The sequence below is a fragment of the Cherax quadricarinatus genome, chromosome 67 (assembly GCF_038502225.1).
Source record: "Cherax quadricarinatus isolate ZL_2023a chromosome 67, ASM3850222v1, whole genome shotgun sequence".
In the NCBI taxonomy this organism is placed as follows: domain Eukaryota; kingdom Metazoa; phylum Arthropoda; class Malacostraca; order Decapoda; family Parastacidae; genus Cherax; species Cherax quadricarinatus.
The window spans coordinates 7,742,493-7,886,671 of record NC_091358.1 but is presented as its reverse complement, the minus strand read 5'-3'; the positions used below and the strand labels follow the sequence as shown (position 1 = coordinate 7,886,671).

Sequence of the window (144,179 nt, the reverse complement as noted above, 5' to 3'; positions counted from 1 at the left end):
TATTTCACTTGTGAGGAAATTAGCAATGGTTTACAAACAATAGTTTCATGCATGCAAGCAACGAGACAAGATGAAGAATCCACAAATCCAGTGGATAACAAACCTTCAACTCAGTATAAAAAGAGTATACCTACTCCCACTAAACCACATAATGGGAAATCCCATATAGGCATTTATCAAGCTGTGAACACAACAGACAGTAAACAGACTGTCACACATAAACGTACTCCAAAATGTGTACTTTGTGATGGAACACATTGGGCACAGTATTGTATTCAATACACATCAATGGAGGCACGTAAACAACGTGTTCATCAGCTGAAAAGGTGCATCAAGTGTTTAGGTGAACACAAGGGAGGAAAATGCTCACTGAAGAAGTGTTTTAAATGCAAGGGTATGCATCATACAGCATTATGCCCAAATACTTTTGCTGAACAGCAGAAGACTTCCACAGAATCAGGAAGTCAACAAGCAACAGCATTAAATGTGAGAGATAAGTTTAAAGCAACTGCTCTCCCGATAGCTCGAGTTGAGTTATCTAATAAATCACACAAAACCAATGTGCTAACGCTATTTGATCAAGGCTCACAAAGGTCCTTCATAAGAAGAACAGTGTTGCAGAAAATGAATAAACAACCCTATGCCAAAATACAGTTAGATATAGCTGGTTTTTTCCACAATTCTGGTAAACAGACATGACCTAGCCAGAATCACTGTTGGTCTAGGAAACAGGAAAAAGACAGTAGAAGCCGTGGTAGTAGATGATTTGCCTAAGTCTGTGCAGATCCAGGGATTAAAAGAAACAGTTGCAGCACTGAAAGCAGCTAAGGTCAAGTTAGCCTGTCCTGACATACAGACGGACACAATTAGTCCAATTGATTTAATCATTGGAAGTGATTATTATCACTGTTTTGTACAAAATATAGTAAGTAAACATGATATTCACTTGATGAAAACAGCAGGAGGCCACATGATATGTGGTCCCATTCCCTCTCAAAGTGGGAAAGAAGCTGATATTGATTCAGTGGAAAATGTACTAGTTACGAGAATAACCACTGATCATGTACCACAGCAAAAATTATCATTACTGGAAGAAATGAATGAACCAGTTGATAAGTTGTGGGATTTAGATGCGATAGGTATTGATGTAAATAAACCAAGCCCACAAGAGTCTCAGACTTATAACCAATATTTGGACACTGTCAAATATAAAGATGGACAGTATTGGGTTAGGTTACCATGGAAATTAAATCCACCACATCTGCCTAGCAATTATCGCATGGCTTTCGGACAGATGAAAGCACAAATACATGAGCTCAGGAAGAATCCAGAGCTACTGACTGTCTATGATAATATCATACAAGAACAGTGGGACAATAAATTCATTGAGGAAATAGTCGAAGATAAGTTGAAGACAGACGCTCATTATCTCCCGCACCATGGAATCAGAAAAGATTCTGAAACCACTCCACTACGTGTTGTATATAATTGCAGCGCACGTGCAAATAAAGATGTAGCAAGTCTTAATGACTGTCTGATGACCGGACCCTCACTAACTGAGAAGCTTGGAGACTTGCTTATGAAATTTCGCACAAACCCATATGCCTACACGGCTGATATTTCCAAGGCTTTCTTAAGAGTAGGACTACAAGAAATAGGTAGAGATTATACTCGATTCTTGTGGCCTGAAAATCCACATGATCCTCAAAGTCCTGTGAAAACTTATCGTTTCAAATCAGTATTATTTGGTACAACATCCTCTCCATTCTTACTAGAAGCTACTCTAAATACACATTTGAAGAAATCTGAAAGTCCCTTCAAAGAAATCTTAAAGAAAAGTTTCTATGTAGACAATCTTCAAGGTACTGTGAATAAAGAGGAGGATTTGAAAGCCTTATACAGAGAAGCTAACAAGGAGATGAAAGAAACAAATATGCCTCTAAGGATGTGGAATACAAATTCAATGCAATTAAGGGAACTTATCAAGGAAGATTTCCCTGAAGCTGAAATTCCTGATTGCAACAATATGCTGGGACTTAATTGGAACACACAGGAAGATACTTTGAGTCTCAAAAGGATAAACAATAAATCATGCAGTACACTCACTAAACGTAGTTTACTGTCAGAGATATCACAATGTTTTGATCCTCTAGGACTCGTCTCACCAATTACCATAAAGGGTAAAATACTTATGCAAAATGCATGGAAGTTCAAAATTGGATGGGATGAGAAATTGCCTCTAGAAATGAGTCAAGCATGGGATGAAATATCCAAGGAGTTTAAACAACTTCATCAAATTAAATTTCCCAGACAAATAGGTCAAGAGGGAAATAAGTGCACATTACATGTGTTCTGTGATGCGTCAACCAGAGGTTATGGCGCTGTAGCTTACATGAGTAATGTTGAAGGAAGTACACTAATTACTTCAAAGGCCAGGGTAGAACCCTTGAAGGTCAGAACAGTACCACAATTGGAACTGACAGCACTCTATGTAGGTACAAAATTAGCTGTCTATCTCAACTAAGTACTTGATCATCTCACTATTGAAAAAACCGTGATCTGGAGTGATAATGAAGCAGTTCTCCAGTGGTTAAGAAATAATAAGAGTAAGTTGGTCTATGTACAGAACAGAGTAGCAGAAATAAAGAGATGCAGGGAGATTATCTCTTTCTCCACGTCTCTACCCAAGAGAATCCAGCTGACATGTTGTCACATGGTGTCCCACTCAAGAAATTTGTGGATAATAAATTATGGCTCCACGGACCGAACTGGCTCTCTAATGAAAATAACTGGCCTCAGCAAAAAGCTCACATTATGCCAGAAGAAACAGTCTGCTTGAACACAGCAGAAATAAGTTGTGTAAATACTGCAGACACAACAGAAATAGTCATTGATGGATCTAAATACTCATCTTAGGGAGTTACAGCTCTTGTCTTTAAATTCATTAAAGGAATAAAACCTGATTATGAATATCTTGAACCCATTAAATACTGGGTGAAACTAATACAGAAAGATGTTTTCTCTACAGAATATTAATTTCTAGAAACACAAGATAAATCCCCAAAGAAACCTGTTATGATTAATTTTTTAGGACTTTATCTCGACTCAGAAAAGATTATAAGATGTCGAGGAAGAATTCATAATTCTTCACTACCTAAAGAAGCCATACATCCAATATTGATCCCCAAGAATCATTGGCTAACAAAACTGATTGTTCAAAACGCCCATAGTAACGTGTTACATGGTAGGGTGGCTGACACACTTTGTCATATACGACAATCCTACTGGATACCTCAAGGTCGACAAAGTGTGAAAAAACAAATAAAGGACTGGATTACTTGTCGTCACTATGATATGCGAGTATGTCAGTATCCAGGTCCCCCTCCATATCCCTCTGAAAGAGTTTGTCATATCACTCCATTTGAGGTGACAGGTGTAGATTACACTGGATCAATAATTTTAACCAAAACAGTTGACAAAGTTCCCATCAAGGTGTACATCTGTTTGTTCACTTGTGCTACAACTAGAGCAGTACATCTAGAAGTAGCCACTGACATGTCTGCTGAAACCTTTATCAAATTATTCAGAAGGTTTGCAGCCAGAAGGGCATGTCCCAGACTGATGATTTCAGATAATGCAACGAACTTTGTTGCTGGTGCTGCTTATATAAGCAAGATCTTTGATCAACCAGAAGTACAACAGATGCTGAATCAACGCAGTTGTCGTTGGAGATACATTCCTCCTAAATCTCCATGGCACGGCGGATTTTATGAAAGAATGATCGGCATTGTAAAACGTTGTTTAAGGAAGACTCTTCATCGTCAGAAAATCGACTTAGAAGAATTCCGTACAGTTGTGACTGAAATAGAAAACAGAGTCAACAACAGACCTCTAACTTATGTTACCGATGATCTGGACAATTTAGAAGTGTTAAGTCCATCTCATTTACTCCATGGCAGAAGGCTCGAACCTGTTCCTCCCATGAATGATAAAGAAATCATAGAGGATCCTTCTTATTTCGAACCTGAGCAACTCAGACGTAAATTCAAACACCTTAATAAAGTGATTGAACGTTGGGAGAAAATTTGGCGAGAAGACTATCTCACCTCATTGAGAGAACACTTCTATGGAGCTGGTGTTCCTGAAAATTATAAGTCCTTAAGACCGGGTGACATAGTGATTATTGACAATGATGGTCCGAGGTCCCAATGGCCACTTGGAAAAATTGTGACCATATATCCTGATGCAAATGGAATCATCAGGACAGTTGATGTTTTGAGCAAAGGTGTAGTGAATAAGCAGACAATAAATAAACTAGTGCCGTTAGAATTACAGTGTTGAAAACAAAATTAGTGATTCTCCAGAAACCACACAGACTAAAGCTGTTCAGAAAAGACAAGCAGCAGTGGTGGCAAGTGAGAAAATCAAATTAATGTTAAGTGATGAATAGTTCACCTGCAGCGAACCTCTGCCGCCCCCCAGTGTGGAGAAATTTTCTCCAGGAGGGGGGTATCAGCCCCCTTCAGCCCTGAGGGGCCCAGCCCTCTCAGAAGGGGCAAATATCTTGTTTACTGCTACAGCGAGTAATTGATCGCAGATGCAGTACGAGTATGCGACGTCAAGCAACCGCCGCTCCTTGCAGTCCAGTGTTGCAGAGTATATTTTAATAAGAGACAGTACATCTCTTATCTTAGCAGGACAATTAAGGAAAATCCTGCTCCCACTTTATTACCATAGTAAAGATAGTGGACATTGTAGTCTATGCTTAAGACAGCAAGATTTAAACATTCTGCTTTGCCTCATGGAGGAAGTGGCAAGGAAGCAAAGGTACTATGTCAGCTTTTCCTTTGTGCTGGTGGCAGTAATGGCGTGGGGCATTGTGGCATCTTCAGATTACTTTTGATTCTACTGAGAGTGACACTGACGCCAGGATAACCAACAAAGAACGATCTGTGCGTTAGTGTGAACAAAGTGTCTCATAAAACACAATAAACACTTAAGAGAAGTGTGATCAGCTTCTTTAGTGATAAGATTGTGAACAATAAAGACAAATCTTGTGGAACATAGTGTACCAGTGTGCGTATTCCTAGACTATGGAAGACGTGGACATCCAAGGACACTTCAGCTTCTATCAAGTCACCGATACCTGTCGAAGGTGTGAAGAACACCATAGCTCACGCTACAAGAGCAAGGTAGGTTACGAATTTCTTCTAGTACGGGGGACTGCACAGTTCTTGAGTCGCAAGGAGTTTGTAATCAACCTATAGTCGGCAGTTAGGTGCAGACTTTTGAGTCCACACAAGTTTGTCAGCCATCAGTGAATGAAATATGCTGACATAACACCCCCTAGGGGTAATTTATAATCTTACAAATTATAACTCATTTCAGCCCGTTGAGGAATGACTTCGACAGCTTCTCAAGACCTCGTCTGCAGGGGCGGCTGTGTAGACGATTTGCTGTCTTTTATCAGTTAAGTTTTCCCTATACAAAATGTATAAGCTTAGCTGGTAATACCATTTCTCAAGAACTGATATAGATAACCCTGAACCATACATAGGTGAAACGATGAAGGCCTACGTAAAGAAAGGCACTCAGTCAGCCAACTATTGGCTGATTGAGTGTCATGGTGTGTGTGTGTACTCACCTAACTGTGGTTGCAGAGGTTGATTCATAGTTCCTGGCCCGGCCTCTTCACTAGTCGCTACTAGGTCCAGTGAAGTGTATGTGTGTGTGTGTGTGTGTGTGTGTGTGTGTGTGTGTGTGTGTGTGTGTGGAGACAGTAGAAGTAGAGGTTTTCAGTCTGTCACTCTCAGTAGGTGGTGAGTCGCTCAAGTCTAGAACACAAGCATGCTGGCAGAGCACATGAGTGTTGCTCAGTACAAGTGATGTCCATGTTGGTTGTTGCCAGGCTAAGGAGCCGAAGGATAACATCCAGCTGGTCACCGCCCTCAGATGCGACCTGCAGACGCTCGCAGATCAGGGCCGAAGAGCAACGCTCAACTGGATCCCAACTCACGTCGGCCTCCCTGGGAACGATGCGGCAGATGGAGCAGCCGAGACACCCACTCTGGAGATGCAAACGGGGACCTCCATTTCCGTCAGTCGCAGGCAGACGGACCTATGGGCTGCCAGGGCAGCTAAGCGCCCACTGCCAGACCCGAGTACATCTCGGAGCCGACGATAGTACGACAGGGCGACACATAGGAAGCCTCCACCGAGTATACGGAAGCTGGACAGGGAGCTGTGAGTTAGCGTCAACCACCTTCGCCTCGGGTACCCCACCGCCAAGCGCCTCATCGAACAAGCGAGAGAAGAGCTCTGCAGCCAATGTGACAAGATGGTCCCGAAGTCCCTCCTGTACTACTTTCTTGAATGTCCCACAACGATGCCCATTTGCCGCAGACACTTCCCAGTATCTTCAGTGGGTCGGGCCCGGGAGTATGAGGCAGCACATATGGTGTACTTTGCCGTCCGTGACCTGGCGACTCCACTCCCAGTCCTTGCAGCACACCCGCCTCCCCGATGAAGACTCCCCGACGGGACCACCGCTATTTCCCCTTCCCCTCTTTACATTCTCTTATTCCATTCCTCTGCCATACTATCCAAAGACAACTATGGATAGTCCCCACCCCGTGGAGCTATTGCAAGATTCAAGATGATGATCGTCACCCTTCAGAGGGACCACAGCAAGACGTCCGCGCAGGACAGAAGAAAGATGAGTGAAACCCCCCACTCGAGGGGCCAATGCCGGCTCACCTTTTGGTAAAGACCCGGGTCGGTACAAGACCGGCAGACCTACTAGAACTAGAATAGCCAGGCTAAGGCAAGTATATATTCTCATCTATATAATATGGTTTTAAAATGAGGAGAGGTTTCTTTCTGCTACCTTATGGTTGAATAACCCACAACACAGGTACCAGGTTTATCATAATCATTCAAATAAACACTTGTGTTGCGACACGCGAAAGATAAACAGTGTTACTGGAGGCATGACGCAGGCAAACACTTGACCACTGAAATGGTGGAAGCTCACCTTTTTACGTCAGGTGCAAAAACTATATACAAATCACAGAACCTGTGGGATTTAAACCCATTGCAAGCCAGCCCTAAAACTAGCAGGCTAGTGTGTTATTCACTGTACTGTGCCATCCTAATAAGATTAATCCAACTAACTATATTTCTATACGCCATGGGAAGGTTAGCATGTAATGTGTGGAGCACCGTCCTACACATTGATAAATTTTCGAATAATAATTACATGAAAAGCAAGTGCTAAACCTGTATGGGTCAAACAACGAATTTTAGAGAGCATCGAGACTAAAAGGAATTTCGCTACAGAGCAATAAAAGATTTTACGAGCACTGGAGAACTAAGAGGAACACTGGAAAAATAATAGGAACAGTGAAGAACCAACAGGAGCACTGGAGAACTACCAGGAACACTGGAACCACATCAGCAACAATGAAGCATTTACAGGAACATTAAAGCCTCAGCAGGAGCACTAGAGCCCTAGCAGGAGCACTGGAGCATCAGTATTATGATGAGAAGTCTAACGAGTAGAGCTCCTGACCTCAGTCTGCCCCGGGGCTTGAGTCGCCTCATTAAATTGCAGCTTTAATCCAACCTGCCACTGTGGCACTCTGTACCAAGATGCACACTTTTTAAAAGGATGTGTAATTTCGCTGCCCAGTCGGATTTATCTAATTTATTTATACGCTATTTCAATATATATTATTTTATTGCATGTTATTTTAGTGATAAGGATCCTCCAGGTGCAGGTGTGGGAATCCATTTCTTCGAAGTAAATAAAATAACTTCTAGGAAAAATACTGAGATTTCTCCTTGAGGCTGTTTGAATATTCTACTACTTCTACGTTCCAATCTTTTATACATAAATATATATAATTTATTATGCAAAATAGTACACATGTTAACAGAATATTTTTGTATCTATCACAATTGATTTATGCACAAAAAATATGACGCATATTAACGTAGCAGTTATGAAGAAGTAATGTTTTGATTGTCAATTTTACGATACTGTACTTAAGAGAAGTAAATTTAAAATGGCAGATATTACATAGCTCGTTACAAAGAAGGCACATACAGTACTGTAGTTCGACTTGATAGCTTTGGTGGCAAATGATATTACTGTATTGCCAAAGAGACGATAGAGAACAACATGCTGAGCAAGATCACTTCTTCCTAAATTGGCAGAGATTAGGATTCTAGCTAACAAAATTAGGGCGGCAGTTATAACCATCTCTGAATCTTGGTTGGATGATACGGTGACTGACGACGAGGTCAAAATAGATGGTTACAATATAAAACGCTTAGATAGGAACAGAAAGGGTGGTGGAGTATGTGCCTACATTAGAAATGACTTAGCTTACAACCCAAGACCTGATTTAAATAACAATAAACTGGAGATTCTATGGTTTGAAGTGCTGCTTCCTAAGACCAAACCCATCTTAGTAGGAACTAGTTACCGCCCTCCTACCCAGGACCAGTTCTTAGAAGACTTTTCCAGAGTCTTGTCCGGAGTTGAAAACAATTGCGAGACAATAATACTGGGCGACTTTAATATCTGTTTTCAGCAGCAAAATAACGGGCTATGCAAAAGGTATAAGCAAATTCTAGGATTAAATAGTTACACTCAACTAATTAATACTCCAACCCGGATCACACAGTTCTCAGCCACCCTAATTGACCACATACTTTGTAACCGCTCTGAGAACATTAGTCAGTCAGGCGTCATTACCACAGGTCTTAGTGATCATTTCATCATTTACTGCACCAGGAAAATAACTAGGGATAGGATAGGCCTACACAGGACAATAAAAATGAGGTCAACTAGAAACTACAGTAAAGAAACACTGGTAAATAGGCTACACAATGGTGACTGGACAGAGATAACAAGTTGCACGGACGTAAACGATGCCTGGGAAAAATTCAAAACAATGTTCACTACCATCCTTGATAATATTGCACCAGTTAAAGAGGTTAGGATTAAACGAAGAACTGAACCCTGGATGAATACTGAGATATTAGATAATATGAAATTCAGAGACCAGCTGCTAAAAAGATTTAAAGCAAACAGACAGGATATTGCAGCACTAAATGAATTCCAAAGGGTGAGGAACAGAGTACAGAGACTTATAAAAGGAGCAAAGGCAAAGCACTACTGCTCAAAAATTGAAGAGTATAAGCATAACCCCAGAAAGCTCTGGCAACAACTAAAACAGTTGGGGTATAGCCATAAGCCAGTAGATAGGTCTAACATAGTACTCACTATCGATAATGAGGTATGCCACGAAACATCTAAGGTGGCAAATTGCTTTAATTCCTACTACACATCTGTTGCATCAACACTAGTAAGTAAACTACCAGCTGCATCAAATACCTTTAACACAGACTCTGATAAGTTTCAAACATACTATACCAATAAAGGGGTAACCCCAAACAGTTGTCAACTAGTAAGTGTATCTCATGACTTTATTCAAAAAGAACTAAGCAGGTTAAACCCAACTAAGAGCACAGGCCCTGATAACATCCCGTCTAAGTTCCTAAAAGATGGTGCTTCTGAACTGTCAATCCCTATTGCTCACATAATAAATCTATCAATCACCACTAATACAGTACCGGAGGGGTTCAAGGAGGCCAGAGTCACTCCTATCTTCAAGAAAAATAGTAGGTCTGATGTAAGCAACTATAGGCCTGTTAGTATACTCAGTATAATATCTAAAATTCTAGAGAGGGCGGTGTATTCTCAAGTAGTTAAGTACCTTAATGACAACAACATTCTCCATAGCTATCAATCGGGCTTTAGAAGATCCTACTCAACCGACACCTCCCTTATTAATCTGATGGATTACCTGAGAACTGAAATGTCAAAGGGGAACCTCATAGGCATGGTAACCTTAGACCTGCAAAAGGCCTTCGATACTGTCAACCACAATATATTATGTAATAAACTTCAAGCTATCGGTATAGGTTCTGTAGACTGGTTTAAGTCCTACCTTAGCAACAGGAGACAAATAGTCAAAATCAACAAAACAGAATCAGAACCCCTGCCGATAACATGTGGAGTTCCCCAAGGTAGTATTCTGGGTCCCTTATTATTCTTATGTTATGTCAATGATATGCCTATCAGTGTCAAGTGCAAACTCCTACTGTATGCAGATGACAGTGCTCTGTTAGTGTCAGGTAAAGACCCACAAGATATTGCTAATGTTTTAACACTGGAACTGGAGTCCTGCAGCAAATGGTTAGTAGACAACAAACTATCATTACACCTAGGGAAAACTGAAGCCATTCTCTTTGGCACGAAACATAAACTGAGAAGGGTAAATAATTTTAATGTTCAATGTAATGGGGAGCCCATCACTTTGGTTTCATCAGTAAAATATTTGGGAATCCCCTTTGACCCATGCATGTCAGGAGAATTGATAGGGAACAGTGTAGTAAAGAAAGCGAATGCCAAACTGAAGTTCCTGTATAGACAAGCACAGTGTCTACCTACTGAGGCTCGCAGGACCCTATGTCTAGCCCTTATACAATGCCATATGGATTACGCTTGCTCTTCTTGGTACTCTGCCTTGACAAAAAAACTGAAAGATAGACTGCAAATCACCCAGAACAAAATCGTAAGATTCATCCTGGGGCTGGGACCAAGAGAACATGTAGGCCAGGATGAATTACAGCAGTTGGATATGCTGAATGTTGAAGACAGAGTAAAACAACTGAAGCTAAATCATGTTTATAAAATTGCTCACAAACAATGTCCAGAATATCTTGCTGTCAATTTTGTCAAGGTTGGGAACCAAAGCAATCATAGTACTAGGGGGAGAGAGCACAACTTTGTAGTACCCACAGTCAGTGGCCAGGCTTCAAACACCTTTTATTGTACAGCAATAAAGGAATGGAACAGACTACCCGCACATGTCAAAGCCAGTCATAGCGTGAACCAGTTCAAGAAGAGTGCCAAAAGGTGTCTGATGAATGTAGCTACAGAAAGGGAGGGGAATGATTTTCTATTTTTTAGCTAACATACGTGTAAATTTTACCTTATTCCTAGTAATGACCCTCGTATTGTAGATAGTCTTAATGACCTTGGTGTAGCAGATAGTCTTTTTAGTATGATAATAAGATGTTATCTTCATTGTAGAATAATAAGAAAATATTATAACCTTTATACTATAATAATAAAGTAAAAGGACCCCAATGGAAATAAGTCACTCTGTCTGACTTTTTTGGGTTATCCTAGGTTCTCTACACATATGCTGCTATGTATGATAATTCTATGTAACTGTATTTGTGTATACCTGAATAAACTTACTTACTTACTTACTTAATCTTGTACCTGAAAGACCATAGGTTAAGATATGAACCGATGACGGAGAGTAAAGAAAACATCATCAACTTTAGACTGAGTAGAAAGAATGAGGTGTTGAAGCAAGAGGCGGCCACTGGCTTCAACACCTCAATGTGAATCGATCTTTATTTAGTAGATTATATAGAAAATACATCGTCTTAAGTAGAAAAACTGGAGAATATGTATGCCTTTCATTTTAGTAAGTAAGTAAGTTTATTCAGGTATACACAAATACAGTTACATAGAATTATCATACATAGCAGCATATGTGTAGATAACCTAGGATAACCCAAAAAAGTCAGAGTGACTTATTTCCACTGGAAATAAGTGACTTATTTCCATTGGAAATAAGTCTTTTATTTCCAATGAAAACCATGAGGTGTTGAAGCAAGAGGCGGCCTCTCTCCGCCTCTTGCTTCAACACCTCATGGTTTTCTGTATGTAACCTCCCTCATTATCCTCAGAACTCAGCAGCAGAAAGGGCAATCCAGACAGCAAAAAGACTACTGAAACCAAGAGACCCATTTTTTGCTTCGATGTCATACTTTTTTTTTTAGCTTTAAATACCACAGGGTTTTCACCTCTCCTAGTTGTTATATATGGGAACAGTTTGTTGATTGGTTATTGGGGGTTCAATGCTATAAACTACACAAAGATCATTAAAGTTTTATATAACCTGTTCACCACCAATAACGAATATTTTAATCCCTTAAATAAGGGTTAAAATAACTTCTCAGTGTATAACCACCGAGAGATATGCAGCTTTTGGTGTATATCTCTTGTGTAGATATATACGGGGTTAAGGATCAAGTAGAGATGTTGCTATGAATTAATAAGACACTTGTGCAACATTTGGGTATCTTTACTCTGGAAACGTTTAGCTAGCCAGTGGCTTCTTCAGTCCAATGCAGAGAAATTAGAAAGATGAGGAGGAAATTGAGGTAATCAGTCCCTTAGGAAGGAGTACTGCTGCAAGCCTACTGGCCCATGCTAAACAGGTCCAACTCACACCCACCCCCACACACACTCATGTACTTGTCTAGAAACAGAGAAATCAAAATATGACAGGAGTCGATATAACTCACAATCATCTTCTCACATCTTGGGAAATAAACTCAAATAACCCATATGGAAATAAGCCAGACATAGCGGCTTTAATGGGCTATCCTGGGTTACTAGTCCTAAGGATTAATAAACTGAATAAAGTCTTCTGCTTGTATAGTAATATTAAGTTTTTATTTAGGCTTTATACATAATATATAATGTTCTCACTTCACACTGAGGGAGCTGTGATAGCTCCTAGGCACGGGTGAAACTTTGGACATGTTTCCTTACGCTGCTGCCTCTGTTCACCTAGCAGTAAGTAGGTACCTGGGTGTTAGTCGACTCTTGTGGGTCGCAGCCTGGGAAAAATTATTACAGGATCACATTGGAAGTAGGACAGTTTCTGATGAGGCTTTACTGGGTTATCCTGGGTTACTATCCCTCCGAATTAATAATCTGAACAGAAATCTTAGTTTATCTTAATTTCTACTATTTAATAATATTATTAGAAGTCAACACAAAAATTAAAATATTAAATAAACATGTTATAATTGTTTTAATACAAGAAACTATTATTTTAACAATAAGTAATTATCCTCCCTCTCTGCAGCTTCATTCATTAGATAGTCAGTGGCAATATTAGTAAATTATTTGACCTTCCATTATATTAATAAGGAATCTGTTGTTGCATATATTTTAGTGAGTTTATATGGGTACAGCTACACTAAAGTACAGTTCAGATAATGTTTTCATAAGTACAGTTATACAAATTTAAGTGATTACACAGTAACTTATGTGTAAATTACCCTGGATAATTGCACACAGGTAGACTTACAAGCTGCGTCGTGATATGACACATACTACTGTAACGTAGAGTAAAATATCATCTAATGAACACTGACTTTTTTGGGTTATGCTATGTAATCTACACATATGCTGCTATGTATGACAATTTATATATAATTATATTTATATGTACCTTTACCTAAATAAACTTATTGTCCCTGCTCAGTTACACGCTTTTAAATTTACTTTCGTTTCCCATATTTTTAAATTTTCTGTAATGAATTATATCGCTATTTTTTTGAGGGTAACTTATATATTGTGCACTGTGCCTCCTGTAACCAAGGACCCAGCTGTATTTAGAAAGATTTTATTTAGGTACAGGTACACATAAATACAGTTACACAGATTATCATACATAGTATATGTGTAGATTACCTAGGATAACCCAGAAAAAATCAGATAGAGTAAGTAAGTAAGTAAGTAAGAGCGATTTATGTTTTCGTTTAGAGGGTTATTAACTCAGTAAAGCCAGTTAGTATTGTTCCTTTCCACAGGAATCCTTTGATCCCCTTCCCCAGGATGCGACTCTTTTGACCCCCCCACGTGAATAGGTGCAACAGATGTAAGTAAATTTTTATCGAGGACAATCTGCAAATGGTTTTACTAACGAAAGTATAAATTTTAGCAATAGTTTTGAGGACACAATATTATATTATTATAATAATCTCTTTATTTCTACAAGTACAAGGTATAAAGGCCTAGCTGACATACTACTATATAGAAAGCCGCTTGTTATGCTCAGCATTTCGGGCAAATTAGGTCAGTTTTGTCCCAGGATGGGACCCACACCAGTCGACTAACACCCAGGTACCCATTTTATACTGATGGGTGAACATGGACAACAGGTGCCTTATGGAAACACGTCCTAATGTTTTCCAGCCGTACCGGGGATTCGAACACCGGACCTCAGTGTGTGAGCTGAGTACGCTAGTGATCGAGCTACAATATAAGGAGTGAATTGTGTTGATGTTAGCAGGTGTCTCGGCTTGCGACATCAACTGCAAGTGTTTCATAGTTATCACCCCACAGTACACATAAGCGCAATAATCATGAATAAATTACCTAGGACAACCTCACAAAAAAGTTGGGATAAAGGATTTATTTCCACTGGACTCGCACATGTGTCTCCTCGGTTACGATTCCATTCGTTCATTAGGAATTTTTCGAGCACTGATGGAGGGACAAAAGCCAGGTCTATTACTAGTGGTGATGGAGAGTGAGAACTATAAAAAAAATCAAGTAGAATTCACAAACCACAGCACCAACTAGTATTATCGATGAAGATTGTTCTTTGTATTGTAACCACCCCAGTACAATGGTAAACACAGGCTTTACAGACGAAGCCTGTATTGTACCATAATAATAATAATACTATTAATACTACTACTACTACTACTACTAATAATAATAATAATAATTTCTACAAAGACATGCACAAGGTATACAGACCATAGATGACGTCAATGACATACTACTATATAAAGCCGCTTGTTATGCTGAGCATTTCGGACAAATTAGGTCAATTTTGTCCCCAGGATGCGACCCACACCAGTTAACTAACACCCAGGTACCTATTTGACTGCTAGGTGAACAGGGATAGCAGGTGTCCCATACCGGGGATCGAACCACGGTCCTCAGTGTGTGAGCTGAGTGCGCTATATTCTAATAACCACAGTACAGTGTAAGTGGCTTCTCACACGCTTAACCTCGGGCTCAATTTCCGTTCAGGCTTACGTGAATTTAGTTACTGTCGTTTAGTAACGTATCTCATAGCTGTCGAGTGAATACTAAACTCGAGTGTTAATGTCACAGCCAAACCAAACATTTCAATAAAAGGCAAGATAAGATTATTTCCAGGTACAAGAGAGTTTCCCTGTTGAGTCACTCGTTGTCGATGTGTAACAACTAAATGTTCTGATTTAATGTGTATTTTCCTCTTCTAATAGGATAACCAGAGAGTATAATAACTTAAGTGACATGTCAAGTTACCTTATTAATGAAAATAAGATACCAGGTATAGTAGGCAAATTTCCTAAATTTGTTTGTAACAGGTAAGTGAACTGTAGATATGTAGATAAAAATCCAAATGTACACATGTTAACCATTTTTGGGGCCTAGTTCCTAGGCCTTTTGTGTATCCATATGCTCTTGCGCTACTGTCCACAGGATGGATATGGGGTGCACAATAAACAAGCCACTTCCGTGGCATAATCTAATTCTAAATATGTAAGATATTAATAGTTTTGAAGATGACTGAGTCTGAAGCATTATGCTTAGTAAGTTCATTCAGGTATACACAATTACATAGAATATCGTACATAGCAGCGTATGTGTAGGAACCTAGCATAACCTAAAAAGGTCCGAGTGACTTATTTCTATTGGGGTCTTGTGATAATTATTATTTATATTTAAAGGTTAAAAACAGGTAAGTATCTTAACTATGTAAAATCAGTTACAATAAAAGAAGATATACTAGGGGAGAGGTAAAATTAGTTATTTTCATACAAGAAATCACTCCTTCCTTCATTGCAGGTGGGAGAAACATGAGGTTTCTTAAGAGATTTATTGAAGGACCCCAGTGGAAATAAGTTACGTTGACTGATTTTCTTTGATTATTTCTAGATAATCTACACATATGCTGCTGTGTATGGTAATTAATGTAATTGTATTATGTGTACCTGTACCTGAATAAACTTACTAAGCAACGTGCTCATGGTCTGGGTGATAGCGTCCTAAGCTCACACACTGGGGGTCCAGGATCAATCCCCGGCACGTTGGGCATGTTTCCTTACACCTGCTCCCCCTGTTCAGCTAGCAGTAAGTATGTACCTGGGTGTTTGGGTGACTTGTGGGTCGCATCATGGGGGACAAGATTAAAGGATCTCAATTGAAATAAGACAGATAGTCACCGATGACCCTCGGACTTTATTGGATTATCCTGGATAGCTAACCCTCCGGGTTAAAAATCTCAAGAAAATCTTGTTATCTCTTCAACAAATATTCTGTAAAAGGACACAAGTGCAACTAATGTGACATTTATTGTGGCAACGTTTCGCTCTCCAGGAGCTTTATCAAGCCATTAAAGCTCCTGGAGAGCGGGTTAAAAATCTCAAGAAAATCTTGTTATCTCTTCAACAAATATTCTGTAAAAGGACACAAGTGCAACTAATGTGACATTTATTGTGGCAACGTTTCGCTCTCCAGGAGCTTTATCAAGCCATTACAATTGAAATAAGACAGATAGTCACCGATGACCCTCGGACTTTATTGGATTATCCTGGATAGCTAACCCTCCGGGTTAAAAATCTCAAGAAAATCTTGTTATCTATTCAACAAATATTCTGTAAAAGGACACAAGTGCAACTAATGTGACATTTATTGTGGCAACGTTTCGCTCTCCAGGAGCTTTATCAAGCCATTAAAGCTCCTGGAGAGCGAAACGTTGCCACAATAAATGTCGCATTAGTTGCACTTGTGTCCTTTTACTATACATATTGTCGGTAATTCTACCAACTTTATTACAACAAATATTCTAGGCTGCTGCAAAGGCTAATAATGTTAGTTATACTTATAAATCAAAGAAAATGACATACGTTCGTTTTCTATGATACTTAAGGTTGGAGTAACTCTCATATTATCCATATACAGAACACTGTCGAAGAGAGAAAGCCGTGGCTTATTACGATAATTTTAGTCAAGAACAAGATTGTCCAGGCGATCACTATCCAGTTGCTGGACTGAACGATGCTTCGACGTGCACATCCTTCACAATCTATACACAAATGAAATTCACAATGATGTGACACTAAGTTCTTTTTTGTTGGGGTTCCCTAAGGTCTCCTAAGATATAACCAACAAGTCACTTAACTCCCAGGTATCAGTTTACTGCCAGGTAAATATGGGCACCTGGTGTTAGATCTGCCCATATGGGTTCAATCCCAGGCTTACTGTGGTCATCATGAATTATTACGATAAGATTTCTTCGGATTTTTAACCCAGAGGTAAGCCACCCAGGATAACCCAAGAAAGTCAGTGCGTCATCGATGACTAGCTGTCTTATTTCCTTTAATCTTGTCTCCTAGGGGATTGAACCACATACGCTCAGTGTGTTAGGCGAGAGCATTACCAACCAAGCCACGGGTTAATAGTTTAACTGAAATCTTGTTTTTCTACTAGCAGGATTAAAATTGATTTGGAGAGTTGCCAGGCGGGCACACACACCACGTACTAGCCACTGCAACCTGACCAGTATAAAAATCAGAACACAAGAACCACTAGATATAATTTAATTTTGGACGATCATATTACAACCTCACTCAGTTTTGTTAGTCACTTCCTCCTTACATTCGTGCACCTACATTATGGTCCTGAAGTATACACACAAACGTGTATAACGAAGTATATATATAGTGACAACCCTTTATGACTCGTGTAGTTGAGAGATGTCCTTAAAACTAACAGAATTATTTTACTTCAAATTACAGCACTGTCCAATCTATCCCACTCACTCTATCCAGAGTGGTCCAACTATGAGCCCGTGGGTCACAAGTGGCCTGCAGGTTGATTTTTTGTGGCCCATGAGCACTCATATTAATATATTTATGTACTGAATTTTCTTTTATAAAAATATATTAAAATATCTGCGATGCTAAAGTTACGTATGTGAAATAATACTCGGTTACTAGATTGACAACGTTACAGTAGAGTGAGAATCCCACCCCATGACCATGATTGGTACAAAGTAGGAATGTGTCCTGTAAGCGTCGTGCACTGCGGCCGGCTCCACAGGATTGGAGTCTGCCTCTGGGCTATAGCTGCATCACACTGCATCTCTAACACTCCCCTTCATAATGAGCACAGGCAAGAAGGAAAAGTTTCTTGAGGCGAACAGAGTGTTTAATATGAAATAGGAGGAAGAATTTCTTTTCATTGAAAATAATGGAAAACCATTGTCTTCTGTGTCAACAGACAGTTTCTGTGATGATAGAATATAATGTCAGGAGGGCCTATGAAACGCTGCACAGCACACAGTATGCCCAGTATGTGGGAAAATCCCGCAGTGATATTTTCATGACCCTAAAGAGAAGGAGGAACCTCAAACAGCGAATCTTACAGCATCATGTGAAGTTGTTACGATGCTTGTGAAAAACAGGAAATCATTTAGGGATGGAGAATTCATAAAACAGTGTGCAGTGAAAATGGCACAAATGTTTGGGGAAGAAAAAGTCGCCAGAAAATTTGAGTGTCATTAACCCATCAAACAGTTGCAAGAGGAGTAAATGAATTTAATGAACATGTTTCTTTAAAAGTGAGATACAATGAAATACTCTATACTTGTGATTGCCTTTGGACGAGAGCACAGACATCAGAGACAAGCCAGTTGCTCATGATGAAATGAGGATCTCATGGCACATGAAGAGTTAGTCAAGATACAGACCTGTAGTGGTGGTACTAGAGGTTCAGATATTTATGCTGCTCTCGAGTCAGTTGTCAATGAATAAGGACTTGAAAAGTGTTCCTGTATTGTAACAGATGGTGCGAGAGCTATGGGCAGCAGTAATGTGGGGTTAATTGGCTTGCTGAAGGAAAACAGAGTTAATTGTATTACACTACACCGCTTTATCCACCAAGCATTATGTGGCAAGATATTACCGATGAGTGATGTTATGCCGAATGTTGTCAACATAGTGAATTTAATCAGAGACGGTAATAAATCACAGAGACACAGAAAATTCGTATCTCGCCTTGAAGTGTGAGGTGGCTGAGTGCTGGAAAAATGTTCCAGCACTTCTTTGCTCTTCGGAAAGATATACTGTCATTTCTTCAAAATGAACAGCTGAGCAATACACAGGTGTTTTTTAATTAAGTATTTACGGGTCATCAGTTGACAAAGATCAGTGTCAGGAGGCGCTGCTCTGTTTCCTGATGAATATATTGCCGCTACCAGAGTAAAAATCAATAATACGACATACGCTTCTCTGCTGAAAGCCATAATAAGAATATCAAAGGGACTCAGTTCGCCTGACATGTGCCTGTGTGTGGTCTTATGACAAATAATAGATACAAAAACCAGGCACAAGAGAAAGGTTTGCACAGCCCCCACAGCACGGGTTAATGTAGTGGAAAATGTGGGTTTAGTGTTGGTTGTTTTGGAGGGTCTTTCAGGGTCCATAAAGATTCACAGAAAACGATTCCTCTCAGAAGTTGAAGTAAGGGAAACTGTCAGGTTTCGAACATATGCCATTCCTTTGAATTTGCTTACTAAGCAAATTTATATAGTTACAGTTACACAGTTTTTGGGATGAATTATAACTGTCTTACACAGTAATATGCGTAAAAGTTCCCAGGATAACCCCTCAAAAGAGACTAAATGGGTTATTTCCATTGGGTTCTTTACGACTAAATGTTACCTTTTATATATACCTTATTTTATGACGTGTAGCTGTATGACTGAATAACTACGAGTTAAAGGACGATAGAATATGAAAAAACCCGTAGATGTGGCCTTGTGAGCCTCGTAGTTGTTTTCGCCTGGGGGACTCACAATGAATATGGAATCACTTAACATCCGATAATATCACTGCGTGTCGACTGCGAGTATTTTGGGACCACATAATAGTGTTTTGCCGCCGCCGTATCATTTGATAGTGGCAGAGTGAGGGATGAAGCGGGTATATGAGGCAGCGTGGGAAGGCAGCTAGGGCAGTGAATGACGGCCGTGACCAACACTGCCCTGCTCACAAACCTACCATGATATTAATAGAACCAGGATAGTGTAGTGAAAAGCTGACATGGAGACAGCCTGACCTTTCACGGGAGAGGGGGGGAGGGTGTGTGTTGATGCCTATGAAGGATTCTTGATCCAACGATTTGGAATTATCATCTCTCTCCTTTGACTAAACCTGATTGCCCCCATTCCCCAGGCGCTATGACCCTTATGGGTTTAGAGCTTTCCCATGAAATAAATGAGTCATGGCCCAAATTTATTACTATATAATGATGATAGGATGAGGTATTTGTTGGTAATATAAAAATGAAAAAGACTATTTCGACTGGTAGCCCCAGAGGATTAATAACCCAGGATAACCTAAGAACGTCAAGCAGTGTGGCTTATCGGATATCCCCGGGCTAGGAGAACCTGTAGAATTTGTCAGTTTTCTTCTCCAAGGCTTTTGTTTACAACTTCGGAACACTTCTTCTGATCGGCTTCATGCTCTCAACGCTGCTGTATGTTATCTAGGGGAAAGGTTCCTGTTATTAGGTTAGGCTTCGATTCCTTCGCGGAGTGTCCTGGTACCGGATGCTGTCAGGTTCTGGTTCGATATTTCTGGTGGACGATCTGGTACCGACAGTACCCAGATAGGCAGTTGACATTGGCAGATGCCATGTAATATTCCTTTTGAGTGTATTGAGGTAGAGGGGGCTGGGTTTATGGAATACAGGGGGATATCTCTCGCATCGGGCAGCGACCGAAGCACATTTAACTTTCCTTCTTCGTCTTTTTAAGTTCTCCCCCAGGATGTGACCCACAACAGTAGACCAACTCCTAGGTACCTATTTATTGCCAAGTAATAGAGATTGTAGGTGTTAGGAGACATATCCATGTCTTGTGCCGTCCTGCGCCGTTTCAGTGGTTGTCAGATATTTTTTTCCTCTAAATTGTTCGTCTTTAACTTGAGAATGCCTCATCCCTGTAACTAAGGAAATGTTCCTACAATCACTGGAATATGTAAATGCCCCTCTGTCAGTTTCATAAAGTCATTTGTGATTTTTGACTTCCATTTGATACATTTAGACAGCCCCTTCTGATCGCTTCAAAGTTACAACAGTGGCGTGGCTTACTTAAGAAAGTTTCAGATTGTTACTGTGGGGTGTATATATCAAATTACTAATTTTCGTTTTAAATAGTTTGTCATTATTTTGATAAATCATGATATGAGGTTTATGGCATTTTATAGAGAAGACGTTTCGCCCACTTTATAAATTCTCTTCTCAAAAAATACCATAAACCAAATATTGTATCTTATTAACATGTTATATAAAACGACTAATATACATGAAGTAACTTTAGAACATCTCTTCTGAAAGATTGATGCATCCTATCGTAAATATAAGACACAAGTTTAAGCTGGCTAGGTCCAAATTTATTACTATATAATGATGAAATTATTTCAGCTATTGGTTTCCGTGCAATAACTGGAGAAACCTTCCTCTGATCGGTTTCAAAGTTTCAGTGCAGGTGTATTTTGCCAGGTGGAACGATCAGTTACTGGGCAGCGTGAGCCACAATTTGCCAATACAAAGGTACAAATTGTGATAAGGATTGCCTGCCAATAACTGAATAATGGTTCTTCTGATCGGTTTCAGACTTTCATCGTTGGTGTGCCTTGTTTAGTGGAAAGTTCGGATTGATTTTACACTGTTTAAGTTTCATTTTACTAATTTTGTTAAAACATTCAGCAATGGATGGGAGGCTATTACTTGAGAATACTTCGGTATATCGGATTCAAACTTCGAATGCTGCTATGTCTTATTTCACAGAAGAATAAAAGTATTAGTGAACTTTGTAGGCTCCAATTTGCAGGTTTTTATAAAATTGTTGAAGCTTCCCACCTATGCTTCTGCAGCATTAATTAATCTTTCAAGCTGAAAAATTAAACAGGCTTGTACATTATTATAAATAAATCACTTACTTTTAACCGTTTAGCATATAATTTTAACTAAAATATGAAAACTTAAAAAATAGCCTAATTCAAACCTTTAATTATTTTTTACGATAGTTTGCTTAATTATGTCTTCTGATATAGCACACGAACTAATGTGTTTCATTAAGACCGTTCTATTGGTTTCCATGTATCCATAGCAGGCGACAAGACAGAAAAGCTCCTTGGAAGCAAATAAACATGGCTTTGCAAGGAATTGGAAGAGTGCCATGTCTTTGATGGTTCACCAAGCACTCACTTGAGGGGAAAAGAAATAAAGAATACATTAATTTTCATCTCATAAGTTTTAATTGCTGGAGCTTAATACACCGAGCATCCTGATAACTGAATTCACGCTGGCATCCATCCCATTATAGTATATATAAATTATTTTTGATCTTTCATCAGTTCACTCCAATCAAACATTCGCTAAATTAGTTCGGGTTTATTATAAACGGGTACTGAACATAAAGTCAACGGCATGTTTTTCCCGTCGTGATTGAAAGAGGGCGTGGAGAAGGTGACCGTGTTTCAGGCAACCCTGCTCACTTTGCTCACACAAGCAATTTTCACCTCAGAGAAAATTGCTACAAGGACTCCGCCACAGAAGGGGTGGGATACTGGCCTGAGTGATCATTATCGACGACAAGAGTATTTTGAGCCCTGTGTCTGGTGGCTATATGGATGATAACTGCCAGTTCTTGACGGGTCAAGAGGTGCTAATGATGCGTGTTTATAATGGCCTGCGTCGCTCTCAAGACCAGTCCTTCGGCTGCAGTTACAATCCCCAGATTTTGGACAGCCGTGGCGTGCACACACCGAGACTCACTGTCAAAAGAGATTAGCCAATGATAATCTACGATGGTAGAACGGTGTGTGACGTAGCAGGTTTTGAGTGGTGGAATGGGTGGCTCGTAATGGGAAGTGTGTCGTCAGTGATAAGAGCGCTGGTCAGCATGAGTGGGCCAGGCGGGGCTAGCGGCCCTCCTCACATATTTTTTTCAAATCCTACGCAAGAATCAATATTTCTGATTAAGATTAGATGACGTTAATTTTGTACACATAATTTATGCTTTTTAATTTGTAAAAATGGACAGGACCTTTCAGTCGTGGTGCCATGCTTTAATTTTCTATTCTTGATTTCAAAATAGGATGACTAGGTTCACCATTAACATAGTATGATAAAAGTTGGCAATTTACTGTCATAGATATTACCCTCAAGCACTGTACCAGATTCCCTGTAATAATGTTATTTAAGAAAGCCACTCACCATCGTCATTGTCTTTGGATCAAACCTAATTACATCCCATTTTCCAGGCGCTGTGACACTATGCGTTTAGCGCTTTCCCGTGAATATACTGACTAGATATGTTTCAACTGATGAGGTAGTGTGTTCCTGCTGCCTCGTAATCCAAGCCCCTGTACATCAACGTACACTAGAAACTTATTAATGTATACGTATTGTGTAACTTCAAAAAATTTAGGTCCAGGAGCTGGAGACTTCAAGGGGCTGAAGAGATATAGATGAACACCCCCTTACTAAAGGCGCAAGAGCTAGAATTCAACCCAGTCAAATATTGTAAAATATATATATGTATATATATAATGGGACCAACCAATCAGACGAAATTTGATTCCTTATGACCATAGAGTTTTGCACTTCTGCTACCTGACTAAGAGGGAGAGAACGCTTTAACGTTGGAACCAATGAACTGCGACATGAGAAACGTGAGTTTAAGTACCCGGCTATACTGCTGGATAGAGAGAGACAGAGAACAATGGTTTTCTTGACGTGTTAGTCGTGCTCTCGTATTACAGAATACAGCAGACTGACCTGTTATGAACCTCGGGTAGGTTTTATACAAGATGTTAGCTGAGCATAGCATTAAAAAAATAATTAAAAGCCTCAATAAGCACAATTTCCCCAATTTGTTTAATATGGCAATGTGTGATTTATCCTCTTGTTTAGGTAATTTGGTTATTGGTGGTCAACTAATACAGGCTGTGCTGTATGACCCTTGAGTTTACGTATTTTTACGGATAAATTATAACTGATGTTTCGGTCGCGGCTTAGAGCGTGCAAAAACTGTTGCATTGTTAGTTTAGAATAAACTTGCTAGTTGGAGGTGGGACTGAACAAAGATGCCAGTTTACTGGAAAGACTTCATGCGGGATTCTGCCAACGAAAGAAGATTATTTTCGCTCTAGTCTCAACAATATTTTATTAATTAGTTTAATAGTATGGAAATAAATAGTGATAGATCTTTTATTTTACCTAAATACCGCTGGAGCCTCCAAAGGTAGCAATTAACCAATGGGGAATATACACATTAAGATGAAGACACCAAAATTTGTCGCTCGCTCAAAACAGGCAGCAACAAAATTCTTGTCCCCACAGAAGAAAAATATTGCTAGCTAATTTATCATACCAGATGTAGGACAACTGTCTTCATATTCCCAAGTAGACCTGTAAGTTGTATCTGGGATAATTCAAATGTTTTTACCATAAGGCTATCATTAATGAGAAGTCTTGCGCTCTCCTTTAACATACGTTCAGTGGACGTGTATGTAGAATATGTTTTTAGGTATGTATATATACATACGCATGTACGTATGTACATACTGATTCAGGAGAGAGAGAGAGAGAGAGAGAGAGAGAGAGAGAGAGAGAGAGAGAGAGAGAGAGAGAGAGAGAGAGCTGCGTGATTCACTTCACCAGCTGCTAATCCCAGAGACGATATACAGAGGGTAAAAATCAACTTCTTTCCTGACTCTTGCGCTCAAGTTTCTAAGACATTAAGCATCCAAGTGTTTTGCAAAGGAAACAAAGTTAAATAATTATACTTATCCTTATCTTAAATATACAACTAAATATGAGATAAGGTTAAAAGCCATGTTAAATAATAACGGTAACGATAAATGCCGAGGATGGGTATGGGGTACATAATAAAGATATTAAACTAACTAAACGATAAATGCCAAGTTTTATAATAAATGACTTTCCTCAGTTATATTTTCTTATTAACTCTCATTCCAGTTTACTGCAGCAAGAGTATTCATACGACGGTATACAGACCGAGAGATTCATAACTTTGCTATATACATATACATATATATATATATATATATATATATATATATATATATATATATATATATATATATATATATATATACATGTCGTGCCGAATAGGTAAAACTTGTTATTTAAAATTAAATCCTTTCTAAAATTTTCTCTTATGTTAATGTAAAATTATTAATTTTGTACCAAAAGAACCTTAGAAAACTTACCTAACCTTATCTTAACAAGCCCAATTTAATTTAGCCTAATCCAACTAAATATATTTTTGATGAGTTTACAATAATTTAATAAACAAACACAATGAAATATAAACCATACCACGGACGGGGATAGAACCCGCGATCAAAGTCTCAAAACTCCAGACCGTTCTATCCCCGTCCGTGGTATGGTTTGTTTGCAATCGTGTCGTTACGATTTCGTGAGACAATGAAATATACTTTTTTTTCGTTAAGATTCAGAATGATTTTTGCGAAATTATTGTATACACAAATTTTCGCTTGCCTTATTTGGCAAGAAGAACGTTGCTATTTAAGCTAAAATCGAAAGTTTTACCTATTCGGCACGACATATATATATATATATATTATATATATTATATATATATATATATATATTTATTATATATATTATATATATGCAATAAGATCACAGTAAACAGGTGATTTCAGAATATGCAAAACAACCACTCTGAAAGAATAGAGAAATTCCAAGCGCTTTCGTGACTACTCACATTATCAAGGAACTATGAAAGTAAAACAACCAAGGAAGCTATATAAGGGGTCTGGCCAACACCTCACTATCAGATCCCACAACGGTTAAACACCTGACGCGCGCCGGCCCAACTGGACAGGTCCTTTGCACAACTCACCAACAAACTATTCTACCCAAGAAAATTTAAAAATTATTATTTGTCCAGTGTATTATTAAATTCTTCCCAAATTCTATTAATTATAAATGGATCTAATTTATATAAACCAAATGAAATATTCATATTATTGTCAAAACTGCTTTTTATGAAACATGATTCAATTATATTCCTGTCGACCATGGACTTGCTTGATACTACTTTCTCAACTTTTTGAAAATCAATTGGATGGTTAAAATCTCTTACATGAATAAATAGAGCATTGGAATCTTGTCCAGTTCTAATGCTATATTTATGTTGTTTTAATCTTAGTTCGAGATTTTTACCAGTTTGACCGTAATAAACTTTATCGCAAATTTTACAAGGAATCTTATAGACACATCCATCAGCATTTTGGGGGGAATTCTTTATCAAAAGTTTTTTTACTGTATCAAGATTTTTGAATACAACTTTAATATTAAAAGTCTTAAGAAGAGAAGGCATATCAACCAAGTTTTCATGGTAAGGGAGAACCAACATATTTTTAGTTGAATAAGGCTGGTTGTCCCTTTTTGGATTGTAAAAAGTATTTCTAGCAACTTTAAAAGATTTATCAATTACATTTCTTGGGTATTTTAAATCATTACCTATTTCATGAATTTTGGATATTTCCTCGTCTATGAACTCAGGACTACAAATTCGTAAAGCTCTCAAAAACATTGATGAGAAAACAGACAGTTTGACTCTATCTTGATGCGAGGAATAATAGTGGACATAGGAACAGTTATTTGTAGGTTTTCTGTAAATTTTAAATTTGAATTCATTATTACCCTTAAAAATTAAAACATCTAGAAAAGGCAATGAGTTTTCTTCAAACTCAACAGTAAAGTTTATAGAATGGGCTAAGCTATTTAATTTTCCAAGGAAATGGTGTATATCTACATTTTTGGGCATAAGACACAAAATATCATCAACATATCTGAACCATTTAGCTCTATTAGGGAGGATTGTGTTAAGCAACCTTGTTTCAAAAAATTCCATGTATAGGTTACTAAGAACAGGTGAAAGAGGATTTCCCATTACCATACCAAACTTCTGCGTGTAAAACTTATCATTAAATACAAATTTTGCATCAACAATGCAAAGTTTAATAAGTTTAATGATAGTAGGAACTGGCAATGGTAAATCATAGTTAACGAGTTCTTCAGATAAGAAACTTAATAAATCATCAACAGGAACTTTCGTAAACAAGAAGTAACATCAAAATTAACCATGTTAAAATCATTTAAGCCAGTCAAGGAGCTTAATTTATCAACCAAGTCTATGTTGTTTTTAACATTAAAGTTAGAAATTTTGCCAACAATAGGGCTCAAAATATCAACAAGCCATTTGGATAATTTATATGAAACTGACCCTATGGAGCTAATAATTGGTCTGACTGGATTCCCTGGTTTGTGTGTTTTTATTAGTCCATACATGTAAGGTAAAGATGGATTATTATTTTTTATTATCACACTGGCCGATTCCCACCAAGGCAGGGTGGCCCGAAAAAAGAAAAACTTTCACCATCATTCACTCCATCACTGTCTTGCCAGAAGGGTGCTTTACACTACAGTTTTTAAACTGCAACATTAACACCCCTCCTGGAAGTAAATTGTTTGACTAATTCATCTTTGCCTTTCAGTAGAAGTTTTATTGTTTTATTGAAATTGCTGTTAACGGTTTCTAGGGGATTTTTCCTAAGTTTAGAATAGGTTTCAGTATCATCTAAGAGATTATTCATTTTTTCTTGGTAATCATTTTCTTTCATAATTACTATTGCATTTATTTTGTCTGCTTTAGTAAGGCGCAAATTTTTATTGTTATTAAGTGTATCATAAGACTTAAAGAATCTTTGAGGGCAATTGGGAATATTTGGTTTTAACATAGAGCTATATACCCTTCATTTACTAATATTAATTTCATCAGAGGATAAATCAGAAAATTTTTCAAAGTTACAAAAGGCTTTTGCAATTTCAACATTATTAAGTTTTTTTGAAGTTGCAAAACTTAGGCCAAAACCTAGAGCAGCAGTTGTATGTTTGTCTAAAATTTCACCTAATTACAAAATTGTTATTAACATGCTTTGTCCAATCACTATTTTCAATTAAAATGTCTAATTTTCTTTGTAGTTTGCTCTTGAGTTCATTACAAATTCTTCTGAGTTTATTATAGCAATGAACAAGTTCTGCCCAAGTCTCTTTTACCCAATAGACTCCTTGACATGAGAGATCGTCCTTTTGATGATTTTATGAGAATTGTTCTTCAGAAACATATTGAAATAACTAAAATACAGGAGAAGGAAGCATTCAAAATATTGAGAAACAAAAAATACTCTTTTAATCAGGCCATTCCATCAGAATGGAAACACAGTATGTTGGATCATTGCTATAATAAACTCAGAAGAATTTGTAATGAACTCAAGAGCAAACTACAAAGAAAATTAGACATTTTAATTGAAAATAGTGATTGGACAAAGCATGCTAATAACAATTTTGTAATTAACTTATCAGATGAAATTTTAGACAAACATACAACTGCTGCTCTAGGTTTTGGCCTAAGTTTTGCAACTTCAAAAAAAATGAAATGTAATTGATAAATCTTTTAAAGTTGCTAGAAATACTTTTTACAATCCAAAAAGGGACAACCAGCCTTATTCAACTAAAAATATGTTGGTTCTCCCTTACCATGAAAACTTGGTTGATATGCCTTCTCTTCTTAAGACTTTTAATATTAAAGTTGTATTCAAAAATCTTGATACAGTAAAAAAAACTTTTGATAAAGAATTCCCCCCAAAATGCTGATGGATGTGTCTATAAGATTCCTTGTAAAATTTGCGATAAAGTTTATTACGGTCAAACTGGTAAAAATCTCGAACTAAGATTAAAACAACATAAATATAGCATTAGAACTGGACAAGATTCCAATGCTCTATTTATTCATGTAAGAGATTTTAACCATCCAATTGATTTTCAAAAAGTTGAGAAAGTAGTATCAAGCAAGTCCATGGTCGACAGGAATATAATTGAATCTTGTTTCATAAAAAGCAGTTTTGACAATAATATGAATATTTCATTTGGTTTATATAAATTAGATCCATTTATAATTAATAGAGTTTGGGAAGAATTTAATAATACACTGGACAAATAATAATTTTTAAATTTTCTTGGGTAGAATAGTTTGTTGGTGAGTTGTACAAAGGACCTGTCCAGTTGGGCCGGCGCGCGTCAGGTGTTTAACCGTTGTGGGATCTGATAGTGAGGTGTTGGCCAGACCCCCTTATATAGCTTCCTTGGATGCTTTACTTTCATAGTTCCTTGATAATGTGAGTAGTCACGAAAACGCTTGGAATTTCTCTATTCTTTCAGAGTGGTTGTTTTGTATATATATATATATATATATATATATATATATATATATATATATATATATATATATATATATATACATATACCTGGAGAGAGTTCCGGGGGTCAACGCCCCCGCGTTGTAAAAATATGTAAAACTGGTCAATTAGTAAGAACTCACTTAAATTTAAGTCCTTTCTGAAATTTTCTCTTATATGTTTAAATATATATTTTTTCATTAATGTTAATGTAAAAAAATTTAATTTTGCACCAAAAGAATCTTAGAAAACTTACCTAACCTTATTTTAACAAGAATAATTTATTTTAGCCTAACCCAACTAAATATATTTTAGATTTGTTTACAATAATTTAATACTAAACAAACACAGTGAAATATATTTTTTTTCGTTAGGTTCACAATGATTTTGGCGAAATTATTGCATACACAAATTTGCACTTGCCTTATATGGCAAGATGAGCGTTGCTGTTTAAGCCAAGATCCCAAGTTCTACCTATTCGGCACGACATATATATAGAGAGAGAGAAAGAGAGAGAGTATTTTTGTGAATGTATTTTGTCTTTAAATGAAGTTTACATACAGAATATAGAGGGTGGTAGGAGAAGACAATATTCAAAGACCTTCGGAGAGAACCTTGAGTTTTCCCCGAAACAAGTTTATTCTTTTCTCTGAGGACGAGGGTCCCCAGTACACTTCCCAAGTTGGTACCTCCCTATATATATATATATATATATATATATATATATATATATATATATATATATATATATATATATATATATATATAATGTGCTTGTGGAGGAGGCTAATACACCAAACGGGGAGTTGAATGAAATTAGCCCTGAGGCACCCACACCACCTTATGTCCTCAGATCACGATAAAACACCTAGCTCTGCTGGGTGCGTGATTCTTGTAGGACTGAGTGGTCCTGTGGGTTACAGCGTCATGTGATTTTCGCTCACTATGAGGCGGGCCAAAACGACATGGGTTCGAGTCCTCGGCTAGTCGCAGTGTTGTTTTATATATATATATATATATATATATATATATATATATATATATATATATATATATATATATATATATATATACAAAACAACCACTGTGAAAGAATAGAGAAGTTCCAACCGCTTTCGTGACTACTCACATTGTTCCTTGATAATGCGAGTAGTCACGAAAGCGCTTGGAACTTCTCTATTCTTTCACAGTGGTTGTTTTGCATATTCTGAAATCACCTGTTTACTGTTTGCATTTTAATCCGTTTTATGAATTATTCTTGACTAGTGGTGTACAGGTGGCATGCAGCTTTAATGACCCCAGTATAGTCATTGGTTTATCAATTTTAATAAACCAGCCAAAATTCACAGGTAGTGTGACGACGATAGGATGCATGATCTGCACATCTTTCTTCTTATATTACACCCATTCCTCTGCTATTTCCTTTCCCGTCCAGTCCCTCGTTTTGGCAGTTTATACCTTCCCTTCCAAACCTCTCGCTTCTGCTCGAGTCAGCACAAAAGGAGGGAGCCCTTTTGCTATACATGGCAGCCGGATCACTCACTTGTTGTTATCTTGGATGGCCACAAAACCCACGACAGGCTTAATCCAGTTATTTATCACTAGGTTTGACCTTTGGTAAAGAGTTTTGGGTAAAAAGCCGAGAACAGCTTACTGCACTGGGCAGTAAAAGCAAGGAGTCGTTGCCAGCCTCGATCAAAGTGGACCGCCGGTAGCCCACGTCTCCATTACCATATTTTTGTGGGTTAAACGCCCGTCAATTGGAACCGGGCCCGTGGGACCACTTTATACACTTGCCACAGTTATAGCCTACCTCACTTATACCCAATTTTTAGCTTATTTTACCTAGGGAAAACGATCATTTCCTTCGCGAATGCAGCACAGTTTATCAGAGGCAGTGAATGTGTAATGAGTACAGGGTAGCAAGTTACGGAGTTCCGGAGAAATAAGGGAGTACGAGTGTGGCAACAAAGTGTCGGGGTCGTGGTGAGTAGATTTATGTGGTGGTGGGCGGTGCGGGAAGCTGGGAGAGTTTCCCTTGTAATCCTCTTCTAATGTGTCCTTAGCTTTGCCACTGCTGCCGCCACGCGTCATCAACGCTGCCAACATCAAGCTTCACGCGCCACTAACGCTGCCAACACTAAGCTCCATGTACCAACGATGACAACACCAAGCTTCACGCGCCACCACTGCCAACACCAAGTTCCACGCGCCATCAACGCTGATAACACCAAGCTCCACCAACGCTGACATCACCAGCCTCCATGCACCACCAACGCTGACAACACCAAGCTCCACGTGCCACCACCACTGCCAACACCACCTCCGCGCGCCACCAAAGCTGACAACAAAGCCTTCTTGATATTAGTTTTTGTACATTTTGATGTGCTAATTTTAAGCAAATGGGTTTCTGTAAAATAACTGGAAAATATCCGTTCTCATAAGAAATAAATCAGTGCTTGACTTTAGTGGGTTATCCTAGGTTAAATAAATCAGTGTTTGTAACGGGTTATCCTAGGTTAAATCTGCAAAATGCACACTACCGTTTCACTCTCCATTGTCGTCCAAGTAGAGGGAAGTTTTTTGTTCGAACTCTTTCCTGGAAGCTTGGAATGGGTTCTGTAACTTTGGTCACAGGGAATCTGTACTTGATAATAGCTGCATGAATCTTGCCCGAGTTACCATGCAGCAGCATTGAAAATTGGATGCCGATTGGATGAGGCTTCATGTTGATAAAATGAGATTCTTATGCAATATTTGGGTATCTTTATTCTGGAAACGATTCCTCAGCCAGTGGCTTCTTTAGTCCAATGCAGAGAAAGGTGGAAAATGAGGAGTTCAAGGTAGTTAGTCCCTCAGGCTAGAGTTGATGTGTTTACTCCATCATTCTTGACAAAAGTGCAACATATTCACGGACATGGAGCTTATTTATATATTAATAGTTTTTCGCTCTATTGTGTGGTTAGAAGATATGTATATGAATTTCAGTTACTCCATAATGGAGTAACTGAAATTCGTCCTCATTAATAACATCATATTGTTTTCTTCCGCCCATTGGAGGACGTGATTTATTAGAAATTTGCTGTGTACTCAAAGGATGCCACTCGTACAGATAGTATCGTCTGTAAAGAATGATACTGTGCTAAGACTTATGTCCCTGTCTATGTCGGATATGAAGATGAGAAAAAGAAGGGGGCGAGTACTGTCTCGTGGAACACAGCTTTTCACTGTGGCAGCCTCTGACTTAACTGTTTACTATGACTCTTTGCTTTCTATTTGTTAGAAAGTCAAAAATTTATCTGTCCACTTTCCAGTTACTCCCTTTTCACGTATTTTGTAAGTTATTACATTATACTCGCACTTGTCGAAGACTTTTGCAAAGTTTGTGTGATAAATTACACACATTTGCAACACTTGGGTATCTTTAATGAGGAAACGTTTCGCCACACAGTGGCTTCATCAGTTCATACAAAGGAGAATGGTGAAGAATAGAAGTTTGAGGTAATCAGTCCTTCAGCCTTGAGTCGATGTGGTCAGTCCATCAATCTTGAAAAGAATACAGCATATCGGCGGCGAAGTAGCTTATATAACGTAGGCAGGCGAGGTGCAACAGTCGTAGGTGGTATCACATTTGCCCAATGTGGAAGTAGGTCGTGCCCAAGGGTTAGGCAAGTGAAGAATTCCCTGTATTAAGATCCCAAGATGTTGTTGTGTCAGACAGGAATGTTGATGAATGGTTCAGAGAACCGACAAGTATGGACTTGTGTATGGACTGATGAAGCCACTGTGTGGCAAAACGTTTCCTCATAAAGATACCCAAGTGTTGCACATGTGTCTAATTTATCAACTTGTTCGGTTCTCTGAGCCATTCATCTACAAAGTTTGTGTACACATTATCACCCACATACCCTTTCCTCTACATACATAAAGTCCTCCACATAAACACTGAATCAAAGCGCTTAAAACTTGGGTATAATCAGCGATATTTCAGCCAAGATATTATGGCCAAATAAAGCATTACATTAATATACCTTGTACTCATTAACGTTAACGAGTATGATACACATATGTATATTTCAGTGTGTGATATGGAGGTTTAGTAATATAGTGCTGATCTTTGAAATGCACTTTTCTTGTGTTTCCTTTGAACATTTCCTTGCACTCTTATCACAGTCCTCTTGCACTCGCCTTGTACTCCCGTTGTACTTCCCTTGTACGTTCCTTGCACTTTCCTTGTTCTCTCGTTGGCTCAATAATTTCTTTGCGTTCTCCTTGAACTGGTGCCCGACTGAATAAAGAACAGTTTTGGGAGTGCTTCTTGCGCACACGTTCAATAGTCACCAAGAGTACAAAGAAGGCACTTGTGATTCCTGTAATACTACTAAATCTCTTCATACAAGAGATTAATATATAGTGAAGGTTATATCGCGGGTGAAGGGAGCGAGGGGGCGTGAGACCAGTTAATGGCGTGTGGTTGTCAGCGATTATTGACAAAGTGGACCATTACTGCCACAGTTAGCCAAGCTAGACGGAACCTTGGCATGAGTACACGCGCGCGCACGCACATACACACACACACACACACACACACACACACACACACACACACACACACACACACACACACACGCACACACACACACACACCACGCACATATACAAAGGACGTAGTGTCTAATCGACATGTGCCTATACAAAATGGTAACTAACTAATACACACACACATATTTGTCAGTAATGCTGCAAGCATCACCAGTATCATAAATTCGTTAACATATTTTTAGACAGTTTTAGCCTGGTTTCGATACAGAACTAGGTAGCAACGCATAATAGACAAGCACAGCCAGCAAGTGGTGAAGAGTAAATCTATGGGAGGACTCTACTGACGCGTTTCGCCTGCGGACAGCCTATTTACAGGCGAAACATGTCAATAAAGTTCTTTTATGAAATTGTCTTTTTCACTTCCAGCTGCTCACTGCTTCTGATAAGACGAAAAATAGCCTTCGAAGATATTAATTCTGCTCACGATTAGCGAAGGAAGACTCTAGTCTCCCACTCTTCTCTGAATAACCCACACGGGTTTATTGCTTTATATAATATAATACTAATTAGGGTAGTTTATTATTTAACAGCAGAAACTTTCGGTCAAAATATATATCTGAAATCAGGTTCGATCCAAGGCAAGGGGAAAATATCTCTAAATCCTACGATCAAATGCTCTTTATCTGCATGATAAAAGAAGTCTCTGGGAAAAGGATATTCTCTGAATATCTAGAAGTCACCAATAATATGATTTTTTATTGTAACTTAGGTAAGATTCGTCAGGAAGCAGGATAAGTGTTTCCTGACGTAGGTCCTAGTCATATGATGACCCACCGCTGAGCTTTGGGTCCTCTGACCGAGGTCTTCCGCTGGCTTACCCCTCCACCATTTAAAAATTAGAATTATATTTTTATTATAACTAATAAATATCAATTAATACATAACTGACCCGAAACGTCGTTATAAGTGCGGTTTATTTGTGTATTGTTCTAGTCACGGTATTGTGCCATTTTTATTCTTTAAATATGAATTAAATGTTTAACTATAACTGCTTAACTTATTTTTTAACTGCTTAGTTATAAAGGCAATCGTATAATGAGCTATGAAGAATACGAGCTATTAAAAATTTGGTCATAAATGCCTAGTAATATAGTCCAGTCATATTAAACAAGCATTGGCGTCCTGCTGAGAAACATTCATCCCACTTACGATTACATAACTCAGAGAGATATTAGGATGAAGATGATTTATAAGGTTTAAAACCTATTGATTGTATGAGAGATCATGAAGGGTGAGATCATGACTAATTTCTTGGATCAAGAACCCTTCACCGGAGACGAGGAACCTCCCTAGAAAGGATAGCTACACAGCGAAAACTCTGCTTGTCAGTATTTCAATATACGAAAGTCAGCGTTTGTTTACACACGGGTGTAAACAGTGGGATGATATGAGCAGCTGATGAGGCCCAGGGGAACACTGTACACCAGTGGGCCGACAACACTAGTCCCACAGCCGAATATTGATAATAGATTCGGAGACCATCATCACCCTGCCGACGCCTCTCCCATATTTCCTCATTTTCATTCGTCTTTAAAATTTTTACTTTCCTTTCAATGTTTTTCGTGTATCATATTTTAACCTTAGCTACTTTAGTGACTGACTATAAAAACATAGCTGATAAATCTAGTTCAGTTGGCAATCAGAGAGGATTATGTTTAGCAAACTGTGTTCGGCCACATGAACAATGTGTTAGACTACGGTGGTGGTGGTGGTGTAGCCACGGGCGGCGCCGCCTGATTGCTGATGATGAAATATGAAGCCCAGACCCACACACTCTGACCCGCCACGCATAAATTTTGATCAGGATATCGCATCGAAAAAAGAGGAGCGATTGTTTATGGTTGGCACTGACTCGTGGCCACTACGGCCATCACCACTAGTGCAGGATCGAACACTCGTGCAGGATCGAACACTCGTGCAGATCGAACACTCGTGCAGGCTCGAACGCTCGTGCAGGATCGAACACTCGTGCAGGATCGAACACTCGTACAGGCTCGAACACTCGTGCAGGATCGAACACTCGTGCAGGATCGAACACTCGTGCAGGATCGAACATTCGTCGCGTAAACGGGCTTCTCTTGTTGCCTCACCTTTGTTTTATAATGTACCCCATCCACTTGCAACTCATCCTCTTGCAACTCATCCTTTTGAAACTCATCCTCATATTACACCGTTCGCTTTTTAGCACAGTAAGTGTTAATTTCTGAACACTCACATTTTAAATACTCAAATAGGTGAGTACACACCAGTAGGGACAGCGAGCGCGCGAGTCACGCCTTCCGTGCTCCGGGAATATAAGTGTTTTTGAGGGCTACCCAAGTGTTCTGCAAGGGTTGCTAAGTGTGTCAGGGTAGTGAACAATCCTAGAAGTGATTTTTAATCTGCCTGAGCCACATAAGTGTGGGGAGAGCCACAATTTTGTAAGTGATCTAGAAAATAAAAACGTTGTGGCGCAGAGTGGGCAGGCTAGTGAGGGTGGTAAGGCGACGTTGTCAAGTGTCACCCAAGAAAGATAATAAAGTGAAACAATCGTGTGACCAGCGAGAGAAATACAGTGAACAGGGTACATTATTAACGAGAAGAAATTGAGGTGGATCTACGCCAGGACGTACATCGAGCTGGATCTACGCCAGGACGTCACATTGAGCTGGACAATCTACATGCTGCTACAGCTGCACCACAAGTACTGTATCCACCTATGAGTGGTTGTTTGGGTGTGGGGTTCAGGTTCCAATTAACCGCCAAGCTGAATGTGAATGGTCTAACTCTCATAGCACGATAAAGAATAGGCACTCAAGTATTCAATAAGGAATAGTAATTGGTAATCCATTGAACAAGGCAGGTGGCAGGTCAGGCATAGGCAACATTGTAAGTAGGTGAGCGTAAGTCCCAGGAGGGTGGGAGTCAGGTCACAAGAGGTTGTGGACACAAGCGACCACTGAGAATCCACATTACACTCCAAGCACAAGCCACCTACTTTTCAGACACATAATAAACCCGCACATAATTCGACACATAATTACACACACACACACACAAACCACCTACCCCCCTAACCATCCCTCCCTCACACACACACACACACACACACACACACACACACACACACACACACACACAAGGGCAGACACTCATAGAAGCTTTAGACCCTAGTAGCAATTTCCGCTTTTTATAACCCAGAATTACTGGTATGTATTAACAGTATCTCCCCCTCATACACACATACACACACACACACCTGTACTAAGACAAAATGGTAACTAGGCGAATACACACACACACACACACACACACACACATATACACACACACACATATATACACACACATACACAAACACACACACACACATACACACATACACACACACATGCACACACATACACATATACATACACACACACACACACACACACACACACATGCATATACAACAGGCCTAGTGTCTAATCGACATGTGCCTAGGACAAAATGGTAAAACACACACACACACACACACACACACACACACACACACACACACACACTCACACTCACTCACATATCCAGACTCACACATACACTCCCCCACTCACCACCGACATCTCACTACTTCCCCTGATCCCTCCCCTCCCCCGTTCACCCTCCCCACTCCTCTCCCACATAGCCACAGTTCATCCACTACCTCCCGCCCCCACACTCTGACATACACACTACTAACCTAACATACAGAACTACATAGGTTTCCCACTCTGAGGCAATCAGGATAAAACAAAAATGGGTTGCCAGAGAGCAACAAGAAAAACCAAGGGACAGGAGGAGGAAGCTGCAAAAGATTGGGCAGAAGAGCTCATAAAAAGGGATCATGAATGGGAAAAGAAACTAGAAGAACTTAGCATGAGAATGGAAGAGAGGATAGATATGGAAAGCAGGAAGTGGGAGGTGCATGTCAAAGCAGCAGAGGCTAGGATACAGAGTTTAGAAGAGGAAGTGAAAAATCTGAAACAGCCTAAAGAACTAAAGAACATTTTGGGATTGACAACAGAGACTGCTACCTCAGCCACAAATAAGGGGACTGTAGGGAAAGAAGGGGCACAACTGCATGGAGAAGCTCTATCAGAGGAGACTGTATTAAATGAAAGAGCTAAGCTTTATGTGAAGGCCCTAACAGACAACAACAGAGCCCAAGGAAAGCCGAGAAGGGAAAATGACAGGCCACTGAGCCCAAGTACATTAGCCAGTGAAACTGAAGAAAGGAAAGCTGCAGTGGAGGAAACCAAATTAAATGAGGGGATACACAGGGATATGCAGTGGGAGAATGAAAGGGTGAGGTCAGTCTTTGTGTATGGGCTCCAGGAAGTTGAAGGGGAAACATATGAAGCAAGAAAACAAGGGGAAAAAAAGCAATTGAAAGGATCATGAAAGCAATAGGAGAAGACGACATGACCCAGCTGGAAAATTTTCGGAGAATAGGGGGGTTTGTAAAAAAAAGAACCTGGCCAGTGAAAGTGACCTTCAAGGCAGAAGCGACTCGGACCAGGATCCTGCAGGAGAAAGCACGATTAAGGGACATGCCGGCATACAGGAAAGTGTATCTCGACCGCGACAGAACACAAGAAGAAAGGCAGAAGCTGAGAGAGATGGTACAAAGGCGAAAGGAGGAAAGAGAGGGGATGGAGAAGACAGACAGGAGATCCCAGACCCAGGAAGATCAAATACAGCCTCCCTCACAACTTCCTATAGAAGCCTCCCAACCAGGTCAACCCCAGTGCAACCAAACACTCTAAATCAAAACACCCATGCCACATCCAATGGCCCCACCCACTACATTACAAACTCCACCCCCACAGCAACAACCCATAGTTCCTTACCAGGTCTCCCACTTCCCCAACCCCAATATACCTCCCAGACCACAGTCTTAGAAAAGAAGTTGAAGGTGTGGTATACAAATGCAGATGGAATAACAAACAAGTATGAGGAGTGGCACGAAAGAATCAAGGAGACATCCCCAGACGTAATAGCACTCACAGAAACAAAACTCACCAGAATAACAGATTGAATCTTTCCATCCGGATATCAAATCCTCAGGAAAGACAGAGGGAGGAGAGGGGGAGGAGGAGTTGCACTGCTCATTAAAAACCAGTGGGGTTTTGAGAACATGGAAGGAATGGATGGCACAGGCGAAAGGGACTACTTAGTAGGAACAATCCAGTCTGAGGGACATAAGGTGATAATTGCAGTAATGTACAACCCACCACAGAACTGCAGGAGGCCAAGAGAAGAATACAATGAGAGCAACAGAGCAATGATCGACACACTAGCCGAGGTGGCCAGGAGAGCACACATGGGGGGAGCAAAGTTACTAGTTATGGGTGATTTCAATCACAAGGAGATTGACTGGGAAAACCTGGAGCCCCATGGGGGTCCCGAAACATGGAGAGCCAAGATGATGGATGTGGTACTGGAAAACCTCATGCATCAACATGTTAGAGACACTACCAGAGAGAGAGGAGAGGATGAACCAGCAAGGCTGGACCTTGTATTCACCTTGAGTAGTTCGGACATCGAGGGTATCATGTATGAAAGGCCCCTGGGAGCTAGTGATCATGTCGTTCTGTGCTTCGACTACATAGTTGAGCTCCAAGTGGAGAGAGTAGCAGGAATAGGCTGGGAAAAACCAAACTACAAAAGGGGGAACTACTCAGGCATGAGGAACTTCCTTCAAGACATTCAGTGGGAGAGGGAACTGACAGGAAAACCAGTACAAGAAATGATGGACTATGTGGCAACAAAATGCAAGGAGGCAGAGGAGAGGTTTGTTCCCAAGGGAAACAGAAATAATGGGAAGAACAGAACGAGTCCTTGGTTCACCCAAAGGTGTAGGGAGGCAAAAACTAGGTGTACTAGAGAATGGAAAAGGTACAGAAGACAGAGAACTCAGGAAAATAAAGAAATCAGCCGAAGAGCCAGAAACGAATATGCACAGATAAGAAGGGAGGCTCAGAGACAATATGAAAATGACATAGCATCAAAAGTAAAGACTGACCCGAAGCTGTTGTACAGCCACATCAGGAGGAAAACAACAGTCAAGGACCAGGTAATCAGACTGAGGAAGGGTGATGGGGAATTCACAAGAAACGACCAAGAGGTATGTCAGGAGCTCAACACAAGATTTAAAGAGGTATTTACAGTGGAAACCAGTAGGACTCCAGGAAATCAGAACAGGGGGGCACACCAGCAAGTGCTGGATGAGGTACATATAATCAAGGAGGAGGTGAAGAAGCTGCTATGCGAACTTGACACCTCAAAGGCGGTGGGACCAGACAACATCTCTCCATGGGTCCTTAAAGAGGGAGCAGAGATATTGTGTGAGCCATTAACAAAGATCTTCAACACATCATTTGAAACTGGGCAACTCCCTGAGGTATGGAAAATGGCAAATGTAGTCCCAATTTTTAAAAAGGGAGACAGACATGAGGCACTAAACTACAGACCTGTATCACTAACGTGTATAGTATGCAAGGTCATGGAGAAGATCATCAGGAGGAGAGTGGTGGGGCACCTGGAAAGAAACAAGTATATAATTGCCAACCAGCACGGTTTCAGGGAAGGAAAATCCTGTGTCACAAACCTACTAGAGTTTTATGACAAGGTGACAGAAGTAAGACAAGAGAGAGAGGGGTGGATCGACTGCATATTTTTGGACTGCAAGAAGGCCTTCGACACAGTTCCTCACAAGAGGTTACTGCAAAAGCTAGAGGATCAGGCACACATAACAGGAAAGGCACTGCAATGGATCAGAGAATACCTGACAGGGAGGCAACAACGAGTCATGGTACGCGACGAGGTGTCAGAGTGGGCGCCTGTGACAAGCGGGGTTCCACAGGGGTCAGTCCTAGGACCTGTGCTGTTCTTGGTATATGTGAACGACATAACGAAAGGGATAGACTCAGAAGTGTCCTTGTTTGAAGATGATGCGAAGTTAATGAGAAGAATCAAATCCAATGAGGATCAGGCAGGACTACAAAGAGACCTGGACAGGCTACAAGCCTGGTCCAGCAACTGGCTCCTTGAATTTAACCCTGCCAAATGCAAAGCCATGAAGATTGGGGAAGGGCAAAGAAGACCGCAGACACAATATAGTTTAGATGGCCAAAGACTGCAAACCTCACTCAAGGAAAAAGATCTGGGGGTGAGTATAACACCGAGCATATCTCCTGAGGCGCACATCAATCAGATAACTGCTGCAGCATACGGGCGCCTGGCAAACCTACGGATAGCGTTCCGATACCTCAGTAAGGATTCGTTTAAGACTGTATACCATTTACATCAGGCCCATACTGGAGTATGCAGCACCAGTTTGGAATCCACACCCAGTTAAGCACGTCAAGAAATTAGAGAAAGTGCAAAGGTTTGCAACAAGACTAGTCCCAGAGCTACGAGGATTGTCCTACGAAGAAAGGTTGAGGGAAATCGGCCTGACGACACTGGAGGACAGGAGGGTCAGGGGAGACATGATAACGACATATAAAATACTGCGCGGAATAGACAAGGTGGACAAAGACGGGATGTTCCAGAGAAGGGACACAGACACAAGAGGTCACAATTGGAAGTTGAAGACTCAGATGAATCAAAGGGATGTTAGGAAGTATTTCTTCAGTCATAGAGTAGTCAGGCCGTGGAATAGCCTAGAAAGTGACGTAGTGGAGGCGGGAACCATACATAGTTTTAAGGCGAGGTATGATAGAGCTCATGGGGCAGGGAGAGAGAGGACCTAGTAGCAATCAGCGAAGAGGCGGGGCCAGGAGCTGTGAATCGACCCCTGCAGCCACAAATAGGTGAGTACAAATAGGTGAGTACATAGGAAACGCATCTGTCCGGGGCTCAGCAGACGGAAGATCAAGCCTCCACCTAACACGATATTTTTTTTTTCATTTAAAATAGGTTAAATATACCTGTGGTTAACCCCTACTAAGCAAATAAAACATCTGAGTGAACTGACTCGTCCTCCGTCTGTGTTCCAACATTCCCCGAGTTTGTTTACAATTGTATCATTACGATTTCACGAATCACAGCACTATGTATTTCGTGCTAACATTAAGTTTAAGGGCTCCAAAGAGTTGGTCCTTAATCTTCATTTCTAAAACGCATAGCACAGCGAAAATAGTTATTTTTTGTGCAAATTGTTTGGAAGATATGTATCTAAACTCAGTATTTGCCATATTTTGCCAAAGTGTCACATTTTTTAACGATAATATATATATATATATATATATATATATATATATATATATATATATATATATATATATATATATATATATATAATATATATATATATATATATATATATATATATATATATATATATATATTGTGTGTGTGTCGTGACGAACAGGTAAAACTGGTCAATTAGCAAGAACTCATATAAAATTAAGTCCTTTCTAAAATTTCTCTTATACATTTCAAGATATATTTTTTCATTTATGTTGATTTATAAATTAATGACTTTGTACCAAAAGAATCTTAAAAAAACTTACCTAACTTTATTAGAACAAGCGCAATTTAATTTAGCCTAATCCAACTAAATATATTTTATATGTTTACAATAATTTAAGAACATAAGAAAGGAGGAACACTGCAGGAGGCCTGTTGGCCCATACTAGGCAGGTCCTTTACAATTCATCCCACTAACAAAACATTTGCCCAACCCAATTTTCAATGCCACCCAAGAAATAAGCTCTGATGTGAAAGTCCCACTGAAATCCAACCCCTCCCACTCATGTACTTATCCAACCTAAATTTAAAACTACCCAAAGTGCCAGCCTCAATAACCCAACTAGGTAGACTGTTCCACTCATCAACTACCCTATTTCCAAACCAATACTTTCCTATGTCCTTTCTAAATCTAAACTTATCTAATTTAAATCCATTACTGCGGGTTCTCTCTTGGAGAGACATCCTCAAGACCTTATTAATATCCCCTTTATTAATACCTATCTTCCACTTATACACTTCGATCAGGTCTCCCCTCATTCTTCGTCTAACAAGTGAATGTAACTTAAGAGTCTTCAATCTTTCTTCATAAGGAAGATTTCTAATGCTATGTATTAATTTAGTCATCCTACGCTGAATGTTTTCTAACGAATTTATGTCCATTCTCTAATATGGAGACCAGAACTGAGCTGCATAATCTAGGTGAGGCCTTACTAATGATGTATAAAGCTGCAGTATGACCTCTGGACTTCTGTTGCTTACATTTCTTGATATAAATCCCAGTAATCTATTTGCCTTATTACGTACGCTTAGGCATTGCTGTCTTGGTTTAAGGTTGCTGCTCACCATAACCCCCAAGTCCTTTTCGCAATCTGTATGGCTAAGTTCTACATCATTTAACTTATAATAAGAAACACAATGAAATATATTTTTTTCGTTAGATTCAGAATGATTTTTGCAAAATTAGTGCATACACAAATTTTCGCTTGCCCTATTAGGCATGAAGGGCGTAATTATTTAATCGAAAACCGCAAGTTTTACTTATTCGGCACGACATATATATATATTGCGAAAAATTATTATTATTATTATTATAAGACAAATCACCTGCAGGAGGCTCACAGGACATAACCTGAATAATTACCTGCAAGTAATTTGGGTGAGGTAAGTGGGACTTAAGTGACAGGTCACAGAACTGCACTCGTTCAATTGTCCACTTCTACACCTCTTTCACCCCTCAAGGAAGGTTCCTTGATGTTGGTGAGGGGCTCTTGATTTAGGGAATTGGATCTGTGCTCCAGTTCCCCAAATTAAGCCTGAATGTCTTCCACATCCCCCCCCCAGGCGCTGTATAATCCTCCGGGTTTAGCGCTTCCCCTTTGATTATAATAATAATACACCTCTTTCACAAAAAGCTAGACCTAACATTAAATTAATAATCACAATATTAAAATCAGCTACTCTGGTAGAATTGAATTAGTGGACAGTATGAGATTAGGTTTGATGGATGCACAAAAATGTAACTATTAGTACAAAGTACTTTGCATAACCACTTACCATTCAGTTGTTGGAAGACACTTATTGCTGATGGAACACACCGCAACACCTGCCTAACATATAGAACCTACACTGGCCCAGCTTAGATCTAAAATCAAGGACCTTAGTGTACTTCCTGGGCGAGGTGTGATGACGCCGTATCTCCATTTTCCATTCTCACCACCCTATTATGGGGTTTAGTAAACTTCTTGTCCCAATTTACCAGCACGGGACATTAACACGAATTCCTATTACGAATTGAGGCCGATACTCCCCATTAGGCCTCGGAAACCGCCGAATTCCTGGTGCAAAAAATTCTGACCAACGTTCACATCAAATTCAACATGGCGTCCCTCCCCCCTCCCCGGCGTCACTCAGCAGCTGATTCCCCCTCACTCGAAATTTCTCGAAAAGAGCAAATCAGCATCACACTTTATTACACAATTATATTATTTATCTATATTATTTATAAATATAATTTATATATATATATATATATATATATATATATATATATATATATATATATATATATATATATATATATATATATTATATAAATTAACCTGTTACACAAAATAATTTGCTAACCTAATCTAAAATTACTGAAACTGATGTAATATAATTTAGCTTAATCTTATCAAACCTATATAAGGTCAATTTAAATTTAATTAGCATTTAACATAAATTACTATAATTATATTCAAGAGGACGTGCTAGACACTTTGGGGAGACTGAGAGACAGTTAAGTTAGAACCAAGAAAGGGGAAAACACGACGTTATTCCTTGCTTCAAGAAGTCCTCACCAGCATCAAGGACATCCCCTAAGGGATTAACATCAATGAAATATATAATTTCGCGATGTTCCGATTAATTATCTGGTGCTACTACAACAATCAATTTGTCCTTTGCCTTTTTATTTTTTTTTACAAAAACTGTCGTTATATTATAAGCTAAAATTGAAGGTAGTGCCTAAAAAAACACGATTTGTAGAGAGGTATGTATATATACAGTGAGATACCGTTAATTCCTGTTTCAGGAATTAAAGTATTTTTGATGTTAGTGTACAAGGGAAATGTAGATATCAACTGCTATAGGTCAGTGGTGAGAGTCGCAGCTATCGTCACCGAGACTCGAGGATCACATCCCCGGTCTGTGTGGAAGAAAAAAAGGGGGGTGGTAAGAACAGTTGTAGCTATTGTAGTTTAATGACATACGTGTAATAGATAGGCCTCAAACGTAACTATGTAACCGTATTGCTAATCGTTGGTAACATTCGTAAGACATTAAAAAAACGGTTACCTGAAGTCAGTTAAATTAATATTTTACATGTTTAGATACATTTATAAATTAGGTTTGTAACGTATGTGACGAGAATCTGTTAAAAAAGTAACACTATGACCATCTTCTAGAGATAAGATGAATTTATTTATTTCATGAAGGAACGCTAAACCCGTAGAGATCATACAGCGCCATGGGGAATGGGAAATTCTCGATTCCATCTGAGAAAGGGTAGCTCAATTTCTTTGGATCAAGAGCAGCTCCCGTGAAGGATGAAATGAGAGCAGCTGTCAAAAACGAGATATAGTGAATGTTGTATACAATATTTTTGTTAATGTTCCCTCAAGTTGGAGTGTTGATCGCTTCAGGAGGTCCATTGATGCCAGTGAGGGGAAGGATTTGATTTAAGGAACTGGACATGCCTTTCCCTCCCTTGAATGCAAACTGTATGACCCTTACGGGTTCAGCGCCCCCTTAATTATAATAATAATGATTATTTTAGCGTGTGGGTGACACTGCCACCATCACACAGCAACACCGGCTTTGCAGCACGGAGGATTTGCAAAGTTTTTTAATTAGAGAAGCCTTTCAGACGCAGTAAACCAGTTCATTATCACCTCATCAATTTTCCTAAAGATAATTAATCAGGCAATTTTTGTGGTGCAGCTGGTAGTGGTGATGGAAGATCGAGTCAGCGTGGCAACAGGGGAAAAAAGTTTGTTTATCTCCACAAACTACAGACTTTCGCATTATGTAGCTACCTCGGCTATTTCTGACGTGGCCTGAGGTAACCCGTCCTAACGCAGTACGTGAAGACCGTTTTGTTTTTAACGTTCTAAATCTTGCCAGGCGCCACCCTAATGCTAGATGTTACGCTTGTTCTCTGATTTCTGTCGTGCAGAAGTTCACGCATTGTATTAAGTTGTAAAACGAACGGGCTGTTTGGGAACACGGGTTATATAATGCCACCTCCACAGGCCTGCATCATCCATTGCACATCATGGTTAGGGAATACGAAATCTCAGTGAATCAAAAATGAAAAGAAAACTGACTAAATGTATTAATTTTACTAAAATGAGTTATTTACATTGTTTACAATACATTGATCCCATTTTAACCTAGACATTGTACAGTGCACATATTTATTCATAGATCTATCCTGGGGACCTATGATTACGAGCGCCCTGGACCTATAAAGACCTGCTTGCCCTGCATGCCTTCCACACGCACTACCCCTTTAAGTTTGCGATCTTTGATCCGCGAAGATGGCCTCAGTCTTTAAAGAAATGAAGAAACATTTGCATGGAAGACATAGTTTGAGCAAATTAAACAATAAATAGCAGTATAATGCAATCCTCTCAGTTTCTGACAAAAAAAAAAAAACGTAAAAGCTTACAGATTTCCAAATTGATATATTAAATCTTTTATGTGAAGGCACACAGAACGACTTATACAATAGAAATCCAGATCTAGACACTTTTGATGAAGAATAATAAGATATAGGTCTTGCCTAGACACAGAATTTTATCAGCGGTAGAATATATCGATTAGCATGTTAATAAGACACAATATGCAGTTTATGGTATTTATTGAAACGTTTCGTCCATCAGGAACTTTATCAACTGATAAAATCCCTGGTGGGCGAAACGTCTTCTTGATAAAATGTCGCAAACCTTATATTGTATTTTATTAACACAATTTTATTGAAGTATAAACGCTAAACTCACAAAGGGCATACAAATCCTAGTAACCGGGTGGGAGTAATCAGGTTTAATTCAAGGAAAGAGAACTCCAGTTCTTTTGATCAAGAGACCTTCACCAGCATTAAACCACATCCTTGAAGGGTGGGCACAGAATATCAAGCAGTGTGGCGTGCGCCGAGTATGTTACAATTTGGTATAAACATTGGTAATAAATACCGATAAGTTAGTTTAAAAAAAGCACGTAAGCAAACACTAGGGCATATTTATTAGAAAGCGTTTCGGTTCTGGGATCGCAATGAAGGTCTCAGGACCGAAACTTTTTCTAATATATATGTCCTAGTGTTTGCTTAAGTGTTTTACTAAACCATGTTACAATTTATTCGACGTTCCTCACACACCCATTGGCATTCCCTCTCGACCAACCACCTGGCCATTCAGCGAACAGCAGTTATGGGGCCCCACTGCTGTATTTATTATCCAGTTTAATTCACCAATCAAGTGAGAGCCGGCTCCTCTGCCAAGGTGGTGTCACACCTGCCTACCTGGCGGCTGAGTGTAAGTATCTCACTTTGGCTGAATCCATTCCTCCTGCTTTCAGTGGCTCTTAGCTCTGTCTTCTTATTATACTGCTAGCTAAATAACCTGTGTAAATATTGTACGTAGTGGCAAAGGAATATAGGGATAAAGAAAAAAAATTACTCCTGTGTTTTCCTTGCTATATCAGTCTTGATTCAGTGAAATTAGGCACTGACAAAAAAGTTTTTGCGAGGATATGGCAGGCTGATTGGTAGAAATGAGAATCAAGCAAAGGCTGGGTCAACCAGAGAGGTCACACTCACACTGACATCTAGACATCACCTAGTTTTGGCGTAAGTATAGTGTAAAGCGTGATAAAGGGGGAAAAGAAGAAAAAGTGGTGTGAAATGTCAATATTTGTGATAGACAGGAGATAGAGAGGAGCTTTCTGTGGAGCGTGTGCACTGCTACCCGGATTATCGAAGGTTGCTCACTGCGCTGCCACGCCTCGATTCATTAGTCATCAAACGTCGTCGCGTTTTATAATTGGGGGATAACAACTGTGAAGGAGAGTGCTATTTCTAGACATAGAATGCGAATACCGAAAAGTCTAAGTAAAATATATCTGAAGTTACATACGGTATCTGTTTTAGACAAATCCCATGGGAGACAACCAGCTACCACTCCAGTAACTGCCACCACCCCATTAACTCCCACAAACCAACACTTACTAACACCGCTAAAGAAGTCAACAGACTACCTGCTTGTTGGATGCAAAACTGCTAGCACTCTGAGTACACATCAGGTACTTCAAAAACAGAAGCTACGTGTGGAAAATGGAGAGGATTAACAGACTTTAGCAACTTTCCCAAGTGGAAATTTTACTGGTGTGGTGAATGGATAGTCTGTCTGGGCAACTGGTCCTGGCCAACCGACTGCTTCGTGGCCGGAACTCTCATAGCATCAACTTTTTAACTCATAAGATAGTTATTAATGTGGGAAAAACTATACGAAGCAATGGACATACGAGAACAAAAGAGAGCAGAATAGCCAGAAATGAATATGCAAGGGTGAGGAGAGAGGCTGAGTGATAATTGGAGATTGCCATGGCAACCAAAGCTAAGTCTGAACCACATCTGCTTTACAGCCACATCAAAAGAAAAAACAAAGTCCAGATAATTCGGCTGAAGGAGGAGGGGAACTCGCGGAAAATATCAAGGAAGTGCTGAACAAATGAATTAAAGAGGTCTCAATGGAAACAGGAACGGTACCAGAAAGCCTGGGGCAAATAGTACACCAGCAGGTAGTGGACGCCATACACACAGCAGGAAAAAGAGGTAAAAAAAATAAAACTTTAGATGGTGCTGGATACATCAAAGACTGAGGGACCTGACAGTGTCACGATGTGAGAGGAAACAGCAGCACTGTCCGAACCACTAGCTATGATCTACAAGTCAATGAACACATTGACAGTTGCCAGAGATCTGGAAGATAGAGAACAGTGCCTATATTTAAGAAAGGAGATGGGCAGGAGGTACTGAACTACAGGCCAGTTTCACTGATATGTATAGCATGCAAGGTGACGGAGAAGATAATCAAATGAAGATTAGTAGAGCACCTGCAGAGTAGTGGTTTCATTAACAGCGAAGACGGGTTCAGAGATGGCAAGTCTTGTCTTACCAATCTTTTGGAGTTCTTTGAGAAAGTAACGGAAGTGAGGCAGGAGAGTGAGGGTTGGGCGGATTGCATTTTCTTAGACTGCAAAAAGGTATTTGATACTGTACCCCACATGAGACAGGAGCAAAAATTTGAGAAGCAGACAGGAATAGCTGGGAACATTCTTCTGTGGATCAAAGAATACCTTAGGGAAAGAAAGGAAGGGAAGAGTGATGGTCAAGGAAGAGATATCAGAATAGGGAAGAATAACAACAGGGGTTCCACAAGGATCGGTATTAGGGCCAGTATTGTTTCTGGTTTATGTGAACGACATGGGGACCAGGGGACCAGAGGACCAGGCGACCAGGAGATCAGAGGACCAGGGGACTAGAGGATCAGGGGACCAGGGGACCAGAGGACCAGGGGACCAGAGGACCAGGGGACCAGAGGACCAGGCGACCAGAGGACCAGAGGACCAGAGGACCAGGGGACCAGGGGACCAGGGGACCAGGGGACCAGAGGACCAGGGACCAGAGGACCAGAGGACCAGGGGATCAGAGGACCAGGGAACCAGAGGACCAGAGAACCAGGGGATCAGGGGACCAGGGGACCAGAAAGCCAGAGGACCAGGGGACCAGGGGACCAGAAGACCAGAGGACCAGGGGACCAGAGGACCTGGGGACCAGGGGACCAGAGGACAACGGGACCAGGGGACCAGGAGACCAGAGGGCCAGAAGACCAGGGGACCAGAGGACCAGGGGACCATAGGACCCGAGGACCAGGGGACCAGGGGACCAGAGGACCAGGAGACCAGAGGACCAGAGGACAACGGGACCAGGGGACCAGGAGACCAGAGGGCCAGAAGACCAGGGGACCAGAGGACCAGGGGACCATAGGACCCGAGGACCAGGGGACCAGAGGACCAGGGGACCGGAGGACCAGGGGAGACATGATAGCAACGAATAAAATACTCAGAAGAACTGATAGGGCAGAGAGAGAGAGACAGGCTACTTGAGAGGCAGAAAACAGGTACTCGGGGGCATATATATATGTCGTGCCGAATAGGTAAAACTTGCTATTTTGGCTTAAACAGCAACGCTGTTCTTGCCAAATAAGACAAGCAAAAATTTGTGTATGTAATAATTTCGCAAAAATCAATCTGAATTTAGCGAAAAAAATATTTTTCATTGTATCTGTTTATTATTAAATTATTGTTAACTGATCTAAAATATATTTAGTTGGATTAGGCTAAATTAAACTGTGCTTGTTATAAGATGGTTAGGTAAGTTTTCTAAGGATTTTTTGGTACAAAATTATTAATTTTTACATTAACATAATGAAAAAATATATCTTTAAACGTATAAGAGAAAAATTTTATGTAATTAATCACCAGAAAGGAAGTTACATAAAGGGGTGGGAAATGTGCCTAGGCAGGGTCAACCGTGCCACATTCCCCCGTCCTCTCTCCTTCCTCCATCACTACACAAGAATATCGTGGCCTTGATACAAGAGTCGGAGCATCTTTTGTATGAAAGAAGATATAACTAACCCGCTGACTACATCCTCATACAAGAATACATTAAGCGAGACTCTTGAATGTTCATCAACATCTGCTTACATAAAGCCCATTCCATAATTTTCACAAAGTAAAGGAAATGCAATTCCCACATAAGCTGTCCCACGCGTCTGTGTATAATAACCCCTCGCAACAACGACCAGTCTCTCGGGATGTAGTCATGGATCGTCGACCATCTGGCAGAAGGGGTTCTTACCCTCATGTTCACAACTAGTAGATATCAGACTCCATATGACAGCAAAATGGTGATGAATAATTATCAATAAGGGACGGACAGCGGTTACGGCCATTAAGTAATGTCAAGAAGGAGAGTTGCTATCTTGCCAATTTTAGGAATTTTTGCCTACGTAAAACTGATATAAAAAAAAGGACACCGCCATAATGTCATGTCACCGTAATTGAAGTTTATTTCAGTGAAGAAAAACGAATCAGTATATAATAAGCAGATGTAATCACAGTTTAATCATGAGGAAGGAAGCGAAGCGGCAGCCAGTGCGACTCCCTGCTCCCCGCTCCGTTAATTCATCACTAGGTTATACTGGTCTATTACGGTCACAATTACTCCTAAGTGACTCTGATTCTGCCAGATTCATTGGTCTGAATCATCTGGAGGGACCGGAGCAAGAGGGAAGGAAAGAGGAGAGGGTCTTAGGGTTAGAATCCCGGAGTAATGCACGGTCAAATGAGCACTGCATTGTTTAATGACCTAGTCTGTAGCATCCCAACCACAGCTTTTTATGTTGGGTGATCTTCGGCTAACTCTCGTCCACTGCTGCAAGCTTCAGCACGATAATAATTATCAAGAGAGTCGTTAACATCCTCTACAGATAGTATTCCAAATTACAATGAAATTTAAATATGCAACTAGAAATCAATGTATTACAAATGAGGCATAATTCATTTTCCTCAAGAACGGTTGTGCAGCTAAGCAGTTGACTGCTCTGGTGGTACATGGTAATACTACAGGCGGCCACACTGCTCTTGTATTGATGGCAAATTGATGCACTTAGGATGTTCTTACCATACTTCCGGCTGCGACATGGACGTTGGCCTCAAAATATTGGTGGGTGGCGACTGGCGGCTGTGGTGCGGGACAAGCCACATTAATTGATTAAGTGCTTCGCCCAACTGTCCATTTGGTCTATTCTAGTCCTGTCTCCGTTACCCGCTATGGGAGACCCGGAGATGTTCTTCCCCAGGTTGCACAGTTGTACATCAGTAAATATCATGGTTGTATGACCATAACCTTTAAAATACGCTTTTAGTCATTGTAGAAATTTAATATAGGTGAGTTTTGGCACCGGATGGAGGTGTGGATGGTGGTGTAGATGGTGTGGATGGTGGTGTGGATGGTGGTGTGGATGGTGGTGTGGATGATGGTGTGGATGATGGTGTGGATGGTGGTGTGGATGGTGGTGTGGATGGTGGTGTGGATGGTGGTGTGGATGGTGGTGGCTAGTTAATTATGAATCCCATGTATATTTTGTGGATGGTAGCAACTAGTTTACTGTGCACTTCATATTTATCTTGTGGCTGGTAGCAGTTAGTTTATTGTGCACCCAATATATATCTTGTGCACGATAGTGGGTAGTTAATTTTGCACCCTATATTCATTGTGGAGGGTAACTCGAGAGCTTATGGATCCCCCAAAAAGCCTAGGACCTAGGCCCCAACAGTGTTACCAGGAGGACACTTAAATTTGTATCTACAATTGTCTCATCGCTTGCAAACAAATATAAGATATTTGCTTAATATGTCTGGTATCTTACTTTCAACAACAATATACCATGATATATCATATAGGTTATTATACTCCGTATTTCTATATTCCTCAATAAGTGGACAATAATGCACATAGTCTATTAAAAATGGTGAGGTGAAGAAAATGGGTAATGATTACCCCCCTTTCTTTGTCTTTGTCTTTATCCATATCTGTATTTTTATCTTTTCTCAGGCGACATGCACTTTATATATGTATTCTTAAGTCAACAAGGATTATTTTGAATTTATTGTATTCTTGTTGTTCAAGGAAATTAGAATGTATTTCGTATTGTGTATACAATAGTGTTCCATTAAATGTAGTTTTCGTAAGATGTTTATTAGTTCTGTCAAATTTGTAGGAAAATAAGGTGGCCAAGTTAAAGGCATCGTAATTCTAAGTAAAAGTAATACTTTCGTATCAGAAAATAAACAAGATTTCAAAGATTTAACTTTCTTTGGCAGCCTGGAGGGATGTTAGTTTAATTAACTTTAAATCTTAAAAAAAATCATTAGTATAGATGGAATAAGTAGTTCAAACAAATAAAGAAAGTTCAGAAAAGTGAATAAGAGGAGCTACGATTTTCATAATTTGAAGTTCATTTACTTTGAGCAGCTGAAATTGAAATAGTGGATAAAGTTAGTCATAAGATTGACTACATACTTTGAGGATAATTTAATTGTCCTTTATGCGTCTGCCAAACTGGTAGAAGTACTTGTAACGAAGCCTAATCCTGGCTACTGCAACATCAGTCTGTTCACATTGCAAGTTGCTCCGAAAACTCATTGGTCAAAAGAGAGGCATATATAGGCGTATCAAAAGAGGGGATGGGCAGTTACGAAATCAGTATATTCAATTAAAGAGAGAAATAAAGAAAGGAATAAGAAAAGCAAAAAGGGATTATGAAGCTAAGGTCGCAAGGGATTCAAAGACTAACCCAAAAGGGTTCTTTCAGGTATACAGAAGTAAGATTAGGGACAAGATTGGCCCACTTAAGAGTAACGCTGGTCAGATCACTGACAGTGATAAGGATATGTGTGAAATTCTCAATACCTACTTCCTCTCAGTTTTCACCCAGGAAAATACTAGCGATATTCCTGAAATAATAGATTATGTAGAACAGGACGATAAACTATGCACGATTGCGGTAACTAGTGACATGGTCCTCAGACAAATAGAGAAACTAAAACCTAACAAATCCCCAGGCCCTAATGAACTGTTTGCAAGGGTGTTAAAGGAATGTAAAGAGGAACTTAGCATACCTTTGGCTAATCTTTTTAACGTATCACTACAAACTGCCATAGTGCCTGATAAGTGGAAAATGGCAAATGTAATACCTATTTACAAGGCAGGTGACAGGTTCTTGGCTTCGAACTATAGACCAATAAGCCTTACCTCCATAGTGGGAAAATTTATGGAATCAATAATTGCCGAAGCAATTTGTTGCCATCTTGATAGGCACAGATTGATTAATGAATCTCAACACGGTTTTACAAAGGGGCGTTCCTGTCTTACGAATTTACTAATTTTTTTCACTAAGGTGTTTGAGGAGGTAGATCATAGTAATGAATATGATATTGTGTATATGGACTTCAGTAAGGCTTTCGATAGTGTTCCACACCAGAGGCTATTGAGGAAACTTAAGGCACACGGAAAAGGAGAAATTTTTTCCTGGGTAGAGGCATGGCTGACAAATAGGCAGCAGAGAGTTTGCATAAATGGGGAGAAATCAGAATGGGGGCACGTCACAAGCGGTGTTCCTCAAGGGTCAGTGTTGGGCCCGTTGTTGTTCACAATTTACATAAACGACATAGATGAGGGAATAAATAGCGACATAAGCAAATTTGCTGATGACACCAAAATAGGCCGTCCAATTCATTCTAATGAGGACACTAGAGCACTCCAGGATGATTTGAATACTGATGCAATGGTCGGAGAAGTGGCAGATGCAGTATAATGTTGACAAATGCAAAGTTCTAAATGTTGGACAGGTAAATAACCATGCCACATATAAACTAAATAATGTAGATCTTAATACTACTGATAGCCAAAAGGATTTAGGAGTTCTGGTTAGTAGTAATCTAAAACCAAGACAACAGTGCATTAGTGTTCGCAATAAAGCTAACAGAATTCTTGGCTTCATATCTAGAAGTATAAATAATAGAAGTCGTCAGGTTGTTCTTCAACTCTATATATCCTTGGTTAGGCCTCATTTAGACTATGCTGCTCAGTTCTGGTCACCGTATTACAGAATGGATATAAATGCTCTGGAAAACGTACAGAGGAGGATGACAAAGATGATCCCATTTATCAGAAATCTTCCCTATGAGGACAGACTGAAGGCCCTGAATCTGCACTCTCTCGAAAGGCGTAGAATTAGGGGGGTATGATCGAGGTGTATAAATGGAAAACAGGAATAAATAAAGGGGATGTAAATAGCGTGTTGAAAATTTCCAGCCAAGACAGGACTCGCAGCAATGGTTTCAAGCTGGAAAAATTCAGATTCAGGAAGGATATAGGAAAGGACTGGTTTGGTAATAGAGTTGTGGATGAGTGGAACAAACTCCCGAGTACAGTTATTGAGGCTAAAACGTTGTGTAGTTTTAAAAATAGGTTAGATAAATACATGAGTGGGTGTGGGTGGGTGTGAGTTGGACCTGGCTAGCTTGTGCTGCTGGGTCTGGTGCCGTGCTCATTCCTTGAGTGGAGGTGACTAGACTGGGTGGGTCATTGGGCTAATCCGGGGGGGGGGGGGACATGGACCTGCTCCGCATGGGTCAGTAGGCCTGTTGCAGTGTTCCTTCTTTCTTATGTTCTTACGTAAATATACTTATCTACGTTCATGTTATCATAGCCAGCAATAGATCTGCTCAGGCTTCTAACTGCATTTCTGTACATTCACTTTCATTATTTACTTCTTTCATAATATTACTAATACACTAGACACAGATATACTTAAGTTTTATTCTATATTTTTCCCCCTCAGAGTACTTTCATAGGCTACTAATCGGAGTAATTCGATGCGTGATAAAATCCATATTAATTGTAAATGAATTCCCTTTTCTCTGATTTTTGGAGTATCTAAAGGTGGCTTCTCCAATGAACACTGTTAATCATGTAATATAACAGTCCGCAAAAGTACTTGTATATTTAACCTAAACTAGGATAGTGATCTTAGCTAGTTTGAAATTTTTCACGCAACGTTCAGACAATCATACGGTTTTAATTACAATTTCATAAAGATATTTCCTTGTAATTCGTAAATATATAGGATGAGGATGGGTGGACTCACAGTCAGAAAACATCGTAACATCAATACAACTCAAGACAAGAATGAAACACTTGTGTAACATTTGAGAGTTTTTTCCGCAATAAACATTCCCAAGTGTTGCACGAGTGTATAATTCTTCAACTTGTCGGTTTTCTAAACCATTTATATCATAGCTAAAGATAATTTAATAAAAAATCACTGAATATTTACCAATATATAAAATTTAGTTTTTAATCAAATTTACACTGGAAATCTCAGCTGCCTACAAGTGTCCCACACACAACCTAGACTTTGTTGACAAAATTAAGAAGGCAATTTCCTTTTCATGTGTAAACTGTAAATATTGTACTCTCATTTTCAAGGGAAAGGGATTCCCTGGTGCTTATGAAGGGCTCTTGTTCCAAGCAGTTGTAGCCACTTCTCTTCTTCCTTGGATCAAACATGGTTGCTTAGTCTCCCAGTGTTGTATGACGCGTACGGATTAGGGCCTCTCAATGAATATATTAACACTACTATGATACTCAAGGGGAAGCGCTCAACCCATAGGGGGAATGGGAAGCATTCAGATTCAGTTCAGGGGGTGGGGCGGCAGGGCAGATCCGCTTGCTCGAATCAAAGTCAAAGGAAGGGATCTTGATCATATGTAACGTTATGCCTAGAAGAGAGTGGACAGTGAAATGGGTATATTGCTGGCTAGTCAAGTACTTCAAGGAATTTAGAATTCCATTCATAAACTGGGATAATTTCTATGGCAGACACGATATGCATGCAAGGGATTGGGAGCGTCTCTCTCTCTCTCTCTCTCTCTCTCTCTCTCTCTCTCTCTCTCTCTCTCTCTCAGGTATAGGGGAGGCAACAATGGCTAAATTGTGTAATACTTTAAACTGATAGAAGGTAGAAATAAGGACGTGTGTGGGAACAATGAGGTTACAATACCAGGGACACAATGGGGTTACAATACTAGGGACACAATGGAGTTACAATACTAGGGACACAATGGGGTTACAATACTATGGACACAATGGGGTTATAATATTAAGGACACAATGGGGGGTTACAATACTAGGGACACAATGGGTTTATAATACTAAGGACACAATTGGGTTACAATACTAGTGACGGGGAGAGCAAAAATTGCTGAGATATATTTGGCAAATGTTCGAAAAACAGGATGTTTCATTAGATACTGACTAATAAAAATATGAAGTGGTCCATAACAGCAGGGAACATGGGAGAAAAACGAGGCAAAATTTCCTAAGCATCAACTATAAAAATAGCTGGAGTGCAAAAAAATAATATCGAAGAACTAAGATTAACTGCATGAACAAGAAACATTGTTTCGATAACTGAAGCCTGCTTCAGCCTGAAAAATGGGAATATATCTGCTGAATTCCACATACAGGGGTATAAATTATCCTACACTAACATAGTCAACAGGACAAGGGGCGGAGTTGTTATGTATGTCAGTTGAAATTTTAAACTGTTGCATCAAACACGATAGAAAGATGAAAGGGACATGGTCTCTGGCTGCAGTTTCTCAGACGGGAAGGAGAATTGTGTTATACAGACCAGCAAATATAGTGACCTGAGTAAACTTCCTTTGGATGAAGTTGTCAAGGCGTCTATAAATGAAAACGTGGTTTTAATGGGAGATTTTAACTTTAGTCAAATTGACTGGAGCAATATGACAAGAAATCTAGATCTGGTCTAGCGACTTCCTTGAAATAGTACAAGACGGCTTCTTAAAACAGTTTGTGTCAAAGCCAGCTAGAGGAAATAATCTACTGGACTTTGTTCTAGCAAACAAAGATTTTCTGGTACATAATACTGAGATTAATGAAGAGCTTGGAGAAGCGATCATATATAACTTTGTTTCAATATCTCATGAAATTACCTTAAAAATGATAACAAAATTCAGGTCACCAATTTTCAAGCTGCAGATTATTTATATGTCCAGACTGGAGATTATCGTGGCTCGAGTTTATCGTGAAGGAGGCCACGTAGACGGTGGTGATGGCTACCAATATGACGTTTTCCAAAACACTGTATAAGCTGGCCAAGATGCACATTTTCCTTAATAGAGAATTTAGATCAAACATAGATAACCCTAAATGGATAAACAAATAAACAAAACATCTTCTGGGTAAACTGAGAAGCATTTACAGGAGAATCAAGAGAGAAGGCTACCATGTTGAAAAGTATATACTGAAATTAAGAGATAAGTAAAAAGAATAAGGAAATCTGAAAGAGAATATGAAATTAAGGTTACTAGGGAATGAAAACCAAATCAAAGGATTTCTTTCAGGTATACAGGAATACGATTAGGGAAGAGATAGGTCCACTTAAATGTAAGTCAGATCAGTTTATTGTGTTATATAATTCTTATTTCTACAATTACATGATACAACTATTACAGACTTAGCTTACATCATTGACATACTTTATAGAAAGCCCCTGGTTAGGCAGAGCATTTCGGACAACTTAGGTTAATCTTTTTCCCCCAGGATCCGACCCACACCAGTCGATTAACACCAAGGTACCTACTTAATGCTAGGTAAACAAGGGCAGCAGGTGTAAAGAAACATACCCAACGTTTCACCCATGCAAGGATCGATCCCGGACTCTCACTGAATGAGTATTTTCACTTATTTCCTTTCTGTTTTACCACAAGAGGACACAAATGAATTCGCAGAGATTATGGTTAGGACGAAAATAAATTATGCATTATCAAAGTCACTAGGGACAACTAAACAGACTGAAACTAAACAAGTCATCGAGCGAGCCTGAAGAGCTGTTTTCAAGGGTTCTAAAGGAACTCTCCTTTCGCTCCTCTATTTTTGAAGTCTGCTTCTGGCCTTTATAATTTTATTTTCGTTCACTGAACTGAGACGTTGTATGTTAAGTTTATGATGATTTTGCTACAGAAATGCTTTGCATTGCCCGAAATGTTCTGCATAACTATGGGTTTTCTGTCATGCACAACCAAATGTCGCCAATCTCTGTACAGTCATTATATAACTGGGAAATAAATTTTTTACTTGAAATTCTATTGTGAATGCATTTCTAACACTCATTTCCTGCAACTGTCTAGTATTTTCCCTGCACCCATCATCTTCACTTCGCCCTCCCCAAGCTCACTCATCCATCTCCAAAATTCCCCCACAACTCTCAAGGCTCCCTCACTTCTCCCCGGGATCCCTTACCTCTCTCCAAGGATGCATCACCCCTTCCTAGGATCCTTCACCCCTCCCCAGGCTCTCTCAACTCTTTCCAGGCTCCCTCACTACTTTCCAGTCTCCTTCGCTCATATTCAGATTTCCTCACCCCTTTTCATGTTCCCTCGCCCCTTTCCATGGTCTCTCGCCCCTCTAGAGTGACCCACCGCTGGTGTTAATAATCACTTCGTCAGCGTGAAGGGTTACGAGGGGCGAGAATGACTCAGGAGGGTGGCGAGAAGAGGAGAGTGAGAGGAGAAAAGGCGAGGAATATAAAAAATATATATATAATATAGTGTAGTAATGACAAAAAGCGAACTGCTATGATAAAAGGGCTGGAATTAAGATTATATTATATATGGAGGGGGATACTGAACATTTATTGGGAACAGCAAAATCGTTAAGCAAGACACTTAAGCGAAGTGCTGGTCCACAGAACGGTATTGTGTAGATTCATGTTGACCAAGACACATGTGCAGCATTTAGGGATCTTTAATGCTGAAACGTTTCGCCTGCGCAACAGGCTTCTACAGTTGATGATTGAGACGCTTGTGTAACACTTGGGTGTCTTTATTGTGGACACGTTTCGCCAACAAGTGGTTTCCTCAGTCTGGTACAGAGATGAATGGTGGAATATGAGATGGAGCTTCAGGTAATCAGTCCCTCAGCCTTGAGCAGATGTGTTCAGTCCATCAATCTTGATCAAAGTAGAGAATTCCAGTGTTGAATATGCAAGTAACTAATGTATTGAAGATTGTTAAGTTAGTTATATGTTGCACATGTGTCTTATTCATTTACTTGTCGGTAAATAATGGTGTGTTGACCTAACGTGCGGGTATTGTGCTCCTTAATAAGCAGTCTAATAAACGATAGTCAATAATAGACGAATCCACAAGGATAAAATAAAACAGAACATAAGTGCTGCATAAAGTACAAAAAGTCACAGTACATTGTAAATGGTCAAAGTCGGACCGAAACGTCGTCGTAAGCTTCTCTCTCCTATGTGCGGGTTATTTGTGTAAGAGTACTGCATATTTCGGTCTGCTACAGAGGCCTTCTTCAAAAAATTGTTGAATATATTGTTGAATATGTTAGGGAACCCAGACCAAACTGCCCTGAAATTCATCTTTTAGACAATTTTCTCTTGTGTACTGATAGATGTATTTTGTGAAATAACGTGGTATACAAATTTATAATTTTGCATCAAAGATTACAGACCTGATTGCTACCCATTTTCCAGACGCTATATAAACCCCTAAGATTTAGCGCTTCCCTAAGAACCGGCACAGTTAGGCGAATACAATTAGGTGGCATGCTGGTCATGTGGTCAGGGAATCAAAAGTTCATTCCATGAGTTAGAAACCTTTCCTAAAAGTTAGGTTATAGGCACTGAACTTGTACTCTGGAAAGTCGTACAAGCAGGAGATGTGACTGTGGGGGAAAGTGGAAAACAAAAATAAATAAACGGGATATAAATAGCGCGTTGACAAGATCTTACCAAGACAGGACTCGCAGCAATAGTTTATGTTGGAGAAATTTAGGCGTAAAAAAAGATGTAGGGTTTCGCAATAGAGTAAAATAAGTGGAACAAACTCTCAGGTAGCGTCATTGAGGCAAAAAGCTTTGCGTACCTTTAAATATAGGTTGGATGGGTACATGAGTGGGTTTGAGTTGAACCTGCCTAACATTGGCCAGAAGACCTACTGAAGTGTTACTTTATTCCTGTGTTTTTGTGAAGGAAGATCGAACCCCCATCAATCTTTAAAAAGAATAACCCATAAGAGTTTAAAGCTTAATAATTAAAAAAATATCTATAATGACAAAAATAATAATAATTAATAATAACAACAATCCCTTTGAATAAAACAACGCACCACAACTAAGCAGCCTCGCTTAACCTTAACAAAATCAACGTAATATAATTTATTTCAAGGTTATTACTCTTATCTTAGAACTACCTAAATGTAAATATCATTATTTAAGTTCAGTGAAAGCCAATATTGTCGTGATATTTAGACTTAACAGAATTACTTCAACGATGCATATATACAACTTGTCTGCCGAAACAATCGCTAGGTAAACGGACAGAAGAGAAACTGATAAGACATGGATACGTTTCGCCCGTCAGGAGGTTCATCGAGCCACTTGGTTTGATAAAGCTGCTGGCGAGCGAAATCTTGACGTAAGATCTCGTTAATTATTGATTTTATGTTTATCTAATATATTATCAGCAAATTACCAATAATTATACAAACGATATCATATATATGTCGTGTCAAATAGATAAAACTTACGATTTTGACTTAAATAGCAACGTTCTTCTTGCCGAATAAGGCAAGCGAAAATTTGTGCATGCAGTAATTTCGCAAAAATCATTCTGAATCTAACAAAAAAATATTTTTCATTGTGTTTGTTGTTAAATTATTCTAAATTTATATAAAACACATCTAGATGAATTAGGCTAAATTCAATTGCGCTTGTTATAATAAGGTTAAGTAAGTTTCCTAAGGTTCTTCTGATACAAAATCATTAATTTTTATATTAACATAAATGAAAAAATATACCTTTAAATATACAAGAGAAAATTTTAGAAAAGATTTAATATTAAATGAGTTCTTGCTAATTGACCAGTTTTACCTATTCGACACGACACACACACACACACACACATACACACACACACACACACACACACACACACACACACACACACACATATATATATATATATATATATATATATATATATATATATATATATATATAGATATATATATAGATATATATATGTCGTGCCGAATATGTAAAACTGGTCAATTAGCAAGAACTCATTTAAAATTAAGACCTTTCTAAAAATTTTTCTTATATATATTTTTTTTCATTAATGTTAATGTAAAAATTTTTAATTTTGCTCCAAAAGAATCTTAGAAAACTTACCTAACCTTAATATAACAAGAACAATTTATTTTAGCCTAACCCAACTAAATATATTTTAGATTTGTTAATAATAATTTAATACTAAACAAACACAGTGAAATATATTTTTTTCGTTAGGTTCGGAATGATTTTGGCGAAATTATTGCATACACAAATTTTCGCTTGTCCTATATGGCAAGATGAGCGTTGCTATTTAAGCCAAGATCGCAAGTTCTGCCTATTCGGCACGATATATATATATATATATATATATATATATATATATATATATATATATATATATATATATATATATATATATATATATATATATATATGGGGGTGGTAGGAGAAGAAAATATTCAAACAGCTCCGAGTATTATTATTATTATTATTATTATAATAATCAAGGGGAAGCGCTAAACCCATAGGATTATACAGCGCCTGGGGGGGATGTGGAAGGCATTCAGGCTTAATTCGGGGAACTGGAGCACAGATCCAATTCCCTAAATCAAGAGCCCCTCACCAACATCAAGGAACCTTCCCTGAGGGGACAGCTCCGAGGAGAACCTTGAGCTTTCCCTGAGGTACGTTTATTGTCTTCTCTGAGGATGAGGGTCCCCATTCCAGCCATAGAGGTGGTACTTCCCTATATTTTTTTTTTGCAATATATATATATATATATATATATATATATATATATATATATATATATATATATATATATATATATATATATATATATATATATATATAATCGTGAATGGGTGATAGGAGGAAAAATAACCAGAGGGTTAGTTGAATGATAGCTCTAGGCGTTTCATGTTGCAATCAACACATCTTTAGGAGCTTGCAATGTTACAGAAATGAGTAGCAGTAGGAAGTCCATGTAGATTCGTTCAGGGGAGATTCTGCTTTAGCTGGAATCGTTCCCCTGAAAGAATCTACCTGGAATTCCTGTAACACTGCAAGCTCCTGAAGATGTGTTGATTGTAACACGAAAGACCTAGAGCTACACTCAACTTACCCTGTGCTAATTTTGCACACACACACACACACACACACACACATATATATATATATATATATATATATATATATATATATATATATATATATATATATATATATATATATATTGTGTGGAGGAAGGGGAGAGGGAGGGAGATCAAGAAATGACTGAGTTGTGGTAGTTATCAGTAATAAATGCTAATCACATACAGTAAGGTGGAGTGCAGCTGGTAGAGGCGCGTGTACACACAGGCTGGTGAGGGATGATTGTAGTGTGTGTGATAACCTTCCTATTATCAGGTCAGGGACGACACACTTCCCGTCGTTTGAGCACACGCCCAGGCATGCGCACCTTCGTCCTCACACGAAATATATTCTGGTGATTTCGAGTGCTACCATATATTTTGACCTATGATTTCGAGTACTTCCATATATCAGTGAACCTGTGGCAAGGTTTTTTCCCATTCGTTACCGATCCTTGCTATCAATATCACGTACTCATTGGCGTCAGTAATATTAGGTTAATGTGGCTAAGTAAGAGCATGGCACGCATCAACTTTTGTTGTCATGTAACTCCTTACTACTGCATCTCCACTTTCAGACGCTCCAGTCACGAACACAGTTAAAGCTGTAACTAGCTGGTGTATTCTAGTCTCATTCTGATTTAATGCCTTTCTTACAAATCTCATAAATAGAGACTTTTCTCATTAATTCTTTAGCCAACCTCTGGTATTATAGGATTATGAAATTGATAGGATAGATACCATGGACACGTGATTTTAAATTACTTGCAAATTGCCAACTGTTGAAAACAAGATTCATTAGAGAGATGGTACATGAGAGGGGCATTATAGTTTTTGAGCACCACCACATGTAAAATTCTCTATGGTAGTAAGAAAATTTTTTCCAATTTCTTTACCTTTTTTATTTTCTGCCCCCAAGTTGATCAGTGACTTTTACTAATTTGTTTCTAGTTATAGTTGCACATGCTCAAAATTCTTCAAGTCATCGTCGTTCACACAAAATTCATTAACATGATTCTTTAGTTTAGAAATTGTAAGTCATGGAGTTCCGGCCTGTCATCACTGAGTTCAGAGTATGAGGGCGAGTCATTGGGTCCCAGCCTATAATAGGGCTCCGTGGCCACTATCAGATATATATGTCTTCCTGTTAAGCTTTTATTAAGTCGAAAGTTCTTCAAATTTAATCAGATATAATGCGTATTAAGAGTTGAACACTAATAAAATCAATGACACGTAAAAGGACAAAAAATGGGGACCCACCGAGGAGATTGGGGATGTTAGCACAGGTCCAACTGCGACTAGAAATTTACAAACATGGATGTGGCAACATATAGCTCAATAAAGCCTTTATCAGTGACTCGCAAAATTGTGTTATTACGATTTCGCGAGTCATTGATAACGGTTTTGAAGGGACTTGAGCTAGACAATGCCACAGACATGTTGGTGTGAAAATGAGAAAACCTGCATTTCTGGTCACAGTGGGAGCCTTCCTGACCTTCCTAGTTTGTAGAGACGTATATATCTAGTTGGATGAATTTTCTTAAGCCTGCATGGTGTAGTAGTTAAATCCCCGGCCTGATAATTTTAAGAAGGGATTGTCACGGGATCGAATCCTGTCCATTCCGCAAATTAATATACTACTGATATAAGGCAGCTGGATCTTCTTCATATTAAATATTAAATTATAAATCACGTGTCTCAAAATATACAAGAGTAAAGTTGTGAGCTCCAAATGACTATTCCTTAAGCTTCGCTAGATCATCTGAAGCCTCGTCCTTCTCTTGAAGCAAGATTAATAAATTTATGTGTTTGTGTATGCCAATATTTTGTTTTGTACCAAAAATAATCAGTCAACCTAAGCTGACCTTTCTAAAAATTTACGTAAACTAATTTCTCTTATTTGCCCAACTTATCTAAGAATTTAATTGTAACTTTTCTTTAGAGGGGGAGGGGACGGTATTTGTTGATGTCTTCAGATGACCCAAATTATTTACTATACTTAGAAGACCCTCAATTAGTAAAACTTTCTTCTACTTTACAGTTTACTAAAAAAATTAAATCTTTCTTTGGAATGGTGTGCACAAACGTAGTATTTTTCAACACAGAATAGTTCGTGACATTCAACATTGTGGCAGAATGGAGGTTAATTCTGTTGCATATTTAGCGGAATGCTTATTCAAGGAATCGCGGCTCAGCGAAGTTACAGCAAGTTCCTGGAAACAATGTCGAAACTCTCCACCCACCATCGTAAGGTAAAGGTAATTTCCTGTTTCTAAGACACGTTATGTGAGGATTGGTAGGTTAGGAGAGGAGTTATTTAGTTCATGCTTACCAACTCCACCTAACCTATCATATAACACGAAATGCCGGCACGAGGGATAAAGTCACTAAGGTTCAGGTGTGTGATTCCCCACACCATGTGAAAGTCACTAGGATCAGGTGTGTGATTATCCAAACCATGTGAAAGCCACTAAGGTTCAGGTGTGTGATTATTCACACCATGTGAAAGTCACTAAGGTTCAGGTGTGTGATTATCCACACCATGTGAAAATCACTAAGGTTCAGGTGTGTCATTATCCACACTGTGAAAGTCATTAGGGTTCAGGTGTGTGATTCCCCACACCGTGTGAAAGTCTGGCTATGACTTAGCAGAAGATACATAAAAATCTTATATATTACCACAGTTATAAAAACTATTACATAAGCTAGATTCCCACACACTAAAAAGCATGACTTGGTCATGTCCTTTGCGATACATTATTATTGTATTATGTATAACGTGGTTGGGTTCAGTTCCTGGAACGTGGTTCGAACGTCCATAGTTGCACACAGTTACATAATACACAATTGCCTATTTTTTAATAACCTCGAATAAGGGGTTACGGTCAATAAATATTATTATATTTGCTATAAAAATCATAAAAAAACTACATGAAGGTCCTACATTTTATTTCATATCGTTCCGTTTCCTTCATAAGCAGAGTTAAAACCAGACTGTTGTGATTATGTGGCGTCATGTCAATAACGTTCCAAGAAAACCTTACATGACTGAAATGCTCGTAAGTCAGAAACACCTCCCACTGGAGGTCTAAACAAAGCAGCGAGGAACTTGTGTGAAATGTCATGGAGAAAGCTCTGATAATATAAGTGGTTAACCTAAATATATTACGAAACATTCTATGAGGTGGCTGTAAGTAATGTCTGATAAATGTGGTTAAGAGTCCAGCTTCACATGAAGAGAAAAATGACTAAACTTTAACTACGGTGATGACTTCTAGTGTCGTCCAAGGGTAAGCGTGTTCAAGATCTATAGTTCACAGTGGGTTGTTTGGTGGTAACTTACATCAAGATGAACGTACTAGCAAACGGGACAACAGAGGTTAGACATTCTCTACTGAATGCGTTTCTTCATAAATTTGACAAATCGCGAAAGAAAATACTTGACCAACAAAAATTGTGTCTGTGGCCTCAGTAAATGTTATTTTAGACCTGTTCATTATAAATTTGACTTATATTTCTGGAAATGATAAATGTGTTTACCTGGAGAGGGTTTCGGGGGTCAACGCCCCCGCGGCCCGATCTGAGACCAGGCCCGGTTGGTCATGTACTGACTTTAGGTGCCTGTCCAGTGCCTTCTTGAAGACAGCCAGGGGTCTATTGGTAATCCCCCTTACGTATGCTGGGAGGCAATTGAACAGTCTTGGGCCCCGGACACTTATTGTGTTGTCTCTGTGTACTCGTGGCGCCCCTGCTTTTCATCGGGGGAATGTTGCATCTCCTGCCGAGTCTTTTGCTTTCATATGGAGTGATTTTCGTGTGCAGGTTTGGTACCAATCCCTCCAGGACCTTCCAAGTGTATATTATCATGTATCTCTCCCGCCTGCGTTCAAGGAAATACAGATCAATATAGTAGTGTGCAAATTAATTAGGACAGGAATAAATGTTGTGATCTGATATGTCTTAGTCTCCTGCTTAATGTAGTTTCCTATCGACTTCTGGTAACCACCCAGCTGTGGTGTTATCCTGTGACTCTCGTCAGTGCTGCAACAGCTGTTGTTCTGTAAAGTTATTCCTGCAAGTGTGCTTCATGAGTGAATGTGTTTCGCCAAATTCTTCCCTTCATTTAATGGTTACTACTGAAAGTCATGATGGATGTTACACCTAGGAAACGTGTAAGTATTGTATCTCTTAGAAAACATGCTGATCTGAGTATCAGAAAGATCTCCGAAAATTTGAGCCTAGCAGTCAACTGTTGGTCGGATTCTGAAGAGAGCTGACTACACTGGTGATTGTGGAGTGCTGCGTCGAGGAAGATGTTAAAGAAAATGTAAGACACCGTCTCACGATGACAAAGTTATCATAAATAGTGTGAAGGATCTAAAGAAAATCAGCAAAGATCTACAGAGATATTTGGCTTCAGCTGGCGTAAATATTGATTCTTCAACTGTTCGATGAAGGGTCCTTAAAGTTGGCAGAACTGCCAAAAAGCTTGTAAAGAAATAATTATTTACTGCTGCTATGAAGAAAAAAAAAACGGTTGCGGTGGGCACTCGATCATAAGGAATGGATAACGAATGAATGGAGCAAGTTTTTATTTTCAGATGAGGCGCATCTGGTTTTGGCAGTATACGTGGAACAGATGACTTTGCCAACATACGTAAAATAAATTTCTTGCTGGGGTCCCTGCTAATAAGCATGTAGAGAAAGATTCACAGAGCCGAAGAAGCCGTGATCGGGACATGGTTTTGTTTTCAAAGCGAAATGTTGCCACAATTAACACTTGTTCTATTTCAGGTGTCTTTGTTTTCATATATCAAACAAATGATGTTGGGCTATAATGTGGAACAGTTATGTTTACCGCATACTTGTAAGAGCTGGTGTTGACCACATGTAGAACAGCTGGTGTTGACTATAATATTCCTACATCTGTTCATCCTGTTTGTTTTCTCTTCCAGCCTCTAATACTTATGGCGCTTTTCTTTCCCCTATTTCTGTGCTAGTTCTCATTTCTCTTCCGTACCTGTTCCTTCTGCTTTTGTTCCTCCTACTATTCTCTCTAGCTCCTGCTACTGATCTTGTTCTCCTTGTTGATGTTCCTCTCATTTGTTCTTCCCTACAAGCCTAGCAGCATGTCCGCCAAGCGCAGCATCAGCAGCAGCAGACACACAGATCACCCCAGCTGAGAGCCTCATCTCTCACTGCCCACACACCGGAAAGCCTCGCCCAGCTGACTGCCACCGACCTGCGAGTATCTAACTAGTGAAGACGGCACACGGCACAGACTGCAGTACGTAGAGAAAGATGGATTTTTATGTGAGGCGCATTTTTACAGTTCCTTGATGTGAGAAAATCACGAAATCGCTTGAAAATTCACAATTTTATCACAGCGGTTATGTTCCATATTGTGATATCACTTGTTTACTGTAATATTATTACATGAGTAGAAGTGTAAGAATTAAATAGGAGGAGGAGGGTAGGGAGCTACAATAGGGAAGGTTTTAAGGGCGGTCATGTAAAGAGTCGCATATTGTTACATTTTTAGGGAAGCGCTAAACCTGTAGGTATGATACAACGCTTGGGAAGGGGAGAGGAGTCATTTTCTAGGCACCCCCTTTCGAAGGCTGTGATTATTAAATTTAAGGGGAACCGCTAAACCTATGAGTCATGCAGAGCCTATGAAATGAGAGAATGGTAGAGGTAAGGTATCTTTGATTCGAATGGGCAGGTAGTTTCACTTCCTTGGATCAATAGCTCACCATGAGCATCAAGACAGTTCTGAGATGTATCTCCAAAAAAATTCTTTCCTACGATTTCCCTGCATAGATACAACTAATGATGAATTGTCGGTTAGAATGTTTGGACTGGTATAACCTTAGGAATACTTGTTGTAATCTTCTTGGTATGATCATTCTGGGATGCCTGGATTGTATGCCCAGTATTAAATTCCTATGATTATAATCTCTATGGAATTATTTGATGGAATGTTCATTTTGGGATGACTCAGCATGCCCTTTCCTGCATGTTCTTAATGAGAGGCCAATGTTGGAATTACATTGTTAGACAAACCCTTCAAGGGAGACGCGCCATGATTCTGGTGGAGGGTTTTCGATTCATGGAATTCGAGCTACCCTCCCCTTCGAGCAATAATAGAATTTTACACTACACAGTATGCATATCAGTGACACTGGCCTGCGGTTTAATGCTAACTATTGTCTGTCCCTTTCCTAAATCATAGGGCTTCCTTTGCTCTCTTCCACACTTGTGGCAAATGTCCTTTATGAAGTGACTTGTTGGTGACTTTGGCTAGTAGTTTACACAATACTTCTGCTCCTTCTTTCAGAACCCACGGAGAGTTATTGTCTGATCTTATCGCCTTTGATGTATGCAGTTACTCAGTAGTTTTTTCAAATTTTGTGTGTAATTTGTCCAGTACTCGTTGGTTTACTATTTCTCTCTAATTCTGGTAATACGTCTATTTCCTCCGAGAAACCCTCCTTACACCTTCTGTTCGGCTCCTTGCAAGCTTTCTGGCTATTTCTTGTGAGCTCTTCTCTTTTTTCTTTAATTTTACTACCTGTAGGTCATCCTTTTTATTTGACTGTATAGCAACTTCGGTTCAGATTTGGCTTTCAATGTTATTTTTAAATTAATGTTGCTCAGCCGTACGTATTCATTTCCTCTTCTTCCTCTACTTGTTCCTCTTATGATCTTTGCTTTCAATATTTTTTCCGTGTTCTTGCAATTTTAGTTTTCACCTTTCTGCATCTCTGGGTGACCCATGGATCTGTTCTTACCACTTTTTCTTCTGCTTCTGGGTATGGATTTTTCTCTGCCTCCTGGCACTTTCTACCTAAATATTATACCTCATTCGTTTCCTCTCGTTCAGATTCCCTTTTCTGTTGCACTACATTAAAAAATTCCCTTTCTGGTTTCTCCCTTCCCTTCCCTGCTATGTTCGTTTTCATGTTTATTTCTACAAGACATTGGAAACTCAGAACTGCATGGTCGGTTGTACCCAGGGCTTGTTAGATTCCATTTCCCCTGTGTCAGATTTGCTCATTTCTTCCTATCTCTGGTTGTATCCCTGACATGTTGGCACACGGTTTTCCTTCGCTACCTCTATCATTTTAACCCTCCATGTTTCCTTGTCTCCTGTGTGGATCTCAGTTCTCCCAGTGTATTTCTTTGAAGTTAAAATCTTCTTTTGCATTATTTATATTGGCTGTTCTTGCTAATTCTATTATGGTGTCTAAAACTGCTGTCACATTGCTGGTTGGTCTCCTGCCGTTTAGTGGTGGCTCATACATCACTGCTATCACCACATCCGGTAAAGTTGGTCTTGAGCGTGCTTATGATGTAGTCATTTGACTTACCTGTTTGACTCTCATCCCCTTAAACCTACTTTGGTGCTGCTCCTTCCTTCCTCTATTTCTTCTCTCCTTCCTGTGAATTTGATATCCCATTGGGAAAATTGCATCTGTTATCTCTGTGCGTATTGTCTTTGGAAGTGCTGTCTGGGAGTTTCTGTTTGCTATTCACCCATTCCATTTATCACTCTTGTTATTCCATCTGCATTTAGGTACCTTACTTTTATTTTAATTTCTCTTACTGTCGTCTGGTTCTTGGTGCCCTGGTTACCTCACTCTTCCCCATGGATCATGAGGAAGGAGGGGACCGGGGGTTTGTGAGAGAGACGGTTGTGGGAGATTTTTTTATACTGGAAGGGGTCTTGATTTTGAGTGAGGATGTGAGGTGGGGTGTAGTTGTTCTGAATACTTGTGCTTGAGTGGAAAGGGGAACTGGGGTTCAGAATGGATATGTTGGACTTTGCATAGTATAACTCTGGAGGCTGCGATTTCAGTCCTTTTTATCACCTACCCTATTTCTCCTTTCTGTGTTTGTCGTTTTTATTTTTTCATGTAGCTGTTTCCTCTTCTTTTTTGTTCCATTTCCATGCAGGTACATATATACTTCTGTATGCTTTAACAGTGGTTTCCAACTCACAATCATGTCCCATTTTTCTGTCACAAGGGTGTTTGATTAAGTGTATTTTGACCCTTTAATTACGTCATAAATACCAGTGTGTTATCCTCTTTTCTCATTTCAATGACAGCTCTCATTTCTTATTTCTCATTTTTCTTCTATTATCGTCTTAATGAAGACCATGGATCATTAGAGACCTTCATCTTTCCTCCCACTTTTTATTCTTTCAAATTATATCATATTTTTTTTATTAGGGTCATTGTTTCTCCTCTTACTGTCACCTGGTCCTCCCAGCTCCCTGCAAGCATTTCCGCAGAGGTCCTTTTTTTCTTCCATTTCCTTACCTTCTGTGGAAAATAATGTATATATTTCCCAGAAATTCAGTATTTATATGTAAATAGATGGCCAAACTGTATTTAATAATATTTGTCATAGAAAACGGAAAGCCTGCGTCGCGCAGACGACACTCGCCATCTTGGTTTTGAATTTTGTACAAACGTTGGTATAATGGGAAGAATTTTCGTGCTCTAGAGGTTAAAATTGTGTTGACACCTCTCAAATAGGAGGCGAAATTGGTGGATGTGCATTCCTGCATAACTTGAGATATCAGACGACTGGACAAGACAGCTCCAGGAACCTCAGATAAGCTCTCTAGATTTGTGTGTAATTCTGGCCAGCATTATTTTCATAGATTTAGTTAGAGTGAGGTATTCTGAGTATGATACACATTAATCTCCAGTCAAATTGGTGAGTGATATTAAGATATATTTTCCTTCTGTTATGTAATTGTGTATATATATAACCATTTATTATTTTTAATATACAGTCCACAAATTTATATATTTACCAGCATTCCTGGTGATGTATTTTTCATCTGATAATTAATAGGTCCAGAGCAACTTGTGGATATGACAGTGGTAGGTATCGAAGGGGGGCATTTTTGCGACCTAGGTGTCCCAAATTCCTACTTGTCTATGTAACTCTGATAAATAATAATTATCTTTGTTATCATTTACTGTTATGTACATAATGAGTTACATTCAGATAAATGCAATTTTCCACACCTTCTGTCTCTCTGCGTTTCCCATTACTGTCGTTGCTTCTCTTGAATGTGTGTGTGTATTCATCTAATTGTACTCACCTAACTGTTGTTGCAGGGGTCGATTCATAGCTTCTGGCCCCGCCTTTTCACTGGTCGCTGGTATGTGTGTGTGTTTTAGAATACATGTATATATGTTTGTACCAATGCTTGGGTGTGTGTGTGTGTGTGTTTGTACGAGTGTGCAAGTGCAAGCATATAAGCGAGTGTGATTTACATGTGAGGTTTAACAGCATTTCGCCGGCATCATAGGATTGAAGGGATTAATTCTGAGAGGTTAAAATACGTGCTATGGTGTTGCCGTGATGCAGTCTCCATGTTTTGAAATGTAAGTGCATTCCCAATAAACAATTTTGAAAACTTTTGTTTCTTGTTATTGCACATTTTTATAGCACGCGGCTTGGCCCTATAACAGTGTATGTAAGGGACTGTGCTAGCCCCACACCCACACAAGATTTTTATTGTACACAGGCTTGCCTCTAGTGACAATGTGTATAAGGGACTGTACCAGTGCTACACCTATACTAGAGTTTTATAGTATACTACTAGGCTTGGCTCTAGTGACAGTAAGGGTGTAAAGGGGCTGTGGCAGCGCCACACCCACACTAGCACCACTACAATACACACAGTACCACTGCAATATGAACAGTACCACTACAATATAAACATCACTGCAATACACACATTACTACAGTACGTACTGCACCACTACAACAGAAACATCACTACAATATATACAGCAGTGGTACAATACACACAGAATCAATACAATACACATAATACCACTACAATACACACAGTAACACTACTATACTCCACCACTATAGATGAGGCGTTGCATTAGCAGAGGTGTCATCAAAAATAATCTTGGATGTTTTTGAAGGGCACTTAATCCAAGAAGTGTAGTTACCCTTCCCTTTTATGGATCAAGCCTGATTACCTCCCATTAACCCAAGTACTCTGATTATAATTATTATAATCAAAGAAAGCGTCAAACCGACAAGGGTCATCCAAGCAGTCAGAACCCCATGGATTTAGCGCCTCCTCGTGAATATAATACTAATACTATTGTGCAACGATTACTCAGTAAATATCAAGGGATTTTTAATTAAAAAAATATGCTGTTGAACGGAAGTCCATGGATTACAGTTCCTCCTTAGCCAGCCTGTGCTTACATGGTCAACTATCTAGTTACTGACCAAACGAAATGGTTATGAAGTGAAAGACCCACACACCAGCAGTAGAGCCATGGCAAAAGAACTCACATGTTACATTTACTTGTACTGTAGATTGTACATCTCAAGCAAAAATGCAATTCTTATAAAAACTTATTTGGCTGCCGAGATTGTCGTAGGTGATCTACTATTACAAAAATTCTAGTTACCAATCTTCAGCAGTACCTCTCTCGCAGCTCAAAAGCTCGTAATAATGAACATGGTTTATAGTGAAGAGGGCAAAGGTTGAGAGAGGTATTTTGGGGCCAGAGGAAGTTCCTACTCTTACATATTGAACGCATAGCCCGGCCTTGTCACTAAAATCCTCTCGGTATTTAACGTCCTCTTAGGCGCCCCTGTGCCTCTGTTCACCCAAGATTGCGGCTGCCTACTATTCAGTGGCGGTGTATAGCCCACACGGTACACAATGGCCTGCTATCATTTCTGATGGCCACTTATGTACGGCGGGACTGATAAAAATCGCTAGGCTATTAGGAGAAGCAAACATTCAAATAATAGGGCGTCAATTTCCTGCAGAAACACAATCCTCTTCCATAATTTACCACAAGGCGGTGCTCCATTCCCCATTTGATGTGGTGTAACGATGAAGGTGGAGTCAGTGGAGGAAACTCGCCACTCAGCGAGGGCTGTGGATTAACCTTCTGGCAGCAACCAATACCATCATACAGGCGGGGCGGCGGTGGGCGGAGCGGGACACCTCCACGGCTTATGGCGTCCTCGCTCGCCTTTTATCAGATTCCTTGCCGCTGGCGGGAGGCACAGGCTGGCCCATCGCTATCACCTCTTACACGAGTCTGTGTCAAGTCTGCTGCTGGCCACATCAGTAGTCAACTTGAATAACTTTGCCTGTGTGTTGTCGTTGGAAAATTTAGAAAAGCATAGGGTGCAGAGACACGAATGATTTTTTCGTTGTGTGAGAAGTGTGTTGGTGGATCAGATTTGGGAAAACTTTGCTTGTAAGTTGCGTGAGTAAAGTGGACGTGGTGTTACATGATGTCCGGCAACACTGCAGCCAGTCTTCACGCCAGCCAGAGAGGGAAGAGCTTTGCTATGGAGTACCTCCTTGGCGGCAGTAGCGGCGGGGGAGTGAAAGACAGTGGGGGTCCAGGTGGTGGGGCACTGGCACCACTAGGACTAAGCCTTCCGCATCTCTACAACACTTGTTTACTGCCACACCTACCTGGTTTGCCACCCCCTCTTCTACCCTCTTTGCCGTACCCGCCCCTACATCACTACCCACTTTCTCCTGCACTTGCGGGCTTTCAGGGTGCGCTGCCCCCACCTCTCCTAGGATTAGCACCGCCAGGTCTAGGAGGTCGTCACCTGGGTGAGCTTAGCATGTGCCGAAGGGAATCCCTGGGTATGGAGGGTCCTCAGAGCCCAGGCTCCGCTGGGGACCACACCAACACCTCTGATTCGGATCACCATGACCATGATAAATCAGGCAAGTTCACCATAGTTACTAGCATCGTCGTCAACCTATACCAATGATGTTTCGTGATTTGTACATTTCACAATTTAAAACATAATTTCTTGCCTTATCCCGTTTTGTAATCAACTGTCACCACTGACTTCAGTATTATTAGTATTTGTGGTACACTAAATTTTTGTGGTGCACTAAATTTTCTTTCATGAAAATGTAAAAAATACTTTATTAAAAAAACGATAAATTTTGTCACTAAATTTAGCAGCTGCATTCATAAAGCTAATTAATAATGTCTAAAACAATTTCCCTTTTCCTACAGTAGAATCTAACTCTTAAACAATAATTGCAATTCATGAAATTGAGTTTTAGGATTCTCCTGCCATGGGTTCAAATCCTACCTATTCTGTGATTTGTTTGCAATCGTGTTACTACGATTTCGTGAGCCATACAAGCTATTATATTCATGGGGAAGCCATAATAATAATAATAACTTGAAATACATATCTATAATAAGCTCCCACGGAAAAACAAAATAGAAATAGCTTCCTCTATTAATATATCAGACATAAAGCAGAGTGGCTATTAATAAACTTTCTAATATTGGTGAAACTAATTGAAGCAAAAAGTTTAATTGCTGTCGACAAAGCAGTATTTAGCAAAACTCCTGCTTCATCTAGTGTTGCAACCTGTAATATATGTTGTAACTATCAGAGAAGTTAGTTACAAATTTACAAATAATTGTAAATAGACTCCCAAAGAAGTAATGCAAATGAGTGGTTTTAAGTGAGTTTTTGCTAGATTTACAAGATTTGCACCAGGTGTATTTACTAAGTGAATATCTTTCAGGGTGTATACTCTTCTGTATAAATCCTGTTGTAGGAATTAAAATATTCTTGATGCTATCATGCAAGTAAATTGCGGAATTAATGACCTTGTAGTCAGTGTGTTTTGAACATTCCTTCCGATATTGCACATACAGGCACAACCATATTTACCGAGCGTTTTCTGTTATTTGTGCTATCATTAAGTGATCAGGAAATGTTTGAATATTCGTGATAAATTGAACTTGTATATATTTTCATTGTATAACTGTACTGGTATTTGATAAGAATTACTTGAATGAGGTGTATTTGAAGCCAGAATTTATTTCTATCTTTCAGTTTCAAGTGGTCTAGTCAATCCAAAAAATTCTGCAGTCGTTTACTTATTAATAGAACTCTTTTATTTTATTTATTTAGCAAAACTGGATACATCAGCTTTGTACTCCCACCCTAGTTATATACTTACACAGTGGGAACAGAAGCTAATTATGTTCATCTGTCTTATTCTGTCACGCAGGATGAGAGATTTCTCGTCCCACATCCATCTAAAAAATACTCCAGCATTGTTTTATAAACAATTTAATAGTATAAATTTAATGTCAACAAAATTAACTACATGCACCTTTTTTTTCATGTACAGTAATGGGAGGTTTGGCTACAGTTTTATAGATAATATAATTTCAAACATAATAGTGCAAAGCATAAATCTGGTTGTTTTGTATTTATAACTTAAATGCGGTAAACGATAAGTTCTTGGGGATTAATGGTTGTTTTTAATACACTGTCCTAACAATTAAATTCTGAAATTAATATATATTTAAAACATGATTGGAGACTCAGTAGTAAGTGGGGGCATTATAGTCACTGATGACTTGGTAGTGGCTGGCGACTCACTGGTCACTGATGAAGCAATAGTGGGAGAGGATTGCATTCGATAGTGACCCATTACGACAAATAACGTTAGATATTGAAGCCCTTTAAACAAAAAAAGATAAAAGATTTTTTGAATAAACAGTACACTGAAAATGCATTTAAAGTGCGGAAAATTATGTATCATGCAGTTAAACACTATTCATTTAATATAATCCACATGAAATCACTAATCCACCAAGAGAGAACCCGCAGTAATGGATTTAAATTAGATAAGTTAAGATTTAGAAAGGATATAGGAAAGTATTGGTTTGGAAATAGGGTAGTTGATGAGTGGAACAGTCTACCTAGTTGGGTTATTGAGGCTAGGACTTTGGGTAGTTTCAAATTTAGGTTGGATAAGTACATGAGTGGGAGGGGTTGGATTTGAGTGGGACTTGCACATCAGAGCTTATTTCTATGGTAGTATTGAAAATCGGGTTGGGCAAATGTTTTGTTAGTGGGATGAATTGTAAAGGACCTGCCTAGTATGGGCCAACAGGCCTGCTGCAGTGATCCTCCTTTCTTATGTTCTTATGTTAACAATAAAATTATTATATTCACGGGAAAGCGTTAAATCCTTAAGGATCTTACAGTGCTTATGGAATGAGATTCAATCAAATTTGATCCCAAGTAGTTTATATATTGTCCAGACATAGATTATGTATACACTGTGGCAGCTCTAGCCTATTATTCCTGACTGATTATCTACTAACAGTCACCCAAAATATATATTCTTTAGACATAGACAATATATTCACTTTGAGCAACTTCAGCCTATTTTTCCTGACTGATTATCTACCAACAGTTACTCAAAGTAACCATAACAATACAAGTGATGTAAAAATAACATTTATAATATTAATATACGAAAGTGAATTTTGGGGAAGAAAATTATGTGAAATGCTATGGGACGGAGGGAGCGAGGCTTCACGTGCAGGGACTGTGGTAATCTCAAGCAAAGTAACAGGTTAAACATCGTTTATCATTCCACTTGGTATTAGAAAGTAATACTAGGTATTACTGTTACCAGGTATTACTGTTACTTTAAGGTCTATCGACTTCCATCTCTTCAAGAGTCTCATTTCACCGTACAGTAACAACAAGAATACCATAATACACCTTTCATCGGTGTTTTGATGTTGGTGAGGGTCTCGTGATTCAAGGAGTTGGATCCATTCTCCCTTTCTTTAGTCTGAATATGATTACCTCCCATTCCAAAGGTGCTATATGACCCCTATGAGTGTAGCGCTTCCCCTTATTATAACAAGAGTAGTAATTAAAAAAAAATAATGATAAAGCCTATTGTATATACACTGAGTCCTAATGTTATGAGACCTCTTTATTTAAACTGTAAATTGCATCAACATTATAGGAAAATTTATTTCAATTATGTAAGATAAACTTAGTGTGGGAGACGTGTACCAAGGATCATTTGTAATTAAAAACTCACTCACGAGGAAGAAAGGAAAACAAATGCATTCACTTGACCTTCATGAGAACATATCCTTGTATACTTTTTATCTTATGCTAGCGTTGATGAAATTTAAATGAGACGAAAGGAAGCGAGAGATCTAACAGTTTTATAAACTCGTAAAACTAATGTTGTTTTGTTTTTTATGTTATGCACTCGTAAATTTTTATATGTTTTAATTGAGTTCGGTCATAAATACATTACTTTATAATATTTAAGAGAGTGAGTATTCTGACTAGAATGGGGTACAGAACTGAGATTCGACAGGAAAGCTTCCTGATTGGTAGAAGATTATGACTTGCCTCGTCACCCTCTCTGATTGGATTTTGAGTTTTGACGTCAGGACTTTTATTATACTGTGGTTGGTAGTAACTACTAAAAAAAAAGCACTAACGAAAATGTTTGCATAAACATTAAAAAAGAGGTTTTAGAGAAGGGTTCAAATTGATTAAGAATTATAACGTGCTTATGATGCCATGAACTTTGTCACGTGAAGCTCTCTGTCTGGCTGGGTCTTCGCATGTAACGCCAGTCATTAATCATTTCTTTTGTGATCACTTTAACAATTTCTTGTAAAGATACATTTGATGGGTGTCGGTAGATTTAAAGATTTTGCCCCGAGACGAGAGTTTAATGAGCAGTGCCACTGATCATGTGAGTGAACGTACCGCTATACAAACATTACCGCCTTAACAGTTGACACGCCACTGGCAACATCAGCGCCATCCTTAACTATTTTATTATATAGATATCACTATCTTTACAATCATGGTAGATAATGCTTGGTACCCCTACGTTTGTATAGGTGTGAAGCACGGTGTCTGTAACAGCGAATGATAGATAGGTTGGTGGCGGGGTATATCTCGTGTCATTGAGACATGTTGGATAAAAATATAATGCAGCGAATGAGGATTGAAGAAATTAGGCGATTTGGTGCTACGAAAAGTATAATTCAAAGAGTGGAAGAGGAGATGTTGAAATGATTTAGCTATGTAGAAAGACTAAGGCAAAGTAGGTTTATTAAAACTATATGCATGGGAAAGTGTATTGTACAAGATGTCCAAGGGAAGAAAGTACGTACGTTTTTTCAACACTGTCCTTGAGTTTGGTTTTGACTAATAATCTGTTCATTGTTATATTGTGTCCATATGCCACATTAACACATTAATAGCGAATCTTTTTATTAATAAGCATGTGAATAAACACATGAGTTGTTAGAACAGGCAATGTGAGTTTTTCGTAACTGCAAACTAGTATTGAATGATATTCATATAAGAAGTTTATTTTTTAATCACATTTCATTGCATGGGTTCCTAAGTTCAGTTTGTCTGAATACTAATTCAATTTCAACATGGTAATTTGCGCCCAGGTCAGTGGTACTCTACAAAATACTTGGAGGTCAGATCATTCTTCAATTAGGTCCCAGCTGAATGACAACCGGAACATTAGCACATGAATTATGCCACACCAGTTCTCAGTTCGTTTTTCTAGGATATATTGTGATATCGGAAAGACCAGCAGGATATAAGGAACAACAGATTTAAGATTCTTTTTCAGTTTAACTATGGCAAGGCCTCTCTTGATGTCATTAACTTCACTGTGTCCAATATGTTATCTTCTGAAATTTGTACAGACTATATTGGTCAGTTGCAGCCTTAACAAAAATTCATTTAAAATCATTGTAAGGCAGCAAAGTAGAGAACCACTGTAATGAGGAGAGGCTTTTTGGCGAGGCACAAACACGGCAGAGTGGCAGGCAAAACCCTTCTGGTACCTTAAGATTTTTTTTTATTTTTTTTCACGACTGAACTGTCCCAGTTGATTTCTGGCACAGTATTATCTGATCTCGATACTGGAACTGTGATAGTATTCCAGTGACAGGTGTTATTAGTAAAGCTGGGACTGAGTAGCCCGTCTAAATATACTTAATTGTGCTGGTAAAATTTGTCACTATTCACTGTATGCTGTGGAGGAAGATAAGGTTGGCAAGACTATTTCAGGCCATACCTATACCCAGTGTACCCAGTATTACCGAAACTTAGGATTATTTCTAACACAGTCATCAGATATAATGTTCAGTTAATTTGGGTCTGGAGGAGGGGAAAACATTGCAAAAAAGCTACCTCAGTGAAGAGGTAAAAGGCATCGTGGACATCAGTAATAAACCTGGTTTCCATCCTCTTATTGTCAGCGATTTTTTTTCATAGAATTTCGTCGATAATGTTAGACCCAGTAGGAGGAAGCAATGATGTACTCTTGGCAAGGCGGCAGTGACTTGATCAATGGTGCATTGACTGGACGGCACTACAGTAGATCATATTTGGAGAGGTTTGGAGAGGCCTCTTTTAGCGCATCCTCGAGTGCCCAAAGATAGAAAGCCGGAAGAATCACATCCATCTCTGTAGGCAACTTCCTACACCTTGTTGTCAGGGCAGTTGTGAGAATAATCACCCGCCAAGCAGCCACGATGCTGACACCAATTCAGCTTGGGCATTCCTCAAGGCTGCAGAGCGGAAGCTTATATTTAGACATGTCTTATTAAACAACGTTTTCATTGCTTTTAATATAGTTAGGAAATCTGACGTACTTTTGAGCTGTTCATCACTATGATATTTTCCTTACCATTTCATTTATCAGATCAAGCAATATCATTGACTCGAAAGTTCTCTTGTGAACACACAAGCCATTTCCCACCACGTTAGGAACACACGAAGAAGAATACACAGTCATCATCAGTCGCTCCCTAGCTCTCTTCCCAGAAGTGCGTAGTGTGACACACCGGCCCTACTTACCACTCAAAATATTCACCCTCTTCAGCCCCTCATGTCCATTTACCTCAGATTTATACTCGTCAGCCCCTTATAGGACGTATACGCTGTCCATTTACTGTCCATCTCCCTAAACCATTCGCTACTTTTTAATTATACGTTTTTCTTACTACCTCCCCGCCTATTATTTTCTTCATTATTTAATCTGCTTAATATTCACACACTGATTTCTTAAATAACCTTGGCACACCCTCCAGCCTTCTCTTTGCTGCATTAATCAAACACCATGTTTCACACCCACACTAGATAATATCTATGTCGAATCCATTATCAGACTTTGCTATACAAATTCCTCAACACTCATGGTTTTTTTTTTTCCTTTATTTTGTGTTTCGTCACATATACCAATTACTTTCATGTTACTGTGAAATTAACAAGATGAACAGATTCATTATCTTTAAAAACCACACCTGTCCCCTAACACACTAGCATTCACTTATCTTACAAGTTTACTGAGATATGTATGCCACCACAGTCTAAAACCCGCTTTTACTGGAAAATATTTCATTTCTTGACTATAGAGTAGTATAAGGTGAGCTCCACTCCCTCCACGTGGTCCATATAATTGCCACACCAGGCACGTTGTTCCAGTATCTACCTCTTTGCGTTACTCTAATCCATTAACGTAACAAAAAACGTATTTACCATATCTAAGCTATACTTAACGTATGCTTCAACACCGACACTATTTAGACATACCTCTCCTAAATCTACTTTGCCCTTCTTCACTCATATTTCACATTTTCCGTCTTATCTGTCACTGGATAACATTTCTACCATTCTTTTTACCTGGAATACTCAACCTATTCCTGTATACTGTAATTCTTCAGCTTATTCTTGTACCAACCGTGATAAGCGTCAACCATTCCACGTTTCCTATTTTTCTCGGCCACCTCGTTGCCAGACGGTTTTACTAACTAGCTTATTCGTGGTTAAATGTTTTTTTTATATGCATTAGGACCTAACGTAGCCCAATCTAAACTTATTTTAATTAAACTTAAAAAATACAGTTTGGAAAAAAAAATAGGGATGGTTATCGTTTACCAAAATATTAACCATTGACGTTGAAAAATGAGACTGCATTGAATTATTTCTCTTGTTCAATTTTTTCCTTATGGAAAGGTTATGTACAGCTTAGTCAAATGTTTAAAAGCCCCGGATTTCTTTTTTTATTCAGCCGAAACAAATATATCAAGCATTCCAAAACTTTGTTCCCAACACTGTTCTTGCGAGTTTCAATCTACATGCTGCATCACTGCTTCTCTATGTTTAACAAATATTTCCTTCCTGGCCTATAGATGCCTAAATTTCATCATCAAAATTTTTTGAAACTGTGCTCTCGATCTCTAATATTCCCCTCTCCTTATCTATCATCTCTCCAATATTTCCCCTTCCTTATATATATGAGGTTCACAGGTACATTCCTGAAATACTTCATCCACATAATTTGAGGGGGGGGGGGGCACAACTAGGCAATAATTTATTCCACTTACCAATGTTAGTTGTACCTCAGAGCTCGGTGGGATTTTAGACGCGCTAGGCTGCACCATGCCTCTTCTCCAAGAGCCACACACCCTCCCACCCACAAAGTCGGGCCTATCAAATATTACATTATAAAAATTAATACCAATAATGTTGGTAAATTACAAGATAGTGAGTGGACTATATGATGGTTTGTGATTTGAAAGGAAGGGGGGGGTCTATTAGTACACAGCATTTTACTAAAAATATATGCATATTATACAAGTAGAAAGAAAAGAAAATTTAACCTGAGCTCTCACCATGTAATTACTGGAACACATTCATTAATTGTGGAGCACACCCTAATGCTACCCTAACAGCTAGAATTTATGATGGCCAATGCAAAACTGCTGTACATTACGGGTAAGCGTCACTTAGCTAAGGTGTGCTGCTGGGAAGAATCGGCGTCCTCTAATTTTTCATCATACAGCCATACTGTAGCTGTTTCATTCAATATTAGTCCATTTACCATATTGGAGGACGCTAAATAAACTTCCAGTCGTTGATTCTAGCCGTTACAAACCCATTTTCGGCCGCGATGACGTCGGATTACATTTCATAAAATGTCACAACCAGTGTTCGCAGATTCTTCCATTGTGGCGTTTCCCTCGTATCACTCCTCGGCCGCTGCACACCCTTCACACAAAATTTCTCGCTATTCAGTGCTATTTTGACACATCATTATATCTGTTTACATTTATATACTCCACATTTAGGAAAATTATAAAAAAATCCACATATATCATCTCTCCAATACTTCCCCTCCTTATCTATCTCTCCAATACTTCCCCCTCCTTATCATCTCTCCAATACTTCCCCCTCCTTATCTATCATTTCTGCAGGACTTCCCCCTCCTTATATATCATCTCTCCAATACTTCCCCCTCCTTATCCATCATTTCTCCAATACTTCCCCCCTCCTTATATATCATCTCTCCAATACTTCCCCCTCATATATCATCTCTCCAATACTTTTCCTCCTTATATATCTCTCTCCAATACTTCCCCTCCTTATAAATAATCTCTCCAATACTTCCCCCTCCTTATATATCATCTCTCCAACACTTTCCCCTCCTTATATATCATCTCTCCAATACTTTCCCCCTCCTTATATATCATCTCTCCATTACTTCCCCCTCCTTATATATCATCTCTCCAATGCTTCCCCCTCCTTATATATCATCTATCCAATACTTCCCCCTCCTTATCTAACATACTTCAATGCTTCCCCTTCTTATCTAGTATCTCGTCAATATTTTCCCTTCCTTATCTACCATTTCTTCAGTATTTCCCTCTCCATATTTAGCATTTCGCCACATTCTTTCTTAACTAATAAATTTATGTATTTCTTTAGCTTTTTTAATATTGTCTTCCTTATTCTGAGCAAAGTTTTCTAAGGACTCGCCCATTCTTTCAGCTACTCTTCCTTTGTGCACCATAATTATCTACTTTACCCTCTTCCTTTTAAATGTGCTGTGCTTTCTTTATATACTTTTTGTATTAAAATTTTCTTATCAGCTTTTTTTTTTTTTGCTTCCCAGCAATAACACATCATCATCCCACCAACCATTTCTCTTTGTTTCTGCGACCACTGTCATGTAACCAACCTCCTAGCTGGACTACCTGGAAAGTGTTCCGGAGGTCAACGCCCCTCACGTTCCGGTCAGAGACTAGGCCTCCCGGCGGATGGCCTGATGAAGCAGGTCGTCCAACGTGTGTACCAGAGCCCAGTTGATTATGAAATGGCTTTAGGAACGTATCCATTTACCCTCTTGAAGACTTCAAGGGGTCTTTTGGTAATTTTCTTTATGAATAGATGTTGAAAAGTCTTGGTCCATTTACACTTAATAAACTCCCACTCCAGTAACCACAAACCGCTGATACACACTCTTAACACCGTTCTTAAATCCATACCGCATTTTGACCTTTTCACTCTCACCCTGTCCACCCTTTCTTCCAACAGTTCTTCATAACTGTTACTAACCATCTTTTTCTTTAATTGATTCAGTTTCACTTCTCTCTTACCAACCACTTTCTTCTTGTACGCCACTTTCCTCTTACTTTATTGAGTAATATGTAATGATCAGACATATCAGCCTCTCTTCTAAAGACATGTCCATTCAAAAATCTACTCCTGAACCTTTTGGCTATAATCGACAAAACTGAGTGTAGAGTATTGAGAACATTGTCATTACTTACGTCAACACAAGAATCTTTAAGAGGCTGAGATAGATCTCAACAGCAATATGCACGCTATCCCTTCCCTCTGTAAAACACAGAATGCTTTCGTTGCTACTTCCGACTATTCTCGTTGCGCGCTTCAAGCAGACTGCTTTCGTTTGTGTACCTCAGCTGACTACGTACTTCAAGGAGATTGCTCTCGTTGCGTACTTCGGACCTCGTATAATTCTTTATCCTATTCTAGGAACATGCATTGCTTATAATCAATCATTTTTCTAAGGACAGTTCAATTAGATGTTCCCATATTTATTTACTACTGACACTAAACTTTCCTTCTGTACCTTGCTTCACAGTGTTCCCCAGGTTAGCCTGAAGCTCTCACATATAAATTAATCTCACATAAATTACTCTGAATCCAACACGTTTTTTGGTAGAATTTTTAATAGAATTACCAAAGCCGAGGTCGGTATTCTCACTAATTTTTTTCTAAATTTTTCGAAGTTTCAGACCTCATCATCAGTGTTTTAGAAGGTTAAGAACACACCAACTAGAATAGCTTGATATCCACAAAAAAAAAAAAATTCACGTTCTGTTTAGAACAAATGTCATGGGTAAACTACATAAATCTAGCCTAACACTTCTACTATAATAGCTAACCCATTATTTGAGATAAATCAAACTCGTATAAAATAAAACTAGTAAGTGTATATAGATGGGGTTGAGTTGTTCAACTGACGCCTCAATCTCGCGTAATAATTTGTTGTGCATGAGGCCTGGTCACAGACCGGGCCGCGGGGGGAGTTGACCCCCGGAACTCTCCAGGTATACTCCAGGTATGTAAGGATTGTGAAAACACTTCATGTTGAGAAGGCCAGTTAAATGGCAATAATGGTGGTCTATTCCTGAATGATTGCAACTTAGTGAAGGGGATATCATTAAGGAAAGACTTGCTCATGTGCTCACATCTGTGTTTTAAATTTTCTTGAGTTACTTCCCGTTAGTAAAGGAACAATAGCAAATTTTTTGACGATACTTGGAGTATACCTGGAGGATGTTTCGGGGGTCAACGCCCCTGCGGCCCGGTCCATGGCAAGGCCTCGCGGTGGATCATCGCCTGATCAACCAGGCTGTTACTGCTGTCCGCACGTAACCGACATACGAACCAAAGGCCGGCTGGTTAGGTACTGACTTTAGGTGCCTGTATAGCTCCCTCTTGAAGACAGTCAGGGGTCTATTGGTAATCTCACTTGTGTATACTGCCATTACCGATAGTCATATTTAGGCCGATACTGATACTCAATTTTATGCCATTACCAATACTCATTTTTTGGCCTATGTCGATACCAATATTTAATTTTGGGCACACAGCTCCCCAAGTATTTACCAATATTATTATTGAGGTCGTAAACTTGACAATCCCACAGACGCTGTATCACCCCCTACGACTTTAGCCCTTTCCTATAAAAGTAATCTTAAAAGCAGCTGTCAGGGAACTACGTTAACTGATACAGAGTGCCTGAAGCAAATTATTGATAAATTTCACTCTAACAACACTGAAATCTCTAAAGAAACTTCATAAAACGAACATAAGTGAATATTTTAAGTTAACATTGTATCTGTTTTAGGGATTAAAGTATACTTGATATTAATGTATAGATATATTGTAGTCTTTATGCAATGAGGAGTACCTCAGGGTATCCCTATCCCCTAAGGTATTCCTGACAATGGCCCTCGTGCAGTTAATAGGCTTCAAATCTAACAAACTAGTAGCTTTATTAGTAGTAAACACTTACCGTATTTCGCGGCTTATTAGACGCATTTTTTCCATAAAATGTTTCCAAAAATCACCCTGCGGCCTATGAACTGAAGGTCAGTGACGGGATCTGTAAGTTTGGGATGTGGGGTGGGCTGTAGTTCTCCCAGTAACATCTGATGCCGAGCCATTGAAACTAAAACAAGTCCAGTGTTTCAAAATTACAGTAAATTAATAACGTTTTGGGACAAGCTATTTATGAAATACGGATTCTGTACTGGGATATTGACAGAAAACGAAATTCCACCTTAAGTAACACTTTCCTTTCTTATTAAACCTCCGAAGTCACAAAGCAGCGTGATAGGCACTTTAAAATAATACTACCGTATACTACGCTATCGTTAGCACATGCTGGGTATTTTCACTTTATTACTAGATACCGGTGATCATAATTTACCGTATGTTATGGTACTTAGAGTGTCAAATATTGCAAAGCAAATACGGTGGCCCAACAACAGCTAAAGCAGCCATTTTTGTTTATACCGATAGTCACTGACAAAGACGCATCAGTATGCACTCTGGGAGCCTCACTATAGTTGCGCACACAGCAGCAACTCAGCCACCAGCGATTGTTTCACCAGTTTAAATTGAGAGATCATCAGGGTATTCAGGCGAGTACTAGGCCTATCGTATGTTTTGACCTACCCATAAACAAAAGTAACCTCATTTCTGCATGTAAAATTGCCATAGGTTTCAGTGGAGTAAATATTACTTGGTGTTAGGCACTCTTAACTTTTTTCTGATTATTACCTTGTAAATTGGGATGCGTCTAATGCAACGGAGCGTCTTATAAGCCGCGAAATACGGTAATTCGTAAAGAAATACGTTGTGTGAATTAATTTAAATTAATATAGGATAATTTAATATATATATATATATATATATATATATATATATATATATATATATATATATATAGATATATATATATATATATATATATATATATATGTGTGTGTGTGTGTGTGTGTGTCGTGCCGAATATGTAAAACTGGTCAATTAGCAAGAACTCATTTAAAATTAAGTCCTTTTTGAAATTTTCTCTTATACGTTTAAAGATATATTTTTTTCATTAATGTTAATGTAAACATTTTTAATTTTGCACCAAAAGTATCTTAGAAAACTTACCTAACCTTATTTTAAGAAGAGCAATTTATTTTAGCCTAACCCAACTAAATATATTTTAAATACGTTTACAATAATTTAATACTAAACAAACACAATGAAATATATTTTTTTTCGTTAGGTTTAGAATGATTTTGGTGAAATTATTGCATACACAAATTTTCACTTGTCCTATATGGCAAGATGAGCGTTTCTATTTAAGCCAAGATCGCAAGTTCTGCCTATTCGGCACGACATATATATATATATATATATATATATATATATATATATATATATATATATATATATATATATATATATATATATATATATATATATATAATGTCTTGCCGAATATGTAAAACTGGTCAATTAGCAAGAACTCATTTAAAATTAAGTCCCTTCTGAAATTTTCTCTTATACGTTTAAAGATATATTTTTTTTCATTAATGATAATGTAAAAATTTTTAATTTTGCAACAAAAGAATCTTAGAAAACTTACCTAACCTTACTATAACAAGCTCAATTTATTTTAACCTAACCCAACTAAATATATTTTAGATTTGTTTACAATAAGTTAATACTAAAACGCAGAGAAATATATTTTTTTTGTTAGGTTCAGAATGATTTTGGCGGAATTATTGCATACACAAATTTTCGCTTGTCCTATACGACAAGATGAGCGTTGCTATTTAAGCCAAGATGGCAAGTTCTGCCAATTCGGCACAACATATATATATATATATATATATATATATATATATATATATATATATATATATATATATATATATATATATATAATATATGAAAAATGTGCGCCTTTTTCATTTTTCAATTAAGAATTTTATTAACATTAAATGCTATTCGAGGGGGGGGGGTACCTTCATGCTGGCGAAAAGCTCTTGATCCAGAGTTTTGGAGTTGCCTGATTACCTCCGTTCTCCAGGTACCATTTAACCCATACGGGTTTATTTCTTCCCCATGAATGTAAAAATAGCCCTAATTATTTGAGATATTTTATATAGAGAGAAGCATTATCGTATCCAGTACAATGTAGCCTCTCATAGTTACATTGAAAAAATATATAAAATCAGCTCTCATAAAGATCTATAAATTTATATATATATATATTTTTTTTTTGTAAAGGTTGCATGGATTTTTTTTTGTGTGTGAAAATTAAAAATTAGTAAGAAAAAGTGTTCACAATTTTTTTTTGTTTTGAAATGAAAGAGAGGTAAAAAAAAATACTCATAATTACTGAATGCTTTTGTAACTGCGATTGAAAAAAGTACACCCGAAATTAAATAGCTAATGGAACGGCTTTCATAGTACGTGCTGTTCAATTTTCGAAACACCTTTTCTGATGCATATACGATATATTTTACTAATTATAGGAGCATTGTTATAGAGATGACTATAAAAAATAAGTGTTACAACGAATAACAAAGTTGGGAAACAGCAGTATATGTACGTACGGAGTACAATACATAAATATATATGACGTTTGGTTAGGTTAGGTAAGGTTAGTCAAGAAGCAGTGGACAAGTGTTACCTGACGCGGGTCTTAGTTGGATGATCCGCCATTGGAACTTTTGGTCATCTGACCGAGGCCTTCCGCTGGCTTACTGATCCACCTCGTTAAAAATTATGGCCCTAGTTATAACCATCTGTTTATTTTATATATATGACGTCGAAGGCGAGAAGGCGTCAGCACAGATTATTTCAGAATACTGCACCCCCAAGGGATGTTCCCTGTTGCTGGTTAGACTTGATCCACGGAAGTGGATCTATCCTCCCCTTCAAACGAACTTGGTTGCCTCCCACTTCCTATGTTTAGCATTTCTTCCTCGTTACAATAATATTAAATCAAGCTTAGTAAGTTGTCAAGAGGACAAGGCAGCAAATCTACTACTGATTTAGTATAAGGCGTAAAACAACATAAGATTTTAGTATTAACAAGGTTTAGCCGATGGGGAGCTTCGTCAAGCTAACTTCATAAAGCTTGAGCGAAACGTTATAATGTAGGCTGAAGTTTTTTATTCTCTCTTCGAATTAGTCACAGTTGTGATGTCTTCGACAGTTGGTTAATGAGGTTGAAAACCTCATTAATGAGGGTCTTAAGGTTGCATGTCACCTATTAATCATTAGTCAGGAACACTTTAATCATTAAATTAAGGATTAAAGCAAACTCTCGGTATGTTTACACTGAGAAACATATACCTCGCGGTATATATATCCTATATCTGAGGCGACACCGCCAATATCTTACCAAAAAACTTTGATAAATAAAAGAATAAAGAGTAGAAAACTATAATTAAACAATTAACATATAGAATAAATCAATATATTTAGGAAGAACAAAAAGGCCGAAACATCATGAGTTTCTAAAATATACTGGTTATTTGTGTAATAGGTTTAATGACTGGAGAAGTCCCTGGTTGGCGAAACGTATTTTCTGTAAATGTGTTAGTGTTTGCATACACGTCTTCCTAACATGCCAGTGATACCAGTTTTTTTACGTAAAGAGCATCAACGTTGATGCCTCCAGACATATCCAAACCCCAAGTGATTAATTCAGAGTGAGCGGCCACTCTATGTTTTACATCAATTTGATGTTGCCGCAGATACGGTTAGTTTGTACTTTACTAGATGTTCATGTTCATTGTATATTAGTTTAAAAATTTATGTTTTCGTGTTGATATGGAAGCAGCTTAACTGTTTATATAATTGTGCTTAGTAACCAATATGCGGGCAGCGCTTTTTTGTTAATATTCTACTACTACTACTACTAATAATAATAATAGTAATGATAAAGAATAATAATCATAATGATTAATAATAATTTATGTAATCGACTGATTTTTTTTTTTGAGGAATAAAATCTTTTATTAAAGCCAAAATAAAGTAAAATATTTTATTCTCAAAATACAGCTCGTACTGAGCAGTTTTTATTATGAACTATTTTTAATTCGTGTGAAACGCTAAATCAATATGAGCCATTTTGCAAAAGGAGTGCTGGAGGCTCGATCCTCGGTCGGGTTAGCGCTAGACAGAAGTGTTTCTGTTCAGTATACACTTATTTCTTATTATTCTGAAGAGCTCCTGATGAACATCTGTTTTGTTTGTAAACTGAATGTTTCTGCTGCCATGGTGCTTCTCTCAGTTTAATGTTGCTGCTGCCATGGTGCTCCTCTCAGTTTAATGTTGCTGCTGCCATGGTGCTTCTCTCATTTGAATGTTGCTGCTGCCATGGTGCTTCTCTCATTTGAATGTTGCTGCTGCCATGGTGCTTCTCTCATTTGAATGTTGCTGCTGCCATGGTGCTTCTCTCAGTTGAATGTTGCTGCTGCCATGGTGCTTCTCTCATTTGAATGTTGCTGTTGCCATGGTGCTTCTCTCAGTTTAATGTTGCTGCTGCCATGGTGCTTCTCTCATTTGAATGTTGCTGCTGCCATGGTGCTTCTTTCAGTTGTATGTTGCTGCTGCCATGGTGTTTCTCTCAGTTGAATGTTGCTGCTGCCATGGTGCTTCTCTCGGTTGAATGTTGCTGCTGCCATGGTGCTTCTCTCAGTTGAATGTTGCTGCTGCCATGGTGTTTCTCTCAGTTGAATGTTGCTGCTATATATAGTTGGGCCAGCGTGTCTGCTGCAGTGTTTTCATTCTTATGAGTCGCGTGTCGTCGCGCGTCAGGTGTTGCTTTGTTGTGGGATGTGATGGTGAAGTGTGGTCTAGACCCTTTATATGCCTTCCTTTGATACATTACTTTTATTGTTCCTTGATAATGTGAGTAGTCACGAAATAGCTTGGAATTTCACTATTCTTTCACAATGGTTGTTCTGCATATATATATATATATATATATATATATATATATATATATATATATATATATATATATATATATATATATATATATATATAGTGTATGTGTAGTTTTCATTTGATCATATGTAAAGGTCCCGTTCGATCGGCTTCAAACCATCAACGCTGGTATGAGTGGAAACTCGTGTTGAACTGTGTACGTACCATTACGAAATTTTGCTTCCAGGTCTCAGCTATTCTTGTATATTTTTTTTTTTATAATTTATAATAGGTGTGACGAGTCCGGTTTCTTAAAATAACGAATGTAAATATTTATATGACTGTAGATAATTTAAAATAGATTATAGATGAGAAAAGAAAAATGAGAAATGTTGAAAACTCGCGTTGTTTACGGCCGGCGGTTTTAATTGTTATGAGTGTAGTAACTCTTAAAATTCATATTTTCTTACGGCTTTATTATACAGCCAGATTTATACTAAGGTACAGGGTTAATAACAAAAAAAGGCACAATACCGTGACTGGAACGATACACAAATAACCCGCACATAGAAGAGAGGAGCTTACGACGACGTTTCGGTCCGACTAGGACCATTTACAAAGTCACACTAACGAGAAGTAGAGCAGGACGGCTATATATAGGCAGGAAGTGGTAGTGGTGGTGGTAGTAGTAGTAGCAGTAGCAGTAGTAGTAGTAGTAGTAGTAGTAGTAGTAGTAGTAGCGAAGGTGGAAGGTAGTAGTAGTGGGGAAGTAAGAAGGAGGAGCCAGTCAAATACAAAGAAAGGGGAGCACTGCAAGGGAGGTAGGTGCCCACAGAGGGAGAGCGAGAACACAGGGGTAGGGGGGAAGAATAATAAAATATATGATGAAGGAACAGAAACACAAGGCAGAGGAAAGAAAGACAACCCAGAAGAGAAAGAGGAAAGGGGAAGAGGGAGAAGAAGAAAAAGGAGGAATCAGGTTAAGTCACGGGTGTTCTGAATTTTGGAGCATTTTACAATGTAGTGGGAGAGGAAGGCATCTACAGAGACTGTTGCAACCCCTGAATGGGTTGCAATATATATAATGTATATTATGATTATGAATATAATGTATATATATAATTATCACCTTTTCATATAATTTTATATTGCTTATATTTGCGATAATAGCTAAATCGTAAATATATTGCTTTATATTATTATTATTTGACTTAGCTAAATTTTGTGAGGTAGGATGTAACATATTATGTGCTCAGTTCAAGTCTTGATTGTCTAACTACTGTAATTATCGCTTGTGGCTCATTAGACTGCCGGCTTCTCGTTGTTGCTGGGGGGGGTGTCCTCACCTCGCCTGAAGTATTCAGTCTGGTCTAGACTCTCTTGGTGGTTGGACAGATTGTCTGTCTCATTATTCTTGTTAGTTCTGTAGAACTCTGTTCACAGAACATTGTATAGACTTAGTGATTTTCGACGTTGTACTGAGGTTATGTGTCTCATAGACACTCTGAACATCTCAGGTCCTGAGCTGTAGCTTCTCACCTAATTTGTACTGGTATCTGTGTATTATCACAGTCGGGGATTTTCTTATGCTGAACTTAGATTCAGTAGTATGGGAGTTTTGTGACTTTTGTGGAGGATCTGCAGATGGTCCCTACTTAGTGTCGTTATATTATCTCCTTGTTCCTGATTCTGTGTCGCAGTTGCTTGTTATATTGCTATTGGGCTTAGCATTCTTTTTATTGTTCAAGCAGACTGTTCTGATTGCCAGTTGGTCAAGAAGTTAGTTTATTTGAGGACTTTGTCAGTCACTTGTTTAAGTCTAGTCGAATCTTGAGACATAGCGAACTACGTAGAGCACTTACACACATACACACAAACTTACTTGTACATATTTGTAATATCTTATTAAATGTTAATGTACCAGACAGTACTTAAGAATTATAAATGTGATACGTGCTTTCAGCACAATAATATTGTACTCAAGAGAAGTGATATTATTTTGATTACTGTGATTAATTTAATTTAATTTAATTTGATAATATACCTCTAGACTTAATAAATTTATTAAATTTTAATTTCTCTAGTTAGTAGCCTACCAGTTGTAATCCTGAAGCACTATTGAATCTTACTGAATTCTAATGGATAATTGAACAAGGATACTGACTACTTGTTACGAAAACCCAGTAACAGGCTGGATGCTAGAAGGGCAGTCCTTTCTAGTATTCACTGGAGATCTCTAAGCTTTTAGAATCGCGTTTTTTGTAACAGAGACGAAGCCAGGACTAAGATTCATACAAGGAAAGTTGTGTGTTAGGGAGAATTCAACCAGACGGCGACTGTTAAAGTTGGAAGTAGGGAAGACAGTTTTAGCAGAAGACCAGTCAATAGGATGGCTGTGATCTCTGGCGTGAAAGAAAAGAGCATTGTTATTGTCGGCAAGCCTAACGTCGTCATAAGCTCCTCTCTTTTATGTGCACGTTATTTGTGTAAGGTAGTGTTTTTTGTCTTCCTCCAAAGATTTTGTTTATAACTTGAAAATGCTTCTTCATCCGATCGGCTTGAGATTTTCAACGCTGGTGAGCTATAAGTTAGTTAAAGTTTATGGAACGATTGGGATGGGTATGTAAATATTTTTTTGTTAATTTTATAAAGCCATTTCTTATTATGGTTTTTATACAATAACCGCAGAAAGCTTCGCCTGATAGGCTGAACCATTCATCACCGGTGTATCCTGCTAGAAGAAAGTTGAGATTGTTATTGATATGTAGGTGCCAGTTATATTTCTAAAAGGGTATGGTGTTATTTTCTGTGAAAAACTTGGAATATGCCTCTTCTGAACGAACCGATTCATTCTTTAATTTCTGATACGTCTACAAAAATTGCTTCCTTTTGGGTTTAAATTGTGGAGGTGTAAATTTGCCATTTTACTGACATAGTTAATAACTTGGCATTGTTAGATTCTGTGTGATAACTGGAGAATGCATCTTCTGGTGGGTTTATATTTTTAACATTGGCGTGTTTTCCCAAAGGAAGCTTTGCTTTGATTTTGGGTTATGTTCGTATTAATGTTCTAACAGTTTTTACAAATTGGTTTCCGTCCAATAACTGGAGAATGTCTCTTCTGATTGGCTTAAAACCTTAAATGCCTGGTATATTGCTTAGAGAAAATTGTCGATTGATATGGTGTATGTTGGCACTAATTTGTGAAATTTATTGAAGAAACTGAGATAATTGAAATACTGGTTTGTATGCGAGAATTTGTGAATGCCTCATCTGATAGGATTCAGGCCTTCAACATTGACTGAGTATGCAACTCTGAGCGACTTCAAATTTGAAGCGCTGGTGCATTTTGGGATATGGGTCTTTGTGGGATAACTTGAGAACGCCTCTTCTGGTTGCCTTTTAACTTTCAAAGCGGGTATATCTTAGTGGAAAATTCGAATTGGTTTTGGTCTGTGTAAGTCCCTTTTAGCCCTTTTTATTGGAGAAATTGGGATATTAGTTTACATGGGGTAACCTGTAAATGCATTTTCTCATTGGATTCAAAATTTAAGTGCTGACAACTGCATTATAAATTGATGCCACACACTGAACTATTCTTTTTGCGTGCATTGAAGTAAAGGCTGGGTTTTGGAATGTGTAGTACTTTTCATGGTTGATTGAGGTAGTGGGGAGTTGTGTTTATGCGATACCAGGATGATCTTCCAGGCTCGCACAGCGACCGATGCGCATCGAGTGTTAGCAACATTTTGTTAAAAATCACTGAATAACTAAACTGTTCAGATATATTTTAAATCATATTATTCAACTCACCCAAAGTAGAGCGACCCAAAGAAGGAATCACACTCACCATCACTCAATCCCTAGCCTTTTTTGCATGAATACACGAACGTAACAATTCGGATGATTCGCTAATTCAGGAAAATTGTATCTTCCTAACAACGGAAGAAATGACCCTAGACCTTGACTTTATTAGTGTCTATTCGATGAATATTAGTGCGTTAACTTTATCTAAACTTAGAATTATTGGAGTTGCAGATATTAATTTTTAAGCTTTTTTTTAATGTGTTTATCTATTTACATCCTTTAAGCTAAGCAATACATCTACACAAGTACAATGGTTTTTTGTCAAGAACTTGATGCTCTTGGAATATGTGGTCTGACATCCGTCAGATCACGTTTGTTAAGTTATATCTGCAACTGGATAAAGTTTCAGCTAACCCATACAATCACAGTAAAGAATCCTTTAATCCCTAAAATAGGGATTACAGAAATCTCAGTGCAAATACACAGTAACAATTCAATTTTTTTTTTTTGGATATTCATTCTAGGGAAATTTAGAATGCCAGGTCACCTCTCTAGTCACTAAGAAATGACAATCTAACCAGATACAAGGTGAATTTTGAAAGACTTCAGAGGTCCCCACCTGCAACCCAACTTCATTGTTTCAGAACGCATCTCTCGCTCTTGCAGTCCTTACCAGTTTAGTTACATCTTGTAAGTGGAAAGTCGTCGTAAATGCTAGCACCAATTAATTTTTTGTTTTGGGGGGAGTCGAACTTGGGTAAGCTTACGTTATATTTGAAACTATATTGAAACTTTTATTGCCTGATGGAGAGAGAGTAGTGGCTTGGCATACTGACTGGCCCCAGTTCGAATCTTCGAAAAATCTTTGACGTCTTGATATATATACTTTTTACATTTACAGAAGTGATTCCATGCAAAATAGTAACTTGAGTTTTAGTAAACAATTACAGACTAATTTGTAATAATTATATATTTTATGTTAAACTTCGTATACCGCACCTTTAGAGGTAAACATTTTGGGATAATTTTACTTATCTGTGTCTACACTATATTAATATTCAAAAATTCTTTCATAGAATTTCCCATGAATAGACTAATCAGATAACTACAAAATATAAGCGAAATAGTCAATCTATTACAGTGAGAAATTTGAAACTTGAAACTAAATATATAAACAGAAGTAAAATATAATGGAAAAGTATTTTCTGTTGTATATCACGAAGAGTCAAACTCAAGGGGGATAAATACTTCCCTGAGGTGTCACAGAGATTGGTACTTACCGCAATAAAGTTTATAAAATGGTAAAAAAATGTATACAAGCAGGTGAAGAATGTAGACTATGATTACCCATTTAAGCGACTTACTAAGAAAGGAAACCAGGACTTAATGTAGACAGAAGACTGCCACCAGAGTCATATCAACACATGCTACCTTAGCAGCCTTTAATTTTCACATATAATGAACTAAAAAAATTGCCAAAAATGTTGTTTAACATTTTTGGCAATTTGGCAAATTGTAGTTTACGTATTTGAAAAGCGTGTTGCTAAAAGAAGTCGAGTCGGCATAAGATCTTAGGAGTTACAGCATGTAAGTTTAGAAAGTTTAAGAAAGAAAGATCCTCGCTAGTTTATTGGAGGAAAGATGAGACATAATCACATTCAAGATTTGTATGATAAGAGTCCAAGAGGCTAGGAACCGGTTCTACCAGTCCACGTCGCCTTGAAGACGAGTGAGTGCTTAAGCACGCAAGCATTAACGCACGCACGCACGCTCGCGCACACACACACACACACACACACACACACACACACACACACACACACACACACACACACACACACACACACACACACACACTGTGATCTATACTGCACACCTCAAGACAGCGGCACCACACACCTGGAGACTGTGGCACCACACACCTATCACTGTTGCCAACCTGCTCACATACCTGGAGTCTACCTGGAGGTTATTCCGGGGATCAACGCCCCCGCGGCCCGGCCCACGACCAGGCCTCCAGTGGCACTGCACATCTGACACTATTACCAACCTTACCTGGAGACTGGGGCACTACACACCTGAGAGACACCATTACCAGCCTCACACACCTGGAGACAATGTCACCACACATCTGCCATCATTACCACCCCTAAACATCTGGAGTTTACCTGGAGAGGGTTTCGGGGTTCAACGCTCCCGCGACCCGGTCTGAGACCAGGCCTTGTGGTGGATCAGGGTCTGATCAACCAGGCTATTACTACTGGCCTCACGTAAACCTACGTACGAACCACAGCCTGGCTGATCAGGTACTGACTTTAGGTGCCTGTCCCGTGCCTTCTTGGGAATCCCCCTTATGTATGCTAGGAGGCAGTTGAACAGCCGTGGGGCCCTGACACTTGTGTTGTCTCTTAATGTACTCGTGGCGCCCCTGTTTTTCATTGGGGGATTGTTGCATCTCCTGCCGAGTCTTATGTTTTCGTAGGGAGTGATTGTCGTGTGTAGGTTTGGTACTAATCTCTCTTAGGATTTTTCAAGTGTATATTCTCATGCATCTTTCTTGCATTCCAGGGAATACAGATCAAGGGACTTAATCGCTCTCAGTAATTTAGGTGCTTTATCGTACTTAGGTGTGCCATGAAAGCTCTCTATAAATTCTCCAGGTCAGCAATTTCGCCTGCCTTGAAGGGGGCAGTTAGTGTACAGCAGTTTTGAAGGCTCTCATTATCCGTCCTATCATTTTTCTAGTAGATGAGGTAGATACATTGTTGTGGTCTTTGAAGGTGAGATCCTCTAACATTATCACTCCCAGGTCCTTCACATTAGTCCTGAAGACAGTGTCACCACACACCTGACACTGGTGCCAGTGTACCACACAAAGCTCACTACTTTACCTTTCACACAATGGGTTATTCCACCTTTCTTGTATATGCTCGTAACTCGAGCTTACACACATGTGACAACTTCTGTACAGAAATATCATCGCGTATTCAGAATTTATTAAACATTTGCTCACAACATTTTGTATATATATTTCGCGTTACATGCATTTGATTCTCTGAAGTAGTGCAATGTAAACATGATCGATTTATCATCACAATATAAATATATATATATATACTGAACATTACTAGCTGAATGGAGGTCTGACAAGAAGTAGACGTCATATGCACTGATTTATTCTCAAAAATCAGTGACTGCCTTCTGATTTATTTTTTACTGTATCTTGTTGACGAGTTTTTGAGAAAATATGACGTCAGTTTCCGTGTGTACCCGAGAGTGAGTGACTGACTCAAAAGAAACCTCGAGGTAAACCTTTCCTCAAGGGGGGCTTCCTTGATACCGGTGAGGGAATCTTTAAACCCCTTCTAGGGGGTTCCTTGATGCCCGTGAGGGGATCTTTACGCCACCTCTAGAGGGGTTCCTTGATGCCCACGAGGGGATCTTTATGCCGCCTCTAGAGGGGTTCCTTGATGCCCGTGAGGGGATCTTTATGCCACCTTTAGAGGGGTTCTTTGATGCCTGCGAGGGGATCTTTATGCCACCTCTAGAGGGGTTCCTTGATGCCCGCGAGGGGATCTTTATGCCACCTCTAGAGAGGTTCCTTGATGCCCGCGAGGGGATCTTTGTCACCTCTAGAGGGGTTCCTTGATGCCCGTAAGGGGATCTTTAAACTTACTCTAGCGCGGTTCGTTGATGCCTCTGAAGGGCTCTATAAACCACCTCTAGGGGAGTTCTTGATGCCCATGAGGGAATCTTTATACCACCTCTAAAGGGAGTTCTTTGATGCCTGTGAGGGAATCTTGATTAGACTTGTCCTTCCCTTCCTTGGATCAAACCTGATTACCTCCAGTTCCCCAGGCGCTGTTTACTCGTACAGGTTTAGCTCTTCCCCTAATATTAATACTTTAATAATATTCTCAATGAGGAAGTGGAAAAGAATTCTTCCTCTGTAAGTCTTGCGGCTCATAAGAGGCGACTAAAATGCTGGGAGCAAGGGGTTAGTAACCCCTTCTGTATAAATTAGTAAATTTAAAAAAACTTTCGTTTTTCTATTTAGGTCGCCCTGCCTCGATGGGATACGGCCGACGTGTTAAAAAAGTTATTGTTGCTGTTTGTTATTATTATTTGTTATTATTATTATTGTTATTGTTATTATTATTATTTATTATTATTATTATTATTATTATTATTGTTGTCCCCTTAAGGGAGGTTCCTTGACGCTGGTGAGGGGCTCTTGATCTAGGGAATTTGATTTGTGCTCCAGTTCCCTGAATTGAGCTGAATACCTTCCACCTCCCCCCCACCATCCCAACAGGCGCTGTATAATCCATACGAGTTTAGCCCTCCCCCATGATAATAAAAATAATAATGTTAAATGATGACCCGTCAGTGGTTAAAAATGCCTGCGATGAGGTGACAGACTGTTTACAGTATGACATGGGAGGAGCATGTTATACACCAAGCTGGCTACAACAGACATGGGAGGAGCATCTTATAGACCAAGCTGGCTACAACAGACATGGGAGGAGCGTCTTACAGACCAAGCTGGCTACAACAGACATGGGAGGAGTATCTTATACACCAAGCTGGCTACAACAGACATGGGAGGAGTATCTTATACACCAAGCTGGCTACAACAGACATGGGAGGAATATCTTATACACCAAGCTGGCTACAACAGACATGGGAGGAGCATCGTATACACCAAGCTGGCTACAACAGACATGGGAGGAGCATCGTATACACCAAACTGGCTACAACAGACATGGGAGGAGCATCGTATACACCAAGCTGGCTACAACAGACATGGGAGGAGCATCGTATACACCAAGCTGGCTACAACACCTCACAACAACTTCAGCTTTATGATGGGTACACAGTACACTTCGTAGTACAATTTACATTGTATCGTGGTGTACATGGTAGAATTATTACACTTATTACACACTTTATTTTAATAGAACAATGATTACGTGGTATGATTGCGCTGATTACATGGTTTGAGGCTTACATAGTATGATTTATTAATATGATGATTACGTATAATGATTACATATTATATCGATTAATAATTCCAGCACTTAGTGTACAAATAACCTGCACTTAAAAGAGGTATTGTGACTCTTCCTTCTTTGAGAATTTAATGTGATACTTTCAAAGCATTTTTACACACACACACACACACACACACACACACATATATATATATATATATATATATATATATATATATATATATATATATATATATATATATATATATATATATATATATATATATATATATATATATATGTCGTGCCGAATATGTAAAACTGGTCAATTAGCAAGAACTCATTTAAAATTAACTCCTATCTAAAATTTTCTCTTATACGTTTAAAGATATATTTTTTTCATTAATGTTAATGTAATTTTTTTTAATTTTGCACCAAAAGTATCTTAGAAAACTTAACTAACCTTATTATAACAAGAACAATTTATTTTAGCCTAACCCAACTAAATATATTTTAAATTTGTTTACAGTAATTTAATACTAATCAAACACAGAGAAATATATTTTTTTCTTTAGGTTCAGAATGATTTTGACGAAATTATTGCATACACAAATTTTCGCTTGTCCTATATGGCAAGATGAGTGTTGCTATTTAAGCCAAGATCGCAAGTTCTGCCTATTCGGCACGACATATATATATATATATATATATATATATATATATATATATATATATATATATATATATATATATATATATATATATATATATATATATATATATATATATATATATATATATATATATATATATATATATATATATATATTTATATATATATATATATATATATATATATATATATATATATATATATATATATATATATATATATATATATATGTCGTACCGAATAGGTAAAACTGGTCAATTAGCAAGAACTCATTTAAAATTAAGTCCTTTCTAAAATTTTCTCTTATATATTTAAAGATATATTTTTTCATTTATGCTAATATAAAAATTTAATGATTTTGTACCAAAGGAACCTTAGGAAATTTACCTAACCTTATTATAACAAGGGCAATTTAATTTAAACTAATCCAACTAAATATATTTTATGTAAGTTTATAATATTATAATAAACAAACACAATGAAATATATTTTTTCGTTAATTCAGAATGATTTTTGCGAAATTATTGCATACACAAATTTTCGCTTGCCCTGTTCGGCAAGAAGAGCGTTGCTTTTTAAGCAATTAGCGTTTGTCTGTCTGTATATATCCGTTGGGGTCGTGTATAGCATCTGGGAGTAGGGAAGCTTTAAGAGCTGACTGATACAAGAAGGAGGGGAAGAGGAAGGTAGCGCCAATTCCTTGACTTAAGAGCCCTTCCCAGCGTCAAGCCACTCTATGAAGGGACAGAATATAAATAAGGACCATAATTTCTTATTGAAGAAATGAGACGAACAATGAGAATTGCAACGCGAACGAATCAAGAAATAATTTAAAAACAAGCTTTGTAATCATATTAAGACTGAAAAGAGGAATGAAGTAATATAAATAACTGAAGCTCATTAAATAACTGAAGTTGATTTGTTAATAACAGGTAGAATTGATAAGAAGGCAACACTCTGATCTACGATGTTTGCAGAGTTGCAGGACTGAGGTTGAGGCTGTAATTGAAACAGCAACCACAAAATGAAACTTCAATTGCAACTGATGTAATTGTTGAGCTAATATAATTTTAGGGGGAGGAATGAGCTATATTTAGTGGGGAGTGTAAGTTACACTCAGTGTGAGGGTTGAGAGTTACATTTAGTGTTGGGGTGTGAATTATATTCAGTGTGCGGGTGTGAGTTAGATTCAGTGTGGGGGTGTGAGTTATTCAGTGTGGGAGGTGTGAGTTACATACAGTGTGGGAGGTGTGAGTTATTCAGTGTGGGAGTTGTGAGTTATTCAGTGTGGGAAGTGTGAATTACATACAATGTGGGAGGTGTGAGTTGTTCAATGTGTGAGGTGTGAGTTACATACAATGTGGGAGGTGTGAGTTACATACAGTGTGGGAGGTGTGAGTTACATACAGTGTGGGATGTGAGTTATTCAGTGTGGGGGGTGTGAGTTACTTAGTGTGGGGGTGTGAGTTATTCAGTGTGAGGGTGTGAATTACATACAGTGTGTGGAGGTGTGAGTTGCATACAATGTGGGGGTGTGAGTTACATGCAGTATGATGGGCGTGAGTTACATACAGTGTGTAGGGATGTGAGTTACAGTGTGTGGGGATGTGAACTGCATACAGTGTGAGGGTGAGTTACAGTGTGGGAGTGTGAGTTACATACAGTGTGTGGAGGTGTGAGTTGCATACAATATGGGGGGTGTGAGTTACATGCAGTGTGGGGGGTGTGAGTTACATACAGTGTGTGGGGATGCGAGTTACAGTGTGAGTTACATACAGTGTGGGGGCGTAAGTTACATATAGTGTGAGGGTGTGAGTTACATACAGTGTGGGGGTGTGAGTTACATATAGCGTAAGGGTGTGAGTTACATACAGTGTGGGGGTGTAAGCTACATATAATGTGTGGGGATGTGAGTTACATATAGTGTGAAGGGTGTGAGTTACAGTGTGATGTGAGTTACATACAGTGTGAAGGGTATGAGCTACATACAGTGTGAGGGGTATGAGTTACATACAGTGTGGGGGTGTAAGTTACTTATAATATGTGGGGATTTGAGTAACAGTGTGAACGGTGTGGGTTACATACAGTGTGTGAGTTACATACAGTGTGGGGGTGTGAGTTACATATAGTGTAAGGGTGTGAGTTACATATAATATGTGGGGATGTGAGTTACATACAGTGTGAACGGTGTGAGTTACAGTGTGAGGGGTATGAGTTACATACAGTGTGAGGGGTATGAGTTACATACAGTGTGAAGGGGTATGAGTTACATACAGTGTGAGGGGTATGAGTTACATACAGTGTGAGGGGTATGAGTTACATACAGTGTGAAGGGGTATGAGTTACATACATTGTGAGGGGTATGAGTTACATACAGTGTGAAGGGGTATGAGTTACATACATTGTGAGGGGTATGAGTTACATACATTGTGAGGGGTATGAGTTACATACAGTGTGAAGGGGTATGAGTTACATACATTGTGAGGGGTATGAGTTACATACAGTGTGAGGAGTGTGAGTTACATGGCTGGGGAATAAGTTGGCTATGGTTTCCATACCGAATATTGATTATTTGGTACGAGTGCAATCTTTCTTGAAGAATAACCCACAATACCGTGGCTGGAACAATTCACTACTAACCCACAATACCGTGGCTGGAACAATTCACTACTAACCCACAATACCGTGGCTGGAACAATTCACTACTAACCCACAATACCGTGGCTGGAACAATTCACTACTAACCCACAATACCGTGGCTGGAACAATTCACTACTAACCCACAATACCGTGGCTGGAACAATTCACTACTAACCCACAATACCGTGGCTTGAACAATTCACTACTAACCCACAATACCGTGGCTGGAACAATTCACTACTAACCCACAATACCGTGGCTGGAACAATTCACTACTAACCCACAATACCGTGGCTGGAACAATTCACTACTAACCCACAATACCGTGGCTGGAACAATTCACTACTAACCCACAATACCGTGGCTGGAACAATTCACTACTAACCCACAATACCGTGGCTGGAACAATTCACTACTAACCCACAATACCGTGGCTGGAACAATTCACTACTAACCCACAATACCGTGGCTGGAACAATTCACTACTAACCCACAATACCGTGGCTGGAACAATTCACTACTAACCCACAATACCGTGGCTGGAACAATTCACTACTAACCCACAATACCGTGGCTGGAACAATTCACTACTAACCCACAATACCGTGGGTGGAACAGTTCACTACTAACCCACAATACCGTGTCTTGAACAATTCACTACTAACCCACAATACCGTGGCTGGAACAATTCACTACTAACCCACAATACCGTGGCTGGAACAATTCACTACTAACCCACAATACCGTGGCTGGAACAATTCACTACTAACCCACAATACCGTGGCTGGAACAATTCACTACTAACCCACAATACCGTGGCTGGAACAATTCACTACTAACCCACAATACCGTGGCTTGAACAATTCACTACTAACCCACAATACCGTGGCTGGAACAATTCACTACTAACCCACAATACCGTGGCTGGAACAATTCACTACTAACCCACAATACCGTGGCTGGAACAATTCACTACTAACCCACAATACCGTGGCTGGAACAATTCACTACTAACCCACAATACCGTGGCTGGAACAATTCACTACTAACCCACAATACCGTGGCTTGAACAATTCACTACTAACCCACAATACCGTGGCTGGAACAATTCACTACTAACCCACAATACCGTGGCTGGAACAATTCACTACTAACCCACAATACTGTGGCTGGAACAATTAACTACTAACCCACAATACCGTGGCTTGAACAATTCACTACTAACCCACAATACCGTGGCTGGAACAATTCACTACTAACCCACAATACCGTGGCTGGAACAATTCACTACTAACCCACAATACCGTGGCTTGAACAATTCACTACTAACCCACAATACCGTGGCTGGAACAATTCACTACTAACCCACAATACTGTGGCTGGAACAATTTACTAACCCACAAAACCGTGGCTTGAACACTTCACTCCTAACCCACAATACCGTGGCTTGAACAATTCACTACTAACCCACAATACCGTGGCTCGAACAATTCACTACTAACCCACAATACCGTGGCTTGAACAATTCACTACTAACCCATAATACCGTGGCTGGAACAATTCACTACTAACCCATAATACCGTGGCTGGAACAATTCACTACTAACCCACAATACCGTGGCTTGAACAATTCACAACTAACCCAAGATTTGTAAACTTGGCACCTGCGGCTTCTCTGAATTATAAGTTAGTTATAAACAAACATTATTAGCTAGTTTATATATATATATATATATATATATATATATATATATATATATATATATATATATATATATATATACACTTGCTAACTTTACAGGGAATGAGTTACCTCTCTACCTCAGTTTATTTCAATACCAAGGGATGAAGTGTGTTACCACCCCTCAGGATGCCGCCCACAATATTCGATTTAGAGCCAGGAATATATGCACTGCTAGGTAAATCGATGAAACGGGTGTAAGACAACAGGTGTGAGAAGTGCAAGACAACAGATGTGAGACAACAGGTTTGTAAGACAACAGGTGTGAGACAACAGGTGTAAGACAACAGGTGTGAGACAGGTGTAAAACAACAGGTGTAAGACAGGTGTGAGACAACAGGTGTAAGACAACAGGTGTATGACAACAGTTATGAGACAACAGGTGTAAGACAACAGTTGTGAGACAACAGGTGTAAAAAACAGGTGTAAGACAACAGGTTTGTAAGACAACAGGTGTGCGACAACAGGTGTAAGACGACAGGTGTAAAACAACAGGTGTAAGACAGGTGTGAGACAACAGGTGTAAGACAACAGGAGTGAGACAACAGGTGTAAGACAACAGTTATGAGACAACAGGTGTAAGACAACAGTTGTGAGACAACAGGTGTAAAAACAGGTGTAAGACAACAGGTGTGAGACAACAGGTGTAAGACAACAGGTGTGAGACAGGTGTAAAACAACAGGTGTGAGACAACAGGTGTAAGACAACAGGAGTGAGACAACAGGTGTAAGACAACAGTTATGAGACAACAGGTGTAAGACAACAGGTGTAAAACAACAGGTGTAAGACAACAGGTGTGAGACAACAGGTGTAAGACAACAGGAGTGAGACAACAGGTGTAAGACAACAGTTATGAGACAACAGGTGTAAGACAACAGTTGTAAAACAACAGGTGTAAGACAACAGGTGAGACAACAGGTGTAAGACAACAGGTGTGAGACAACAGGTGTAAGACAACAGGTGTAAGACAACAGGTGTAAGACAACAGGAGTGAGACAACAGGTGTAAGACAGGTATAAGCAACAGGTGTAAGACAAGTGTAAGACAGCAGATATAAGCAACAGGTGTAGGACAACAGGAATTAGATAACAGGTTTAAGACAACTAGTGTAAGGCAACAGGTGTAAGACAACAGTTGTGAGACAACAGGTGTGAGACAGGTGTAAAACAACATGTGTAAGACAACAGGTGTGAGATAACGGGTATAAGCAACAGGTGTGAGACAACAGGAATAAGACAACAGGTGTAAGGCAACAGGTGTGAAGCAACAGGTGTGAGATAACAGGTGTGAGACAATAGGTGTGGTACATCAGGAGTAAGACAACAGGTGTAAAACAACAGGTGTGAGACATCAGGTGTAAAACAACAGGTATGTGACAACAGATGTGAGACAATAAGTGTGAGACAACAGGTGTAAAACGAAAGGTGTGAGACAACAGATGTGAAAGAATGTGAGGCAACAGGTGTAAAACAAGTACTCACCTAGTTGAGGTTGCAGGGGTCGAGTCCAAGCTCCTGGCCCCGCCTCTTCACTGGTCGCTATTAGGTCACTCGCTGAACCGTGAGCTTTATCATACCTCTGCTTAAAGCTATGTATGAATCCTGCCTCCACTACATCGCTTCCCAAACTATTCCACTTCCTGACTACTCTGTGGCTGAAGAAATACTTCCTAACATCCCTGTGATTGATCTGTGTCTTCAACTTCCAACTGTGTCCCCTTGTTGCTGTGTCCCATCTCTGGAACATCCTGTCTTTGTCCACCTTGTCAAGTCCTCTCAGTAAGTGTGAGACAACAGGTGTAAAACAATATGTGTGAGACAACAGGTGTGAGAACAGGTGTAAAACAACAGGTGAGACGACAGCAGTAAGGCTACAGGTTTGAGACAATTAGTGTAAGACAACAAGTATAAGCAACATGTGTGAGACAGCTGGTATAAGCAACAGGTGTGAGACAACAGGTGTAAGACAACAGGTGTGAGACAACTGGTGTAAGGCAACGCGTGTAAGACAGCAGGTGTGAGACAACTGGTGTAAGGCAACACGTGTAAGACAATGGTGTGAGACAACTAGTTTACGGCAACAGGTGCAAAGACATCTTATTAATCAATATATTCAATTAAGAAAAGCCAAAAGAGAATATGAGATTAACTACGGCGAGAGAATCAAAGACCAATCCAAAGGTTTTCTTTCCAGTATATAGGAATAAGATAGGGAAAAGATAGGCCTAATTAAAGTAAGTCACGTCAGCCTACTCTTAGTGACAAAGATAAATGTGCACCATTTTCATCCTTCATTTCCTCTTTTTTTTCAAAAGATATAAACAGAATCAGAGATATATATAATTACGTATAGATTAGCATCAATTCGTAAGTGCGATAAAATGGCACATTCACTTCGGTGGTATAACTACACACATAACTGTGAATTAGTGATTTTTTTTTTCGTCAATAACCAGGAAGTCTCCTGACAAGGTTTTAATCAAATGATGACTCATTAATTGGTTAAATATCCATCGGCCTACAGGAGTTTTCTTCCCATTCAAAAAATGAATCATTACAAGATAAAAAAGGATTACATATCAGATTGGAGCAGTGAGTACATTTTCATATTCGGGAGTGGACGTGTGGGTAGATAAGTCTGAAAGACAAGAAAGAGGTTTGTCTATGAAGGCAAAGACAAGACAAGAGAGTTTAGGTAAGACCACAATGGAGTGAGTGGGGAAGACGGGACAGACGAAGAATAGCGTTGGAGAGCAGTGTCCGCTTCGTAGAGAATGAGCCAGGGCTTAACCCAGCAGCTAGGCGCTCGTGGGGCAGATTTGAGAAACGGGAATATCAGGATCTGTTACATCGAACATGTGGTAGTTGAAGTTTTGAATCTTGAGTAGCTGGCAGCAGGCTAAGTCGCAGGAGAGGGCAGGCAGATAGGAACATCAGAGGGCAACACACAGGTGGGAGTTATAGGAGTAATTGAGGAAGAAGGTTTGCAGTGGAGCCATTTTCAAACTTTTTGAAGCTGCTCCTAGAGAGGTGGTATAGTTTAGCTTTGTTACTCAAGCTGAAACGTAGAGGCTTGATGAACTCAAAAACTTGGGTGAGTGTGAAGTGAAGAGGTGAGTCACAGACGTACTTGACTGTTCCTGCACCGAAGCCTTTGTAGAGCTCAGTGCGGGTCATGATGTCAATATTTGAAAAAGTGTAGAAGGTAAGGTTTTCCCATGAGGGTGTACTGGAGTCATCGCTATCTTCCTCTTCTGGAGTAGATTCATTTGGCGAGTTTACAATGGTGCCAGCGGGTGACTGAAGGTCGACAGGAGCAGTGGAGAGGTGCAATGGTGGTGTAACAGCAGGTTGGGCGACGTGGGATACGGTGATTGAGGCAGCATGGTCGGCGGTGGAAGTGGTTCTAGTAGTTTCAGGAGCAGTTGCTTAGGCAGGAGACAGGTCTACAGGTGCAGTAAAGTTTACGACGTTGGGAAGGATCTTAAGGATGTCGGTCGAAGGTGTGGAGTCCGGGAAATTGAAGGCAGGCATGTTGTTCAGACGCAATAGTTCGTTAATAGTGGTGTTGAAAGTGCTGAGGGAGCACCGTCGGGGAGTGGAGAGAGGGAGTTGCTGGGGTAAGGTGTCTGTAGAGTGGCGTGTAGAATCTTGGTGGTGTCGGCTTGTAGTTCGGTTATGCTGCCTATGTCGGTGAGTTGGAAGTGTTCTTCTTCAGCTCTTCTTTAGTTTTCTTCAGTATGATTTCTTTCCTGAGTGGTCACTTAGCTACAAGGGTATGATGGTTACCCTTTCAGTTAAGACATGTTGGAGCCGTAGTGATGGTGCAGGATCTGAATTCGTGTCCATCATTCCCACATTTTGAACAAAACTTCTTATCCTTGATGGGGCAATCCTTGGTGGTGTGATTATAGGAGTAGCAGTGGGAAATGTGTGTGAAACGTTCTGGTTCTATGAGACTTTGGTGAATGTGGTAATATGAGATGGCCAAACCGTCAGAGAGAGCTTGGGTAGCCATAGAAACGTCTGAGAATGTAATCTTTAGCATAGATGAGGCGTTAGGGATCTTGGAGATGCTAGCTACCGAGGCCCAGGTGTTTTGTTCCTCGATGGTTGTCTTCAGTGCTTCAGTTGAGAGAGCGACGATCTTGTCCAGCCTTTTCACAAAGACCGAACGTCTCGACTTCAAGAATGGAGACGGGGATATGGTGAATTGTCGTGTTTGTAGGGTCTTGATTGAAGAGTCGTCCATTAGTTTTGATGCTTCATTGTCGTCTGTACAGACGACAGTGAAGCAGTCCTTCAGAGAGTGGATTGCCGTAAATTTGACTTGCAGGCAGGTCCTAACGGCGGTAGCTAAAGCTAGCTTCGAGGAGTCATTTATTACTCCATTCACAGGCTTGATTTTCACACGTTGCTACAGCATTGTGAGAAAGGAGGTGGCGCTTGTAGAATATAAATTCCCCTCCCCAGTGGGGATCGAAGGGAGACTTCTTGAGGGAACTGTGTCTTGCCAGTAGCAAGGTCAGCAGTGGTGGACTGAGGGAGGCAAAAAGGGTAAATGTTCCAGAGTATAGTAGTACAAACACTTTTATATGGGTGTGAATCATGGGCTTTAAACATTGCAGCGAGGAGACGACTTGAGGGTTTGGAGAAATTATATGTTTGAGTACTGTGTGACTAATATTAGGAGATTTCGAAGCGTAGCAATTAAGAGACGATATTGAGTTACGATATGTATAATTCAGAGAATGAAGGAGGGGGTTGTTGAGGTGATTTGAGAATTTAACAAAATGGAGCATAATAGGATGACCAAGAGGACGTATAAATCGGGTGGAAGGAAGGAGAAGAGTTAGGGGTTGAAGGGAGGGTTTGAAGAAGGCTTTAAGTGGATAGGGTTTTAGCATCCAGCAGGCGTGTGTGTAAGACCAGCGTGAGCGGACACAAGAGGTTTACAGAGTTTGACAAGCAGTTTTAACAGTGGCAAGGTAACATTTATGAAGAGATTCGAGGAAACTGGTTAGCTGGACTTCAGCTCTTGAGGTAGAGCACCTGCAGTCTGAAGGAGGGGTGAGGATGTTGTAGTTCAGAGGGTTATTTGAACTGTGATGGCTGCACACTTCTGGCAAGACAGCTGTTATTGATTGATGGTGAATGTTTCCACTTTGTGGGTCGCCCTACATTAGTGGGAGACGGCCGGTGTTGTAAACATATACGCTTTACATTCCAGGATGTTGATACCTTACGGGTATCCAAACACATTAGCATGTTGAAGTTGAAGATGTAACGGTAGATTTTACCTGTCAAATTTGGTGTTCAGGCTGGGCCCTCCAGGGCAGCTCGAGGCCCAAGAAAGGCAGTAAAATTATTATACATTCTTGGGGAAACGCTAAACCCGCAAGGGTCATAAATGCCTTGTGATTGGGAGGCACTGTAATCAAATTTAACTCCATGGAAGGGGAGGGTAAGTTTAGTTGCTTGCACTACAAGCCCTCAACTGGCATCAATGCATATCCCCCTCACCTTTGAATGGAGGGAGATAGTAAAGATGTGGCAAGTTCTTAGTGGAATTATTTTAATTTGTTCCAATTACAGTCTCCGGTGAGAGTAAGTACCTTTGATGAGTTCCGAAAGTTTTTCTACACCCAGAGCTCAGTGCTAGGTTGTTGTAGAGTATTGATAATAATTTACAAGCTCCATAACACTGAATGGAAATGATCTTATTAGTAAGTAATGTGCAGCTTGTATTGCTTGTAGTGTAATGGTTGGCACCCACTTCCCTACCACTGCCATTCCCCTTGCCCTCCCTCTGCCTCACCCCTTACCCTCCCTCTGCCTCACCCCTTACCCTCCCTCTGCCTCACCCCTTACCCTTAGTTACCCTAGTAGCCTTCCCACCTCTTGCCCATTCGTTTTGCCCATCCCCCTGCCCCTCCCTCACACTCTGTGAACATATTTAATGTTTCACAAACATACTTTTACAGTTACTGGCTGTTGTATCGTATACTTTGGCCAGCTTAATGTTGCCTGGTAGGGAGAAGCTGAAATATTCACTTTGATTATTACACTCGCGTGTATCATTACCTGAGTCATTTAACAAATATTACGATCACGACCTGAGGGAAATCGAAGAACTGGCTGTCGGGGAGAACAAGTTGCTGTGGAACAGCAAGTGCTTAGTCTCCTTTATCGATAAACAAGTCACACAAATCAACAGGGAATTGTATGTGAGCTATCGATTACACTGGTCCACTCGAATACGATGGGACACTCATTTGTTATTCTTTCTTGGGTGTAAACTGATGTCTGGAGCAAGTTTAGCACCAGCAACATTGTGTCTATATGTTTATGTGGGGTTATATGTATGTTCCACTGTGGTTATGTATGGGTTACTGAAATATATTAGTATGATCTATTCACATTACAATGCATGAGGACCCTGCAGGACATGCAGGGTTGCGTGGGAACACTCAGCTTCGTAGATATTGTAAACAAAAGGCACATTGTAGAAGAAGCTTTATTTTGACAGAGTTTTGCTCTTTGGAGAATTTCGTAAAGCTCTACACAGAACGAAACGTCTCAATATAAATTTGTTCCGCCATGTGTTTCTTTTTAACTCGGTTATCGAAAGTGCGGTGTTTGGATCCACCGTAATACAGCAGCAGTAATGTTTCAACACATGGCAAAAGGTGGATGAAGAGTCAAGCCTCCTCACTCCCTGTGCTTCTTCAAGGAAATACTATGTACAGGAATCCACTTCAACTACTTCTGTTTCTGATGATGAACCAGATAACGTTGTTGTATTTACGTTCATTGAACTAACATTGTCATCAATGTCAGTGTGTGAGCCGACCGAGTTAGACGACGTAAACATTAATGCAACACAAGGATTATATCCTTTATCTCTCGCTTACACTTTAATGTAATAGTATATTACAAAGGCTCACATTTTAGTGTCCTACCTCTTCAATGGAAGACTGTTGTGGTGCTCCCTTTTAAAAAGCTGGATACATTTGGACGTGATCCGTCCCATGCTAAGCCTATCATTTTGACCGCTTCCTGTTGCAAAATACTGAAATGTATTGTTAAAAAAAAGTCTTGTATGGAACTTAAGACTCGTAATTGTATGTTTCTCCTCACCCCTCAGATAGGCTGTGGGAGACGGCCATCAGTCACATATCCTTTACACAAATACCTTTGGTTTAACACTTGCCCATTAATAATAATAATAATATTATTATTATTATTATTATTATTATTATTATTATTATTATTATTATTATTATTATTAAAAAGTAGAAGTAAAAGAATGACAGACCTTCGTTAAAATCCAGCTTGACCAGACCTACTCTCCATTTTTTAACACATTTCGAAATTGTTTATTGTGGACTTGGGCGAATTCTCTCCCTCATGGGATATGATTTTTCTCAATATGTAAAAAAAATCGCCATTGCTTGTGCTGACACACTCAGCTGGCGGTGGCCACCTCGTTACAACGCGCTGTTGACTGTACTTCCTGTCGAGTCGAATCACACGGCTTCAAGTTCTCTTCAACTAAAACGAGTTGTATAACTTTCACACTGTGATCTAACAATCCACAGTCTCCAGTATTATTCTCTGTATTGGACCCCTACAGGGTTAAGCTCTTCCCCATAATAATAATAATAATAATAATAATAATAATAATAATAATAATCATGAATTCTTCAAGCTACTAGTCTGAATATATAGAACTTAATATCTATTTTTCCTGGAGTTTACCTGGAAAGGGTTTCGGAGATCAACGCCCCCGCGGCCCGGTCTGAGACCAGGCCTCATGGTGGATCAGGGTCTGATCAACCAGGCTGTTACTCCTGGTTACCAATAGACATACTTTTCTTTGTCCTTATTTTTGTCTTACCTACATTAGAGAATATGTACATTCCTCTGCTTCCACAGTTTGTTTCTGGACTAGATGTCATTCCACATCAAGGATGGCGTTTATAGCCAAAGAACTTTAGGTTTCTGAGCAAAAATAATGAGATATGAGCTCAGAATTGGTGGAAATGTAAGGACATGTATCCGGGACATTATCCTAGTAATAACATGGCATCCCACGCCGGAGTTAGCAGTCGTGTGGGAGAATTTTAAAAGATAAATAGATGAAAAAAAAATGTTTTATAAAAATATAGAATTCAATAAAAATTGCTTCGAGTTATACATTATCTATATTATTTTTAGTATTAAGTTAAAAAGGGAATATATTTATTTTAATTTTTTTACAAAAAACGGTTTGTTACAAGAGGAGTTTCCCCTGAGTGAAGAAGTATGCTTCAATAAAAGTTAGAGGAAGTAATTATCTTTTCAAATATATATATTTGCATTTAAAACTACAGAAGTTAAAAGGTATATACGAAAAAAATACATTACCTGAAAGCCGATACTAGTGGCTCATTGAAAACAGATACTGTCAAATACTTCTGGGCTGTCACATGCGTCTAAGCTGTACTTCAAGATGTGAAGTTTTTTTTACTGCTGTAGCTCAATTTTCTTCAACGGCAATTTCAGCAGAGATGTGTTTGGAAGCTATACGAGTTTGTTTTCGAGTTTTAATTTTTGGTGTTTCTTAATAAACATCAAAGACTATTAATGCTCTGTTGCCATAGTGCTTGATGACATAATTTCTGTAGACTTTTAAGACATCCCGGTACGTTGCTGGTCGAGGCCATACTACTTTATGAAGGTGACGGCCATGAACGACACACTGGTAGTTTTCTGAGACTGTGCCTTCCTAAAGTCCACATGATTCAAGCACAGTTTAGAGTGCTACCTACTTTCCTTTTCTCACTGAAGCCTCATCATAGAGTGAAGGGGGTTAAGGGGCTAACTCACAAACCATGTAACTAGTCACTTGGTCACCCTCTTGCATTAAGTTTATTATTCTGTTAAATAGTAGTAGGAAGCTGATTGCTATGATTTCTTCGCGAATTTTTAACTCCACGAGTCATTATGACTGGATCGGGCCTTGTTTTTTATTTTAAAATGTGAATCTGAAATTGCATTTTTGTTCATATCATGCGGTTATGCTAAGTTTTTGGTGTATCGCAGTTAAGTCAATCATCAGAATATATTCCTAGTTTCTAGAGATACCAAAGTATTTGATGATTCTTGAAAAGAGAGTGATGTCGTAACCAGTTCGTCAGTAACTGAATCTTTTTCATCGCAAGTCTGGTGTGAACCCAGCAGTTGAACATATTATTCTCCCGTTGTGAAGACACCAATAAATTTCTGTATAGCCTCATTCTGCTATGTAATCTTATCTATTGGGTGAGAGTACTTTCTGAAATATCTCTGCCATGCATGAGCCCTCCAGAGAATTTTATCCCTTTTGTCAAAACTGTTCTACGGTCACATCCGTCCACGCCCCCGACCGGTATCACTTGTTGCTATGTACCGTAAAAAAAAAAAAAAAAAAAAAAAAAAAAAAAAAAAAAAAAAAAAAAAAAAAAAAAAAAAAAAAAAAAAAAAAAAAAAGCTTGTTTATCTAGCAATTCATATTCTTGAGCGTTGTATTAAAAAGTTCAGACATCTTCAAACAGATTTGTGCAGATTTGGCATACGGTAATTTTCCTGCAGCACGTAAATGTGGTATCACACAACGTAAGTGTAAATCGCACTGTCCTGTCCGTTCAGCTCACAGAGTTTCAACAAGGAAAATTTACTCATCGTGCTGCAGCCAAATTTTTAACGTACGACTGAAATCCTTCTTGTGGCAAATGATGGCTGTCATCTTGCCATAAACCTTTATGAAGACTCATGACTGAGGAAGCAGTTGAAGAGATTCAGAATTGCATTACGTTCTTCATCACTCATGTCTAACAAATTCATAGAGCAGCCCGTGTGGGGAAATATGCTCAAAGGACACGGAAATAGGCATGCCCCGACGCTTGTGGGTGTTGGGGAGGGTACATGGGTACCAGAAGAAAGTGTGCATGTGTCGTGGGGAAGTGTTGGTATTTCGGGAAACCTTATGAGGGTTGTGTCCCCTTGAAGTTGGTGAGGGGCTTTTGATCTAGGGAATTGGATCTGTTCCCCAGTTCCCTGAATTAAACCTGAATACCTTCCACATCCCCCCTCAAGCGCTGTATAATCTTACGGGTTTAGCGCTTCTCCCTTGATTATAATAATAATAATGTGAGGGTTGTGGGAAATGAGAGGGAGTGACAGTGTGATGGTTCCGTCCCATTGAACTTTCTGGTGTGTGGTGAGCTTGGGAGGGGGAGGCGGCGGCACGGCCAATGACCGTGGCGGTAGAGGATAACAAGTACATATAAAGTTAGAAGGAAAGATAATAGCAGAATGACTATAAATGGGGAGATAGTTTGGAGTCATTGCGTGTATTGTAAATATATGTATGGCGTATTACATGTATGGCGTATTACATGTATGGCGTATGACCTCTGATAATTATATGACGCCTCATATTTTCGAAGAGATTTGAAGTTCTTTATGTCTTCCTTCCACCCCATTTTTGTAGAGATATTTCAATAATTTGTTCAGTACAGTCGAACTGAACATTACAATACATACACAAAAAATGTATATGACTATATTTATATTTCAAAATCTCATCCGAGGTAAGGCATGTAAGACTTAATTGCAGAGAGGAATTTTATTGAGACGTTTCGCCTGTGGATAAACTTCTTCAGTGATAAATTAGACACATGTGCAACACGTGGATATCTTTATTATGGAAACGTTTCGCCACATAGTGGCTTCATCAGTCTAATACAAAGAAGAATGGTGAAGATCAGAAAGAGTTAGAGGTAATCAGTCCCTCAGCCTGGAGTCGATTGATTACATTGACTCCAGGCTGAGAAACATTACTTCAGACTTCTGCTCTTAACCACTCTTCTTTGAATTGGACTGATGAAGCCACTGTATAACGAAACGTTTCCACAATAAAGATACTTAAGTGTTGCATATTTGTCTAAGTTATCAATGTGTTGGTTCTCTGAACCATTTATCTACATTCTTCAGAGTAAAGAAGTCCACAGGCGGAACGTCTCAAAGTTCCTCTCTGTATTATTATTATTATAATCAAGGGGGAAGCGCTAAACCCAGAGGATTATACAGCGCCTGGGGGGGATGTGGAAGGCATTCAGGCTTAATTCGGGGAACTGGAGCACGGATCCAATTCCCTAAATCAAGAGCCCCTCACCAACATCAAGGAACCTTCCTTGAGGGGAGGGTTCCTCTCTGTAATTATGTCTTTTTTTTTTTATCACTTGCCGGCTTTGCGTCACTTGTCTCCGGATAAGACGTGTGTCTAGGATGCAGCAACCATTACCTCTGAGGCGCTGGAATACGTTGTTACCTGCTTTATGATCCTTAGTTTCCCTAACGAGTTCGTTGCCCAATTCTTTCAAGAACTTGAGTGTTCATTTCCTAACAAGCTGAGGGCTACTGAATCTGCTGCAGCGAACTTGTACCAGTGATTGAAGCGCTTGTATTTTATGGTGTATTGAGCGTCACTGAAACTAGCAGAACCACTTTTGATCTGCCATGATGGAGATGGGTGTCAACATTTGAGGAATTCACATTATTTATGGGGAAACGTTAAATCTGTAGGGATCATGCTGCGTCTGGAAATGGAAAGTAATCAGCTTTGATTCATGGAAAGGAAGGATAGCTCAGATTCCTTGAATTCAGAGCATTTCGGAAGTATCAAAACACCCGTAAATCGTCCATTGAAGGGTAAGGAGGTGACAGCTGGGATGGTAGCTCTGCCCTTTGTTGACATTCCAACATTATTAAGGTAATTTTCTTAATTGTGTTTGTTGTAGACTACAAGAATATCCCTCTTGTTATATGGGGCAACCACTGTGTTTGTCAAATGGTATACAATACCGACAGGTTGGTAGATAAGACACATAGGCAACATTTAGGCAACTTTATCGCAGACACTACAAGAGTATCCCCCAGTGTTATAAGTGGCTATCACTGTATATATTGCAGACACTGCAAAAGTATCCCCCAGTGTTATATGTGGCTATCACTGTGTATATTGCATACTTTACAAGAGTATCCCCCAGTGTTATATGTGGCTATCACTGTATATATTGCATACTTTACAAGAGTATCCCCCAGTGTTATATGTGGTTATCACTGTATATATTGCATACTTTACAAGAGTATCCCCCAGTGTTATATGTGGCTATCACTGTATATATTGCATACTTTACAAGAGTATCCCCCAGTGTTATATGTGGCTATCACTGTGTATATTGCAGACACTACAAGAGTATCCCCCAATGTTATATGTGGCTATCATTGTGTGTTTATTGCAGACACTACGAGAGTATCCTACAGTTATATGTGTAATAATGTTTGTAGAATTACCGACAATATGTTAAGTAAAAGGGCACAAGCGCAACTGATGTGGCATTTTATTACTGCAACGCTTCGGTCTCCAGGAGCTTAGTCAAGCTTGACAAAGCTCCAGGAGAGCGAAACGCTGCCACAATAAAATGTCACATTAGTTGCACTTTTCTTTTACCTTACAGAGTTATATATAGCTATCACAGTGTGTTTATTGCAGACACTACAAGGGTATCCTACAGAGTTATATGTGGCTATCACAGTATGTTCTGGAGACTGCAAAAATATTCCAGTGTAGCTCTTTTGATGAGTACGTAGGGTCATGAATCCCGGTATTCTTTGAAGCGAGGATCCTCTTGCCACTCCGCCACGACCTCAGTACAAGCAGCACACTGGTAGTGACGCTAATGTTAAATGAGTTACATTTCCTTGGTGTATTTTTAATATATTTATGGAAATGTCCTAAACTCTTAGGGGCCATACGGAGACTGGGAATTAGAAAATCATGTTGGATCTGAGAAAGGGTGAGATTAAGGCCGGTTCCTCGGATTACAAGCTCTTGAATGTAACATACTAATAAAGACACATATATGTATATGTCGTGCCGAATAGGTAAAACTGCTCAGTTAGGAGGAACTCATTTAAAATTAAGTCCTTTCTAAAATGTTCCCTTATATGTGTCAAGATATATTTTTTTCCATTTATGCTAATGTAAGAATTAATAATTTTGTACCAAAAGAACCTTAAAAACTTACCTAACCTTATTATAACAAGCGCAATTTAATTTAGCCTAATCCAACTAAATATATTTTAGATAAGTTTACAATAATTTAATAATTAACAATCACAACGAAATATATTTTTTTTTCGTTAAGTTCAGAATGATTTTTGCGAAATTATTGCATACACAAATTTTTGCTTGCCTTATTCGGCAAGAAGAGCGTTGTTATTTATGCCAAAATAGCAAGTTTTACCTATTCGGTACGATATATATATATATATATATATATATATATATATATATATATATATATATATATATATATATATATATATATATATATATATATATATATATATATATATACACACACACACATCTCCCCTACACACACACACAGTGTGGGGATGGGAGTGTAGTGTAGTGTACATGGCTGAGGGTGTGTAATTTATACAGTAAAAGTGTAGTGTATATAGCGAGAGGTGTAGTCTGTATAGGGTGTTGGGGTAGGGGTATGGTGAGATGGAGGGTACAGAGAAGAGGGGCGTAGAGTGGTGGAGGGATGGAGGGCGTGGAGGGATGGAGGGCGTGGAGGGGTGGAGGGCGTGGCCAGCTGTCAACATTAACATTCAGCAGGAAGGTTTGTTCACAGCTGATAGTCAGTGAGGCGCGAAGGTGCCGCCCCTCCACGATCCCCGGCTCAACGCTATCCCTTATCTGCCGCCCCTGCAGGAGGGCGGCACCCACCCACGGTACCTGGGGACGGGGAGAGTACTGGTATAACAGCGAAAAGGGGCAAGAATGATGTGCAGAGGGGTGGAAATAAATGGAAAAAGGCAACAAAAATATTCAAAGATAGAGAATAAATATCAGAATTTAGATCGTAGAAAACTGGTGATATTATTTTAATTATTGTGTATTTGGCCAGTGTGCCAAACACACAGACTGGTCCCTGCGTGGTACTTATTATTTTCTGCACTGAAGTAACCGTTTTATACAGCTACCATAGTCAACACTGCAGACATTATATCAAGCTACAACGTTAAGAACATAAGAACATAAGAACGAAGGAACACTGCAGAAGGCCTACTGGCCCATGCGAGGCAGGTCCAAGTCTCCTACCGGCTTAAGCCAATGCACCCAACCTAGTCAGGTCAGGTCACATTGACTTAAGGGAGGAACACGGCAACCGACCTGGTAGCACAAGCTATCAGGTCCATCTCACACCCACCCACATCCACTCATGTATTTATCCAACCTATTTTTAAAGCTACACAACGTTCTGGCCTCTATAACTGTACTTGGGAGTTTGTTCCACTCATCCACAACTCTATTACCAAACCAGTACTTTCCTATATCCTTCCTGAATCTGAATTTTTCCAACTTGAAACCATTGCTGCGAGTCCTGTTTAGGCTAGATATTTTCAGCACACTATTTACATCCCCTTTATTTATTCCTGTCTTCCATTTATACACCTCAATCATATCCCCCCTAATTCTACGTCTTTCTAGAGAGTGCAGATTCAGGGCCCTTAGTCTATCCTCATAGGGAAGGTTTCTGATACATGGGATCAACTTTGTCATCCTCCTTTGTACATTTTCCAGAGCATTTATATCCATTCTGTAATACGGTGACCAAAACTGTGCAGCATAATCTAAATGAGGCCTAACCAAGGATGTATAGAGTTGAAGAACAACCTGAAGACTCCTATTATTTATGCTTCTTGATATGAAGCCAAGGATTCTATTAGCTTTATTGCGAACACTTATGCACTGTTGTCTTGGTTTCAGATTACTGCTAACCAGAACTCCTAAATCTTTTTCGCAATCCGTAATATTAAGATCTACATTATTTAGTTTATATGTGGCATGGTTATTGTCAAGAAGCGTCTATTGTATATGTCAAACACGTAGATCATCTTTCATTAAGAAATAACGTCTTGTTTTATCTCTTATTTTTCTCAGGCTTAAAGGCTTACCCACCTTTAATACACTACACGGGGTTGTGTATTATGGATTCAGTTTCTGTGTTACTGATTTCTGGACGCTTGATCAAGAGGTGCAGCTTTTGTGGGAGACAAATGTCGCAAAGCCGACAAATGGGGACAAAATACAAAGAGGAACTTTATTGTGATTGGCCGAAGAAGCCTCTTCCACAGGCGAAACGTCTCAATAAAGTTATCTGCAACTGGATCTTTTTCTCCTGCGTTTTATGTTGGTGATGGCCACCCAGCACGCCACCTTGGTCTCGCACACCTATCCCAGGCAGTCTTGCCGTAGTAATGACAGTAGCACATGACAGTGCTGCTCCGGGCTACTGACATACTTCTGTCATACTCTAACTCAAGTGAAGAATTAGATACATACGCAACATTTGTCTAATTCATGTCTAACTCGAGTCACACGCATCTCATACACCCCAATCATTGATGTCAACGTTATCAGCGCAATCCGTCATACAACGAACCAAACCGATCAATAACCTGTCTCTTCCACGAAATTCGTGTTAGAACACCCTAACAAATATATATGATTCATAGATTTACTGGGGAGGTATTTGAGTGCTCGCTAGTCTGACGTAGTTTAACTAAAGAATTAAAGCATGAGCTGCAAGATGAGAGGCACTTCACGCACCAGTATCCACATACTTCCTCACACACACAACCTAGCAAGAGGTGGGCGTGACTCGGAAAATAGTTACTAACTCGCCGAAGCCTCGTGTGAGATACTCTGCCAACTGAGTCGCTTTTTAAAGTGGCCGTCCCACACGTCAACCTCTCAGGGGTAAAAAGAACCCTTGTGGTGGTATATCACTGTAGCAGGAGCTTGTCTGTTATATATTTTGGCTAACAGGCAAAAACATATATGTTTTAAAGAAGGTTGCTCTTACTGCTGTGATCACTGTGTGTGTGTCACGGCCACAGAAAGCAGTGTTGCTGATTCTCAAGTAGGCAGAAATGTTTTCTTGGGTTCACACTTATTAAATATTCACGTGTCAATATATTTCTGCATTAAGGTTATAAATATTCCTCTTGACTCTCTGCAGCCTTGAATGATCAATATTGGTTTACTTCCGTTAAGTATACTACTACTACTACTGTTAATAATAATAATAATCCCCAGTACTCTATTTTTAATCCTGTTACAGAAACTTTAGGGTTTTACTGTAATGCTTGTTATTGCATACATTGTATATTCTTTCCACTACCTCGAGTCTCACCAATTCTTGACAATACATTGTCACATCATTTTGAAACTTGTAGCACTTATAGGGATGTATGATAATAGAACCAAGTTTCCCACTGATGTTGAAAAGTGTCGACCCCTTTGAATACTGAGATCAAATCTTTCTTTGCAATTCCGCGACAAGGAATGAATTCAAGAACACGAAGCTTCCTACATACAATGTAAAAGACTAAGTAATATTCTGGAGAGCCTTGGCTGAAAGTACATGCACAGTGTACAGAAAATTCGCACTCGATCGCATGCGCACTCCAGTTCACACTTACATGTTGAAAATGCCTGTATTGTCGATGACTATTCCTGAGAGCGTATCGTGTGTGCTATTCAAGTTATATAGATGATAAAATATCTAAAATTTGAAATATTTTCGAGGATTTATACATGTACTAATATGACCACATTATTTAGTTAAGTTGACGTTTAAATTTGCTAACCATATAAAGACACACTGCTGAATAAAGCCTTTGTGCTTCATTTCTAATAATTTAGTATTTTCCGGTTTGATAGTGAACATTTCTCATGTGGATGAGCCTACAAACTTTACTACTATCTGAGGTATCGGTACTGAAAAGTACCTCAATGTATACAGACTGAGAGTTTACCTTACTCCCTATATAAGGAATTATTGACTGGTGGTGTGCAGGTGATAGGGAACCTTAATGACACGCATGCAGTCGATAGGCTTTGAACCTAAACCAACTAAACCCTAGGGGGCCACCGGAGGCTGGAGGCGGCTTGGCAGCACAACCCTGAAGGGGGGGGGGGCTATAACCAGTTAATGTCTTAAGGTACAGTGTTACTCTTCCCATTAGAGCATAAACTTCCAGCCAGTTAGCCTTAAATAATCGGCTCCGATTTTTTCCGCTTTGATGAAAATTTAGTTACAAAAGACATTACCCTGACTCCCACTACTCTTCTCTCAGACAGTTCCACCTGCGGTGCAGATTTCTGTGATTTCTCAAGCGATTTTAGCTTATTAAACCCACTTATTTTTTTCCCTTTTGCATATTTTTCTCGTATGCTTCTTTTCTATGACCCATACGGGTTCAGCAATTTCTTGCGAATATGATGATAATATTACAAGAGATATTAACTAATATGAAAGATTTAAAATCTCCGCAGCTATAATGCGAGGTACAGTTAATGTTTATTTTGACTAAAATGCTGAAAAAAGAAGCTATGAAAATAAGCAGGAGTCAACACAGTACCATCTGCACAGCACTGACACGCTTAATTTGTTGCCATTATCACAGGCAAGCATGCGTTCTCGAGGATAAGTTGGGAACTTGAATGATTATGAAAGCTGTATCATGTTCTTCAGTAAACACAGTAAGAGCATAACTGCTCTCACCATCGCCGCCTCGCGTCATCAACATCATTATTCCTACCACTACTATCATTACCACCACCACTGTATCATTACCACCATCACTGCTATCATTATATCCAACCATTAGTCTCACTATTCTCCTCTCCTCAAACTCATCCAGTCCCAACATTAATATTAAAAATATAAAAAAGGAGCACTGCAGTAGGCTTACGGTAGGCAGGTCGTACTCTCACCCAGTCAGATGTTCATCAGATTGTAAAAAATGATATGGCCTCAGATGGCAAGCCAAAATACGTGTATATAGGGCACTCATTACAATAGTTATAACATCAGCAGTCTTCCGTATCCCTGCCATAATATCAGTGTGGAGTGATCAATTACATAGACTAGCTAATAGGTTCCAAAATTCAATCTTGCATTATGAAAGAATCTTTGAAAATAGTTCGTAGGAATGGACGTGTTTGGTTTCTTGTAGTTTCTTGTAGTTATGAAGGAGCATCTAGTGGAATGAAAGGTAATCAAATTCAATCGAAGGAAAGGAAATTCAGGACCAGTTCCATGGAAGAGCAGGCTTTAATTATAACAACGTTTCGCTCTGTGTAGAGCTTTATAAGTGGCTCATAGAATTCTACAACTGTGACTTTCCTTCATTACTGTTGGCAATACACCTTTGGTTATGAGTAAGTTACATGTGTAATATAGGCATCTTAATTTCGTCATTAGATATCTAACTGTTGCACATATGTTTATCAACCTCTCAATATTATATACCATTTACAATAGTCGACTTCAGTGATTATTCTCCAGCGCAAATGGTTATTGTCAAGTTCTCAACTCTTCTACGGTATAATCAGAAATTTCTGTCTTTTTACTTGCCTGTTAGGAATCACATCACTAAAAATTCCCGGTAATTATTACAGTGTGAGCTGCACCTTTCTAAAACTGAAACTGTATGTAACACTCAACGTTCAGCCTGAGAAAGACAGTTTGATAGCCATAGTGATATGTCAAGATATCTCATTAATGAGATTAAGATACCAGCGATATTAAGCAAATATCCTAAATTTGCTTGCCTGGATGGCGAAACGTCTACGATATTATATACCATTCTTGTACTACTACTACTACTACTACCACCACCACCTCTTCCTGCCTATATATAGCCGTCCTGCTCCACTTCTGATTAGTGTGACTTCGTAAATGGTCCAAGTCGGACCGAAACGTCGTCGTAAGCTTCTCTCTTTTATGTGCGGGTTATTTGTGTATTTTAGATATAAATTCAAATGTACTCCTGTTAATCCTTTTAAATATAAATCCAGATATATTCCTGTTAACCCTTTTGGACCCTAATTACTTTGTCTACCATCTACAGGATGGATATTGGGGTGCACTATAAATTAGCCGCTTGGACGGCAAAATCAAAATGTAATCGTTCACCCTGATGACATTAAGTGATTTACAGTCCTGAGAAATTTAGGATGAAGTAGAAATGTCCAGCGAAACATTACTCCCGTTACCCACCCTCTCTCTTTCCAAAACTATACGTACCACACACTATACCACTACTTGCCCTGCCACCCCTTTCACCAAAACCCCTTCCACCACACCACCCACCCTCTCAGCCACCACCACCACCACGCCCAGAGGCAACACGGTCAGGCCCAGGTCATAAATACCATCTTAATCACACGGGAGCGTCGCAGGCTGTACTTTTCTCCCCTGGTCCGGCATTTCCATGATTTAATGCCTCTGAATGGCAACGAAATATATTCCTCAGGTGCAGGGAGCCATACCCAGTAAACAGTGAGGACTCTACGCTATTTACACACTGCTCCAATGGCCCACGCTGCTCTTAATAGAGTCAGTAAATGACCCATCAGGCAGGAATTCAGCTGTTAGTGATGGTTTTCCTGTCACGCCTCGCTGCAGCACATTATTATTATTATTATTATTATTATTATTATTATTATTATTATTATTATTAAATAGTGGTTTACTATCTGACTATTACATTTAACTTTAATAATTTTGAGATAAGATTATTTTCAAAATTTACGAGCACAGTGAAAAAAAGCTAAAGTAAATTCCTTATCAGTGTTGCTACCGTTAATAAAGACTAGTTTATCTCTAGGAAGATGAACATCGAGTAAGTTGTAGGACACATTATTACAAATTACGCCAACATGGTGAAGAACGTGGCTGTTTTAACACTCAGTACAGAAAAAGAACGACACGTTGTAAAGCAAACTTGTATATACAGACATATCGCTCTAGGTAGAGCTTTATCAAGCTACTGCATGCAGTAGGACGACATGATATTACAGTATATGCAGGAATGGGTGAAGTGACAAGAGAAGAGGTTGCGTTGGTTGGTTGGTTTATGGAGCAAGTCGCATTAACGAACCTAACAACCAAGCCTATCAACTACACGAGGGTCACTACAATAAGAGACATAAACCTCTCGGTGTATATGTCGAGTAGTGTATTGTTTTTACCGGCGGGGTGTGAACACCATTGCTATCTATTCTGACTGACTTTATAACAGAACGCAGAATAAAGGGACACTGCAGGAAGCCTTCTTGCCCATGCATGGTAAGTCCACCCACACCTACTCATGTACCTGTCCAGTTATATTTAAAGCTATATTGTAATATTACCTGTACAAGTAGATTGATGATACTGAAGGCTCCTTAATTATAATCGATGGCATCGTAAGTCTTCATGAGTGCAGCCTCTAACTATCGTCTCGTAGTCCTCTTACTTTCACTAGCAATAAGTTGGCCATGTCCAATCCATGAAATGCAGTTTTGTGTGTGTGTGTGTGTGTGTGCATAAGACACACATTGTTCAAGTTATGAGTTTTACATGTGTATTATTCTCGAGGATTCTGATATGTTCACTACGTGATGTCTGACCCATGTAGAGTTTGTTGCAGTCTCTGCACGGGATCTTGTACACATAAGAACATAACATAGGAACACTGCAGCAGGCCTACTGGCCCATATTAGGCAAGTTTTTTCAAACATAATCCCACTATCAAAAATACTTGTCTAACCCATTTTCAAGGAATCAACAATGATAACCCTCATGTGCAAGTCCCACCCAAATCCCACCCCCTCTCACTCAAGTGTAGATTTCCAGTTTTTGATGTTAATTCACGAATGGTTTTCATCGAAATAACAGCACTGGTAATATAGCGGTAGAGTATACTCAGTGTGTAAATAAGGCTGAGAGTGCAGATTATAGCTTTTTATTGTGAATACGTGTCGTCCACGAGGAATAAACTCCCTCGTGTATCTTACCTTCACGTGGTAATTAATATAATGTTGTTCATCTGGAGGGCCTGTGTTAGATTTTCGTTTTGACTTAAAGCTTTCCTCACAGCGACATTTTGCTTTGCACATTACAACTTTTTATCATTTGTTAATAACTCTTGTCATCCAACACATGAAAGTATGAATACTTTGTTGTAATTTATGGAAAATACTATATTTAAATCGTTAATCCTCTCAAATCAAGCTTCACATTTAATATGATGATTTATTGGGATGTGATCATTAACCATACACAGGAATTAATTTTCGCAATCTTACAGGTCAGATACACAAGGTTATATGTATTAACTATTTATGTGATTACTCTCAGTGGAAAATTAAATTAAAACCCGCCTGGTAAAATAGAACCTGAAGAGAGACTAATTTGGTTGGTTAATGGTTTTAACCTTATCGACTACACAAGTCATAAAGGTTGCATGTATCCTGCTCACCAAGTCAGGATACGTACAGGATGTTTAGAAGTTCCTTCTCCCGGTGACTGAACGAGAGAATAATTTCCCAGGTAAGGATTAAAGTAAACTCAGCACATATAAATTAAGACACACCTCACGGTGCATATATCCTGTGTTGAATTACCGTACTCTTGGAGGTGTCTTGCAATCCTCAGCTATGACAATACAAATATGGCACTAGCACATTGCAAATTACATAGCCTAATGTTGGAGGCGGGCATGGTAGCTGGTGGAAATTACACATTGGCACGGAATGTGTGATATTCCATCAAGATATGCCGTAGCTGATCAATTTGGACTTGGATACACATACGTGCCGTCGACAGTGTCGAAGAAAAGACACAGGTAAAAAGCAAACTTTTATTGTGACTACGTTTTACGCTTTGTCGAGCTTTATTAAGTGATTGATTTGATTAAACTCTAAACAGCGAAACGTTGTCACAACAAACCTTTCTCTGCACCTATGTTTTCCTTCTGTCTGTACGTTTTCTTGTCTCCTAGCGCAGTGGCATAAACCTATTTCACAACATAATCTCCAATGAAGATCATTTGAAAATTCAACAGAACGTAGAAACTGGGAGGGCGGGGGGTGAGAATACTTGCTATGTAGTATACCATGTAGTGCGTTTAGAAATCCAATTTAATTCGTAGTCTTATTGTTAAATAAGTATTGGTACAAGATGAACGCAAGAAACACACAAAGACCTTGATTAATCAGTTAGTAAGCTGAAGACCGTGAGACGTGATGCTGAGAGGCTGGTGCAGATCCCGTGGGATGCTGTGAGGTAGGCTGGTGTAGATCCCGTGGGGTGCTGTGAGGTAGGTTGGTGCAGATCCCGTGGGATGCTGTGAGGTAGGCTGGTGCAGATCCCGTGGGATGCTGTGAGGTAGGCTGGTGCAGATCCCGTGGGATGTTGTGAGGTAGGCTGGCGCAGATCCCGTGGGATGCTGTGAGGTAGGCTGGTGCAGATCCCGTGGGATGCTGTGAGGTAGGCTGGTGCAGATCCCGTGGGATGCTGTGAGGTAGGCTGGTGCAGATCCCATGGGATGCTGTGAGGTAGGCTGGTGCAGATCCCGTGGGATGCTGTGAGGTAGGCTGGTGCAGACCCTGTCCACTTTCTTTCGCCGACATATATAACAGATAGTTTTGGCAAAATTAAAGGGTAACAAAATTTATTTTGCCAAAGTATCGAGAATATTTTGTCCAGATCAGCATTTTATCCTGACTCAGGAAAATACTGAGAACTAGACGTTTTTGTCTTGAAAGGTTGCCAAACGTAGTTTCACATTTACACGTTTTATGTATTTTGCTTTTAAAAATGGCTTGAAGTTTGGTTGTCGTGGCGAATACTTCTCGGAAAAATTAAGTTTGGTAATCTTACATCATGTTACATTCGGTAATCTTACAAGTTCCTTATGGATACAGTCATTTATGTATCTCCGGTAAGGTTACAAGTTTGTTCATGGTATATCTCCATACTGTTGACTGAAAATTTGTATTTTCTGCTCCATATTGTCTGCATGATGGCGACTGAAGCAAACTATATAACAGCAGAATTTTCGCTAAGATGTAGTGGTAATTGCAAGTTCAGTATTATGAATGACGTAAGAAAAGGTAACGTTAAAACAAGACACTGACAAGGCATTAGAACGATGGATATTATTTCAGTCATAATTAAGATGGCTCTTAGTACACATTCCACTTCTGCGAGCCCCGCTAAAATATTTACTGGAAGTGCAGCATTCCAAGTCTTATTTGGCTCGACCACGAGTAGTGCGGTTGAGAGTATATCCTACTTGGAATTCATATAATAGTGAAAAGTTTATTCCTGAATGCAAGTTTTAATATATTTATCACAGACAAGTTCTATTTTATCATAAACTGTTAACGTGTCTGTGGTTGGGTGTTTCTTTAATATAACTGACATCCTGAAAAATCCTTCCTTTTTGGGGGGATTGAATATGAATGCCTCCCATTTCCCGATGGATTTAGCACTTCCCCCGATGAAAATCAAATACGACCACTAGACTACAATCCTTCAGCAGCGATGCTTTTATAGTCATGACATTCTGCATCCCTTCAAGGTCAACAAATACAAGTTATGTCTGCACATTGTACTACAAGAAAAGAATTAGCTGTATGAAAATACACTTGCCAAAGTATTATATTACAAAAGTGCCAAGATTTCTTCTCTGACAAAGAATGAACGCACTGTAGAACCATCACAGTCAACTATTCAAGTAATATTACACAAATTGACGAGGCTATAACATTATAATTATTTGCATATACAGTCAGGTCTCTTATAAAAGCTCTCCTTTATATACTTTTTTTTTGTAAATGTGATTGAAGAACGTACATCCAAAATTGAATAACACATGAAAAGGCCTTATTGTACACGCTATACGATTTTTGATGAAGTTTTCAGTCAGATTTATAATAAAAGTTCCACTATGTAAGAAACCTGACTATGCAAATAGCCAGTGGAAGACCACTCTGGTTTATAAATATAAATGCCACAGCGGAGGCTGCACGCTCAGGTTGTTTATGTGCTACATCAGTCGCTGTAGGGACACTTATTATTATTATTACAATCAAAACTAAGCGCTAAAACCACAAGGGTGTATAGTGACTAATCAGAGGAGTATAACGAGCTATCCATCTCAATGGCCGGGTAAGAGAGGTACTTCACACACCCACACCCTTGAGAATCTTAACAGGGTTAGGCATTTTTTAAATTCATTGTGCTGCGTGATACACGTAAACATCACTCAGTAACATCGAATAGGCTTGAACCCTAGCTTAGGACAGCATCAACTGTTTATCATGGAGTAACCAAAAAAAAAGGCACAATACGATGACTGGAACAATACACAAATAACCCGCACATAGAAGAGAGGAGCTTAGGACGACGTTTCTGTCCGACTTGGACCATTTACAAAGTCACTTTGTAAATGGTCCAAGTCGGGCCGAAACGTCGTCGTAAGCTCCTCACTTCTGTATGCGTGTTATTTGTGTATCATGGAGTGCCTGGTCCTGCTAAATAGCCGGACTCCACACGACTGCCTAGCCACGGTCCGAGGGCCACATGCAGTCGCATGTGCCCGAGGGCCGCATACGGCATTTAAGTGGCACAATTGCGGCTCTCGGTATCTTATGTACAAAATAAAACTATCAACATTATTTTTTTGGGCAAGTGAAAAAAGTTGTGCATCCCGCTGAGCCTTATGCCCACCCATCGCATTAAAATTTTCCATTTCTATGTATAGCCAAGAAACCGCAACACCCGAATGACCTCGGGGATCAGCCGAGGTTAAAATATATTACAACGCGCCCAAATAAGCAGGAGATCGATGATATAACTGACTCCACTTCCCTTGATATATGGACCAGTTACACGATTAGTCTTATAGAGAGATAGTTTGAATTGTTTTACAGGATGTATAGATGTTGCCCTCGTTATTTTATAATCAAAACTGATAGAAATTATTTCCAATTTGAATATGTCGATTACTTTCACAAGAAGACAATAACGAAGGAATGTTGCACCAGGCCCACTGGCCCATGCTAGGAATGTCTAATTCACACCCACCCCATACCCGCTTATGCACCGGTTCAACTTATTTTTAAAGCTACTCAAAGTTCTTGCCTATCTTGTTTGTTTACGGTGTCAGCTAATGATATTTTGTTTTAATTTCGCGATCAGACCAACATTACTTTGTATTGTTTGTCTAAATCATTAGCTTAAATGTTTACACCATCAGCTGATTGAGTCATGTTATTTGTTTACATCATCAGCTGATAGCGTGTAAGTTTACACTAGCAAGGTCGGCAGATCGCAATGTTCACATCAAATATTTTAAGAACTTTTTTTGTACATACTAAAGTCATTACATTTCCTAGGAAATGACTATTTTTACAGCACGTTTGATAACATGTTGGTAACAAAACACTTCATTTACAATACAGTCAGCCTATGTTGTCTACAATTTACACATGGTTCCATACCACTCTTACATAAGAGATACACAAATAACCTGCACATAGAAGAGAGGAGTTTACGACGACGTTGTTACATAAGAGATACTTAGAGCTACTACCCCACCCGGGGGGCCACTCTGCAAACCCGAAGAAGATGAGCGATACCACCAACCCGGGGGCCCAATGCCGAGTCACCAACTGGAAAAGACCCGGGCCAGGACAACACCGGCGAACCTGCATCAATCAAGTTTACTCAAGAGCTGTCTTGGCTAGTCATTGACCATAGTGATAGCCTATAAAATGGAGACCTAACGGATAAAGTAGGGAAATGGATATGCCAAATTTCTAATAAACTGATCGAAAATAATAAAAAGTCACAATACTATCGGTGGACAATAAAAGAGGGTGATATTAAGCAACACAGAAGTCAACCTGGGCACGGTCCTGGTGCCTTTACAGTTTCTAATACCCTGGGCATCCTGTAACAGGAAATATTAGACTCCATAGCCGAAGCAGCTAGTTTGTGTATATTCTTAACGCAAGAACGTATGGATACACAAAGTTCTGGGAACTAGACCCCAAGAGCGTTAACATGAGCAAATATGGACAAATATGTATAATTTATATTTCACACGTTATAAGCAAATTTAGGATATTTGCTTAAAATATCTGGTGTCTTATTTTCATTAATGAGAAACATCTACACATCCTACATGTTATTATACTATGTCTGTTCCTCCGTAAATGGACAGTCCAGCACAAAATATTCAGGAAAATGATCATAAAGCTAACCACATATTTTGCATTTAATTTCATCATCGACTTACTAGCCACAAGTTCAGTTACCGCCCGTTCAGTGGATCGTCTGTGTATGTGTTAAACTGCCAAAAGTGTTTGTAATCAAGCCTAAGCCTAGTTACTGTTTACATCGCAAGTTGCCTACAGTGATGATATGGAACCAGTAATGGCCGTTACTAATATCAGTAGTGTCACTAGTTAACTTTAGTGTTATTAGGATAGCAAACAGTTCAGTTGCTTAACTCAATATGGTGCTATAATTCGTATTTCGGGTGGTGACAACAAGAGCAGTGACGGACCTGTCAGTAGACAACGTATAATAGGAAATGAAGGTTAATTACATCATTATGTCTCTCCAGAGCTCTGGAAATTATAAGAGCCAAGGCAGATGAGATACATGAATTGCGAGGAGCCGCGGTCACAAGTAGCAGCAGCAGCCAAATTATTGGGTAGGGTTGAGGCCGCCCACCTGCCCCTGGCTGAGGCCGCCCGCCCTCCCGCCCCTCCACTAAAACACCACACACTAAACCAACAGGCCTGGAGCCCTTGCCCGCCCCCACACTAAACCAGCAGGCCTTGAGCACTCCACGCCTCGCTGAGAACATAGCCTGTAATCCACACATTATACCGTATAATATAGTCACTAATACCTACCTTGAGGCCAATACTTGTTTGGCGAGGCTCGCTGGCTGCCCACTAAGGTTCTTATTAACAAAGCCAAAATGAGGCATTTTTTATGCAGTGAGAATCTCTACGTTGTGTTCATTGTTGGTCCTGAGTACTACTACGTGTATATTTTCCTTAGTGTCAGTGTTGTCACTTCAAGTGCTCAGTTTCCACACAAGTTTACAAAGTGTTAGCACATTTATGTTGCTCGTGACGCCAGTGTTTCATTATGATGCTCATTACGTCGGTGTTGCCATGTCATACTGCAGCCTGGCATCATTACCTGTCATTCAGGAAGGACTAACCTGGGAGGGTTGAAAGACGTCGTTGAGATTTTGCAATCACGTATCTTAAGGAGCTGAGTTGAAACTTATCAGTCATTTCGTAAGGGTGTGAAAAGATACAAAAGCCCTAATACATACCAGTACCCTGGTACTTGGTCACATGCCTGCGTCGGTAACATATCTGAGACCGTGCCACCCCCATCTCTCGCTCACAGTCCCTGTGTGAGCGAAAAAGTTGTGGTTAATGAAAGTGTCCACTGCATTTAAGTGTCATTTATTACCACCTTGTCGTTGTTTACATGCTACTCCAGTTCCTGTTAGTCCTGTACTCGAATGTCTGCTTCGTAACTGGGAAGTTTTATAAGTGGAAGAACATGAGTACATGGTTCTCATACATAACAGTATATTCAGTGCTAAAGGCTCTGCTGGCGGAGCCAACGCTAGAGCGGAGTCACTTTTCATGGTTCTCTACCTTATCCATCACGAAAATAGGAGGAAGGGGAGTGGTTAGGTTATCCAAGAAAGTGGTGCATAACCAGGAGACAGCAAACATGCTTCGTATGGTTTTGCAACCAATTATGTAAAAAAGTATGAGATATACACATCAGTGAAGCAAGAACTTTGGGTAGCTTTAAATGTAGATTGAATGGGTACATGAGTGGGTGTGGGCGAATATGAATTGACCCTGCTTAGCATGAGCCAGTAGGCCTGCTGCAGTGTGCCTTCGTTCTTGTGTATTCATCAGATGATTCCCCATATTCACTGTCGATTCAGATTTCGCCCCAATAATACCACTGTCATCAGTGAGTGCTAAGTTTCTTTCATTCATACTTATGGAAGCTCTGTAAGATTTACATGCCGTCTTAAGTGTTCAAGAAACAGAAAGAAATAAAACTACGATCTTACAAGAGTGAAAAATGAAAAACATTTAGTAGGCTTCCGTTTCACAATAACATGAGCTGGCAGTAGTACCTCCGTGGATGGTGTAATGCCTACTTAAATTCCTTGACAGGTGCATAAGACACAACTTCTTGGCAATCTTATCTGTATAGCCCTTGTGGCTTAGCGCTTCTTTTTGATGATAATAATAATAATAATAATAATTGGCAATCTTATAAACAAGTTTGTATCTTCCATAGACGACCTGGGCGACGACCTTGAGATCGACCCCGTGGAGAGTGAGGACGATGACGCTGGCTCATCTGCCGATCGCAACTCCAGGTCCGGTGAGTTACAGTCTTAGTTTTTTTTTTTTTATCTTTTTTGTAGCTACAGAAAAAAAACAGTTTGGAGGACCATGAGAACAGTTTGGAGGGCCATCAGAACAGTTCTGAGGGCTATCAGAACAGTCCAGAGGGCCGTCAGAGCAGTTCGGAGGACCATCAGAACAGTTCGGAGGACCATCATAACAGTTTGGAGGACAATCAGAACAGTTTGGAGGCCCATCAGAACAGTTCGGAGGACCATCATAACAGTTTGGAGGACCATCAGAATAGTTTGGAGGACCATCAGAACAGTTCGGAAGACCATCAGAACAGTTTGGAGGGCCATCAGAACTATGATATCAGCATGCTTCTGGCAAGATAGCGATTGAATGAAGGATAAATGCATTTCCGATTTTTACTTGGGTCACCTTATCTCGGTGGGAGACGACCATTATGTTCTTGAGGAATCACTACACTCGTAATGGTCATCCGAGGCTTGAAGAATATGATTTCATCTGGTTTGATCCGAGGAGGGAAAAGATATCCAGTTTGTTGGCTCAAGAGTCCTTTGTGATGTGGGTTGTCCTCTCTTTTTTTCTGTGAGACAGTAGACTTCAGTTTCGTCTAAGATGGTTGTAATGTTAGAAGTTAATGATCTGTTCTCACAAACAAGATATCCTACACCTTTAGTATCTGTACGACAGCTCACATATACTGTGGTGACTGTGGTCCCCGGTTCATTCCCGGGCGCTTCCTTCAATGTATTTTGCCGAGGACCCCAATGGAAATAAGTCACTGATTTTTTTTGGATTATCATGGGTAATTTACACTTATGTTAAACTGTGTATGATAATTGTACTTATGTGTACCTGTGCCTACATAAACTTACCTATACCAAGCTATGTTTCCTGGTAGGTGAAGGCAGCGAGGGCGTGGGCGGTGGCACGGGTGTGGGTGGCAGCAAGTCCAGGAGACGGCGTACCGCCTTCACCTCGGAGCAGCTGATGGAACTGGAGCGAGAGTTTCAAACCAAGAAGTACCTCACCCTCAGTGAACGTTCCCACATCGCCCAGACCCTCAACCTTTCCGAGGTGAGACTCCTATTCCCCAGAGGCATTGAATAGTGTTTAACCTTTAATTTTTAAAGGGATGGACAGGTAAGCGCGTGGAAGGCCTCGGTCACATAAGCAAAAGCTTCAGTTGCGGGTCATCATATGACTAAGACCAGCGTCAGGAAACACTTGTCCTGTTTCCTGACGAAATTTACCTAGCCTAACTCTCTCAGACCCTCTGAGGCGAGACTTCTCCTTTTCCTGGGCGCTCTCTTCCCTCCCCTCCCCCTACCATCTACCCTACCTACTGAAATTTAGTATACAAATTGTTGAACACGAAGGAACCTTCCCTCCTCGATCCATATACCCATATGCTACAGCCGTACATCTTTTTCCTTTGAAATATTTGTCATACAGCATTACGTATCTGTCATTTAGTCAATATTATAAGAGCATAAGCTAGGGTCTATAAAAATAGTCAAACATTTTCTACATAAATTATGTACTAAGTTTATGGAGAACCTACTCAGTATTCTAGTGAACAAGTTCTCATTACTATTAGCATCAGCTTCAACATCGGTAAATTAAATTGAATGATCGAGGAACAGATTAAAAAATGTTTTGTTTACTAATGTTACACGATAAACTGTTCACAACGGAACACAATTTACAACATTCTATCTCAGTAGTGCAAGTATGTTACAGATACAACACATGCAGCTCACATATACAACACATGAAGCTCACAGATACAAAACACATGCAGCTCACAGATACAAAACACATGCAGCTCACAGATACAACACACATGTAGGCAGCAAATACAACACATTTAGGTCACATATATAACGAACATACCGCTAAAAAAATATTCGAAGAATGATGTATTTTACAGTAAGGAATAAGGTAATTTTTTTGTATAAATGCGTTTTATTTTATATCAAGGATATTGATGAAATAAAGCAAACGAAGCTAATCACGTATTGTTTTCAACTCACAGGTGCAGGTAAAAATATGGTTTCAAAATAGACGTGCCAAGTGGAAGCGCGTTAAGGCAGGCCTGGTGTCAGGCTCGTCAGGTGGAGGGAAGAGTGCCACGTCTGGTCACAAGATTATTGTTCCTATCCCTGTCCACGTCAACCGGCTCTCCAACCTCTCTCAGTCACAACAGATGGAGAAATCGTCCAGCTCTCCAGGTAAGCTTCTCAGGCGACCTTTAAACTGTATGGAATTTTCTTGTGTGGTTAATGAGGGTATGCACATGTGTAAGCAATAATGTTGTAGATAAAAAGTTACAACATTACCATAAATAGGTAATGTTAAATGCAGATAAGCCACCAATAGCTTAAAAAAAAGTGAAGAAAGTATATGACTTTGATATTAACCCCGGAGTGTAATTAACCCAGTAATGTGGCTTATTACTATTGGAGTTCTTTGGGGCTTTTCCCCTAGGATGCGATCCACAACAGTTGGCTAATACCCAAGTACTTATTTATTGCTGGTGAAAAGGGGCAATAGGTGTTAGGAGACTTGCCTTGGGCCTCGAAAAGGCCGAAGTTTAATGCCTTTTGACACAAGTGTCGGAGGGTACCTCCTTCCTAAATTCAACTGAGGAAAAATATTAAGAGGCCTGGTTTTTTTTTTGTATATTTGTGGCATATTTTCATAGAAGTAAGCATAGATCCATATCCTTAACACACTATTTATTTACCTTTAGGAGTGAGTGGGGGAGGCGCTGGAGGTATGAGTAGCAGCAACACGTCGCAGCTGCCATCAATTAAGCCCATGGATCCTCAGTCAAGCATCCAATCCCGACGCTCTGCCTTCCAGGGTCTGTCTCAGTCCCTGCCGGTGTCCCTGGGTCAGAGCCTCTCCCAGCCGCCCTTGCCCGTCTCAGTGCCACAAACAGTCCACCAAGCCATGCCAGTTTCATTGTCACAGACTCTCTCCTCTACTATACCACATCTCAGTCACGCTCCTTCCCTCGCCTTGTGAAGAGCTTCACGCAGGAGGTGACATTGTTATATTTATACATATATATATATATATATATATATATATATATATATATATATATATATATATATGATATTTATATATATATATATATATATGATATTTATATATATATATATATAAATATAATATATATATATATATATATATATATACATATCATATATATATATATATATATATATATATATATATATATATATATATATGTATGTATGTAAAGTGGATTGTGGAGCCAAATTGCCTGGCACACGCTAGGAACGGACTCGTAGCTAACACCTAATTGTGAGAGTGTGACTATATATGACTGAGTTTGCAGATTTAGAAATGAGCGAAGTGCAAAAAACATGGTCATTTATTATGGTACACAAATTGAGTTACAATATTAGTGTGACTCTGATCGACTCTGATCCATTGAAAATGCAGAGTCGTAATTCTGGAAAGAGCATGCCATTATAAAATTATTTCATGATGTGGTAAGCTGTTGTCAGCTAGTGTTGACTGTTAGACTTGCCAGCTTCGTGTAAAAGTGGACTGTCAATTGAAGTGCTGCATGAGACTAGGATTGTTGATGTGGGACGCTGAGTGCAAAAGTGCCGAGTGATCTGGTGGCGTTTGCAATGTACGTCAAAGACAATGTTATTTACAAATTCCGTCCTGCTACAATACAGATGTGATCCTCACATTATGGTGATCCAACTATCATACAACATGAATTAATATAATCTTGCAGACACATACAACAATTTACTCCTTTTACTCGTAGTAATTTATGCAAGAAGAGTATTTGAACTAAATGAATATTTATGAGATGCTTTTAACCCCTCGAAAAGAAAGTAAAAGTATATACATTATTATAAAGGCGGAGTAGCTTGTGGTACTGGATTCTTCCTCAACTTAATTTCGTGTAACTTAATAACCACTGAGAATGACCTTTACAAAGCTAAATATATATTAACGACTTCGCATTAATAGCTCTTTTCAGTTATGCTGACTACAATTGAAATTATTTTTGTAAATATCGCTTTACTTTTTCTTATCTTAAAATTTACAGTAAGATCATTAAGCCCCCAAAAAACTTGGTCATTAAAAGTAAATTACTCTCATAAGTCAGTTGTGTGACAGCTCTTGAAAACAGTCCTATGTGAGGGTGAGCTACTGAGAGATCACGTCTGATGCATTACTCTTGCTCTCTCATACTTACTGACTTCAAAACTTCCGTTACATACAAGCTGGTGACATTCTGGCAGTGATGGTTGAGAGGTAACGAGTGTGGAAAACTAAGCAGACCTATAATACAGTGGGTGTTAGCTGTAAGTCTCTCGACTTTGTAAATAGAGCCTAGTGAATTTAGCATAGTGGTGTTGACGTGACTTGTTAAGTACAGTACTAGCAGAACTAGTTTCCCGGTGAAGCCACTGCTTTTTATATGGACTTTTGGGGTTACTTTAAGTAATGCAAGTCAGAAAATGACGCCCTGTTTTCTGCTGTTTAAATTTTCTGCTTTTATATGTATAAAATTTAAACATGGCAAAATATACAGTATATCTTCAGTTACAGTTGTAGAAACAGCTAATATTTTTATTTTATAAAGAAATACATGGACATAAATGTACATATGTAAAATATTACAGTTACATATACACTTTAATTCCCTAAATGTAATGTTATACCCAAGATAAATAATTGATTTATCATCAGATAAAGAAATAAATATTCTTTGAATAACGGAAATATTTTTGGAAATATTCTCCCGTTATGAAATACCATTTGGTTCACTAACGTAATGATGAAACTCTTCTTCTGTTATTCGCCTGAGTACCTGAGTTACAATCTTAGAGAGAATTGTGATAGTATTATTATATTCAGGCGAAACACTAAATCATAAAGGAGTGATGGTATTATTGCATGAGCTCGTCTCTCGTCATCTAGTTCTTACATTGCTTGAAGTTCTCTAACTTGGGGTCGCTTCCTTTTCCCTCCCTTCCCAAATAAACTGCAAATTGGGAGGAAAGGCACTGGCAGCAGGGGATTCTTTTAATATAACGTTACGCCCAAGGCTGGGCGTTATCAAACAACAGCTCAGCCTTGGGCAAAATATTGTATTAAAGTAATCCTTTGCTATCACCGTCTTTATTTCCACTTGTCGGCTTTTGTCATTGTCTACCAAAGCTATGCAAATTCTTGTGAGATTAAGTTACGTTGCTTGCGTCAGTTTTGGTACAAAAGGAAAACCTGGTATACCCAAAATTGCACAACTTTCGATATCCTCCTCAAGGTGCAGGTGTAGGGACCCATAGCCTCGGAGAAGTAAAAAAAAATAAAAGGCTTCAAGGAAATATACCGATATTTCTCCTTGAGGCTGTTTAGACTTTTTTTTCCTTCAGGGGAAAAGACAATCTTGGGGAGATTTATTTTTTTTTATTTGTGTTGATGTCAATACATCGCCAGCTCTTTATTTTCAAGTCCCAAGGCTCGGGCCCCATGTGAGCTGTTATATTTATTGATTTGTTAATCAATTGTTGAGAGTACTCCATGTTGGAGTGAGCGTAGAATTTTCGCACAACTTCGAGAGTGCAGTTCTTTGTTAAATTTAGTTTTCAGGGATTTTAGCAGGGCTCGTGACAAGGTTCAGCGTCGTTGGTAGGCGTAACGAGAGCCATGTATAGTCAAGTGTCAATAAATCGAAACTAACTTGAACAGAAACCTCACTCTTACACCATAGATGTTTCACCTACCCCTAAACCACCAACCCCTACACCGGTCTACAGTACTTTCACCTTCTCATACTACGACAGATAACCTCACAGGTTCCCAACGACCCACAGGTTCCCAACGACCCAGAGGTCCCCCACAAACCAATGGACCCACTAATCCATGGCGATCCTCTGATCCCGTCCCCAGTTTTACACTTCCTTAACAGCCCTGTTCTCTCCCATTTTTTTCTGATTAAGGTGCGTCGACTTCTAAAGGCCATCAGCACCTGTCTTTGGGTAAATTATATACTGTCATTTGTGAATATTTTAATTCTTAAAATAACTCTAGTAACCACTTATATATATATATATATATATATATATATATATATATATATATATATATATATATATATATATATATATATATATATATATATATATATATATATATATATATATATATATATATATATATATATATATATATATATATATATATATATATATATATATATTAGTATATAGATAACCGTCTTGAGGCAGTGTCTCAGACACTTTCTCTACCAATGCGATCACAATAGCCACAAACATCAACAAGTCCGTCTTACTCAAACACAGCCCTTACAGCACTGACACCCACATCAGTATTGGTGTCGCGTCCGCACTACTGCAGCTGCAACGCCCTCACCCCACACCCACGATGAACACAGCCTCGTCTTTGCTGTCTTCAGCAGCCCTTGTCAGCCCGGCCCGAGCACAGGGGAGAGCCAATGTTCCTACATATATAATAATCAATACATGATCTAGCCCATAGGGTGGCGTGTACACGTACTGGAAATATTTATATATATAATCCTAATAAATATTCATTTATATACCTTGCCTTATTATTTTCATGCATACTTCGTAATGACTAATCTCCTTTTAAGGAGGGAAATTTTAGATTATTGTTGTAGTTATTTTATAATTCATTATAGTAGTACTGTTAACCTCTTAATGTTTTTCAAAGAAATATTCTTCATATAATTTTAATCATATTTTTCCTTATAACTTTAATTATCCGTATTTAAGTTTCTTTTAAATTTGTTTTCTTGTGCTAAAACAAGATTCCCCTAGTATTTCCTCAAGCCCCCGTAGCTGATGAACCCTTATCGGAATATTTGAAGATTATTCATTGGCAATAATTACTGGCGTCTCCCAGCTCAGCTGACAAGTTTCAGCACATTATATGAGTTCCATCCTGCATGAGGCAATATGAGAAGGAAATAACAGCTAGTTACACTTTGTAACTATTATACAGAACAGGGCTGGAATACTGCTGTACATTAACATCTCCATCCAAGGCAGGACAAATTGCAGATCTAGAGAATGTACAGAGAACCTTTATTGCACATACAAGTTTCATCAAACTACTGGGAACGCTTGGAAGCAATTGACTTGTACTCACAGGAGCGCAAGTGAGAGAGATACATCATAATCTACACCTGGAAGATCCTAGAGGGACTGGTCCCTAATCTGCACACGAAAATCACTCCATATGAAAGCAAAAGATTTGGCAGGGGATGTAAAATGCCCCCAGTGAAAAGTAGGGGGGCCATTAGTACACTAAGAGAAAATGCAGTAGGTGTCCGGGGCCCAAGACTGTTCAACAGCCTCCCACCAGCCATAAGGGAAATTACCAATAGACCCCTGGTTGTTTTCAAGAGGGAGCTGGACAGATAACTAGTCAGTGCCAGTGTCAGTGTTCACTAAATAACGAGATGTCTTGGAAATTGCTGCCCATACCTCACTCAACTTATGAGAGAAAAAATAATTTGCTGGCAATAATTCTGCTTTCTTCATGCTGATTAGATGGATTACGATAAATATAAGAAAATGGGTGAAAATCAAGGTACTAGCCATTACATGATTTAAGAAATGCCATAGCCTAGAATATTAATTTAACTTATTGACAGAAAAGTACGTATCTGATTGTATCTTTCCATTACAGGGTACATACACTGAAAGGTGTACATCTCATTTTATATAAATTTTATATATATTTTTATAACTGACTACTTTGAGGTCTTAATGACCCTCATGTGTAATCGATTGGTCTAATTGGTATCTGGCTCAACTGAGCCCTGGTTATTATATCGCCATTAAGTGACCAAGTAATATAGGTCGACAGTGAAAAATATTTTATTCTGTAACTGGTCCGGATGAAGGCAAGTCTAACATTAGTAATGATTTGTTGGTCCTAACAAATTGGTGAAACAGCATGTAATTTTCCTCGGTATACAGATAATATAATACCAATAATCTGCGATGTTTATCATCATTATTGATTACTTCCCACCATCATCTGTGATTTTTCGGTGTCTCACTCGGGTAACCACTTCCTCCCTGCTCCGCGGCCAGTCAACAATTTGCGCGTCGGCCAGTTCCAGGATCACCTCTGTAAACTACTGGGTGTTTCTCGCGCTTCTGCCTTCTCAGTATTTGTCACTCCTATATTCGCCACGAATGACTACTTCAGAAGTGGAGAAGCTACTCTTGGCGAAACGCTTCCTCTAATAAATGTCCTAAACAGTACATATGCGTCTTTTTCCACATTTCATCGATATCACCATACCATTATTCGACTGAAGAAGCCTGCAGAGCAGGCGAAACGTTTCGACTATAAAGAGAACCAACTGTTATAAATAAGAAACAGTGCGGGTTATGGCATTTTATTATGAAGACGTTTCGTCTACCAATTATTTGATCAATCCACACAATATTGATAAGGTCCGTGGTGGATGAAAGGTCTTCACAAAAAAATACCGCAACCCGCATCGTGTGTATTATTTACATAATGTAGGCAAACTATACCGATGTATTATCGTATCCAGCTGCTGTACATCTGTCCTCACCTACTTGCCTGGCTCTCACACTGTGTTCTCACTGATGTATGATGCCAGTAAAAGGTTTTTGATCTAAGGAACTTTAGCTGCTCTCAGAAGAAAATTATGACGGCGTTTCGGTCCATCCTGGACTATTGTCCTTGGTAAATTATTCTAACTGCGGTATTGTACTCTTATTATTCTCAGACTTATATACCAGTACCCCGGCGAAATGTGACCCGTACGGGCATAACGCTTCACATTAAAGATTATTACACTGATCCTTTTGTTTTTGGACTAGGAAGGTTTCCTTGACAGGTAGCTAAGCTGCAGTAGTTAATTGTCACCCATCTTTCTTTTTCACGTCTTCCCTTACAATATTATTCATATTGCATGAAAAGTCATAATAATTACAACATCAGTGGCATTAAACAACGGTATGATGAAAAGTAATATTATTATTATTATTATTAATTTTAATCACATAATCACATATTGTCAAAATACCACACTTGGATCCACTTCGAGGACAGCGTGAAACAAGCTTTTATGCCACAAGACGGGCAGAAAGCAGCAACTTCACTCTGGCTGTACCCTTCTCCAGAACATCACTCCATCTGAGATCATACATACCCAGGATGACTCGAGTATGGAACACATTCGTACAGCATAATGATGGCAACGAGATAGTCAGTTGATCAAATGAAAATGCTTGCCCTACTTGTATGTCTCATAACAATAAAAATGCTTTCAAATGAGCTGATGTAGGTAACAGCTCTTAGCTTGCCAATAAAGTTAGGAATCCTTAACCTGTAAATAGCTGTCAATAAAGCTAGGGATCCTTAACCTTGTCAAACCCTGTGTAAAAAAAAAAAAAAAAAAAAAAAAAAAAAAAGCTTCAACCATGTGTGGGTCACTCAGCTCTGGCAAGAGCTGACGACTACACTAGTAATGTAATTATTATTATTATTATTATTATTATTACTTAATCAGAACTAAGTGGTAAATTCACAAAGGTCACATAGCGTTGCTAGTCATGTAATTAAACTTCACGTAACGTTTTCAGTTCCAGACAAGAATACTTTAATACCTAAAAAAAAGGGTTAAAGTAAGCTCTCAGCACATAAATGCTGATTATTATTATTATTATTATTATGGGGAGCGCTAAACCCGTAGGGATTATACAGCTCCTGTGGGGGATGGAATGCATTCAGGCTTAATTCAGGGAATTGGTGGACAGATCCAATTCCCTAGATCAAGATCTCACCAGCGTCCAGGAACCTCCCTTGAGGGGGCATACACGCTGAGATTATTATATAATTATGAGCGCTCATGTTGGGGGGGGGATGGAAGGTATTCAGGCTCAAGTCAGGGAACTGGAGCACAGATCCAATTCCCTAGATCAAGAGCTCCTCACCAGCGTCAAGGAACCTCCCTTGAGGGGATACACGCTGAGAGAAATACACATCTCGGTGTGTACTGAGATTCTCGAGTAGTTCATAGGCTTTAAAAACTCCAGTAACCAACCAACCATTAATAAGATATTACAAGGACCCCAATATAAATAAGTCACTTGGTCTGACTTTTTGGGGGGTTATCCTAGGTAATTTACACGTTTCAAAAGGTATGATAATTGTACTTATGTGTACCTGTACCTAAATAAATTTACGTATGTGGGCGCCAAAACTGCGCAAGTCAGCTGTGCTGTGAGGACCAGGCAGGGAGGAGCGTGTGTGGTGCAGCAGACGGTAAACAAACCTATTTTCATGTGAATTACACTGGAAAACAGTACGTCAGACATATGAAAGGTGAGGTGAAGGACGCTGTAAGCCGAAGAGTCTTGAAAGAAATAACTAGAAAGTGTGAAAATTAGTTTAACAATGGTATGTTTGTTATGGTGCTTCTGTCCTCGAGTAATTTGAACTGTGGCGTCTTTATACAAGTGTGCCCAGTGGAGCAGTTGAAGGTAAGTTATTTATCAGTTGATTTTTTTATGTTTCCTTCTAGGAAGATGTCGTGACATAGATGAGAGGAGGCTCTTGATCCAGGGAATTGGAGTTACCTTCCACTTCGATAAAACATGATTGCCTCCCATTCTCCAGATTCTGTTCTCCCAGTATGGGTTTATCCCTTCATAATAATTTATAATAACAATATTGTGGAGTAAATTATTTGGATTGTCAAAATTCCTCTCATGATTTAATGCGCATGGCGTGACTATAGACTAGCACTAACCATTCACTCCGTGAATACACATAGCA

The 144,179-nt window shown here is 39.2% G+C and overlaps 1 protein-coding gene across 1 annotated transcript; it reads left to right on the top strand.

Annotated features, from left to right (window-relative positions):
• The first annotated feature begins 73,858 nt into the window (after positions 1-73,858).
• LOC128699654 (homeobox protein GBX-2) lies at positions 73,859-136,368 on the top strand. Its single transcript, XM_053792409.2, has 5 exons — positions 73,859-74,617; positions 133,222-133,308; positions 134,203-134,378; positions 135,340-135,535; positions 136,057-136,368. Exons 1-5 carry the CDS (start codon positions 74,164-74,166, stop codon positions 136,332-136,334), a joined length of 1,191 nt encoding a protein of 396 aa, XP_053648384.1. The 5' UTR covers positions 73,859-74,163; the 3' UTR covers positions 136,335-136,368.
• The last annotated feature ends 7,811 nt before the right edge of the window (positions 136,369-144,179 follow it).

What these genes read in the sequence shown, in the direction of transcription:
- LOC128699654 (XM_053792409.2), top strand. Translation starts at nt 74,164, where the DNA reads ATGATGTCCGGCAACACTGCAGCCAGTCTTCACGCCAGCCAGAGAGGG. An exon ending in CCATGACCATGATAAATCAG is followed by an intron (nt 74,618 to 133,221) that starts GCAAGTTCACCA and finishes TATCTTCCATAG; the next exon opens with ACGACCTGGGCGACGACCTT. An exon ending in AGACCCTCAACCTTTCCGAG is followed by an intron (nt 134,379 to 135,339) that starts GTGAGACTCCTA and finishes TTCAACTCACAG; the next exon opens with GTGCAGGTAAAAATATGGTT.